This window comes from Salvia hispanica, chromosome 3, assembly GCF_029641045.1.
Source record: "Salvia hispanica isolate PSC_SH4W2 chromosome 3, Shi_PSC_v1, whole genome shotgun sequence".
NCBI lineage: Eukaryota > Viridiplantae > Streptophyta > Magnoliopsida > Lamiales > Lamiaceae > Salvia > Salvia hispanica.
The window spans coordinates 45,399,334-45,509,555 of NC_142694.1; the positions used below are offsets into that span (position 1 = coordinate 45,399,334).

At 36.6% G+C, this 110,222-nt stretch overlaps 13 protein-coding genes and 3 pseudogenes across 16 annotated transcripts; 9 read left to right on the plus strand and 7 right to left on the minus strand.

Annotated features, from left to right (window-relative positions):
- The first annotated feature begins 733 nt into the window (after positions 1–733).
- Positions 734–1,404, plus strand: LOC125215682 (protein GLUTAMINE DUMPER 2 pseudogene; annotated as a pseudogene).
- Positions 1,405–17,904: 16,500 nt separating this feature from the next.
- LOC125211033 (zinc finger protein CONSTANS-LIKE 4-like) lies at positions 17,905–19,194 on the plus strand. The gene is made up of 2 exons (XM_048110707.2): positions 17,905–18,653; positions 18,789–19,194. The coding sequence occupies exons 1-2, from the start codon at positions 18,015–18,017 to the stop codon at positions 19,029–19,031; spliced, it is 882 nt and encodes a 293-aa protein (XP_047966664.1). The 5' UTR covers positions 17,905–18,014; the 3' UTR covers positions 19,032–19,194.
- A 3,145-nt stretch (positions 19,195–22,339) lies between these two features.
- On the minus strand, positions 22,340–24,405 carry FKBP13 (FK506-binding protein 13). The gene is made up of 5 exons (XM_048112283.2): positions 24,051–24,405; positions 23,831–23,923; positions 23,591–23,651; positions 23,217–23,285; positions 22,340–22,562 (listed from the first exon to the last, which is right to left on the minus strand). Exons 1-5 carry the CDS (start codon positions 24,375–24,377, stop codon positions 22,498–22,500), a joined length of 615 nt encoding a protein of 204 aa, XP_047968240.1. The 5' UTR covers positions 24,378–24,405; the 3' UTR covers positions 22,340–22,497.
- A 2,460-nt stretch (positions 24,406–26,865) lies between these two features.
- Positions 26,866–28,833, plus strand: LOC125214473 (ubiquitin-NEDD8-like protein RUB2). The gene is made up of 3 exons (XM_048115516.2): positions 26,866–27,024; positions 27,933–28,192; positions 28,608–28,833. The coding sequence occupies exons 1-3, from the start codon at positions 26,932–26,934 to the stop codon at positions 28,717–28,719; spliced, it is 465 nt and encodes a 154-aa protein (XP_047971473.1). The 5' UTR covers positions 26,866–26,931; the 3' UTR covers positions 28,720–28,833.
- A 170-nt stretch (positions 28,834–29,003) lies between these two features.
- On the minus strand, positions 29,004–34,037 carry LOC125214471 (putative protein phosphatase 2C 59). Of its 3 annotated transcripts, XM_089067315.1 has the most exons (9): positions 33,895–34,036; positions 33,161–33,482; positions 31,299–31,426; positions 30,581–30,679; positions 30,326–30,484; positions 29,957–30,043; positions 29,777–29,868; positions 29,524–29,598; positions 29,004–29,434 (listed from the first exon to the last, which is right to left on the minus strand). In XM_089067315.1, exons 2-9 carry the CDS (start codon positions 33,241–33,243, stop codon positions 29,273–29,275), a joined length of 885 nt encoding a protein of 294 aa, XP_088923441.1. In that variant the 5' UTR covers positions 33,244–33,482; positions 33,895–34,036; the 3' UTR covers positions 29,004–29,272. The 3 variants fall into 3 exon arrangements, with proteins under 3 accessions (XP_088923441.1, XP_047971470.1, XP_088923442.1); XM_048115513.2 differs by having other exon boundaries at positions 30,326–30,679; positions 33,895–34,037; XM_089067316.1 differs by lacking the exons at positions 31,299–31,426; positions 33,161–33,482; positions 33,895–34,036 and adding an exon at positions 30,848–31,268 and having other exon boundaries at positions 30,326–30,679.
- A 1,474-nt stretch (positions 34,038–35,511) lies between these two features.
- Positions 35,512–36,945, plus strand: LOC125212570 (ribulose-1,5 bisphosphate carboxylase/oxygenase large subunit N-methyltransferase, chloroplastic-like; annotated as a pseudogene).
- A 2,636-nt stretch (positions 36,946–39,581) lies between these two features.
- LOC125214065 (protein ENHANCED DISEASE RESISTANCE 2-like pseudogene) lies at positions 39,582–40,718 on the plus strand (annotated as a pseudogene).
- Positions 40,719–42,153: 1,435 nt separating this feature from the next.
- Positions 42,154–45,956, minus strand: LOC125214064 (aspartyl protease family protein At5g10770-like). Its single transcript, XM_048114933.2, has 2 exons — positions 45,739–45,956; positions 42,154–43,713 (listed from the first exon to the last, which is right to left on the minus strand). Exons 1-2 carry the CDS (start codon positions 45,917–45,919, stop codon positions 42,458–42,460), a joined length of 1,437 nt encoding a protein of 478 aa, XP_047970890.1. The 5' UTR covers positions 45,920–45,956; the 3' UTR covers positions 42,154–42,457.
- Positions 45,957–46,515: 559 nt separating this feature from the next.
- Positions 46,516–46,824, plus strand: LOC148930923 (uncharacterized). Its single transcript, XM_089066655.1, has one exon. It carries the CDS (start codon positions 46,516–46,518, stop codon positions 46,822–46,824), a length of 309 nt encoding a protein of 102 aa, XP_088922781.1.
- Positions 46,825–52,036: 5,212 nt separating this feature from the next.
- Positions 52,037–54,582, minus strand: LOC125200436 (Pentatricopeptide repeat (PPR) superfamily protein). Its single transcript, XM_048098078.2, has one exon. The coding sequence runs from the start codon at positions 54,370–54,372 to the stop codon at positions 52,240–52,242; it is 2,133 nt and encodes a 710-aa protein (XP_047954035.1). The 5' UTR covers positions 54,373–54,582; the 3' UTR covers positions 52,037–52,239.
- Positions 54,583–55,049: 467 nt separating this feature from the next.
- Positions 55,050–56,544, minus strand: LOC125200438 (peroxidase 18-like). Its single transcript, XM_048098082.2, has 4 exons — positions 56,225–56,544; positions 55,977–56,156; positions 55,731–55,896; positions 55,050–55,651 (listed from the first exon to the last, which is right to left on the minus strand). Exons 1-4 carry the CDS (start codon positions 56,438–56,440, stop codon positions 55,236–55,238), a joined length of 978 nt encoding a protein of 325 aa, XP_047954039.2. The 5' UTR covers positions 56,441–56,544; the 3' UTR covers positions 55,050–55,235.
- Positions 56,545–56,894: 350 nt separating this feature from the next.
- LOC125197869 (protein TIC 55, chloroplastic-like) lies at positions 56,895–59,113 on the minus strand. Of its 2 annotated transcripts, none has more exons than XM_048096387.2 (3): positions 58,676–59,113; positions 58,205–58,307; positions 56,895–58,120 (listed from the first exon to the last, which is right to left on the minus strand). In XM_048096387.2, exons 1-3 carry the CDS (start codon positions 59,050–59,052, stop codon positions 56,987–56,989), a joined length of 1,614 nt encoding a protein of 537 aa, XP_047952344.1. In that variant the 5' UTR covers positions 59,053–59,113; the 3' UTR covers positions 56,895–56,986. The 2 variants fall into 2 exon arrangements, with proteins under 2 accessions (XP_047952344.1, XP_047952345.1); XM_048096388.2 differs by having other exon boundaries at positions 58,205–58,422; positions 58,676–58,999.
- Positions 59,114–63,018: 3,905 nt separating this feature from the next.
- On the plus strand, positions 63,019–64,926 carry LOC125216578 (1-aminocyclopropane-1-carboxylate oxidase homolog 1-like). Its single transcript, XM_048118331.2, has 2 exons — positions 63,019–63,939; positions 64,570–64,926. The coding sequence occupies exons 1-2, from the start codon at positions 63,121–63,123 to the stop codon at positions 64,819–64,821; spliced, it is 1,071 nt and encodes a 356-aa protein (XP_047974288.2). The 5' UTR covers positions 63,019–63,120; the 3' UTR covers positions 64,822–64,926.
- A 5,228-nt stretch (positions 64,927–70,154) lies between these two features.
- On the plus strand, positions 70,155–73,615 carry LOC125210202 (probably inactive copalyl diphosphate synthase 3-like). The gene is made up of 9 exons (XM_048109772.2): positions 70,155–70,282; positions 70,468–70,557; positions 70,634–70,698; positions 71,647–71,759; positions 71,857–71,955; positions 72,058–72,306; positions 72,387–72,510; positions 72,954–73,148; positions 73,353–73,615. Exons 1-9 carry the CDS (start codon positions 70,177–70,179, stop codon positions 73,545–73,547), a joined length of 1,236 nt encoding a protein of 411 aa, XP_047965729.1. The 5' UTR covers positions 70,155–70,176; the 3' UTR covers positions 73,548–73,615.
- Positions 73,616–77,389: 3,774 nt separating this feature from the next.
- Positions 77,390–79,409, plus strand: LOC125216571 (desmethyl-deoxy-podophyllotoxin synthase-like). Its single transcript, XM_048118322.2, has 3 exons — positions 77,390–77,855; positions 78,029–78,470; positions 78,703–79,409. The coding sequence occupies exons 1-3, from the start codon at positions 77,425–77,427 to the stop codon at positions 79,324–79,326; spliced, it is 1,497 nt and encodes a 498-aa protein (XP_047974279.1). The 5' UTR covers positions 77,390–77,424; the 3' UTR covers positions 79,327–79,409.
- Positions 79,410–99,875: 20,466 nt separating this feature from the next.
- Positions 99,876–103,937, minus strand: LOC125216484 (cytochrome P450 71D10-like). Its single transcript, XM_048118199.2, has 3 exons — positions 103,463–103,937; positions 101,330–101,765; positions 99,876–100,697 (listed from the first exon to the last, which is right to left on the minus strand). The coding sequence occupies exons 1-3, from the start codon at positions 103,906–103,908 to the stop codon at positions 100,071–100,073; spliced, it is 1,509 nt and encodes a 502-aa protein (XP_047974156.2). The 5' UTR covers positions 103,909–103,937; the 3' UTR covers positions 99,876–100,070.
- Between the last annotated feature and the right edge of the window lie 6,285 nt (positions 103,938–110,222).

Consider the following 110,222-nt stretch of genomic DNA (forward strand, 5'->3'; position numbering starts at 1 on the left):
GAATGCACCATAAACCGTGAAAATATTTTAAAGATTTTAAACATTTTTAGCAATATTTGTAGAGATCAGAAGAATTTCATTTTTCTAATCATCTTCTCCAATTTGAAGCACATGACATCTTAATTCGTGCATGTAACATGGATTATGGATTAAAGGATGGTACTCGGAGTTTCCTTTTTTACTAGGAGAAATATGTGATGACTTGATCAAATTAGAAAGTGTTTTAGAAGTTATTGAAGAATCAATAACTTGCCGAGCGACACAAAGGTGAACTTCACCTCGCTTCTCTAACTCTTTCACCCTCTTTGCGTGTGTTTGGGATTGCTCTCGGTTTTTGGTGGTTGTATTGTTAGTCCCCTCTTTTATTGTTTTTTTGTTGGTGGGAGGTGTGTTGGTCGTAGTTTGTCATGCGCTTTGTCTATTCCTTTATTTTTTTGGCTTGATGTCCGTCTTGTTTTGATTTTGTCGTGGTGGTGATATTTGAGCCTTTTATCTAATATTAAAAAAAATGTGTAAGGAATTTAAACTCCTTTATAACATATACGTTGTTAATTAGATTATGAAACGAATATTAGATGCACTATCCATATTACTTTTCCAATACACATACTTATATGATACTATCTCAATGTCACCACATAAAACATCAAATCCAATAATAAAAAAGTTCTCCAAATTGCAAAGTGACCTAAGCTCTCTTTGTATAAATAGACAACACCTCCTCCCCTTTCCTCAAACTCAAAAAAACACACACTTTTCCCTCTTCAAATCAACTCAATTATTTCTTTCCAAAAAAAAAAAAAAAAAAACTAGCAAGTAAAACTCAAAGAAAAGAAATGAGAATCGGTATTCACTCGACCACAAACACGGCAACCTTCTCGCCACCGGCCGCCATCCAGCGGTCGCCGTGGCACTCTCCGGTGCCGTACCTCTTTGGGGGGATGGCAGCGATGCTCGGCTTGATCGCCTTCGCCCTCCTCATCCTGGCCTGCTCCTACTGGAAGCTCTCCGCGGTAGAAGAGGGAGACGTGGAGAGCGGAGCAGGCGAGAAGGGCGAAGGCGCCTCAGCCGAGAAGGCGCTGCCGGTTTTCGAAGAGAAGTTCTTAGTGATCATGGCTGGTGAAGTCAAGCCTACTTACCTCGCCACCGCTAGAAATGTGGAGAATAAAGGAAAAGTTGGTGGAGAAGAAGAAGAAGAGGAGGAGAAGGTGAAGAAAGATGATGGAAATGTTGTGGAAAATGGGGAGCAGTTACAATTGAGGCAACAAGAGCAAAACCAATCAACTACTACTACTATTAGTTAATGGAAAATATTGTTAGGGTTGTGGATTTTGATCTCTATTTTTGCTTCTTTTGATTTTGAGATCCGATGAATGGTAAATTTTCTTGAGATGAGCAGCTTCATTTTGGAATTTTTGTAGATCAATGCTCGATTTTCGTCCCATCATTTGAAATGTTTATTTGAAAATGTCATATCGTTTGAATAATTACTGTATTAATATCATTTTTTTGGAATAAGGTGTCATGTAGATAGTTTCTGGCATTCGAAATATCAACATGACAGCTGAAATTACACGTCAATTATATAACTTTGCACATTAATTGCCCAATCGACATATAACTTTGGATGCTACATCGATATTATGAAATTTTTTATCGTCGGAAATTTTTTAGAGGATATTTATTTCTAAAAGTGAAAATTATACCCATAAAACAACACTAACAAGAAGTGCGGTATGATTATATTCTTTATTGACAGTATATATAAGATATTATTATTATATTATGTGTATATATTATATGTAATGTTTATAGAATGGAATGCAATATTTTATGGATATATTGTGTGATTATATTCTTTATTGACACTATATATAAGATATTAAATTACATTATGTGTATATGTTATTAAGCAATTTTTTTTGTAAAAGTGGTATAATAAGTATTTTCCCTAAATAACTCTTTTAGTTTGAATGTCTAGTTGGATGTGGGCCCTTATATTTCGACTTGTCAAAAAATTAATTATTGGACACACCATATCATATTGTCTCTATAGTGTTGATGGATCACTGAATTTTTTTCTTGTGAACCTTATTCTCCATTAACAATTATCCAATAATTTTTTTATTTTACTTTATCTATTTCATGTTAATACTTGTGTCGTCCCTAAAATCCCTATTTTGAAAATCAGATGGAGTAATCACTAAATGTGCAACATTTTCGGCCGAACGCCTCAAACGATGGGAAAAATCAACCCTTGACCTCTATTAGAAATTCAATTAGGATAAAAATAAACAAGTTGCAAGTACATAAGTATGATTAGTGGCAACAAAAGGTGGCAAGCTAAAATCATTAATCTTGTCTTTGCAACTTGATGGAAAATGGTGCATAAAAAATGCAGCAGTCATCAAGCACTACATTTTGTGCTGGTGAAGAGGATAAGACTAAGAAAATGATCAAAGTATATATTCTTAATTAATGGGATTTCCTTTTTTGTTAATATATTTGTATTTAATCAATGGTGCCATTAGACAGATATGGAATATATTTGTATTTAATTAGATATTTATTAGTATTAATTGTGGTTAATAGAGTCGCCGGATTCGGATACCGGCGGCGTAAGGGTGGTCGGAGATATGTGGCGGTCCCATACATCAGCATGCTATGCCCTTTCAAGTGTTGCTTTTGAGCTGGAAAAAAAGGCTCATTAATACTGTTACTTTAGAGCACTCCCAATGGAGGTGGCGAATTCTCGGCGATAAATCGCCGATTATCGCCGAATTATCGCCGGCCATTGTGGCGAAGTCGGCGATAATTCGGCGATAATGTTACCGTTGCTTCGCCGAGTGGCGATTTATCGCCGGATTATCGCCGAGCGATCGCCGGCCACTGTGGGCGACGCTCGGCGATAATCGGCGATTTTTAAAATTTTTTTTTTTTTTTTTGGCCGAACGGCTATTTTATCCCACCCCTATAAATATTTCATCCTCTTCCTCCATTCATCACCCACAAACTTCATTCACACAAAGATGGCATTTGGGGTGCTCCAATCGCGATTTGCACTGGTAAAGGGTCCGACGCGCTTTTTCTACCAGGGGGATATTGCCGATATCATGTATGCGTGCATCATCATGCATAACATGATCATCGAAGATGAACACGAAGGCGTCCTCGACGTCACCAACGACCCAAGTGTTGCATCATCGAGTCACGGTGTCTCAACCGAGTCCGCCCGCCAGGGTGTACCGCACAACGAACATGAACGGTTCCAGGCGTTCATGGACATACACCAGAAGGAGGCCCATCAAGCACTACAACACGATATCATCGAAGAATTGTGGGCAAATAGAAACCGCGCCCACCGCCCTTGAATTTTTTTTTCTTTGAATTTTTTTTTTGATTTTTTATTTCCATTCGTGTACTTTTTTTTTTTTTAATTTTCTTCGTTGTAATGTGTACCCGTGTTTAATACAACGAACTTTATTACTATTTATTTGATTTATCTTTATAAATTAAATAAGCTAGCTTTATTATATATAAAAATAAAACAATTAAATTAGTGATGATGTAAAAATGAAATGTTGAGTTAGGGAGAAATAAGGGAGAAATAAGGGAGAAACCATTGTAGGGGTTGGCTAAAAACTGGGGATAAAATGTGATGCTGATGTGGCGCTGATGTGGCAGGAGTTAGGGAGAAATAAGGGAGAAATAAGGGAACTCCATTGGGAGTGCTCTTAGTTGGCTAATTTGTTCACATGTATTTTGGGTTTGAAGATGCAAGCATACATCAAATCAAACATCTCACAAATCTTATCGCCTTTTATTTATTTTTCCTCATATGAATGAACCGGTTAATATTTGAGGGTGTATTTTTTATCCACTTTGTATATGTGCAAAAGCTAGCATATGGACTAGGTGGGCCTAGTGGAGTAGACTGACCCTACTTGTCCAAAAGTATAGCCGGAAAACTCCATAAAATTGACTTTCAACCACACTGCAACTTCGTCTCTGGCCTAATCGGTATAATTTCCAAGGCATCGCCATGGCATATGATCAGAACATATAAGGGAAACTGCAATTTGCATATAGCTACCAAAAGAAAAAAATGCTTCCTCAGTCCAAACAACGGCAGAGCACGCCAACGAGTCGATGACGACCTTCTTCAAACCGGCAAAATTTAACCGCACAAGTTTTGTTCTCCGGTATACTTTATGAATTACAATCTTCCATCACAAATTTACATACCAAGAAGTTCAGAGATTTTGTGGTCAAACATAAATAGCAACAACTATTGGAAATTAAATATCAAAATTAAGAATCAATTATTTATCTTATAGATGTAGTAATTAATAAATATGATTTGGTGGGAGTAGTGTGGGAGACATGAGTGGTTTGTGATGTGATTGGCTTAATTTGTTGGGGTTGCAAGTTGAATATAGGTGGTTCAATTTGATTGGCTGATTACGCGATCCACTTTACTAACCTTCTCATACTCCGCCGTGGCGATCCGACACGGCTAACCACCACTCAAACTAATGCAGAACTATGCCATGTTTTATAGAAGTGATAACTCATCTAGGGATGGAATGTTATGAATAACTCATCTAGAGATGGAATTTTATGAATTTTCATAAAATTTCATCCCTAGATGAGTTATTACCCCCTACCAAACATGCCATTAGGGCATCCGCAATGGGGCAAACGATGCGACGGACGATGAATTGTCCGTCGCATTGTCCGCCACTGCAGTATCGCGGACGATGGGTAACCCATCGTCCGCGCCCAATACATCGTCCGCGGACAATGCGCGGAGGATACCCATCGTCCGTTGCATCGTCCGCCACTATGGACGAGGCGGACGATGGGTCACGGACGATGCGACGCGGTTTAGTTTTTTTTTTTTTTAATTTTATTAAATTTTCAAAACCCATATATTCCTCTTTCACTTCATTTTTCACACTTCATTTTTCTCACTTCACTCTCATCAAATTCACTACATTTTCAAGCAAAATGGATTCCGGAGATTATCGGAATAGTCCGATGTTCGGTGGTGCACGATGGCGGGTACAGAACCCGACGAATACCTGCCATTCGACACCAACGCCGAGTACGATCCTGACTTTTCCACCGACTCATACGGGCTGTCTGATATGGAACCGTCTCCACGCCGCCCCTCCGCACCTCGCGGCCGGCCCGCCGCTCCCTCCGCCGCCGCCGCTTCTGGATCTGCCACCAAGAAGAAGTGGACCAAGGCCCAAGCCCAGAAGTTGCCTACAACGGAGGTATGTGAAGAGTTCGCCCCGGGAAGGACGAACTACTCCGACCCCGAATCCATCGTCTTGATGAGATGTTAGATTGATGTTTCGGAGGATCCGGTGTACGCCAACAACCAGAGAGTGACTGCGTATTGGGAGCGCATCGCCGAGAAATACAACGCGGCCAAGCCGGCGAACGCGTACAAGCGCCACAAGGAGCAGCTCCGCAAGCACTGGGATCAAATAAAGAAGCAGGTAAATTTGTTCGCGGCGGAGTACGAGAAGTGTGAGAGGGAGCAGGCCAGTGGCGAGAGTCTCGCGGATGTGCGGGACAAAGCGATGCAATCGTACATTTTATTGTACGGCGATTTCAAGCACTACCAGTCCTGGGCGCTCTTGAGGGACAAGCAGAAGTTCGTTGGTGGTGTGATTCCCCAATCGATGGCGGCGAGGAGGAGGGCGTCGAAGCGCACCTTCAATGCTTATACAAGTAGCGATAGCGGCGCGTCTCCGATGGACCTCAACAGTCCGGTGTTCGAGGATGAGAGTTCTGGCACACCGATGTCCTCCTGGCGTCCCCCTGGCGTCAAGGCTGCCAAGGGCAAGGCCACATCAACCTCCGTTGCGCTGCCTGACCAGGCCCCGTCGCCGACCCCGAGTTCGACGTCGTCCGCGACTTCGACTGCGGCCCATGCGTACGCGGATTTGGCGGCCTCCTCCGACTACCGGACGTTGTTGGACGCGCACACCGCCCTCATGCAGGCGACCAACCCGGCTCAAATCGAGGGGATCCAGCGGATGATCGATGGCCTCAGCCGCAAGTTGGGACTTCTCTAGACTAGCCTCCTTTTTTTGTATTTAGTGCTTTTTTTATTTCTTATTTTGTAACTTTTTTTTTTAATTAAGTAAAATTAGAATTTCCCTTTAATTGTGTTGTTTTTATTTGTTTATTATTTTTATTTACATTTGCAAACATAAAAATATAAATACAAAATAGTAAAATGCTTAGGGCGTCGCTTAGGACGGGTTATAGTCCGCCCCACTGCAGATGGAATAGGAGAAGGATAAAATGCTGACGTGGCGGTGCATAGGGCGTCGCTTAGGGCGTCCCATTGTGGATGCCCTTAGTAAACAAAAATTAACCATAACTTTTTTAACCAATGAGAAAAACATAAACTTTTATGTTCTTATAATATTAATTTTCACTTTTACAAGTTCTTTATACTCCCTCCGTCGCTAAAGAATCTGCACTTTGGGTTCGATACGTGCTTTAACACAAAATTGATAGAGTTAAAGAGAGGTAAAGAGAAATAGTAATTAAAGTAATGTTTGTGAAGAATGAGTTCCATCTTATTAGAGAAAAGTGTTTCTAAAATTAAAAAATAAATATTATTATGAGATGAACTGAAAAGAAAAAAAATACATATTTTTTTGGGAGGGTGGAGTAACACACAGACTAGCTACTGTCGAGAAATGTTATGACATGGGCCAAATAGATAGTTTAAAAGAATATGAGTGTGAATCAGCCCAAACAATGTAAACAGATGAGCCCAAAAGTAATCATTAACCCATTAATTAAGCTCTCATTCTAGACTCATTAATTATCCCATTAATTAAGCTCTCATTATAGACTAATACCACCATAGTATCAAAGATTTAAAGCTATTTAATACAAAAAGGTGGCACAATAAATTTGAAATGAGACTTCTTGTAGCAAAAAAAAAAAGTTGATCCGGTCGCCCCAGCCGCCCCCACACCCCGGCCCGATAGTTTGTGAGGGAGTTCAATCAGGGTACATAGCGGCCCGGTAGAAAGGAGGCCTTCAACCCATTGTCCTGACAGGAGCCCATCTCTCAAGGCCTCACACTTGTGCTTGAGAGATGGAAGCTCTCACATGCCAGTAATGGAATTCGAACTCAGCTCCTTTAAATGAGACTTCTGACTATAGGCATAATACCCGTTAGGTCAACACTAATAATATAATATGAAAATGATTTTTAACCGGATAATTCCTTTAAATTGTTTCAGGCAAATTGAAAAATTGAAGGAACTGTTGCATAATTGTGAATTGTGATGTTACTTTTTGTGTGGTCAATGCATTTTACGATATATACTACTTCCTCTGTCCCAAATAATTCGACCAAGTATTCCATTTCGAGCCGTCCCACTTTACTTTTACCATTTTTTGTAGTGGACCTCATATTCCACTAACTCATTCCTACTCACATTTTATTAAAAAACTACTCCCTCCGTCTCGGCTAAGATGACACATTGCTTAGCCGGCACGAGATTTTAAGAGTTATTGGTTAAAGTGTTTAATTGGAGAGAGAGAAGGTGTGTGTAAGTATTAAAGTAGAGAGATAAAGAAAGAAGGATATTTTAATAGGAGTGAGAAAAAGTGGTTGAGTGTATTAATTGGAGAGAGAAAGTTACCAAAAAAGGAAATGTGTCATCTTAGTTGGGACAAACTAAAAAGGAAAACATGTCATCTTAAGCGAGATGAAGGGAGTAATACTTTAAAAGTACGACCCACATCCTACCAACTTTTTCAACTCATTTTTCATTAGATTTCTTAAAATTCGTAGTGAGTCAAAGTGTCTCAAATTATCTGGGACGGAGGGAGTATTATAGTCCATTTCACTTTTTTCGCTTAGACAATGTCAGTAAAGATGTAAATATTGTGTGAAGTAAAAAATGTACTCAACTATTACTACAACTCTATGGAGAGGGAGATTGTGGAAAGACAAATCTTGTGAACAAAAAAGTATTATTGACTGACAAGTGACAACTATGCTATTGCTCTGAAAAAGCAATTCTGAATTTTGGGAATCCAATTCCAATCTCGTGAGCCAACCCGTGCACTTATAGTAGTATAGTACTCATGTCATAAAATACGATACATAAATCAAAAATGGCTTTCTAATGTGAAGCCCATATATTATGTTTTAATTCAAAAGTCAATATATATAGAGATTTTATTCAAAAGTTATGTTTAATATCGTAAAGTTTATGCTAAATACTTTAGGGTACTGATAAAATGTAAACTCATATATTGTACAAACTCCAAATTTTTCAACACAGTATCAACACAATATCAACACGTAAAATTTCAAGATTTTGATTTCAACAACATGTCAATACAACGACAACACAATTTCAACACAACATCAACCATTGAGATTGTGTTGACATTTTTTGTTACTGTTATTTTATCATTTATTGATATTTTCTAATGAACCAGATCAAAGCTTAAAATTTGTAGTACAATATTTAGAGTTTGCATTCGATCACAATCCACGTACGTTAATTCTTATCATCTATCACCAATTTATTATTAAAACACGTTGGAATCAAAATGGCAATATAGAAATCAATTAAAATCTCAAACCACTCGAACTAACGATTAAAATTATTTGTCGGGTCAGTCACCTAAAACTAAAAGTAAGCTATGTGAAAGTGTTAATTTTGAAAATTATAATATTGGGATTTTGAAATTTTAGATGAATTGAAAACGGTAGCACATGTCAAATTGAAAACGACTGTGCTTGTGAGGACGAAATGGATTTTCAAGTGATGTTTAATTTTTATAAAATCTTACAACTATATTAGTATAAGAAAAATCAAGAGGGAGAGAGCGATGACTCAAGCTTCTAATATTCCATCCGTATTGACTCAAGCTTCTAATATTCCATCCGTTCTAAGGAAGATGACCCCTTTCTTTGGGCGGTATGAAAATTTATACAACTCTATTTGATGTGTAAAGTGAAGAGAATAAGTAAGAGAGAAAGACTTGATTGAGACAAACTAAAAAGAAAAATTGATCATCTTCAATGTCTCCAACCATTCCACTAAACTCAAAACTATTTTAGTGAAAATCTCACACTAAATATTGATTTTGCTCCAACCATTTACACTAAACTCAAACGCAAAAGAATATTCTTCACCCACTAAGTTTTTATACTTTTCATTTTTCAATCATACCTATATGTTTTATCTAAATTACACACTAACCCCAAGACACTTTGTCAATATCTTAAATTAATTAAATAATACAATATAAGATTTATTAACTAATACAACTAAATATGAAATCTAGTATTCATTAAATAATAAATTACAAAATTTATAAATTTTAAATACAATAAAAATACTATAAAAAAGTTACAAACGTACTCATAAAATAACTAAAACTCAAATTAAAATTCATTTAAAAATAGCACAAGTACATAAAATATACTACGATAAAATAACTAAAACTCAATGTTTGAAATTTGCATATTGTTCCTACAAATGGTCAACTAGTGCATTTCGAAGTTCAAGATCAACCAAATGACTATGTGGCTGGAACCTACTCTTCTTTGCTCAACAATATTAGAGGATCTGATTCTAATTTACAAGATTATTATTAGATTATGGTTTTATTAGTTGTTGCAATTTTAATTATCAGTCTTCTATTTTTATTTTATGTATTTGGCTTATATTTCTCATTTTTAAAATTTATATATTATGCATTGTTTTAATTACTAATGTTAACTATTTTTGTTATATGTACCGTTAGATTATAAATAATAAAATACTTTTTACCAATATATTGAATAATATAATATTAATATGGGTCATCCTACTATTTAATAACTAAATCAATTATTAATAAGATTAGATTAGGTTAATTCACAGTTTCATCTTCACGCATCTTTATGCTCTGTAAGTTTTTTTTTTCTCTATATTTTAATTTCTCTTCCTTCTCTTCTTCTATCCTTTACTTCTTCTATTTTAATAAATATGAATTGATTTGGACTTGAATGCAATAACTCAAACTATGAAAAGTGTTTTTGGTATACTTTTAGTGCAAACCTAAAGATAAGTATTTTTTCTTCAAAAACTAATAATGAGATTGGTTTTGCAGTACCGTTGGAGAGATTTTCCTACTGCATTTTAGGTTTTACAGTATTGTTGGAGATGCTCTAACGGAAGGGTTTACATGCTAGGAGTAAATCATTCTTCATGTAAGTAATTTACATGAAAACAACAGAGAGTGAAAACAAATCTTGAAATTATTGAACCAACTAGTGAAAATGGAGTCTAAGTTAAACCAAGTAAAACTAGACCAAGTTTTTTATTTTTAGATTTTAGTGAAAATGAAGCCAAAGTTAAATCAAGTGAAACTAGACCAAGTTTTTAATTTTTAGATTTTAGTGAAAATGAACCATCCTTTGAAGGCCAGCCATGAAAATGTGTAGGGATCAGATCAGTCTAGGTTCACTAATTACCGAGACCTCTTTGTTCTTGTACAAGAGAGCTCAGCCAAACTCTCACCCACGCGGCTGATTTTAACAAGTAATACAAACTAAGATCACTAGAATCTAGTTCTAACTATTACAAGACCTTGAAGCTATCGCTCCTGCTTCAATCGCACTCAATTGTACCTGCACACTCAAGAAACGAGTCAGCACAACAAAGAGAGATCCTCTCGGATCTAACCACAAGATATTGACTAAGAACACTAAAGAGTAAGAGCAAGATATCAAATGATCTTGGCTCAGAACCCGCCACACAAACACAGATCTATTCGTCCAGAACTTAGACCCAAGGGAGCACAACTGGATTGGATAGAGTTAACCCTCAGACCACCAATACCTCCACCGTGAAAGCCCCTCACACCAGATCAAGATCCACCGGACAAAACCTCCACTCACAAAACCCTAGAACTTCTCCAGAACTTAAGCAATCGAAGAGATTGCTTCACACCAGCACTCACACAAGATCTAACTCTCAAAGAACCGAGAAAGATCACCAAGAGACAGCCAGAAGATCACTGGGGAAGAGAGGAGAGAAGAGAGAGAGTTCTCAGATACGCAGAAAAGAGAGAGAGAGGAATGTGAGATATGAAACGGCTCAACAAAGCCAACACACACATAAACCGTCTCAACCCTACATCCAACGGTTAGGACACAACCATCCAAGGAGAGGACACGTGGCAGCATCTGGAGAGAGGGACTAAGAAATTGGGCTCAACCCAATTGATAACATCTGGGCTCAACAAAATAATCACAGCCCAATAAGAGTCCATCAAATATCCAACATACTCCACCTTGGACTTTTATTCTGGGAAACCAATCAAGTGTTGTGGGCTAAGGTATTCTCATCATAGCCTACAAGGCAGATCCCTCAGCACCAAAGGACTAAGTCCACAAGCATCTTGGGAACTACCAGGTTGCCTTTAGACACCAGAGGGGCTGACACCCATTAGTCTAAAGGACTTCATGCCTCCAGTCACCTACCACCCTTACCACAGCTGATAAGGTGACTGAGGTCTTTCCCCCGGGACATGCAACCTATCCTAGATCAAAGTGCAAGAACTTTATGCAGAAAAGAAGTTTTTCTAAAGGTAAGGGCTTAGTTCCCATGTCAGCTGGGTTTTTATCAGTATGCACTTTATGAAGAAACACTTCACCTTTTTCTACAATATCCCTAATGTAATGAAACCTTACATCTATATGCTTTGTTCTATCATGGAAAACAGGATTTTTACACAACTGTATAGCAGATTGAGAATCAGAGAACAACACAGGAGAGGATTTCACAAACTTAAGTTCAGAAAGTACTCCCTTTAACCATACAGCCTCTTTCATTGCCTCAGTGATGGCAATATACTCTGACTCAGTTGTGGACAGGGCCACAATGTGCTGCAACTGTGATTTCCAACTTATGCAAGACCTACACACTGAAAAAACATAGGAGGTTGTTGACTTCCTCTTATCTCTGTCATTAGCATAATTGGAATCCACAAAACCAGTTAGCAAAACACCATCATCACATTTAGAATAGCATAAACCATACTTAGCAGTTTGCTTCAAGTATCTAAGAAGCCATTTCAGAGCTTCCCAATGAACAGGACCTGGATTAGACATGTATCTACTAAGGCATGACACAGCATAGGCAATATCAGGCCTAGTGCTAACCATTAAGTACATAACAGATCCAATAGCATTAGCATAGGGAATTCTCTTCATAGCATCAATATCAGATTGGGACTTAGGGCACAGATCTTTACTCAACATAAAATGAGCAGCTAAGGGCACAGAAGCAGGCTTAGCATCAAACATGTTGAATTTTTTCAGAATTTTGTACACATAAGGTTCTTGATGCAACACAAGGGTGGAAGTATCTCTATCTCTATGGATATTAATCCCTAAGATTTTCTGAGCATCACCTAGATCCTTCATATCAAAATTCTCACTCAAGGCAGCTTGCACACCCTTAATGGTTTTCAAACAGGGACCCATTATAAGCATATCATCAACATATAACAGAAGAAACACAGGCACAGAGTCAAGGTTCTTCACATACAAGCAAGCATCAAAGGTACTTCTAACAAAACCTAATTTCTGCATACATGTATTAAACTTGATGTTCCACTGCCTAGGAGACTGTTTCAAACCATAAAGAGCCTTTTTCAACAAGCACACATGATTGGGAAACTTGGGATCAACAAAGCCCTCAGGCTGTTTCATGTAAATGGGCTTATCAAGATCACCATGTAAGAAAGCAGTTTTAACATCCATCTGTTTCAATTCCCAATTAAAATGAGCACACAAAGCCAACATCATTCTAACAGTTGTAAATTTAACAACAGGGGCAAAGATTTCTGTGTAATCCACCCCCTCTTGTTGAGTAAAACCCTTTGCAACCAATCTGGCCTTGTACCTAAGGCCCTCCACCTCATTTTTCAGTTTATAAAGCCACCTGCAATCAACCACAGATGCACCAGGAGGCAAAGGTACAAGAATCCAAGTAAGATTAATTTTCAGAGAATGCATCTCCTCCATCATGGCTTTATGCCACTGATTCCAGAATTTAGACTTAACAGCCTGCTTATAGGTTTGAGGCTCATCACCATCAGATTCATAAACATTGAAAGCCAAATTTATAAGAGCAACCAAACCAACAAAGCCATCATATCTAGAGGGTTTACTAACATTGACCCTTCTAGTTCTATCTCTGGATAACACATAATCCTGCAAGTTAGTATTATCAATAGCATTTTGGATGCCACTAGGGCTATTAATCACATTCTGAGCAGGGACAGGAGGAGATCTTCTAACAGGACTATCATGCAAGTTATGCATATTGTCAGCAACATTTTGGGCAGGATTGTGATGCAGCACATTTGGTGTTCCTTCATCAAGTGTCTCATTAGGAGTATAGACTGGATAGGTGTTCCAGAATGGCTGCTCCACCTCACTTGGAGCACCAGAAGGCTGCTCCACACCAGTGAGTGTATCTGTGGACTCCACCTCAGTGAGAGGTTCATTGTCCACATCTATAGGATCTGGGCTCAATGTCAGTCTTAAGCAGGGGAATTCATCTTCATTGAAGACAACATCCCTACTTATTATGACTTTGAACCCAGGTTCATCCCTCAGCCAGACTCTATACCCTTTGACACCCTCAGGGTAACCTAGAAAAACACCTTTTCTAGATCTAGGCTCAAGTTTGTCAGACTTATTATGCACAAAGGCAGTACAGCCAAAAACCCTTAGGTGAGAAAAATCAAGAGGCTTGCCATAGAAAACATATTCAGGACACTGACCAACTAAAGGCACAGAAGGAGACCTATTTACCAAATAAGTAGCAGTTAACAAAGCCTCACCCCAAAACTTTTTTGACAATCCAGATTTAGAAAGCATGCATCTCACTTTTTCAAGTAAAGTTCTGTTCATTCTCTCAGCAACCCCATTTTGCTGTGGTGTATAAGGCACAGTTCTATGTCTTTTAATTCCAAAGCTATCACATAAATCATCCATCTGATTATTGCAAAATTCCAGGCCATTATCAGTCCTAATAGCCTTAATCTTCTTACCAGTTTGAGTTTCAATCAAGATTTTCCAAGTTTTAAGTCTATCAAAAACATCAGACTTGTGCTTCATCAAAAAACACCACACTTTTCTTGAGAAATCATCAATCACAGATAAGAAGTAAACACATCCAGAGTGAGAGGATACAGAGGCAGGACCCCAAACATCCATATGCAAATATTCAAGAATACATTTACTCACATTAGCAGGTGCAGGGGTATTAGGGAAAGAAACTCTGTGTTGTTTACCCAGCACACAAGAATCACAGAAGGGCAACTCACTTTGGACATCATTATCAGAAAGAAAAGCATGTTTTTTCAGGATACTCAAACCTTTTGCACTCATATGACCTAGCCTATTATGCCACAACATGGTTCTGTCAGTTTTAACTACATTAGCATAAGCTTTGTCACAAGCAAGAGGGACAGCATTACACACATACAAGCCACACTTCTTCTGAGCTTTGAAAAGACACATAGAACCTCTGCAAATTTTCATGCAACCTTCCCCCCACTTCCCTCCCATACCCTCATTTTCAAGAGCAGTACATGACATCAAATTATAGCATAGATCAGGAACATATCTGACATCCTTTAGGCTGAGCACATAACCATTTTCAAACTTCAAGCACACAGTGCCAATACCAAGAATTTCACACTTCTTGTCATCAGCCATTGACACAAAAGTCTTAGTTACAGGTTTTAGCTCAGAAAACACCTCCTTAAAAGGACTCACATGATAAGTACATCCAGAATCACACAGCCAATCATTTGAAGTAAAAGGACATGCAGGGGAGGCATTGACAAATTGCAGATCATGCACCATAAAAACAGAATCATTTACATTATCATAAGCAGCAACATTGACAAGGGTTTCAACCTGGGGATTGTTGTTAGGGAACTTATTCTTTTTAGGTTTAGTGCACTCTCTCTTATAGTGCCCAACATCACCACAGTTGAAACACTTCCTATAGGTTTTAGGGTCCTTGCTTCTAGATCTAGACCTAAACTTTTTCCTAGGGTTTGAAGAATTTCCAGAACCACTACTGGGTTCATTACCCCCTCTTGATTTAGATCTACCTCTAACATTCAACACCTTATTATAAGCATTCTTATCAGCAGCCCTTTCCCTAAGCTCAAGTTCTTTGGATTTCAGGGAGCTAATAATCAGGTCTAGAGGAGCAGAGTCTCTACCATACTTAATGGCAGCCTTAACATCACTATAGGAGTCAGGTATGGCATTCATCAGGGCTATACTTGTGTATTCATCTATAGTTTTATCACCTGACCTCTTAATGTCCTGAACTAACTTCTGAAACCTATCCACATTGTCATCAATATCTTTAGCAAGATCAAGCTTAAATTTAAACAATTTTTCAAGCAAGTACATTCTGGAAGACATGGAGGTTTCAGTGTACAGAGTATCAAGCAATTTCCACATATCAGCAGCAGATTCCTCATGATCAACTTTCCTAATCACAGAATCAGATAGATTTAACACAATAGTAGCCCTTGCCAATTCATTCATCTCATCAATTTTATCCTGAGCAGTACCATCAGGCAAAGTACCATCAACAACTTTAAACACTTTTTGTTGAATCAAAACACATTTCATTTTCTGTTTCCAAATAGCAAAATCATTTTTACCATTGTAAGGAACCACACCAACAGGTTGAGCCATTTTAACAAGAAAATTTGCAAGAACACAGGAAGCAAGACAGAAACACACAGCCTTACACACCTGAGAGCACAGAGACATACACCAACAAAGCAGGAACAGACCAAAGGCTTTCACACAACAGAAAGGGACTCAAATCCTTTGACTGTCACGAGCAAGGCTGGCCAAGGCTATCCCAGCTCGCAATCACTCACTTCTGGAGGGCGCAGGGGGTCACTTGGGCAGCACAAGATGCTAGGTGGTCAAGTGACTTGAGATAACAGAGCACAAGAACCAGCGGAAGCAACACAGAGAAAAGAAAACACAGAGGTCCTAAGTCCTTGCCACAGACTGTCTACCAGAAACAAAAGCCCAAACCTATAGTTGGCACTAAACAGAAATTAAGACAAGAAAGAGATTAAGCCAATTTACCAGAGTGAATCCCCTCTCGAAGGAGGATTCCACTTGCCCACCTCCTTAAGCGACTCGGCGTGCTAGACTAATCCCCCCGTGGCTCTGATACCACTGTAGGGATCAGATCAGTCTAGGTTCACTAATTACCGAGACCTCTTTGTTCTTGTACAAGAGAGCTCAGCCAAACTCTCACCCACGCGGCTGATTTTAACAAGTAATACAAACTAAGATCACTAGAATCTAGTTCTAACTATTACAAGACCTTGAAGCTATCGCTCCTGCTTCAATCGCACTCAATTGTACCTGCACACTCAAGAAACGAGTCAGCACAACAAAGAGAGATCCTCTCGGATCTAACCACAAGATATTGACTAAGAACACTAAAGAGTAAGAGCAAGATATCAAATGATCTTGGCTCAGAACCCGCCACACAAACACAGATCTATTCGTCCAGAACTTAGACCCAAGGGAGCACAACTGGATTGGATAGAGTTAACCCTCAGACCACCAATACCTCCACCGTGAAAGCCCCTCACACCAGATCAAGATCCACCGGACAAAACCTCCACTCACAAAACCCTAGAACTTCTCCAGAACTTAAGCAATCGAAGAGATTGCTTCACACCAGCACTCACACAAGATCTAACTCTCAAAGAACCGAGAAAGATCACCAAGAGACAGCCAGAAGATCACTGGGGAAGAGAGGAGAGAAGAGAGAGAGTTCTCAGATACGCAGAAAAGAGAGAGAGAGGAATGTGAGATATGAAACGGCTCAACAAAGCCAACACACACATAAACCGTCTCAACCCTACATCCAACGGTTAGGACACAACCATCCAAGGAGAGGACACGTGGCAGCATCTGGAGAGAGGGACTAAGAAATTGGGCTCAACCCAATTGATAACATCTGGGCTCAACAAAATAATCACAGCCCAATAAGAGTCCATCAAATATCCAACAAAATGAATGTCAATAATAATGACTTGGCAATTTTCTATAATGCCCCTAACGCTTCCACAAAAGCCACCTATCCATGAAGAACATTAATGCAGGTATGTAAAAGACAAACGCTATTTAATAAACGATAATATTCATTCAAAATTCAAAACTTATCAAAATAAACATTTTAGACCTTAAAACTAATCCTACTCCAAAACGCAATCAAATACAATGAAGAATATTAAGTAGGATATTATATTCAATATGGCTCTTTGTTCGTATTCCTGCTATGTTTTGGAAAAACTTTTTTCAATCATGATTTAACTTTAACGTCAAAAGCTATACATATTTTAGATTCTACTAACGAGCAATCTTAGTTGTGAAAAATTTATTGACTACTTGTTTCATGTAGTCCCATTACTTGAAAATAACTAGATCTTAAATGATTTGGACATACACATGATTCATTAAATGAGTTTATGTAGGAGTACTATTAAATTTATTATATTGATTGATAAGTTGGTCCAAAAAAGAAAAAAGAAAAAATCTTGAACACGTTGGCTATATGCCTATATAGGAGTAGAAAATTCTCTACACACAACTAGCTAAATCTCCCACGTCTCTCCGTGGACCCCACCCCCTGTCTAAACAACAAAATCCAAAAATAAGATAAAATGAATTCAACCTTTTTTATTTGGCTAAGACTCCGCCATATGTCCTCCCCTCATTGGCCACCACTGAGATCATCCCTACCCATTCAGCTCGTTTTACAGTCATAAACTGATAAAAACGCAGCCACCAATTTTCAATTCTCTCTAAAATTTCTTCATCTCGAACAAGTGAGAAATCGGATTAGCAACACAATCACATCATCAGAGCGCGAAGAAGAGAAATGATAACGGCGAAGCTCTGCGACTCGTGCAAGTCGGCCTCCGCCGCCGTCTTCTGCCGCGCCGACTCCGCCTTCCTCTGCCGCGCGTGCGACGCCGACGTCCACGCCGCCAACAAGCTGGCCTCGCGCCACGGCCGCGTCTGGATCTGCGAGGTCTGCGAGCAGGCCCCGGCCTCCTTCACCTGCAAGGCCGACGCCGCCGCCCTCTGCGCCGCCTGCGACGCCGACATCCACTCCGCCAACCCCCTCGCCCGCCGCCACGACCGCGTCCCGATCTCCCCCTTCTACGAATCCGCCTCCGCGGCCAGCTCCGAGGAGGAGGCCGAGGCCGCGTCCTGGCTCCTGCCCGACCCGAATAGCAAAATTGAGGAGGAATCCGGGTCGCCGGAGTACATGTCGCTCTTCTCCGATATGGATCCGTATCTGGATCTGGATCTCAAATGCAAGCCGCACCAAATCGCCGATACCGACCACAAGCATTACTCCGACGGAGTCGTGCCGGTGCAGAACAAGCCCGAATTCGGGTCGGGTCACTACGTACCTGGCCCCGTCGTCGACGGATTCCCCACCTACGAAATGGACTACCCGAGCCCCAAACCCTTCATGTACAACTTCACCTCACAATCCATCAGCCAAAGCGTATGCTCCTTTCAAACCCTAATCCTAATTCAATTGAGTAATTGGGGATTTTGCATAAAAACCCTAATCCAGTGGATATGCTCAATTTTAGCTTGAGATTAATTAATTGACTCGAATTGGAACTGTGATTGACAGGTGTCGTCGTCGTCGATGGAGGTGGGGGTGGTGCCGGAGGCGGAGGCGGCGGTGGGGATGGACAGAGAAGCGAGGGTGATGAGGTACAGGGAGAAGAGGAAGAACAGGAGGTTCGAGAAGACGATCAGATACGCGTCGAGGAAGGCGTACGCGGAGACGAGGCCGAGGATCAAGGGGAGATTTGCGAAGCGGTCGGAGCTGGAGGTGGAGTCTGCAGCTTACGGCGTCGTTCCGAGCTTCTAGATCTTTTTTTTGGACATCGGAAGATGATGTTGATGAAGAAGGAAGAATGTGCATGTGTAAATATTGAAGTTTTTTCTACTTCTCTTTTTGTGATATAACAACCTTCACTTTTGTTTCTGCACATCTTCATTAGTAGATATGAATGCATGCTTTCTTTGAGTTATTTGTATTTTTGAGTTGATTAGGTAACTGCAAACAAATCATACTACATGATTAAATCTTCAAAAAACATTAAGCATCCATGAGCACATCCATCTATCTTGGAGTATGGTGATCGGATAATTTAGTTTTCTTATTTGTTTTTCTGAAAAATAAAACACGAGAATAAACTAGATAACGGTATGGCCCACCGTGTATCAGATAATGAGATGTTATTGGCTGGCTGGATTTTCCAATTTCTCTAGAACCGCACGTTATTAGATATGGGGCCCACCTCTAATTTAATCAATTAAAAAAGATGCATAATTTCCGTGATGTTTTTGTTCTGCATTTCGATGTAAAAATTTAAAAATGCAATGCGATTGAGATTTGAGACACTGTTCCATCGATTCATAGCAATACATGATCTCTTGAATTAATTACTATTGTAATTTATAGTGTCACCATAAATTTTTTTATGTATTAGTAGTATAATTAAAAATCTAATCCGATTGGCAATTGTTTCTCATTGTCTCTCTTATTATCAATCCTTATATATACTATGTTATAACACATCTTTTCAAACCAAACTAACAGTGATGACGGAGGAGCCACTTGAGAATTAAAGACGCAACTATATTCCAAAAAGTTTGGAATGATTCATTTGTCTCGTAATAAGAGTTATATTTAATGTGGACATAGACTTTAAAAAATGTAAAAAGTAGTAGGTTAGAAAAGTAAGTAGAATATGAGATCCGTTTTTATATATTGATTTTATAATAAAATATGAATGGAGTGAGTTAATATAATGTAGGACTTACTTACTATTTATGGTAAAAATAAAATGTGACTTTTATTATTGGACGGACCGATATAGCAACAAAATGTAAATCTTATTATGGGACGAGTGCACAATGTCTAAGATTCACTAATTATGAAGATATATAACTAGCTACGGTTTCAATTCTACATCGACTTCGGTGCTTTTTATCTTGCTTTATATGTGTTGTATTTTTTTTTAATAGTACGCAAGCGTAATATAATATTATCTTTATTATATATTATTTCTAATGAGTATGCTACATAATTTATGTGGGCAACATCCTCGATCCATACATGTTTTATGTTGTTGTTTAATACCAATACATTCAAAAATGTTACTATTAAAAATTTTAATTTCATATTCATAAAAATCAAAGATTCGATTCTCTTTTATCATTTCTCTAATTATGCTCATAGTTGAGATTATGGAGTACATAAAATTGATGTATTTTGTACTCCCTCCATTCCATAGTAGATATCACACTTGGGACTTGGGAGATGGTACGAGATTTTATGAGATATTATTATGGTGAGAGAAAATATAATTTTATAATAAATGTGGAGAAAGGAACTTTTTCCAAAAGAGAATATGCGACATTTTTGTGGGACAAACTAAAAAGGAAAGGGTGACATCTACTATGAGGAAGGGAGTAATATTTTTATGGTTTCTTAAATAACTAAAGCTTTGCATAAGTTAAAATTAATTCTTCATTTCATAGTATATCTAAGAATCCCATTTTTAAATAGTGAAAATTTTCTACAGGTACACTAGAAAATAGTCTATTTTTCATTTCATAGTATATCTAAGAATCCCATTTTTAAATAGCGAAAATTTTCTACAGGTACACTTAAAAACAATCTATTTTTTATATACAAAAAAGTAACTTCCTTTATTATTTATTATTTCTGATTATGCTCATATTTGAGATCGTACATAATATTGATATATTCTTTTTTCTATTTTTTTATGATTAAAAAATAATTGATGTATTTTGTACTCTTTATGTTATCTTAAATGATTAAAACTTTGCACAAGTCAAATAAATTTTTCATTTCATAGTATATCCCGATGTTGTAGTTGCATTTATCTTGAGTACAAGAATTAAGAAAATTGTGTGGTGAAGTGAATTAAGTGCAAATAAAATAAAAATAGGAAACATAATAGAGTATAGACATAAATAGAGGATAATGGAAGAAAGAGAAGATAGTGTTATTTTTTTCTAAAAATTGGACATGATACAACTGTGGAACAATAAAAAAAAATTACTTCACAATTTTAAGATTAAGTGTCTCGACTTGGCATGAATTTTAAGAAATGTAATAAAAAGTTAGTAGGAAAGTTAGTGGAGTGTAAATCTTATTTTTATATGATGTATATTATTTTTTAATTAAAATGTGAGTGAAATAAGTTATTGGAATGTGCTGTCCATAACAAAAAGTAATAATTCCTCCGCCCCAAGACTCGTAACGAAGTTGGTCACTTCTTTTGGACACGAAGATTAAGAAATTGTGTTGAATGAGTTAAATGTTAGTAATAATATACTTATACTCTCCCGTCCCAATAGAAATGAAATATTTGTTTTTCTGTATGAGATTTTATGTAGTGTTGTTTTATGAGTTAATTAGTAGAGAATAAAGTAGAATAGATGAAAAAGTAGAGATGATATTGTTTTCAATGTAGAAAAAGTTTAATTTTTAATAGGACAACCCAAGAAGGAAAACGTTTCATTTTTAATGGTACTGAGAGAGTATAAAATACTCATTTTGTTCCATAATAGTGGAGATATTTCTTTTTGCACACGATTTAAGAAAAATTGTGTTAAATGGGTTAGGTAAATGAAGAATAAAGTAGAAAATGAAAAAGATAGAGAAATGATGAGGATAAAGAATAAGAGAATAAAGTAAGAGAGAAAAAACGTATTGACTTTTACTGAAAAGGGAAATGACTCCACTACCATGGAACGTACAAAAATGACAAAATGACTCTACTACTATAGAACGGAGGGAATAGAAGATAGGAAAAAAGTAGGAGAGATAAGAGATAGTAAACTGGTAATGAAGATGTTTTGTGTTTTTTTAATAAAGGAAATTACTCAACTTTATTGAGATGGCACAAAAAGGAATATGACTCAACATAGTTGGAATGGAGGGAGTAAAAAGTAAATGAAATACTTTATCATGGACGGACGGAAAAAAAACTCGAGACACTTAATCGTTTATTTACGAAGGCTTACATTATCATGTGTTATATGTGTAACAATAACAATGTGGCAAATGACAGCCATTTTAATTGAGAATAAATTAGAATATTAATTTCTATATCAATTGTATCTCTGTAACATATACAATGGAAACCAAATTTCTCCATGTATTTGAGGATTCAATTAAATTACACAGTTACTTTAAATCTTAACATATACCAGAAACAAAATAGCATAGAGTGTAAAACGTGGAAAAAAGATAACCTCGAAAGCAATTGATCCACAACCCATCGCGAAGCCTCAAGTTAAGCCTTTCCAACGAACTCCACGTCGAAAAAAAGAACTGAATCTGGTGGAATAATGCACGATCCTGCACCACCAATTCAATTATGCACAATAGTTAACCTTTAACAACATCATCAACAACAACAACAACAATAATGACCAAAGACGTGTGGTCAAAAATTGACCTAGTTCAAATTCGTGGAACAATCAGTTTTAACCACCCTTTCATGTTTTAAGTCATAACATCTTCTTTGCAGCTCCAAATCACCAACAGCCAGATGCCTTGGAAAGCCAGTTCAAATGACTTTCTCTATGTATTTCTCACTGAATCTATATTCCAACTATCTAAAGAGTTCTATGTGTTCAAAAGTCTCCTTTATAAATGTTGCTGATTTCAAGAGTCTCTCATGCATGAACTTATCTTTACTTAGTAGCCGATAAATAGTTTACTTTATGTAGTGAATGCCAGACTGGAGTGTTATAATCATTTGATATATATAGAGTTTGAGAGTTGAGTTCTCATTCATTGGTTTTCCTGACTAGAAGTCGAATTTAGCATCTCTTTTTTTCATCTTTTTCTTCCTATTTCCGACCTCATCAAAATTACATGACACACATTTGTATTAACATCTTAAGTACTCGTTATCTTGATTATTTAGTTACTACGGAATATTCATCTCAATTCATTTATCAACCATAATCATTTCATAATATAAAGGTGATTATGCCTATGTAATACCTCCTTTGCAGCCTGCTCCCCTCATGCCATATCCTAGTGCTGGAGGAATTTTCAGCTTGCGTTTACCTCCTGCAATGAACTTAACAGTTAAACTTCATTAACACTGATGGCAATCTGGGATGGAGCAAATCACCCTGGCCGTTGTATCGTTTCCCACTTATAGTATATAGAGAAATGTATTCACACGTTCAAATCGATTCCTACTTACATAATCGTTTGTCTACTTTCAAAATCTTAGCTCCGTCCTTGATGATAAACAATTCAATACACTGAATTTGACACAGTAAACCACAAACTTTCTATGTGCTCATGAGAATATATTTTACTAAATGTATGATGCGTGTATTTCAAAAGTAAAATTTAGAAATGAGAACCAGGTAGCATGGGTGGAATTCCTTCTCCACCTAGAATTCCATCATCCCATCCTTTAATCACCTGCATAAATCACAATCACTTAATTTAACGTTTCCAGATGCTGTTATATCTGATTCCATCGTATTATCACATACTAATACAATAATTTGAGTAATGCTGATATTCAGTTCAATAATAAACATCCATTTCGAAAATAAAATTAAAAAGCATAGCATTAGCCTAATTCAAAATTAACGTACCTCACCAACTCCAACGCGAAACGTCAGAGGTTTCCCCCTATTGTAACTACTATCAAACACCTTCCCGTCCGGCAATCTGCCGATATAGTGCGCCTGCAATTTTAATTCCATTAAATACTCGTATACATCAATTTACACATTATTACGAGTATTTTCGTTGCAACTCCAAATTGAAAGCACAATGCGAGGAATTCAACAGGATTTATTTTGAATTTGCGACCTTAATGAGCTGGCCTTTAGCAGGTTGAGGTCCGGTTCCGATAGCCTTGTCGCAGAAGGCGAGACCTGAAGGAGCTGCCGTGTACTCACACGTGTCGGGGGCGGCGCTCTCCGCCGCCGCTGCGTCCGTCCGCGGGTGAAGAAATTGAACAAGGCTGAAGCTTAAGCCAATGCCGACAGCTTCTCTTCTGCTCAATGGAGTTGAAATCGATGCGTTTAGATCCAATTTGAGAGCAGAGGATTGAACTATCCATGGCTTCCTTGTGGTGACAGATCCTAATCTGTGAGCGGGATTATAAATTCCGATTGACAATGGAAGGGAGCTCATTTTCGTGATTCGGAAACAGCCACAATTTTATGATTTATAAAGATAAATTGATGTATTTTTATGTGATAGAAATAAAATATTCGAAATGAATATTCATAGAATTAAACTGGGCTTATTGGGCTTCTTATTGGGCTTATGTGTTACCATCTAATTAAGCTTTAGAATAAATTGTTAAGCACTCCATAAAAAAGTTTGACGAAATATCGATTGAGTAATTTGTGCAGTTTAGGGTAATCAATACCGTACGTAATATGGATTCTGGATAATCGACATGCAATTTTAATTGTGATATTTCAATCGCTATAGTTTTTTTTAGGATCACTTATTTTTAAAAGACAAATTGCATGTAAAGTCATGACCTTTCAATATTGTTTGGTTTTTTCCGTGAACTTTAAATGTTGCATGAAAAATCATGAATTTTATCGGATTGTGTAAATTTTTCATCAGACCAGATCCGATAGATTTTCGACACAATTACTTATTATACGTAGCGCGCCGTAGTCCGGAAGCATGACTTGGCAAAACTCCACTATTCTTATTGTTTCTCTTCTATCTTTGCAATCTCTTGCCCTTGACTTATCACAAACATACAAGTAGCACAAATGAAAACATATAAATCGAATTCAGAATACAAATCGAATTCCACAAGTCAAATTTAGCATAAAAGTAGCATTGATTTCACAATTCGAGTTGAACCCTAAATTTGTCATTTGTCAAGTCACGCATCCGGCGTGCCAAGTATAATAAATTGTGTCGGAAATCTGTCGGGCCGGGTCGGATGGAAAATTTACACAATCCGGTAAAATTTATGACTTTTCATGTAACATTTAAAGTTCACGGAAAAAACCAAACTATGTTGAAAGTGCATGGCTTTTTTTTAAAATTTTTTTAATTTTTTTAAAATTCATAACTTTACCGACAATTAGCCCTTTTAAAAAGGGAATAATATTTAACTTAGTAAACATTTTTTTATAAATATTTCTGGATTGAGACAATAGAATGGAGATAATTTGGAGACAGTCTCTCCAAAGTCCAATCTTTGCATTTCATAAATTCTAGAAACCTTCAACTTCAACGTCCAAGAAAATCAAAATTTGCAGTTTGATGTTTTTTAGTATTTTGCTAATGATTATTTTGGAGGGGATTTGTATTGCTAATAAGATACTATAAATGCACTGTTAAATTATACAGTACTTATAATAATTAAATAGGTATATTTAGGCCTGCTTATTCGGCCGGTTCCGGCTCTACCCGGTCCGGTTGACTGGGTACCCGGTTATAAATTTTCATGAATCTTGGAACCGGAACCGGAACCGGAACCGGCCGGATCCGGTTCGGAACCGGTCGGGTAAGAACCGGTCGGTTCCAGTTCCGAACCGGAACCGATTTATAGTTTTAATTTTGATTTATTTAAATAATTCAATATTTAGAAATATAACAATTAATGCCAAAAAATTTAAATAAACACACAAAAATATAAATCAAACTATTGAAAATCTAAAATAATATAATAGTAACTTTTAACATGGAGTAAAAATATAGTTCTTGACCACTAATCATGTGATTTATGCCCAACTACGTCTCAAAAGTGGTATACAAAATAAATCTAGTCCACATATTATGAAATTTTAATTCTTTAATATCTTTATTACATTATTATTTGTATTCACTCAGCAAAATACCTTCCAACAAATAAAACATTAAGAAGGAAAAATGAGTCATGAAATTGATTACTTCAATGATTGAGATATTCACAAAACTAGTAGTGTTGTTATTTTAATTTTCTATATGCTAGCCTATTTTCACCCAGTATATATATATAGTCTATGTGTATATAAGGCTTATAATTTAATATAATTTTAAAGTAGTAGTATTTGATTTTATCATATATTTCTAAACGATACAGATGTGCATCAAAATATACACTATATAGGTTAATCGAAAAAAATTAGATAAACTATACAATATGTTAGTAATTGAAAGCATATCAAACGAATTTATATTTGAAGCACATTCTTTGATATATTTCTAACTCAATTGAATACACAAAATGAGGAGATATCAAATGAAAAATATGTACTCCATAGTTGCTGGCTAGGAAGTTAGGAATAGGATTACTTTTATTTAAGTACAAATATTAAATTTTATTAAAACTAAAATTAAAAATCTGAAATTAATATATTATCCGGTTCCGGGTAAGAACCGGTCGGTTCCGGGTAGAACCGGAACCGAAAAGTTTGAAAAATACTAAAACCGGTACCGGAACCGGAACCGGTTCTCCGATTCCCGGTTCCTCAATTACCCGGTCAGTTCCGGTTCCGGTTCCGGTTCCGGATACCCGAGAACCGGAGAACTGATTAAGCAGGCATAGGTATATTACCCAAAAAAAAAAAATGAAATAGCAGGGCAAAAAGTCGCCGACTTTATAATTTGAAGATGAATAAAATATTAACATAAGTAAATAAAAAATGAATATATAAATAAGGTGATGTTGGAAGAAAAAGAAAATCTGAATTAGGTGGTGTCGACTTGCAACGAGAGAGCGAGATAAGAGATGCAGATATTCGTCAAAACCCTAACCGGAAAGACAATTACGCTCGAGGTTGAGAGCAGCGACACCATCGATAATGTCAAGGCCAAGATTCAGGTCATCCATTTTGCTCTCTCTTTTTTCTTCCATTGATTACTCGCGTGTTTAATTGGTTGAATCCTTTGTTGTTTGCGCTGGGAGTTATCTATCGATTTTGACTTTCTGATTGCGTTTTTACTTTTTCTTCACGTTATTACTTGATGTTGACGGAATAATAAGGGTTTGCTGTGAAGTTCAAGTATGTGTCTAGTTAATTATAATTGGGATATCGGGGATTTAATTAGCCATATGGTAATACTGGTCATGCTCAGAGGTATAATTTTGGAAAATCAGTTGACAATTGAAGGGTTATGCTGTGAAGGGTAGCACATTTTTGTGATTTTTTTAAGGAGGTTGTGGAATACAGCTTTTAATTACTTGATGCCGGTGGGTTCTGGTTCTGGCCTTCCTCTCGAGAGCATATAGAAGAGGAATTCTCTTATAATTATAAGTATACAAGTTTGGGGTTGTTAAGTACAAGTATTTTGATAAGCAACTATGTGCTGGAACTGGTATTAGAGTATTGCCTCTTTCGTCGCTGGTCATGGCTATGCAGTTTGGTGTTGGTAGTGTCGAGATATTGATTTATTTGTTGGTGTTTGTTTGTAAAAAATGTACAGATTGTGTACGGTTACATAATCTCTTGCAGTCCTAGCATGCTATTGCTTTAGGTATTGTTTCTGCACAATCTTTGTTGTTAGGAGAAGTTATTCTACTTCAGCTACTACATGTGTGCTAGCAGATTATCGGGCATTGATTCGATTGACTTTCATGTTTAGTGAACATACTTTGTTTAGATAATTACATGTTTCTGGCAGGTTGAGACCGTAATGTGCATCTATTGATGATATTTAATTCCCTGTTTATATCTCCCGTTTCCTAATTAACTTGCTGACTATAATGAATATGAATGGCTGAGATTCCAGGACAAAGAAGGCATCCCTCCTGACCAGCAGAGGCTAATATTTGCCGGTAAGCAGTTGGAAGATGGTAGGACCTTGGCAGATTACAATATCCAGAAGGAATCTACACTTCACCTTGTTTTGAGACTTAGGGGAGGTACTATGATCAAGGTTAAGACCCTTACCGGGAAAGAAATTGAAATTGATATCGAGCCAACTGATACTATCGACCGGATCAAGGAAAGGGTTGAGGAGAAAGAGGGAATTCCTCCAGTTCAGCAAAGGTTTGTTGTTTAATACAATGCCTTTGTTGTTTAATACAGTACTCCTCTTTGGATTTTGATTGTCTATTTGTCCTTACATTGTTGCCCCACTAATTTTCCTTCATGTGATTGATTTGGGTGGCTTGCATTGGTGAATTGTATCGTTTTTATCTCCATGTCTAAGTAATATAAGTATAGCACATAGAATGGTTTATATTTTGTTATAGTTGAAAATTCCCAGAACGAGTCTCTAATATATCTACTAACACGTAGATGAGCCTCATGATACCAATCCATATATTTCTGTTATGTTGTCATTGTTCTTGAACTCTTCTCTGCCCTCCTGGATTCGTAACTCAAAATGGAGCCCCTCCTGAACTCCCCAATAATATGATTCTGGTAAATTTATGATCTCACCAAGTCATTCACATTGTAGGCTCATTTATGCTGGCAAGCAGCTTGGAGATGACAAGACTGCCAAAGACTACAATATTGAGGGCGGATCGGTGCTTCACCTTGTCCTGGCCTTGAGGGGTGGCTCTTTCTAAATGCAGAACTATGAAAAATGTTCTGAATAGCAATTTATGAACTAATTCTCTATGCTGTGTGCTCTGCCATCGACATTGCTACTTAATATTGAGTGGATTTCAGTTTTTCTACTAGAGTTATTATTACTATGCTGATTTGAGATCCTTGCGAGGGACTTATTTTGCTTCGAATCGAGATTATTCCTGCTTCTCCTTCTCAATCTGCAGATGCATTGTAAACCTCAAGCTGTTTCCGGTCTTGCTAAAAGAACACAAGACAAAATTCATAAATAATCACATCCACATAGAAGGAAATCACCACACATTTCATATCATGTTAAATACGTTGGAATTCTGACGTTACAGACTAAGTCATTAGTAAATAATCCCAGATTTCATATAAATGAAATATAGAACTCAAGTTACAAACATTCTTGGTGCCTATATATTCTTTATCAGTAGTGCGTCTTAGCAAAGACTGGTATCTATTTCTTTTACAGTTCAGTGGTAGTGCACAAGCTTTTCCTTATCGCTGTTTCCTTCTTTTGTTCGAACGAAGAAGAAGAAATAAGTCTTATTGGGTGGAAGTGGTATGAGATGATTCCACTTTTGCAGCCAGAAACCTGACAACTACAATGGTGATGTTATCACCACTTCCTCTCTGGTTAGCTTCTTGCATCAGCCTCTTGGCTGCATCTTCGGGATCTGGGATCGGTTTAGTCATAGAAACAGCCTCCTGAAAGTTAACACATGGATGAGAAATTGAGAATTACCACCAGACAATCAAAGATCACATAACCATGAAATTATATCGAAAAAATGGACCTCATTTGTCACCACGTCCCAAAGCCCATCGCTGGCAAGGATGAGAAACTCTAGGGTGTCATCGACCTTTTCCTCCTGGGGCGAACATTCAAGAAAGTTATATGGCAAAAGAAAAGACAATATCTATGCTCTTCAAGCAAAAAATTCCTTATCACTTGAATATGTAACTACGGTTTAGATTTAAATCTCAACAAACAATAACATTATTAGCAAGGAGGTTTGAATATTTGGAACACCGTCTCAGAGAGAAGACCTGAATATCTGGGTCAGCAACGACATACTGCTTCAGTTGTCTATCACCAAATGCACGAGATACTGCAAGCACTCCTCCGACTCTCCAAGTTCCTGTAGAGAATATTTAGATGGTGAGAAAACCAGAACATTGTCTGCAGAAGATAAAGAGGTTGAAAAGATAAAACGGAAAGGCATCTACCAGCCCACATCACGAAGCCACCAGCGTCTTCAATCCGTTGTCTCTCTTCTGTCTGGTCTGGTTTATGATCTCGAGAGACAGCAAAAGCTGCAAGATCAAACACAACCATTGATTTAAAATTGCAACAAGTTCCAGAATGGATCTCATCGACTCCACAAAAGCAGCTTAGATATAACAATGTCTAACCAATATAGTTCACATAACAGAGTAAAGGTGGATAAGACTTGGAATTAGTCTGAATAGTGCATCAGAAAGAAAAGGAAATTGAGCATTCTAGTGGAACTTTCACCATGTGACAGCTCATTTCAAATCCTAAACCGCTACATTCCCTAAAGCATTGGTAATGAGGAAAAGATTTCCGGCTCTCACCATTACCACCCCTGCAAACGACGGCTCTTGAATCTCCAACATTCGCCACCAGTAACCGATCACCAACAAGGATAGCTGTGGAAGCAGTAGATCCAGCATCTTTGTTCTGATTGTTCTCAGATTTCAGGAATTCCGAATCTGTATGACTGTAAGCATCCGCTGGAATGAGAACAAGATAGTTAAAAGGCTTAATCTGAAAACAGTATATATGAGTATAACTTATAGCTGAAGAGAGTAGCATAAAAAAGGACTTGCATATGGCTGATTTAGTGTCAGAAATAAATTTTGGATGCTTTATCAGATTGCTGAAAAGGTTTTGTTTGACATATTCAGCAGCTCGAGCTCCACCGTGACCTAACAATGGAAGTTAATTATAGTTATGATACATTGTCAATATATCATAGCTCAGATACTGGTTAAAGAAAATCATAGAAAATTTAGATGAGATGCAATACATGCCAAACATACTCACCACTATTGGGAAATATTTTCTACAGAAAATCAGATAATACATTGAAGTACCTAGATTTTGGAGCATAACTTGGGCAAACTAAAATTCATAACCTTAAGAAGACCACAATTATCGCATGCGAATTAGGAACCTACAAACAAAGAAAATACTAAACAATAGTATAAAATAAAATAGGGATGAGTAAGTCCTCTATCACTTGCAAATCTGCATTTATACGTCCCCTTTTGCCATCTTTTTGCAGACTTGATAACCAATCATCCCATTCAAGAAATTCAAACCATATACACAAGTCATAGAAAACTAAAGTTCTTAAAATGTGTTGCTAAATTGGAAACAATATTCTGCCATATTCACAACACGAAAGTCAAAAATTTTTTACTCAAATTGAAACTCAGCCCAGTCTCACAACAATAGGAAATCAGATATCCACCTAGGCAGTGAGAGTGCAATGCTCATGCACACACAACACAAATACATACGCAGAGAGAGAGAGAGAGAGACCATCAAAGACTCCAAAGAGACCAACCACCTCTCCGTCAACACCATCAATCCTTGTCTCATAAAAATCTTCCATTGAAGATCTTTTACCCGGAGAACTTGCATATCCATAGCTGAATTTTCCATTCTGACTGCACCAAGTTTATACGCTCAATATTAGATCGAACCATGAAAATACACTTCTCAGGTATCAATAATTCATAAAGGTGGAAACCAAAACCTTAATGTTCAAAAGCATATTAGAAGAAACTAAATGAAATGTTAGATAAATAATTTGAGCTCAATGAAACAATGGTTAGCTGAGGAAACCTGCTAAGAGTTCCTTTTCTTGAGGATGTGAATTCTGAGACATTATACTTTTAGAGAAAGACATGAGAAACTCTACGTCACTAAACGTGGATTAACTAGTCTACTACATGATCTAACAACAAAAAAAACATGGGTAAGGGGGTATTTTTATTTAAAACAAGTGAAACGAGGAAAACGACAAAAAATACTCCCTCCGTTCTGCGGTAGTAGAGGCATTTCTTTTTGGCACGGGATTTAAGAAAAATTGTGTTAAGTGGGTTAAATAAAGGAAGAATAAAGTAAAAAGTGAAAAAGGTAGAGAGATGAAGAAAGAATAAATTAAGAGAGAGTAAAGTAAGAGATAAGAAATGTGTTGACTTTTGCTATAAAAGGAAATGACTCAACTACTATGGAACGTACCGAAATGGCAAAATGACTCAACTACTGCGGAACGGAGGGAGTACATTTTTATAAATAAATAGACAATTTGTTTCCAGATAAATACCTGTCAAAGTTTTACGTGGAAGACGGCAAATAATACTGTTTTCTAAAAATAAAAATAATATCATACCATATACTAAGACAACCCACAATTTTGTCAACCTTTCTTGACGCATAGTATGGTAATTTAATGAGAACCACGTGGAACTGCCATTATCCGTGCGTAAACAATCAGACTCACCGAGTATGAAAGCAATACATGCGTGGTGTAAAAGAGATTATTTGAAGAAAAGTTATATAATGATGGAAAACAATATCTGGAAGTGATATCATTACTTTTCTTGAGATTATGAATTATGAGATATTATACCTTAAGAAAAGACAAGACACACCCTGTCACTAATAAAAGAAGCATGGACTAAAATGTCTACTGCGTGGTCTTAAGCCATGGTTAAGAGGGTATTAATTAAAACCATATATAAGCAGCTCTTTAGATACATAATATAATTGTTAGACATTTACATAAATTCATTCCCATATCATTGAACACAATAAACAAACTAACCTCTATACTTGGATATGAGTTGTCAGGTTCTCCACAGAAAGCAAAAAAAAGTCATTTTTCTTATGACAATTTATCATACTAAAACAACCAAGAGCAGTTATTTCAAGCTTTTTTGAAGCATTGCGTGATCATTTTAAAGCACCTTAACAAGGCCAGGAAAAACAGCCAACATCTCCCACAAGAAATAAGATTCCTTGAGTAAGAATGAAATACACATGTATCACGAATAGTTATGATTCGACTGAAAGTTCTACAATAACAGGAACCAATATCCCAAAGCGGACAAAGCTCAACAATTTTACAAACCAGACTTCAAAATCTTTTCAAGTCGAACCAATCATAGGGACTATTAGAAAATCAAGATTCTCACACAAGCTATAGAGATGCAGGATGTAGAAACACTCCCATTTCTTGTAAACCTCAAATAAGGTGTGGGAAAACTAGTATTTTCCCATAGAATGATTCGAATTCAAGAACCATCAATCCAGAACTTTGTCCACAGAAAGGATAACATGAATAAAATTATATTCCAACATACCATACAACAAAACAGATAGAGCAAGAAAATCACCTAAGGCCACCGCCGCTGACCGGGGCAGTATCGACGTGGACTTGGCTTGTAGACTGTGACAATACTGAGTTCAGATAACCCATGTGATCAATCTCTGTTCTATTCCCCAATTCAAAATTTCTGTTTTAGTTTCACTATATCTGACCCTCTTTTCTAATTCATAGAAGGAATTCACCTAGTTTCTTCCTTGTACATTTATCTACCAAATCTTAAGAGGCCCAAATGGGGAAATGTTTATTGTTGCAAAATTAATGTGTTTTAACCCAAAACACGACAATATCAAACTGGTTCAAATCCAATCAAGGGCATTTTTCCATTTATCCTGCAAAAAATAGTTAAAAATTACACCTTGATTTAATGAAACACGGCAAACGAAGCAATAAATCACATGAAGCTTCATATTCAAGTATAGATCTAATATGCATGTGCAGCATAATCAGAGCCTTGGAAATGAAAAAAAGTTGCAACCGTCCAACAACCCCTATTCATTTCCGAAACTCGTTAATCCAATAGAATATGATAAAATTCGAGCAGCTCTCCACATATATATATGCAAATCATAAAAAACCCAAATTACAAATTCCAACTCCTTTCATTTTAATCCCCTAAAATTCCAATCTTGATCAATATACGATTACAAATTCCAACTCAAGAAAGAAAATGCATGAAAACCACATATTCTGCTTATCAATAAAAGACAAAGAAACGTATATGCTAGAGAGAGAAGAAAGAACCTGAAGAAATAGGCAGGCAAAGGAGAAGAAAGAGGAGAAAAAATTGAGAAGACGAAGAAAAAGGGGAAGAGGAGAATGAGAAAAGATAATTAATTAAGTCAAACTAATCAATAATGTAAAATCGTCCTTTTCCCTCGTTTTATTTTCACTTTGCCACTTCACCATTGAATTTTTAATATAGGAAAGGCCCAAATTCATAATTCAGCTTGTTTTCGTTTCCCCAAATTTACCTAATTTGAGTTGGTTTAGTCATGCTAAAATGAGTTGTGACCCATTTATAAGACATATACTACTAGCTTAATTAAGTGTGAATAAAAAATTAATTGATTATTGATTAAACCTTGAAGTAAGTACGTAAAATTGACGCTTATGGTGAGTGGAAGCGATGGAGTATGCCTTATGTCTTATGTTAGGATTATGTTGATTTTGTTAGTTTAGGTTCTTTTCTATTACCGTTACCGTTTAGTTATACTTCTCTTGCAGTTTGCTTTTTTTTTTTTGTTTATCATTTTGATGGTTAGAATATTTTTATGAGCAGGCCAAACTTAAATAAAATGTGGGTTAATCAAGATTAAATGAGTATTAACCTATAAATACTCATTACTATAGAATTCACTGCTTTTATGCAATAATAATGGTTAAGCATAAAAGGAGGGAGTCGGAAAAAATAAAAAGAGAGGGATTGGATAAGCACATTTTGTAAATCAAAGTAATTGATTCACTTACTATTCAATTTCATAAAATCTTCAAACATTCCCCACGAACTAAAATGCAAATCAATTCATACATCTATTTGAATTTGAATAAAATACTACACGTTATAGAGTTGTAATTGATGAGACTGATTTTATTTGGTGGCGAACAATAGAACCCAATTTAGTGGGAAAATTGAATGTGACACATCAAACAAACCCAATCAGAAGGCAAAATTCTGAATTCCTATGCCCCTTGTCGAATATTCTATTTAGAATACATTATTAATTAGAAATCTTTTTTATTGGTAGTAGTACGACTTTTGACTCATAATAATTAGAAGTGTTTCAATTAATTTTGATTAGGGGTTTAAACAATATACGTATGAAAGTGAAATTGCAAAACGTATACGAAAAGGGTAGAAAAGTACGTATTTGTATTCTGTACACACAAACTCCAGCAAAAATGGCTCTCCAGTTGAAGGCGAATCGGATCGATCTCCTCCCTCTCGTGGTCGTCCTTCTCATCGCCGCCCACGTCATCGCATTTGTCAGTATCTCCATTACTCATCGATCATCAATTCTGTGGTTTTGTTGATATCAATTTCATGTATTTTGGCTGATTTAGGTATACTGGTTTTACAAATTAGCTACGGATAGGGCATCGAAGAAAACGAAGAAGCAGTAACGACTGCAAAGGAGAATCGGCGAAGGAAGTGAACATTATATGTTTTCGTCATTTGCGTTTCTCGTTTTTGATTAATTTTCTGACAATTGTTCGCTTTTTATTGAAATATTGTTCGATTACTTAGTCTCATCTATGAATTGGTTGTGCAAAGTCGTTAAAAAATTCTATGTGAAATGATTCCGATTTGAGTAGTGCAGTTCCTTTGATTTCGATCCTACAGTCAAGCAAGAAATAGGCTCTGTTACAGTGTGATATGCTACTTCACTCAGTCATTACAACAAACAGTTTGTGGCCTCGGTCTCAGAGGCCTATACTCGCCTCTCTTTGTCTGCGTTTATGCGTATCATCGGCTGATGTTTTTACTTCGCTTATAGATGAGGATTGCTATGATTTCTTCTGTACTTTCAATTGGAATAGCAGCTTAGCGTAGAGCATTGTGTGCTGCTAAGGATATACAATGCTGTGGATATACAAACTGGTTATTGCTTGTTCAAGGTTCTGTATAGTGTGCAGCTCGCTCCGGATAATCTTCCTCCGGGAATAGCTTGTTTGCTGGGAGATGAAGTTGCAAAAGTTGCTTTACTCATTCTGCATGAGAAAAGGTTGGGGAAGAAGTCTGAGTGGGTGCCTTATATCAGCCGCCTTCCTCTGCCAAAGGACATAGCTCGGTGTTCTGGAGTGACGAAGAACTGGATATGATTCGACAGAATGCTCTGTATGAAGAAACTCTCAAACAGAAGAATCGGATTGAATAAGATTTTTTGGCTGTTAAGTTGGTTTTTGATAACTTCCCCGAATATTTCATGATATTAAGCTGCAGGATTTCGCATATGCATATGGATTAGTTAGTTCTCGAGCATGGGGAGCTGAAGGGGCGTTTCCATGATTCCCTTTGCGGATTTCTTGAATCATGACAGACACTTTAGAGGCGTATATTTTGAGTGATGAAGGCAAGACAACATTAGTGGTTATAGCTGGCTGTGGATTTGCTCCTGGTGATGAGGTCCTGATAAGATCTGGATTTCGGTTTTGCTGTTTCTTGCAATTGTTATGATCAAGTTCATGTTGAGCTTAATGTACCTCAACACGATGCTCTCTATACGCAGAAGTTGGATATTCTTGGCAGAGATCGCACACCAAAGGATCAAGGATGACAACGAGTTTGCTTACTATGACAAGTGGGGCATGGGAATTCCCCAATCACTTCGTGCATTTGCTCGTATGATCATCAAGAACTAGATGACTTGGCGAAGGAAGCTGCAGAGAATGATGGGAGGCTAGCTCAGAAGCCATTGAAGAACAAGAACATAGAGGTAACAGCCCATCAGCTGTCGTTTCATGAAAGATTACGTTGAACACATCGAGTTGTGGCTTCCAACTCCTCCCACTATAGCGAGAGGAGTGCTCTAAGACAACGATTAGCACTATATCCCCTGACTGGTGAACTACGAGTGCTGATGTCTACTTCGGTGTGGCTGGAGAGCTACTGTTCGATGTTATGAAAGAGACAGTTTGCATTATACAATACAAGGTAAAAACCACATCAACTCTACATAATCTCAATTGTTTATTTTATACTCGTCTCATTCATGAAGTGATTGTGTCCGAATTTTTGTCAAATGTTTGTTCTCTCCTTCGTCTTCTTCGAAAGTGGGTAGTTAACTGACTCAAGTGGCTCTCCAAATATTCAAAAAGAAAACGAGTAGTACTACCTGATCAAAATAAGAATTACTCCCTCCGTCCCAGATAATTCGTCCCAATTCCTTTTTCACACTCGTTTTGTGAAAATAATACTCCCTCCGTCCACGAATAGGAGTCCCGTTTTTCCATTTTGGTCCGTCCACGAATAGGAGTCCCGGTTCATAATTACCATAAATGGTAAAGGGACCCCACATTCCACTAACTCATTCCACTCACATATCATTTAAAACTAATATACACAAGTGGGACCTCTATTCCACTAACTTTCTTCCATCCACTTTTCTTAACATTTCTTAAAACTCGTGCCGGATGGAAATGGGACTCCTATTCTTGGACGGAGGGAGTAATAAATAGGTAAAGTTGAGAGAAAGTAAAATATTCTCTACATCATTCTCTCTTTTACTTTACTTTCTCCTCACTTTAATTATTTAATATTATTTTTGCAAAATGAGTGTGAAAAAGGAACTGGGACGAATTATCTGGGGTTGAGGGAGTAATATAGATGTCACATTGAATTCAGGAAGTTGATTGGTTGCACAAACATAAATGAGTATATAATAATGGATGTTGAAGTTCCATGCCACTACAATTTAATTAGAGGAATAATTATGTTTCAAATATTCACATCACATGGCATGGTTGTACCAAGATTGTGACACACCTAATTGATTCCTTCCTTGCGCCTTTATTTCAATGTCACTTGTAAAATTAAGTTTACGTATATACTAGCTTTAATTCACACACTATAATTTTTCTTATGGCTATCCTATGATATCATTCATTTGAGTTAAATTATCACATCTCTAGAATAATTAGAAATATTAGTAGGAAAAAGATGGTGGTTCACAGTTGGGAATGCACGAACTCCAGCTTAATTGTGCTCTTATCAACTTAATTAGGATCAATAAAATTTAAAGTAACAGTTGCCTCACAATAGATTAATTATGGCCATCACTAACTATTTTTTTCACAAATCCAATTTAAAACCAACATGGTAACCACATGATAAATAAAGATTGTTGTTTGAATTTGGACTTCTTTAGCAAATCCAGAAAAAAATAAAGTTTGCGTCTTTCTATTACTATAAATTTTTAAATTTATGTGGGAAAGCAAAGCAAAAAAAACGAGTGAGGAATAAGATCGAAAGTTGTGTAGAAGTAAATATAGATGAATTTTGACGTAACTAACCAATTATAATTTGATTGCAAGTTGCAAAATCAATTTTATACCGAAAGTTTGAGTGCGACTGGAAACTACTTTTAAATTCTGAAATATAGGAAATATTTCTAACAACGGCAATATAAATCGGCTAAACATTGACTGATATGTTAAAGAATCAATCATAGAGATATCAGAATAGTTTAATCTTTTAAAAGAGAATTAATTTAAAAATGAGTATATAAACGACAAAGTGTAGAAAACGGTAAAGTGCAACACATTGAGTGCCAGGTGGCACTACCTAAAAAGCTCGGATCTTGTGACTGTGATTGTAAAAAGTCAAAATGGCACACGTCATCAATTCCTTTTCCTTTTCGTAATTTCGCGAATATACCCTCGGTGGTAGAATTCAATTATATTTCGATAATTACGTACAAAATCGAATTCAATTCGTCTTAATCTGTATATATTGGAACCGTCACATGAATAATAATATATGTGTAATAAATATCGCATGCAGTTTATTTATAGTATATTATATCTCATTATGACAATTATATTATTGTTTTATGAATATTTAAATTAATAAATAGTCAAAATATAACCTAGCTTAATAATTATCAGCCCGTGTAACAAATATTAATTTACTAATACATGGGCTCACGGAGGAGTACTATTTAGTATTCCACTATTTAGTACTCCCTTTGTCCTATAATAATAATATGCACTCTTTTTATTTTAAATTCTATAACAATATGTATTTTTTAATTATAGAAACTCTTTTATTTCTAATAAGATGAAATCCATTTTTTTAAATAAAATTTTAATTACTTTTTCTTCCGATCTCTCTTTTACTTTACTAATTTTATATTAAAATCCATTATGAACCCAAAATACATATTCTTTAAAAATCGGAGAGAGTATCATAATTTAGTTTACTAGAATATCTAGTAGTGATCTAAATAGTCAAAATACTTGGTACGGAGTATTAATTACATATTCAAAATAGGAGTAATTAATTATCAGCACATGTAACTAATAGTACTAGATTAGAGATACTAAATACTTATTATCAGTTAATTAATTCACCAACTAGCAAGATTAAGACTATGGTATTAGGTCATTATTTAATTGTATACTCCATATTGGACATGAAGGGACTCTCTAACATTATGTTTAAATAAAACATCGCATGCACTTTATTTATTCTCATTATGTCAATTATATATTTATATTCGTGCTTGATTAATATTTTAATACTATATCATAAATAGTGAAAATACAACCAGCTCAAGGATTATGATTTATGAGTATTAATTTAGTGATTCGAATTTCGAAATATGAGAAACGAATTGCGAATACATTTATAATACCAAGCAGAGGGTATTATCGTAATTTCACACTATCTCCCCTTCCCTGATTAAAGCCCCCAAAATCCCACACTCCCAAAATCATCTCATCTTTCTGTTATTCTCACGGCGGAGCTTCCAACGCCGACGTCTACACAGAGAGAGAGAAACCGTCGCCGGCAAATCAAAAATCAATGTGCTCTGTAAAGCACAAGCAGAAGCACCAAAACAGCCAGATTCACCACCGCATCTCCCCCTCCACCGCGACCTCCGGCAGCGGCGAGGATTGGAGAGATGTGGCCATCTCCACCGGATCGCTGAAGCACGTCGACCTCAACACCGGATCCAACGGCTGGGCATCGCCGCCGGGGGACAATTTCTCCGTCCGCGGCCCCAATTACCTCACGAAGAAGGCTAAAACCCCCGCCGGCGAGTGGCTGATGAATCCGGCCGGCGTCGACTGGCTCAGATCCAGCGCAAAACTCGATCACGTCCTCGCGCGGCCGGACAACCGCGTGATGACCGCGCTGCGCGCATCGAAGAGCGAGAAATCGTCCAAAACGTTCATCATCGCGATCAATTTACAAGTCCCCGGGCGCGAGCACCACTCCGCGGTTTTCTACTTCTCCAGCAAAATCGACGAGCCGATCGCCTCGAATCCGCTGTTTCATCAGTTCATCAACGGCTCCGACGCCTTCCGAAGCAGCCGATTTAAGATCGTGAATAAGATCGTCAAAGGACCGTGGATTGTGAAATCGGCGGTGGGGAATTACTCAGCGTGTTTGTTGGGGAAGGCATTGAATTGCTACTATCACCGCGGCCCTAATTATTTGGAAATCGATGTCGACATCGGTAGCTCCGCAATCGCCAGCGCAATTTTGAAGCTGGCGTTAGGTTGCGTGACGTCGGTGACGGTGGACATGGGGTTTTTGGTCGAGGGGCAAAAGGAGGAAGAGCTCCCCGAGCGTTTGCTCGGCGCCGTGAGGATTTGTCAAATGGAGATGAGCTCCGCCACGTTTGTTGATAGCGCCGCCGTTGCAACGAGCAAGGTTTTGCCGATGAGTAGCGGCGGCGAAAGCGAAAATGAGGTTTGATTAACTCATCATTTTCGTTGCTATTTAGCCATTGGTAAGTATATTAAACAAATAGAACTATTATGATGAATCGCTTAATGTAGATAATAATCGTTTAGTGGCAATGGTGATTTTATTTAATTTCACCATTTTGATTGTGTTACCATTAATTTCTTCATCACTGACATTAAAAAGAACTTGGAAAAATGTTTATAGTGTGATGGTAACCCGACAGCAATTATAGATACATAAAGAATTATTGCCTTTTGCTTGGAATGCTCAATCTGCACAGTGCTCGATTAAACTTTGGCATAGAAATTTGGGAATTTTTGGTCTTCTTGATTGGTCTTGGATCCTGAAAAAGCTATTGTTTTCTTCAACTCCTAGCAAGATGATGAGGATGGTGGCCCCATCAAGAAAAAATAGATTTTGGTTGCTTTCATAAAAGAAAGGGACTCAACCTTTTTAGTACATCATGTTGCTAATAATTCCAAATTTGGTTGGTTTGCATTAGCTATACTTCATCTTATTATATGTTAACTGTTGAATGTATCATATCATTCTATGGATATTGAAGGGAAGCTAACAATGAAGAAAGGGCTATGGCTACCTTTTTCTCCAGCCATCCAAAAGGTAGAAGGATAGAGCCATATTTTGCATCATTTTTCTTAAAAGATCTCAATTTTTGAGGGGTGAGCACTTTAGGTTTGCTGAGGCTGTGGGTTGCTTTAATCTTTATTGTGTGTTCAGTCCATTATTATTTTGGCAGGATTCCACTATTTCTGAGAAGGTAAGGGTAACTTTGATGTCTGAAAATCACCCAGTAAGAAAATGTACTTAAACATCTACCTTGGAAGGGCATGAATGAGGTACAATAATCATGAATCATGAATGACGAATAACGAATCATAAATCGCCACCCAATCTTGCTGGACCATTGTACTATTCCGTCGTTCTTCTCTCACTTTTTTCTTTCTTTCATATACTAATGTTTAGTTTGGAGTTATTCTGTGTTTGGGTGGTGAGGTGGCTGGCCTTGGGATTTTCTATATATATGATTGATTGAGCAGCTGATAATTTGGACAAGTTAGGCAGATATGTTGATTTTGTTAACTGGTGCAGATTTTCTAGCTATCAATATGATTAAGTTAATCTTGAGACACAATTTAGGGTCTTCTTATGATGAAGTGAGAATTGTATTCGACCGGAGATTCCTAATCGTATGGCCGGATTCTTGGTTCCCAAGTCCTTTCGTTCCCGTGTGTATTCGAGGCGAGTGAATAATGTGAATTGAATCCGAAAAGACGGGATCTTGAATTGTATACAAAGGAAAATGGCTATGGAGTAACAACATAATAGTCCAAAATCCAAATTAGTGAATGGTAATTAATAATAACTCAATAAAGCTCGCGTTGAATCCTCATATCAGATGGAAAATTTAAATTATAGATGTAAGTCGATCAAGTTTGGCATGCTCGAGATATTAATATCTTGTATTAAGACATATCTGGTTAAAGATGTGATAGACCGTGGTTAGGCAATCTACTAAATTATTAAAAACCACAAACATGGATATAACTTTTTGTGGGGACAATACGTGCAAAACATTCAAAATTGTACAGTTTGTAACATCTTTCATAAAGTGTTGTACAATTTGTAAGTGAACATATTGCATCACATATCCAAGGATGTGAAAAAATGTTGTTGTACAATTTGTAATTGAACATGGGGCATCACAAGTGAATTTGCCTCTCACTTCAACAATTCAATCTTGGAGGAACATTATTTGATTTGAAATTTTCAGAAATTATAAATCACATGAGCATATTTCCTACCTTGGGAGGAATTTAATGTATGATTTTTTAAGTAGTGTAAATTACTAAGTTGTTAAACATAAATCAATCAACAGCCAGCAGCTGCAAATCCCAGCTTCCCTCCGGCGACATCATACACCACTTCAAACGCCAGCTGCTGCGTGTTCCCAAAGATTCCGATGTCGGCGGCATCTCCATTCCCGGCGAAGGCAAGGCACGCCACCGTGGAGCTAACCGCGATCATTATCCCGGACGGGCTGAGGTTGATCTTCACCTCGCCGTCAAATGTGAACGACACGGTGGGGACGGAGATGCTCGTGTAGTTCGAGAGGTCGTAGCACGTGTCCAAGATGGAGAATGCCGGTGCCGCCGGGTACTTCTTCATCCCCTGCTTGAACGCAGCACTCAGCGCGCTGTACGCCGCCGGTGGCAGGCGTGTGATCACCGTGCCGGAGTCTATGATCGCGCCGGCCGTCTTGAAAACCGCCCCCCCGATCGGGAGCTGCTGGCCCGAGACGGTGATGGAGGTGATGCTGATGAAGTAGAACGAGGAGCCCTGAGATGAGTCGAACGGTGTGAATTGCACGCTTCCCGAGGTGGCTTTCCCGAGCGTGAGGTAGCCCGTGGAGCTCGCCTTCGACGGTAGACAATAGGAGAAGTACTTTCCGTATTTTGTCGCGGTCTGCGATACGATCGATAGTGGGTCCCGGCCGAGGCCGATTAGTCCGGCAGTACGCCCGAAGAGCCCTCGGTTGTTTTGGCCGCAACCGAACATGAAGTCCGGGAAAACGTCTGTGGCAATGGTGAGTGTGTCTTTGCTAAACAATCCTACTGAAAACGACTGGTCGCCGTATTGGATGCCGTAGACGCACGTCCCGAGGCTGCAGCTGGGTGTGTTGCCCGTGGCGGAGGAGAGCTGGGAGCAGGTGGTGGAGGTGCATGACACGTTGGAATACGAGGTTGAGGTTTTAGGGTCGAATATCGGGTCTTGTTGTTTGTAGCAGGAACGCGCGCATGGTTGGCACTGGGTCCATGTTAGGTCGCTCCCCGTGTCAAAGATGAGGGAGAGAGTTTTCTTGGGGCTACCTAGGCCCATGGAGACTAGGTAGTTTCCAGAGCCTAGGGAGCTCCCCGATTGCGCGGGGAGGTTGACCTTTTCGTCCTTGACTTTGTCTGTGGTACGGATGGAGTCCAAGCGGGTGCGAATTGACTTAACTCTGGATTGGTCGTGAGAGAGAATGTCACTTAGAGATGGCGCAGCGACGACCTCGTCTTGGCTGAGTTTCGAACACGGGCCGTGCCAATGGAAAACTTCTAGTGTGGATGGCCTCTTCTTGATTGAATCTGATAACTCAAATACTCCATGTATTAGATGCATGCGTTATTGATGTCATAATATTACATGAATTGTGTTACCAATATCACATTAGCAATAAATTGTGTGACTAGCTTAATTTGATGTTGGTAACAATCCTTTAATTAGTCAGTAGCAGAGACGAAGCCAGAAATTTTTTATTGTGGGTCCGAAGTTTAGGTATTTTTTTGTGTCGAAATCGTCGAAATTTTTTGTAGCATGAGCAATGGGAAATTGCAAAAGATATATAATAGATGAATAATAAGAGAAAATATAAATTAGAAAAATGCATAATAGAAACTAGAAATCTATACGTCTGTTATCGTTAAAAAAAGGTGCAAGTAATTAAGTACTCTAAGACTAAAATTCAGATATATGCAAATAAAATAGCAGTGGGAGTAAAACTATTGGACATAAAGGTATAAGAAAATAAAATAAGGCGGAAGGATTTGAACTTGGAAACTTAGAAATATAAGAAAATACTACAATAAAACAAATTCAAGTAAAAGTGTAAGAAACAAAAATTGATAAAAGAGTAAGAAAACAAAACAAGAAAAAAATTGATTTTTAGGCCAAGGGGGAATCGAATATGGGATTTGGGAGCATAAAAATGTAAGAAAATTAAACAAAGGATTAAAAAAAAGGAATTGGAGGCCGCAGGAATCGAACTCGTCACTGATTATGCCTTACTAATACCATATATATACTAATAACTTCATTAGCTGGGGAGCCCAGTGGCCCCCCAGGCCCCAAAGTGGCTTCGTCACTGGTCAGTAGTTCTATTATTAAAAAGGTGCATTAGACAGAAGGTTCTTGTTAAGCTAAACCTAACTAGTAGAGCATGTATTCACCAATTAATGCATGGAAAAGGTTAACAAGTAGTGAGAAGAGTTATACCAAAGGAGGAAGATCAATCTCAAATAATGTAGAATTGTGTAACGTAATAGTTGTTCAAATGACTCTTTTAGCTTATTTCCTAAATTTTAACATATTTAATGGGAAGATATTGCTAGTATTTTTGGGGTAAGATAAGGCCAATCGATTATAGTGGAGTTGGTTGGATTGTGGGATCCAATTAATTGGTTTTGAGTGGGGGGATTAGGTTTCGTAGTAATTGGGCTGGATTTGATTGATTATATGATTGTCTAATATAATGGGGTTTTTATTTAGATATTCAATTAATAAAAAAAAAGTCTAATTACTTTTAGTAATACTTGTGATACGAAGTCTAAGGGTAGCACAATCAACAATTCAAAGAGTATGAGTATTTTTATGTTAAAAATATTAATTTTATTTTCAGTAAAATAACTTCTATTCACCTGTGAAGAGAAATAAAATGCTACTAATACTAACATTATTGATGTAATCCAGACAATAAGAATTCATTATCAATTTCTTGAAAACTAAGGCTAAATTATGAGACAGAATTATAAAACACACGGACTTTCTTTCACACACTAAAAAACACACAGCAAAAGAAGACAAGGCACCAGCAATTAATTGTTTAATGTTTTTTTCACATAAAGAAAAGATTAATTAATTTAAAAAAATAGCTGTTAACCACTTGATATTTGCTTTTAACTACAAGATTCAATATCTGAGGAATAATGAATTTGTGCCCATATTATGCCAAAATTGAACCTTTGCAGCTTTTTTATGCTCACATTATTGCTCTTAATCCATGGTACAAAAAGGATTATTGCCCACTTCTTAAATAGTTGAAATATGAAAATGACTTGTTGCATATATTTTTTTTAATTCTGAAAATGACTTATTGCATGCCGTACAGGAAGAAAGACCAAATTTCTCATAAAACTGGAAAAATGACCATTATTATCCAAGTTTTTGTTGCATTTCAGGATTTAAGATTTGATGATTAGTTCAAAGAAGACAGGAAATAGAAATATAATAAAGTTGATTAATTAATTGAATTCAAGATTTGACCTTCATTTATCTCAACTTCAATGCTGCAAATATTTGAATAAAATGCAAATGAGAGAGAGAGGAATTGTTACCTTTGGAAGGACTGCAAACAGAGGCTGGAAAAAAGGAGCTTATTTCAATTGTGTGGAAAGAGTGTTGAATCTTAGAATTTTTGGCTTCAAAAGCATGAGTTTGGTCTAAAAAACTTGAGATAAAAACCAAGAAAAGGAAAGAAGATTTGATGAAGGTGGAGAGGAAATGGGGAGTGGCCATGCGTGAGTGAGTGAGAATGTGAGTGATTTTTGTTTGATGTGGCTTGTGACACTATGCTTCCATCATCTTGGATATATATATATATAGGATTGTGATCAAATGAGATTTATTAGGCTAATTGAGAAATGAGATGCAATATTAGCCACTCATTTTTATTAACTGAGTGGTCCAGATTTTGCCACATGAAATTTATTTTAAGATTAATTAATTATGAGAGGGCATAATTGTAATTTCATGTTTTAATGGAAAGAGAGGAGAATCCCTCCCAGATCCGTCAGTCCTGTTTATCCCCGCCGAAGCTTCTCTGGCTAGCAAATCAAACCGATCCACCGCCGCCGCATTCGTCGCCACCAACCACACCGTCTCGCCGCCGTCTTCATCCCACGCATTCACACAGTGCAGCATATTAAACCCCGCCGCTCCAATCCACCCCCACCGGCGACCTCCTCTCAAAATCAGCCACGGATCCACCACGATCTGCATATCTGGTATCACGGCATACTTCTCCGTCACCGCGAAGTCGTGAATCGAGATCGGTCTCTCTATTGAGTTTATATGCACAGATCTACGCTTTTTCCGTCCGAATCGATCCGGAAATGCGTCAGCGAGAAGACGCCTTCAGAAAAAGCAAGGAGCTCCTATTCGCCGAGATCTTCGATTTCACCAGATTGAAATCGGAGGATTTCAGCAGCAAGTGGCGTAGGATGGACGACGATGAGAAATTGGTTTTGGTTAGGGGTTTTGTGGCGGAGTGTAGCGCGCATTTTCATCCGTTGTCGGCGAGGTCTGTCAAGGAATTGGTGGACGAGTACGTTGCTGGAATGAGTGATTTTTCGGATTCTGGTAATTTGTTCTCTGGTTTGGGGAAATTGTTTGGATTTGGTAGTGATGATATTGATAGCTAGGGACGAAACCTTTTTTTATTTCAATTTGTTGGATAAACATTTGATTCAAATTAAATTATGCCAATTTTGATTACTTTCGATTTGCTGTTTTTTAGTATTAACTTGTAGAATATGTGATTGTGTTTTTAGTTCTCACAGCTCAATGATGAATTTCTCATATGCTATTTTGCCATTTAATCCCCTCAACATTGATCTCTGTTGCTTAATTTGCCATTTAATCCCCTCAACATAGATCTCTGTTGCTTAATTGATGAATATCAATGTTTAGGACTTTGTGATTGTTTTAGGATAATGAGAACTGAAAATGAGCAGTAGTTTGCTGGGAAAATAGGTTTGAACATAGCTGATGGTTGATTATATAAGTATTTGATATGAAAATGTTTGTTGTTGACATGAATTATATAAGTCGTTGGCATGAAAATGTTTGGTTGTTGACATAAATTATAGATGTCGTTGACATGAAAATGTTTGATGTTGACATAAATTATACGTAAAACGTTGTTGACATTAATTATATAAGCAGTTGACATGAAAATATTTGTTGTTGACATTAAATATAAGTAAAACTTTGCTATTGACATTAATTATATAGCTCGTTGACATATACAATTCATGTCAACTACACACATATAATGTCAACTATGTGTACAATCCATGTCAACTACATATATAATTTATGTCAACTACACACATATAATGTCAACTACGTATGCAATTCATGTCAACTACACACGTATAATGTCAACTATGTATATAATCCATGTCAACTACATATATAATTTATGTCAACTACACACATATAATGTCAACTATAAGTTGTTTACATTTGATGCAGGCTATTGACATTTGATGTGCAGTCTATTGACGATAATACCCCCTTGTTGACATTCAATAATCTCGCTATTGATATGTGAATTATAAGTGTTATTATTTAGTTGTTGACATTTTAATACGAGTTGTTGACATTCGATATTCTGACTATTGATATGTGAATTATAAGTGTTATTTGTTCGTTGTTGACATTTTAATACGAGTTGCTGACATTCGATATTCTTGATATTGATATGTGAATTATAAGTGTTATTTTTTAGTTGTTGACATTTTAATACGAGTTGTTGACATTCGATATTCTCGGTATTGATGATATGTAAATTATAAGTGTTATTTTATTGAATGTTGAATATTTGAAGATTTGAATGTAGAAGATTTGAAGATTTGAATGTTGAAGATTTGAAGATTTGAATGTTGAAGATTTGAAGATTTGAAGATTTGAAGAATGTTGAAGATTTGAAGATTTGAAGATTTGAATGTTGAAGATTTGAATGTTGAAGAGATTTGAAGAATGTTGAAGATTTGAAGATTTGAATGTTGAAGATTTGAAAATTTGAAAATATGAATGTTGAAGATTTGAAGATTTGAATGTTGAAGATTTGAAAATTTGAAAATATGAATGTTGAAGATTTGAAGATATGAATGTTGAAGATTTGAAGATTTGAATGTTGAAGATTTGAAGACTTTGCAGCTAGAGTTTTAGAGAGAATTTTAGAAAATGATTTCAAACACAATTTAATGAAAAGACAATTATACCCCCTTGTTGACATAATGTGATATTTGTTGACATTTTGTTAATCTTGTGGATTAGTGGCCCACATTGCATCTCATTTCTCAATTTAGCTAAATAATCTCAAGCTAACAAGACTATATATATATATATATATATATATATATAAACAGGATTTTGATTTTAAGAATTACATCGGACCCAAATGGTAAATACTCCATTCGTTCCATAATAGGAGTCACATGAATAGAGGTTTGGATCTCCTGCTGTGGCTCCAAGCAAGCAGAGGCTGCTGTTATATACAATCAATTTTTAATAATAAATTATATAATACTCCCTCCGTCCCACTTAAAATGCAACATTTGTGAATCGGCACGGGATTTTATGTAGTGTTGTTTTGTGAGTTGATGAAGAGAGAGTAAAGTAAGAGAGATGAAAAAGTAGAGATAGAGTTGTTTCTATTTTAAGAAACGTTTCATTTTTATTGGGACAACCAAAAAAGGAAAACGTTTCATTTTTAATGGGACAGAGGGAGTATTAAAATATTATATAAAATATTAATTTTCTTTTAAAATTTGTCGTGTGTAACAGTAACCATTGCTGTGCTTGGAGCCATAGCAGGGGATCCTAATCCCATTTAGTGTGAGCACAAATTTTAAGAAATGTAAGAATAGTGAGTTGAAAAAGTTAGTGGAATATGTGATCCACTTTTTTATATTGATTTTATTATAGAATATGAGTGAAGTGAGTTAGTGGAATGTATGACCTATTTGTTATTTATGGTAAAAGTTAAATGTGATTCTTATTGTGGGACAGACCGAAATGCAAAATGAGACTCTTATTATGAGACGAAGGGAGTAGTTTAATATAGTGTATATTCTTTTCTCACTGTAAGAATCCTTCATTTCATGATTTTGCCCTATACCAAACTTATCGACACATTATAAGTGGGTCTATTTTACTTGACATTATGATTTGACTTGGTAAACGAGTATCATGAGTTGAAGGTAGAGATGTATGTTCTTGAGCATATGCAAACTCAAGAATCTCATTCTTGATAATTAATTAGTATTGTTAGTTGTGCATTTTATTTGAAGTTAGCCTTGTTAAACACTTTTTGGATTATCGCAAAAACAAACTCATAAAAGAAGACGAACTATATTATAATTTAACTCAAATAATCACAGTCGGAGTAGGAATTTATTAAATCCAAAAGAAAATAAAGCCTATTAATCCATGTGTAGCTAATCTATATATATCCTCTGTCGTATAGAAATATGCCATATTTTTTTTCCGTCTCTCCTATTAAAAAGTTCAAATCCATTTATAACAACATTTTCCTTTTTCTCCTTTTTAACGCACTTTATTATCTATGGATCCCATCATTCACTACACAAATTTTCAATTATTTTTTTCATTCTTTTACTTTACCAATTATATATTAAAAATTATGCTAACCCTAAATAACCAATATTATGAATTCATATATGCATTCATGCCTTTTATTTTCATACAAATGCCATCTTAGCTTCATGCCTTCATCACTAATCTTGTTTAGGGGAGGGAGCATGAGTAATTTAATTTGTAAGTAACATCTTTATGCATGATTGATCTTTTTATGGACTATCCACATAATAATTGATGGCCGTCCCACATCAGTCCATTATCTAATTATCAAGAATTGCTGGCCAATCAAATAAATAATGTTACTGATGAATGTCTCTATAGTGGAATCTCGGATAAAACACCACTATAAATCTAAAGAAATCTCGGTTCTAGAGTATTTTACATACAAACTTTTAGAATATGATAGTATTTAAGTTTAGGTGTGGAAATGTATTCACAAGTCAAAATGATAGTGATATCAATTATCATGGCAAAGATTAGTGACTGTTTAAGCACTCAATATCTAAATTTGACAATTGTATTATAGTTTATGTGATGTGATTTGCCAAAATAAACACTGTAGCAAAATAGTTTCTTGCGTCCTATTTCAGATTGTTATGCACTTCATTGCTTGTACATTATCGCAAGAGGAAGTGTGAAAGTTATTCATAGTTATTTATTCATCATTTGGTATGTTATAGTAGTAGAATTAGAACAGATAATAACTCAAAAAAAATATGAAATGAAAAAAATAGAATAGATTGACTTGCTAAGTTGTTATAGTTCAAAACTTCAAATCTGTTAGTATCAATTAATCTCAAGTCCAAATTTCAAAACCAAGTAATTCAATTTAAATAGTCTCCTTTTGTCTTTTTAGTCTGGCCCATAACCACATTCTATTTTTGAAAACTTTCACATATTGTACAATACTTCAATTACATTTCTATATCGTACTTTATCAATTTCTATTTAGGCGATGGTGGAAGTATTACAAATGAGATAAGACCGACATGATTAAAGGGAAATCGTTTATTCCAATAATTCAGATATTTAAAGGTCTCCTTTTGTAATTAACAGAGCAGCAATACAATTTATACAAGCAAGTTGAATAGGCAAATTATGGCACCAACAACAGTGACACAGCTAATTATTGTTTCAACACACGCAATTCGACATTGATTTTTTTGGAAGTTAGCTACCTTTTGTTTCTTTCAAACTCTACACAAAATGTTGCTGTCATTAGTTTCTAATACTACTATTCTAAGCACAGCCCAATCTTCACCTGCTTCAAGCAATATTTACTAGTTTCCTCTGCTTCTGTGGGACCAGGCCAACTCTGTGTGTGTGTGTGTAAACTTGGTTCATTTCATATAAAGAATTCCGCAACCAGCTGAGCAAATACTGTCAGCTTCTCGCCACGCCCTCTTCATGCAACCGTTCTATTAGCGTAACACATTGTTGGTTTCTTGTTTTACATGTGATTTTCGAAAGGTGAAAGAGACTACTTAGTAGTCTCTCAAAATCTGTCTTCTATAATACTCATACTATGTAACTGATACTGAACTTCATCTGCTAGTTTCTATGCTTGAATACCGAACTATTTCGAGCTGCATTTATATTCTCTATAACATACAAACAAACATACATACAAAAGGCTCTATTTGATCTGTTACTTGAAGCCAAATCATGAATAGTAGTAGTAATATACCTATAGCCTAAAAATGATTAATCTGCTAATATTGTATGCTTGCCTAAGTAAATCTGATGGCGACAACATATTAAAATAAGCATATATACTTATCTTGCAACGACTCAACGCGCATGAGAACGGTTCATTTGTCCTGGCTAGGCTAGACAAGACATCCTGGCCGACGTGGCCTGCCCTGTTGGTGCTATGTACCCATCATCGATACCTGGGATAAAGAAAAGAACAACTCCCGCTAGTTTATTCATATATAGTACACTACAAGATATAAATATCTCACGGACCACACAGGAGAATTACTAATTTTACAAATAAAAGAGCTTTCTTGGTATACGCATGTTGTTGCCGCAGACAAGTTCAATAAGCATCTAAAATGGCCAACTTATTGAGTTTTCTGTAACTGGGAAAGAACAAAGAATGGTGAGAAACAATTGTGTCAAGCACAAAGCAACAATTAAAATACATAATTTAGCTTAGTGCAGACAGTGCAGTCAGTAGTAAAAAAAATATACTACTGCTGCAACCTTACTCGTAAAACAGGGTGTAGATCTGGAAGGATGAAACTGAAAAATTCAGCTTAAGAGCCTTCTGCATTAATATACATAATCTATAAGGGTCCCTACAGCTCGATTCCACTTAGCATCAAGATATTCCAAGTCGAAAATTGAATTTTAGAGTGATCTCAAATTGAATCATCAATCCCAGTTACCACTATTTAATCTAATGTGTATCATAATCATGAACAGAGTATCATGTCTTCATCTTATACCAGCACAGCTTGAATACAACCATTGGCAAGATCCGGATCATCATGGTGAATATCTATGACCAAAGCATCATCAGAATTTCTCATTTCATTCGTTAGTTCTTCCAGTGCATCATATATATCTAGGGATCTGGGGTGTGAATGGTCGTCTGCGTTAAATGAATGAACGTCGTGGTGCAACTCTATCCAACTCCAACCAGGCACCTTCTTGATGCTCTTATCTCTCATCAGCCTCTTCATGGCAGCCTTCTCGTCCCATTTCTTAAGATGGCCATACATATCAGAGAGAAGAACATAAGTGCAGTGATCTCCGGGGTCGAGTTCCATCAGGTTGTCAGCTACCTGACTCGCCAGTTCTATGTCACCGCACGCCCTACAAGCACCTAAGAATGTTTTCCAAACCATCACATTGGATTCAAAAGGCATATCATCGATCAGTTCCTTTGCCTCCATGAGACGTCCAGCTCTTCCAAGCAAGTCAACTGCACACGCATAATTCTCCATCCGGGCTGGAACTCCATATTCAGATTCCATATTTTTCAACAAGTTCAGACCTTCGTCGACCAAACCAATGTGACTGCACGCAGTTAGAGCAGCAACAAAAGTGATATGATCCAGCTTCACTTGTCGCTGTGTCATGAGGTAAAACAGGTCAAGTGCAACTTTCCCTCGCCCGTGTTGCGCATATGCAAAAATGACCGAGTTCCATGTCACGGAGCTCCCCTTCTGAGAGGCCTCAAAGGATTGGCGAGCATCTTCAATGATCCCACATTTAGAGTACATAAATATCAAAGCACTAGCGACATACTCATTTTCCTCCAGGCCTGATTTCAACACCAGAACATGAACCTGACAGCCCAAATTGAGCGTGGCTAAATCCGAGCAAGATCTCAAGACTGCTGCAAAGGCATATTGGTCGATTTTCAGGTAATTCAGATGCATCTGCTGGAAGAGCCTTATGGCATTTTCACTGGCCCCGTTCTGTGACAAACCGGTCAGAATTGTGTTCCACGATACATGGTCCTTCACGTCTATATGTTCAAAAACTCTCACGGCATCCTCCATGTTTTGACCATCAGATTTCAAATACATAGAAATCAATGCATTAGATACTTGTGTTGTCTGCTCCATTCCCCTCTTTACCACTAGACAATGCAAGGATTTTCCGAGGCTCCATTTTGCATCTCCAGAGCAAGCACTTATAACAGTGGAGCACGTGTAAGCATCCACCGTCAACCTCCCTCTCATCATATCCAAGAAAATAGTGAAGCAACATTCCTCCAGACCATGATCCAAATAAGCCGCTAACATCGAGTTCCATGTCACTAAATCCCGATTCTCTACAGCTGTATCAAACACTTTCTTGGCATCTCCAATGCTTCCACACTCTGCGTACGCAGTTATCGTGGCGTTAAGCACAGTGCTCTCGTACTCCAGCCCCCGTTTCATAATGCTCCCATGTATCTGCCTTGTCAACTCATAAAACTCAGCATCACAGAGCAATGTCAGAATAGGTGCAAACGTTGCATCATCGACTCCAACACTTTCAATCTCCATACACCGAAACAACTCAAGACAACGACGCAGATTTCCGACCTCCGAAAACCCCCCAATCAAAGTATTCCAAGAAACGGTATTCCTCTCCTTCATGTGCCTAAACACCTTATTTGCATCCTCAACTCCACTGCACACGGCGTACATGTGCAGAAGAGCACTAGCAGCATATACATTATCACCAAATCCCATCTTCACAATATCAGCATGAACTTGCCGGCCATACATTAATCCGCCACTTGCTACAATGCCCTTGAGCATGCTGCCAAAAGTATAGGCGTCGAACGGAAAGCCGAGTCCTTTCATAGTTTTCAAGAACTCCCATGAGGTGGAAAAACTCCCGGAATTGACGTAGCCGGAAATCACGGTGTTCCAAGAAGCGGTGTCCCTTTGAGGCATTTCGTCGAACACCTTCAGGGAGGCGTTCAATTCCTTGCATTTTTGGTACCTGCTTATGAGTTTGTTGGAAATGTAGGTGTCTGTGATGAGCGATGATTTGATGGCGTCACAATGAGCCGCCGCAACACTTGATAGATTGAGAGGAGCAGTTTCGCGGAGAAATTGCAGAGCCCTCATTCATGAGCAGATTGGAGCTCCAAATTCTTCAACCATTCAATGGATTCTTTCTCCAACAGTTGCTAATGGTAGTTGATGCGATTTCTGATGCAAATATTTGAAATCGCTACAATCCTAACAGAATTTGGTGTGGTTAACTTAACTGTATTCAATTTATAGGTTTATTGTCCAATTAGAACTGGTTTTTCTAATACTTTCTCCGTTTATTAAAAATAAAAATATTTAGAACTGACGTGAATTTTAATTTGAAATTGATATAATAATAGACAAATAGAATGAAAAAGTATGTTAGTGGCCAATTTTGAAAAGAGAAGATGAAAAAAGGGGTAAATCAAAATAGTGAAAAAAAAAATACTAGAAATGATATTATACACTTAATTAGGTGCTTCTAGGAGTTAGACTTGCAGTACATAGGGGCCATATAGTTCATTCTAAAATAATGGACCTTATTTTCTACTAGCTTTTTCAAACTACATTTTTTAGTACATTTCTTAAAATTTGTGTCTACGTCAAATGTGACTCCTATTATAAGCCGAGGGAGTAGTACATCATTCTATCTAGTAAATTGCATAAAAAAACATCTTATAAAGACTCTCTTAATACTTTTACTATATGAAATTCTAACTCTACCGACCTGTATGCCGAAAATGATCAAATCAAAATATATTCCAGCGTAGTAACTTGAAATTATTAACTTTGTATGATCTATAATCATAGTATAAATACATTTACTAGATAACACCATCCATAACACAGCAGTATTGAATTTATTGTAGTCCTATGAAATAATGAAATGACCTTTTTCACATGAAACGCTAACAATAAATAATAATTACAGTGGTAAATGGTAATAATGGAATCATCTAATTAGGCATCGAACAAGATTGTCGAATCTCGCCCTCATCACCAGTCTTAACCCCAATCATGGTAAGTTTCAAGAAAGAAACTGCCCAATTCTCAAAGAAACCATCTTGACTGTTTGCAAATTCCACTACTTTGCTCCTCGTTCTGTTATCATTTACCAGTGCAGAATCAGACTGGAAAAGCCCCTTGTGCTCCAGCACTATCCTGTAGTACTGGTTGTCGAACTGAAAGGGCGTGCCCGGGTCATTATTCACAGTGATCGAATCATCCCTGGCACCGGCAGGACACATTTTCGTTAGCTGGACCGCGTACTGCCGGTCTAGGGATGAGTCGATCACTGTAACATTACCACTCGGGTCGACCTTGAACCGGTCGTTGAATGAGCTGCAATGCGATTTTCCGATTGTGTGACCCCCTACAAGACACGACATTTAGTCACAAGTAAACATGACAACCGAACGGCCCCATGGTATGATTAAATTAAATTAGTATACCTGAGAGGGTTACAAGGTCATCCATGGACAAACCCTTGACAGAGAAGAGCTTAGCCATCTCATCTAATGTGAAGCTTGTGTCTATAATGTTTGGTCTCACATTTGCAGCTGCTGAAATCCTACCATCTCTCCTACCTGTCGGAATCTGCACACTCGGCCCTCCTGTCTGCAGACGCAAATTTCATCCGAATTCGAACATAAAAAAAAAGCGAATTCAAAACTTGGTTATAGAAAGTATGTACGTACGTATTCAACTGCGTCTCTAGCAGCCAGTGCAAGAATGTCGGCACAAGAAACTGTTCCCGGGCAGAAGATTTCGAGTAATCTCTTTGCTGAGTCTATAACTGCAAATCCGTCAACGGATGCGTTCCCGGGATCGCTTCTGTCCGTCCCATTACCTTGAAGTAGTATGGAAGCATCACAGCCCTGTAAAGATAATGACCATTTGAATCTTGCTATCTCAAGTAGGAAAGAGTGAAGTAGGTGTAACTAGCCTCGATGAAGCAGTCGTGGAAGAGCAAGCGTAGGAGCTTCCCGGGAATTGTGGGATCCAAATCGGAAGCTGATCTGACTGTGTTCTTCACCATGATCTCAGCTGCGGGGCATGAACCTGCGTAGAAACCAACAGAGGGAGCCGAGCAAGAAGAGAATGGAAGGAGGCATAGAGTGATAGAAGACATAAGCATCAACAATTTGTACACACAATCCATTTCTTGCTGAGCTTTCTGCAACCTGCTTTTGGCTGTATTCCCTTAATACAGAAAGAAGTCAGGCGCCATGAGAGGAATAGACTTTGTCTATTTATTACTCCTTATAACTCTGCATTTATTTTGGAGATGGTTGAGGCAGGTTTGGCAAAGTGGGACAGTGACAAATACTCAGTAAATGCTCTTGTTGCATGCATCAATTTCACTCTCTCTCTAGAGAGTGAAATTGAAATTGAAAGAGCTCAGGTAGGTGGGAGTTGGAAGGAAACTGTATATACATTTAGTACAATGTCAGAAAATACATAAATACATCGAGATGATTTTCATATTGCAAATTCAGACCCCAGAGAGCATTGAATCTGAAGGATTCCAGCTTCTGTTTAACTGTTCTACTTTTGTGTTTGGTGAATAAAAATGACTTTAAAATAGTAACCTGCAAATACTTTTCCATGTAAAATACTGCAAACAAACATATTTTATTTAACAGAAACTTCAACCTTGCCTACAGATGTAAAAGCAATACCATACTTTTGCAGCTACTACTTCACATCACAACCTTCTATGACTTCTTATGTAGTTGGTTGTGTTCATTGCAATCACACTCGAGCAGATCTGAATCCCAGCCACAAAAACTGCAGCCGAGAGCAACAACAGCACCCTCGACATCCTCCCTGACGCCAGAATTGCCAAAGCCGTAGAAACAGCAGCAGCAACAGAGAGAGCTTTCTTCCACGCACGACATAACTTCACGACGTTCCTGCACCCCTTGCAGTGGATCACATGCCGGAAGTATCTGTTAGCAGGGTTCGGGGCGTGCATTGATCCAATGCCGCCCTTAGCTGGCTGAGAAGCCGAGAGGCTGGCAGTGAATCCCGCTGGAGCATGCTCGACCAGTGCAGGGTTTTCCGGTAAAGAAACTGTGCTGTGGCCGAAATGGTAAGGCATTCCATGCCCGACTTTGTCCATCCATCTTCGGTACTCTGCAACCCACGTGTCTGATGTCTTCAAGTTGATGTAGAGCTCTCTCGTCGGAGATTTTTCTCTCACAAGAATCTCATTCTGAGAGGAAAGGAACCCCATGTCTTCCTCAAGAATCTTGCTAGCTGTCTGATGCAAGAACCATTGTGGAAGCAGTTTGAACACAAATGAGGGCTTCATCGTGTTCCCAAAGCGAACTATGAGCATAGACTTCCCTTGCCCCGAAGGTCTGCAGAGGAACAGCCCCGTGAAGTAGATCTTCTGGCCCTTCTTGTCAATGACTTGCCGGTTACTCTGAAGTACACAAGGCGCCTCAAACCTCAGAAAGTTTGGGATGTGGTTTGGCAATGATACGTCTCTTTCTCTACCCCACCGGCCGGCAAAGCCTCGCCCTGTCCTTTCAGTCACCTCAAAATACAACGGCCCTGCTTCTTCCCTTTTCGCATTAGAATCTGATCTGTTGTGTGAGATAGGAACATGGGAAGGATCCATGAGGTTCTCTAAAAGGATGGAGTGATCATAGGGGAGCTCGTGGATGGTTGATAAATCTCGAAACCCTGGCCTCTCAAAATTCTCAAACCAAGGGATTTTTGCAGGATTGGGAGGACTCTTACGCGACATCCAGATCCATATCACGCCCTGTGAATCCTTGATTTCGTATGTTCTCACACAAGCTGATGATGGGATCTTTGCGCCTTCTGAGAGCTGTTTAAGAAGGCAACCGTTTTTTAGGAGCATGTATTATAATCTGTGGAAATTGATCTGAACAGAGTGGGAATCAACACGAACCTGTGGTATTTTCACACATTTACCATTGCCTTCGAATTGCCAACCGTGGTACAAACACTCCAATCTACCATCAAATAGCTGACCTTCGGAAAGTTTTGCTAGTCTATACGAACACGAAACGTCACTAATGAAGCTCCATATTATTATGCTAACACATAACACCTTATATCCTTTTACAGGAGAGCACAAAACAGTTGTTGCACAAAGTATACAGCAACCTACATTTTGATCACATCAACAATTTGAACAAAACAATTCAAAAGAATGAAACATGGAAAATAAACCCAGAGCAACTAAGCCAAAATGTGGAAATGTACTAGATTAGTACTCATTAATGATTTCTATTTGCTCCCCAAATTAAGAGCCCTAATTTCAATTTATGATTGAATTGGTACCAAATTTTCTAATATAGCAGAAGCTGAATCTGACCTCAATTATCGATTTAAACAAAAAAAGCAGTATCAAGCCTACCGGTGGGGGCAGCGATCTTCGTAGCACCTGAGCTCGCCGGCGCCGTCTTTAAACAAGACGACCTGCTTGTCGAACACCGTGAGGCCAAGCGGCGCGTCGTCGGGGACGTTTTTGGTGAGATAGAGCGGATACCATTCTTCGCTCCAATCATAACTGACTGTTTCCTTCTGCCTGAGAGTTTCTTCATCGTCAATCACGCTCTGATCGACCTCCGCCGCTGAGATTTCTTCGGCGACTGCGCTCCGTTTCAGCAGTTGATGATAGTGGCTGGGGTTCAAGCGTCGTCGATTGAACAATGCGATGCTTGATTTTGAGAATTTTGGTTGTGGCGATGGAAATGTGATGGTGGGAATCGATTGTAACCGTAAGAGCGCCATTTGCTTCAGCTATCCAAAATTTGGAAGTTTATTTGGTTGAACCAAAACAACCTGATTTGGATAAACACTTTCAAGAAAGGAATGAAAAAAATGAGTCGATTATGTTTATAATATTTTAATTAAATTGAATTTGTAATTTAATTATAATACAAAATTCATTAAATTTCTAAATTTATTAAATCCTAAAACTACTCATTTACAAATAGAAAAATATATAATAGAAATCATAATCATGTGAATAAAGCATGCCCAAATTCGTTATAGAGAGCATTCCTCAGTTTGTTTAAATCAATGAAATGAGGTGATTAAGACTGCTATCATATGCACCATAGTTTATAAGCTAGTATAGTTCGAGTAGAACTTTATTAATTGTCCTAAGCCCAACAATTTTGGGATCACCAGTTTTGTAGGCCCACTAAAGTCATTTCAATTTTTTTTAGTTATATTTAAATATAACTGAGCTATATTCTCTTACTCCAAGTACAGAAATTTACGAAGAAATGGAAAACTTTGATACGTCCACAATGCGTGCATATGTTACGCACATGCATATCATTTAAATTTAGGCAAAACATTTTTTATGATTAGGTTTCTCTACATTTTTTGGTTCATTTGATCCTTGTATCAATATATTTTCTTTAATTAGATCATTTTACAATTGTTTTATTTTATTAAGTCCTTATAATAATTCATTTTTATTTAAGAGATTATTGTACTTTTATTTTTAATCTGGTTGGATATTTATTTAATGGACTTCAAATTTAATAAATTTTTGTTGTGTCATTTCAATTTATTTATTTACTTTTTTCTCATATTTATTGGAATATTGACTCAAGAATAATTAAGAAAATGGAAAACTCATTGATATTGCACGTTATCAAGTTATAAAATTAGCATTTTTCAATGGTTTTGAGACTATAGCAATTGAATTAGTTTTAAGAAAATAAGAAAAAAAAAATTATACACAAGAAAAGTTGATGAAACCAAAAATTGTGTTAGTATAAAGATTCAATCAAAGAACCTTTTACATTAAAATGTATTAGTATAAGTTATTAATGAAAAAAAAAATTGTAAGGGGATTCAATGGGATAAAATGCATTAGTACAAGGGTCTAATGAATCAAAAATTTGTAGAAGGATCTAATGAAATAAAATGTATAAAAATGTATTAGTATAAGGACCCACGGATATATTTTACTTAAATTTTATGAAGGGAAAAATAAAGTTATCTAATTCACACATAAAGTTATTTCTTTTCATTCAAGTGTTTTTTTGGGGTTCTTCAATCAATTGCTGATTAACCAGACCATTAAAAAAGATTTTTATATTAAAAATTAGTACAAAAATGTCAATCGCATTGAAGAGAGAGACTATCCATTTGCGCCACGCTTCCCTCCCAGCATAAAACAAGAAGAAAAGGGGATGTGTGGTTTACATGACTGCATCAGAAGTAAGGGTGAGCAAAAATCGAAATGCGAATATCCGAACCGAACCAAATCAAAATTTTCAAATTAGGTTTGGTTAGGTTTTAAAAATTTAAAATTTTTGGTTTTTCGGTTCGGACAAAAAAAACAGAAAACCGAAAAATCCGAATTATATTTAAATATTATATTATATATTCTATTAATTTAATATATTATATTAATATAATATATTCTATATAATATGTACTATATATATTCTAGTATTAATTTTATTATATATATATATATATTCTATTAGTATATATAAAATAAAATATATATTAAATATATGTTTGTTTTACGGTTTCTCGATTTTTCATATAAATTCGATTTTATTTGTTTAGTTTGGTTTTTGGTTTTTCGGTTTCGGTTTTTCAAATTCGAGTCGATTTGGATTTTAAACTAAATTCAGTTTTTCAGTTTTGATAAGATACCGAACCGAAACCCAAATGTTCACCCCTAATGAGAAGTTTGAACCAGTCAATTTGATATAATTTAATTGTAAGTGTACATTAAAAACAAACATAGACTTTTGCTTAATAGACTGCACGAAATTCAAAACTATTCCTAATCACACTCGAATGCAAGTTGAGCTTATTTTCTTAACCCGAAATCCCACATTTTGTTGATCACAAATCAAAAAATTAAACGAATAATGCTAAATAATTACATTATTATAGTTGTTCACACATTTTCATAATATTTGTTTAGATTTAGGGATGCGATATTTTATTAATTTTAGTAGTCGTATGTTAATGAACAAATTTGAACGAAAAAAATTATTTATATATATATATATATATATATATATATATATATATATATATATAGATTGGGAGGAATACTAAAGAGCCATCTTCTAACGCTTATAGCACCCTAATCTAAAATTGAGACCAAATAAACACCCTTAGATCTCGTTGGAACATATGCAATTGAGATCTCGTTGGAATCCTTATAAAATTATCTTTAATTTGATATATTTTTTTGCGAAAAAATAATTTAAATCGAGAGAGTTACATAAATTTAAAGTTTTAAGATGATTTTAATGAGATGAAATTGACATTAATACCACTTATTTTTATTTAATATTTTTCTTAATTAATAATATAATTGATATGACATTATTTTAACTACTAGATCTACTAATCTAATGGCTAAACTTTAATTTGAATTTAGAATAGCTAATTAGTTAGCGATTGATGCTCACCGAATACTAAATACTCATATTAATTACCAAAAAATGGCGAATTAATTACGAAAAAAGTTTGGGCGCCGACCTAAAATTTTAGCCAGCCATAATTAAGGGGTTGTAGGAAAAAAATTTACACTGACGTATTTGTTATATTTCTGGTATTTAAAAGGTCAGATGGGAATTGGAATTAATTAGTTCAAAATTCATAATAAAATAACAATTAGTTCTCAAATATGTTTTACTGTTGCTAAAATATAAGGAACTTGTCTCTTTTCATATATCTAATCCGCCACTAATTAATTTTGTTTATAAGATTATAGATTTTTTTTAAAGGGATAACATCAAATATCCTCAATTTAAGATTGTGATAATTACGTATTTCTGACTTAATAACACAACTACGCAAACTGTCAAAACAATTAATTGCATATAGTTGCACAAGAACTCCAAGTAATTATTGTTCGTTGAGTCAAATCTAATAGCATAAGGTTAGTATTTATTTAAATTTATACTTAATGTTGAATAAATTTGTTGGATATCTAATAAAAAACTGCAACTCTAGATAGGGTGAGCAAGGTGTGTAATGATTCTAATGTATCAATCTTTCTTCCTTTGTTAAAACAAAATATCAAGTTTTAGTTTTAGTTCTCATTGTCTATATTATTCTTTCTTACTCACATGAAATACTTCCTCCGTCCTCGATTAATGAGGGAGTAGAATGGAAGGAGTATCATATTACAACAAAATTGACAATGAGTTAAAGACGAATACCACAAACTCACAATGCGTATCAATTCATTGTTGAAAGTTCAACGAAGAATATAATAAATAATCACAGAACGTATTAATAATAAGTTACAATATGTCAGTGCACAAAATAACTAAGTTCTTCAAAAACCTTTCTAACTTTCAAAACGACAAAGAATAAAGGAAATACCACTTTTTTATTCTCTGATAAATAAAGAATAAACGATTTTGTTTTCCCCCACGCACTTTTTGCTCTTCATATAAATTTTGTTTTAACTTTAGGGTTGATAGAATAAATGGTTAAAATATATGTAATTCTAGCATTTGATCGATATTTTAAAAAATTGATATTAGACCAGTTTCTCACAAATAAAATACTACTGCTACAGAGAAACGTAGGTACTTTAGAAAATTTAATTATTCATAGTATATATTGCATGTGCTCACTTATTTAAATATTAAAGCAAAAGGCTAAAACCGTACGTGTTCCACGGTCATAAGTTTACTATTGCAATTCAATGGAATAGAATTCTTTGTGAAAAACCCATAAAATACTAGTAGGAGTACTACATAATTATTCATAAACGTTTAGCTATATATAGATGCATAATCGTTCACATATTTCACCCACTATACTCCAACAAACCAATTTGCATAAGAAAGAAAAATGGTGGTTTCTAGTGAATCTGATGCTTACGATTGGGCTAAAGCAGTGAAGGAATTCGACGAGGCGAAATCCGGCGTGAAGGGCCTAGTCGACGCCGGCGTGACGGAGCTGCCGCGCCTCTTCGTGCACCCGGCGGAGCATCTCCTTGACCTTAGCAACCCCACCGAGCCGGAGCTCCCCACCATCGACTTCGCCGGGCCGCGGCGCGAGGTGGTGGAGGCGGTCCGCCGGGCGTCGCAGGAGTGGGGCTTCTTCCGCATGGTCAACCACGGCGTCCCTCGCCAGACGATGGACGCCATGCTCGACGCGGCGCGGCGCTTCCACGAGCAGCCGGCGGAGGAGAAGGCGCCGCTCTACTCCGACGACAGCCGGCGGCGCGTGAGGTTCAGCAGCAACAGCGCGTTAAGGGAGAAGGACGCCGCGTCGTGGAGGGACATCCTGACGTGTGTTTTCAACGACGATGAGATTGATACGGAGCTGATCCCGGAGGCGTGTAGGGCGGAGGTGCTGGAGTATGTGGAGCGGATGATCGAGCTGAGGGAGACGATGGCGGAGGTGATGTCGGAGGCGCTGGGGCTTCCGAGCAACTATTTATCGGAGATGGAGTGTATGAAGAGCGAGGCGATGGCGTGTTTGTATTATCCGGTGTGTCCCGAACCGCGGAAAACCCTTGGGACGCCCAAGCATTCCGACACCACGTTCCTCACCTTGCTTATGCAGGACGACATCGGCGGTCTCCAGATTCTCCATGGCGGTCAATGGGTCAACGTGCCCCCCGTGCCCGGGGCTCTCATTGCCAACATTGGTGATCTCATGCAGGTACGGTCTTACAGAGTACTCACTCCGTCCCGACTAATTAAGATGACACATTGCTTAGCCGACACAGGATTTTAAGAGTTATTGGTTAAAGACTTAAAGTGTTTAATTGGAGAGAGAAAATGTAAGTATAAGTATTAAAATAGAAAGAGAAAGAAAGATAATATTTTAATAGGAGTGATAAAAAGTGGTTGAGTGTATTAATTGAAGAGATAAAGTTTCCAAATGAGGAAATGTGTTATCTTAATTGGGACAAATTAAAAAGAAAAACGTGCCATTTTAAGCGGGACGGAGGGAGTATAACTTATATTTTCCTTGATAACTACCCCCTGTCCCAGATAATTTGTCTTATTTTGACCGAAAGTGAGTTGAAAAAGTTAGTGGAATGTGAGTCCTACTTTTATATATTAGTTTTATAATAAAATGTGAGTATAAATGAGTTAGTGGAATATGAGGTCCACTACAAAAATGTAAAAGTGAAATGAGACAAATTATATGGAACGGACCAAAATGGAAAAATGAGAACAAATTATCTGGGACGGTGGGAGTAACTAATAACATTATTAATGAAAGACAAAGTTTGTTTTGATACGAAAAAGATGTGATCTGATAAACTAATGTTGAATTTTGAAGATAATTAGCAATGACAAGTTCATAAGCGTGGAGCATAGAGTGGTGGCGCAGCCGGTGGGCCCGAGGATATCAGTGGCGTGTTTCTTCACTCCGAGCATGAGTGCGGCGGCAAAGCCATTTGGTCCGATCAAAGAGCTGCTATCCGATGAGAATCCGGCTATATACAAGAAGTTTATGTTCAGAGACTACTGCCAATACTACAAGATGAAAGGCCAAGATGTTCCCTCAGCTTTGCCTCATTACAAGATCTGATTTTCATATGATATTGCATAAGAATTTCTCTTTGATTTAAAAATATTGGTTCACTTCCTACTATGGTTTCTTTATAGTTTTTTCAAGACAATTTCTTAATCTCCATGCCCAAAAATTATGTCTCAATTTACTATTATGTACTCCAGAATTTATTTAAATTAAGTCAATGAAATCAATTGTTTTATATATGTATATGCTGAGTATTCACCAAGGAATCAAATCAATCATTGAAATTAGGGGAGCTATAAGAGCACTCCCAATGCTCTCCCTAAAAACTCCCTTATTTCTCCCTAACTCCTGCCACATCAGCACCAAAATTTATCCCCAGTTTTTAGCCAACTTTTAGCCAACTGCTCCAATGGTTTCTCCCTTATTTCTCCTTTATTTTTCCCTAACTCAACATTTCATTTTTACATCATCATTTTTAATATTATTTAATTTTCCCTACAAATGTGTTTAATAAATAGATTTATAATGAACAATTCGTCGTTGTATTAATCATTGGAAAATATAATACAACGAGAAAAAAAAACTACAAATAAAAAACTAAGAGGGAGGGGCGTCCGGCGGGAGGCCCATCAGGATCTTCATATTTTGGATGGTCGACCAGAGGGACTGCTTCTCTTCTGGGGTTCCGCCGCCGGTGAAGTACAGCGTGTAAAGCTGCGTCAGATTGGCGACATTGGCAGAGAGCTTGGCTTGTTGTATGAACTGGGGTTCCGACTGGGCATCCGACGATGCGCCCTTCCCCTTCCGCCTCCCCTTCGCCTTCTTCGCTCCCACAGGGCGCTCGTGCGGACCATCCCCAGTCAAGTCGATGGGGGTCGCGCTTCCCTCACTCTCCGCACCGCTAAGTCGCGAGCGCACCGATTTCCCGTGCAGCGCGGTGTGCATCCCCGTCCGGAATTTGGGGAGATCCTTCAGCCTATCATAGATGTTCCAATACTTGAAGCCCTTCGACAAGAACTGGCCATTATACCTCTGCATGACCTCATCTCGGACCATGTGCTCGTTCTGGCCACTCGTCATGTTCGTCATCAAGTTAGAGTATATACCGTTGAAGTGGCCGCAGTCCCTCATGAGGCGCTCCCAATGCTGGCGGATTGCCTCGCTGCCATGGTCCTTAATCGAGGCAGTCTTGTTGCTCGTGTACTTCTCCGCAACCCGCTCCCAGAACACAAGCTCAGTCTGGTAGTTGCTGCGCTCCGAGTCTTGCGTCGTGTCCGCCCAGCAGTTGGCTATAAGCTCGGAATCTTCCAGAGTGTAAGTAGTCCTTACCCGCTTCGGCTTCTCATCGGAAGCCGTATCAGTCGCAGCCGTCGACGCCGGCGCCGGGGCCTTCCCCTTCCTGCTCCTGGAAGGCGGCTTGGCGGGCGTTTCTTCCACCTCGTAGTGGTCCGTGCTGAGTGTTGGATCCGTTGTGTACGTCGCGTCCTGAGATCCTTCGTCGTCTGGGGTGGATCCAGGGGTGTCGAACAACGATGTGACTATCTGGGGGCGATACACATCGTCGGCTGGAGAGGGCATGCTGAGGGCAGACTGGAAGTACGGAGAAAGTCTGCGCACCGGATGAGTCTGCAATGGGGACGGACCCGCATACGGATATTGGCCGGGAGGAGAACCCATCGACAACAACGAGTTCATCCACTGCTGATTTGCTTCATCAGTGGGAAATTGCGTACTCGGCTCTTTGCCCTTACCTTTTCGGGAATTTTTCCTACTTGAACTCATAATTTTGAAGATTGAAGATTGAGATAATGTGATTGAAAAATTGAGAGAGAGAATGAAGATTGTGTGTGATGAATGGAGGAGGAATTATATATAGTGTAGGAGTTAGCCGTTGGTTGCAAAAAAAAAAAAAAAAAAAAAAAAAAAAAATTATCGCCGAAAATCGCTGAATCGCGCCTACAGTGGGCGCCGATGGATTCGGCGATAAATCGGAGATGAATCGGGAGTTGGCGATAAATCGGTAGAATTAACGCCGAATTATCGCCGAATTCACTCCAACGCCCGGCGAAAATCCGGCGATTTTCGGCGATTTTTCGCCGACCCTAACGCCTAAACCATTGGGAGTGCCCTAATCAAGGAAGGAGGATAAGTGAATATATGGAAGGGATAAGGATTGATATAGAATTAAATAGGAATATCTTCTTCCTTATTTTACATAGTATTCTTGTCCTATACAATGATATGTAATGTACACGAAATTATACACACAAAAATACAAAATCAATTCTCCCATACGTTTGTCTACAATGCTTCGCAATACCAACTCCGCTTCTCTCTATTACCATCTTTAAGAGTATAGATTAGTTGATAACTTGATATACTCATAATCTATTTACATTACGTAACCATCTCAAGTTGCATAAAAAACGTAGTACATTCTTTCAACTCCATCGATCAATTTCCCTTTAGGAAATAGCCACGGATCAAATCTCGTCTGCTCAAGGGCGTCGTTCTTCGTCGCAAAATTGCAGCAACGGTTAGTTCTTATGTTTGTGTTTATTAAAAATGTATGTCCAGTTTACATATGCATAAAGGTTGTAGTTTTTAGGCTGTATTTGCTTTTAATTTCGTCTATATTTTGAAAAAGAGACTGGTTCGGGGATATGGAAGAATGTGAGACAAGAAATTCCACCCCATGTGAATAATCATCATATTTCCAGAAAAGATGAAAGAGGAGGTAAAATTGTTTAAAACAAATTTATCACCATGACGGAAAAAATATTACTACTAGAGAAAATGTCGTGTACATGCATAAATTTAAATGTCGATATCTAGTCACTGGAACTACAGGTAAATCGAAGTTTAATATATGTTCCGGAAATATTGATGGCTTCGAGCTGCAACCAATCGATAAGATTCGTTACAGATTTTACTAAAAAATTTACCATTTCATAGAAATTAGAGAATCAACCCCTGCCAAAATTATTATTGGGTTACACTTTTTTGTATTTCATCATATCATCACCATGTATTGGAGGTGAAATATCTTATTAATTAATTAATTGAACTGTTTTTTGTCATCTTAAATTTGTGAATTAAAAAGTATCGGTATCTTGAACAGATAAGATATGGGCTAGAAACGCCATGGTAAGCGAGACTTCCTCGCCTGGATGCTCGGTTCTTTATCGAGCATTACAACGCAGATGAAGAATTGATCGGCGATTCAATTTACAAGTAATTAGTTTTATGTGTTTTTGTGCTTAAGTTTTATGATAGTACGAGTTAAATAGTGTAACTCATGACTAATTGACCAAACTCGTTATTACTACACGCTTAATGACATAAGAAAGAATACATGTCTTGAGCTTGCAAAATAAGATTACAACACATGTCAAGAACAACATCAATTAACTGGAATGGAACCATATACAAAAGTGTGCACAAATTTCATATCTCATTAGTTGTAGCTAAAATAAATATTTGTATTTTGATCATTATCATTTGCCGCAAGCTGTTGGATGTCCGATGTGTGTAGCGTTTAAAGGCTTTGCCGACCGAGCCCATCTGGCTGCTGCCGGAAGTATTCTTCTTGAGCCGTCGTGTGAGATATTTGCTGTGCGTAGGAATTTATTCATGCACGTCCTAAACCGGCCACTGAATACACCAGCCCCCATTGTGGCTCGCCAGTGAGTAATCCTCAACGGGCCATGCCATGACAACTTCTCGTTCTAGGTGCAGGTACCTTCTGGTTCAGGAACCAGATGAGGATGCATATAGATAACAAAAGGTACATAGATAAAAAAAATTACATTTAAAAAGGTACATAGATAAAAAAAAATTACATTTAAAAAGGTACATAATAAAGAAAAAAAAATTATTGCCGTGCAATCCCCCGTGCCCACAACTCTTCAATTATATCCTTTTGGAGTTGAATATGAGCATCCACTTGACGCATGTTGGCAAATTCCTTGAGGTTACTTAACCCGAAATCCCACATCTTGTTGATGACAGATTAAAAAATTAAAAGAATAATGCTAAATAAGGAGTACATTATTATAGTTGTTCACACATTTTTATAAAAGATAATAAATGCAAAATCTGAAAATAATATATTGATTAGTATTTTGTAAGATAATATTTAAAATTTTGACCCATTAATAAATTATTAAAATAGAATAATTAAAGAATGCGAAAATAAAATAATATTCGTGATAATTAATTAGAATTAGTGGAAGAAGATAAGTATGCATATAAAAGTTTTTAAATATTCATAAGAGTTATTTTTTGTATATATTACTAAAATAACTTGGTGTGTTACAAGTTATAATGTGGCAAACTAGTTTAATTAAAATTCTAATTGCAGTTGGCAACGTATAAAAGGCTGATTAAAGCTAATATCTAAGTTTTAGGTGCTAGTTTTAGGCTGGGGCTACCGACAGGCCATAGATCAGGGATGCGATATTTTATCAACTTTAGAAGTAGGATGTTACTAATAAACAAATTTGAACGAATAATTTCTTTTATATATATAAATTGGGAGGAATACTAAATACAACCTAAATACTCGATATTAATTACGAAAAAAAGGCGAATTAATTACGAAAAAAATTGGGCGCCGACCTAAAAATTTAGTCAGCCATAATTAAGGGGGGTTGTAGCAAAAAAAATTTACTCTGACGTGTTTATTATATTTGTCGTGTTTAAAGGGTCAGATGAGAATTGGAAATTAATTAGTTCAAAATTCATAATCAAATAACAATTATTTCTCAATATGTTTTATTGCTGCTTAAATATAAGGAAAATGTCTTTTCATATATCTAATCCCCCACTAATTAATTCTGTTTACAAGATTATAGATCTTTTTTTGAAGGGATAAGTGGATAACATCAAATATCCTCTATTTAAGATTGTGATAATTACTAATAACACAACTACGCAAACTGTCAAAACAATTAATTGCAAATAGTTGCACAAGTCAAGAACTCCAAGTAATTATTGTTCGTTGAGTCAAATCTAATAGCATAAGGTTAGTTAAACAAACTAGTATAGGAGAGTATATAAAATACCATGCTAAAAAACAAAGAAATTTATTTTACTCAGGCTCTTTATCAGCAAGCCGATGTTAAAACTCTATAAAGCTCATGAACTTAAATTCAGTAACACTCAAATTAATTAACAACGAACTCTTGAGTTTAACCTCACTATTTTCATTTCCCCAAATAAAAAAATTGAATAGAATTGTTATGCTAGCGTGTTAATTTGAGTAGATTAAACCACTTTAATAATTGCAATAGCAATTGCATATTAATCCCTAGAATGCTATAAGCAGGAATCCATGTTAACTATAATTAATTGATATACTCATAATCTATTTACATCACATAACCATCTCAAGTTGCATAAAAAATGTACATTCTTTCAACTGGACCGATCAATTCCCCTTTAGGAAATAGCCACGGATCAATCTCATCCGCTCAAGGGCGTCGTCTTTCGTCGCAAAATCGCAGTAACGGTGAGTTCTTGTTTGTGTGTGTATTCAAGAATGTATGCCCAATTTATAAATACATAAAGGCTGTAGTTATTAGGTTGTATTTGTGTGTGTTATTTATAAGTAAGTTGGCACATGTTATGAGTTTGAGCTACTTCAATTATTTGACGTGCAATATTTGCTTTTAATTTCGACTATATTTTGAAAAGAGAATGGTTCATGGATATGGAAGAATGTGAGACAAGAAATTCCACCCCATGTGGATAATCGTCGTATTTTCAGAAAAGATGCAAGAGGAGGTAAAATTATTTAAAACAAATTAATAACCATGTCGTACATACATTAATTTAACTCTCGGAATCACTGCAACCGCAGGTAAATTGAAGTTTAATGTATGTTCCGGAAATATTGATAGCTTCGAGTTGCAACCAATCAACAAGGTTCGTTACAGTTTTTACTCAAAATTTTACCATTTTTGGGAAATCAGAGAATCAATCCTGTCAAAACAATTATTGGGTGTTTTTTTGTATTTCATCATATATACCATTAGGGATGTCAATTGGGCAAATCCGCTCGGGTTCGGGCCAATCCACTCGGGTTGTCGGGCTATTGGGTGCGGGTTATTTGGGCTGTGAATTTCTCGGGTTATAAATTTTCGGCCCTAGCCCTAAATCTTCGGGTTTCGAGCTAATCCACGGGCTATTCGGGTCAATAGTAATCTTATATGTTACTTTCTATGCAATCCAATATTCATAATTATTAAAAAACAAATTGTCGCAAATAGTAAAGTATTATCAAAGTGATTAAGAGAAATAAAATAATAGCAATTGAAAATTGAAACAAAATATATAAACATATCGTTTAGTTAATAGCATACATGAATCATACTACAAGTAAATGGAAATAATGCATTTCATATAATCTTAACTTTCAATTTGTCTTAACTTTCAATTTGAGAGAGAAGACATAATTACCATATATTCTTCATATCATAGTTGTATTTAATATTGATATTACCAAATGTACTTCATATAAGTATATAATCCAAAATTTTAATTATATTTTTATTTTTATATTAAATGCTCAATCCGTGGGCTAACCCGCAACCCACCCGGGCCAGCCCGTATAACCCACCGACCCGAACGGGTTAGCCCATGTAGCCCGCTTCTGAATATGGGTTGCGATTTTCCGTCCCTAACCCTATGATTTTACCGGGTAATTTGGGTCGACCCGTGGGTTTCGGGCTAGATTGACATCCCTATATACCATCATCACCATGCATGCATGTATTGGAGGTGAAAGATCTTGGTACTACTATTTAATTAATTGAATTGCTTATTTTCGTTGTCTTAAATTTGTGAATTAAAAAGCATCGATATCTTGAACAGATAAGATATGGGCTAGAAACGCCATGGTATGCGAGACTTCCTCGCCTGGATGCTCGATTCTTTATCGAGCATTACAATGCAGATGAAGTACTGATCGGCTATTCAATTTACAAGTAATCAGTTTTATGTGTTTTTGTGGTTAAGTTTTATGATAGTACGAGTTAAATAGTGTAACTCATGACTAATTGACCAAACTCTTTATTACTACAGGCTAAATGACATAAAAAAGAACACCTATCTCGAACTTGCAAAATCAGATTACAACACATGTCAAGAACAACATCAAATAGAATGGAACCATTTACAAAAGTATGTGTACAAATTGATCAAATTTCATTAGTAGTACTAGTAGCTAAAAATAATTTTAGTATTATCATCATTAATTCATTATCATATGATTAATTTGATTAGATGGTATGAAGATTGCAACCTTGAGGAGTTCGGGATAAGCAGAAAGAACATTCTAGAAGCCCATTTTTTCGTGGTCGCGAGCATATCTGAGGCGGAGAGATCGGGAGAGAGACTAGCTTGGGTTAAATCTCAAATTCTAGCTGAAATTCTTTCAACTTATTACTTCATTAAGCAACGTGATCAGTTTAAGGATCAGGACACTGAATTTTCTACAGCATTCAGCACCAAAATCCATGTTAAAGGAAAAGGGTATGCATTTTCATAATTAATTTGATTTATGGAAGATATTTTATTTTGCTATGAAATTTACTTGTGCATGAGGAATCCAGTTACAAGAATGTACAACGGATTATAACCATACTCTTTGAAGCCCTAACACAAATGAAGGAAATTGCTCGAAATGCACAAGAAGGAATCGATGGAGATGTTAGCGACGACCTACTGCATGAGGCGGTGAGTTCATCTACACGAATCAGCCATCATGTGCATGTAGGGGTGTAGCTAGAAAATTCTCTTGGAAAAGACAAAAATACATTTAGTGTCGGGGCATTTTTCCTTTCTAGCCAATTTAAAGGCTGGCTATGCCCCTATGTGCATGCATATACATACATACAACGCATATGTTTTTTTCATTTTGGATTATCTACGTAAATTAGTCTCTTTCTATTTTCGATAAGTTTCTCTTTGTAATTAATGAGATGAACCATGTTTTCACCGACAATACTTCAACCATAATGTTTCTCTACATCTCTTATATTTACATACCAATTTTGCATTAAAACTTGTGTTGTGTACTACTAAAACTATTAGTAGTGGACGAAGGGAGTGTATGAGATGAGTTTTATTGTGTTATTTGATGTGACAATTTGGTCCTTAGATTTTTTATTTACACACAGTGGGGAGGATGGTTAAAGAAGCTTGGTGAAGGAACAGGAGAAGAAATTCCAGAAGTAGAAGTGATAGTAAGGACTATAAATGTTTGTGGTGGCCATATTCTCTCCAAAGAGGTTTTATCTCACCATGAATACGAGACTCTCTCCCAACTCACTAATCAACTTTGCCACCACCTTCTCAAGCTTGAAAATCACAAGGTAAAATTAAATATCATAGGTATGATAATAGTTCAATTTATTAGAGAGTTTTATTAATTACATAAATGCCCGATGAATGCGTAGCTGTAGACTGATAGAAATTCATTAGGTTTCATCCCAGATTCAATTTATACAGTGATTTCAGTTATCACTTTGCATCGATATAGATATAGTAATTAATTCTTGTTTCATTTATCAACACAGACTATTGACGAGGAAATCAAAAAGGAAATGGAGCTACTGGTGCAATTAGTGATGCAGGACTCATCCAACGGCATAAGTAAAGCCACGAAACAAATGTTTTTGATGGTCGCAAAAACATTTTATCACAAGGCTTATTTTTCTGCTCAAGAAATTGAACACCACATATCAAGAATACTGTTCGAGCAGGTTGTGTAATTGGCTCTAAATTCAAGCCAAACTAGCTTTAAATAATAAATTGAATAATTTCGGATCTACTTATGCAATTGATCTAGTAGTTCACTTCTTTTTACATTTACAACGACAAAATTTTAATGATAGTTTATAAATTTCGTCATTCTTATTAGTAGGGGGATTATAGAGATTCTGATTTGAATATAATGTTCCGATGGAGTGTGTTATATTGCTAACTTACCCTTAAATTGTTAAATACTACAACTAAATGATACATATTAGAATTTTAAATCAAGGAGCAAGATCATTCAACTCCGGGTATCAATACATTGAACGAAAAATGTCAATTAGGGTTTTTCTGTCAATTAACAACAAATTAGTTGTAACTAACTTTTAAAAAATATCTCAAAACTTAAAATGCATATAACTATCTCGATTTAAATTATTTTTTCACACAACATATATCAAATTATAAATTATTTTTTCACACAACATATATCAAATTAAAGATAATTCTACAAGGATTCTAACGAGATCCTACATGCATATGTTTCGATATTAAAATTTGATAATATTTTCGTAAACTTTCACATATTTCGTCAACAGCTTTATGTCAATATAACTATCATAATATGTCAACTTAATACATGTAAATTGTCAATATGAAACTGTGTTGACATATTCAAAACATGGTGTTGATATGTTTGATTTACCGTGTTGGTATTTTGATCTAAAACCCTAAATTTAGAGTTGTTATTATCTTTTTGGTATTAAAAAATAAAAAAATGAATTTACACATGACAATTTATAGACCATTAAATCTTTAAAATCTTATGATATTAAATTAGTTGTAGTTAGCAATTAAGATGTGAGTTAATAATTGATCACACCTCTGTTCCGATGTATATAAATCGTGTAAATAGAAAATCACAATTTTAGTAGTTTGTGTGGCTACAAAAAGATTTAGAGTTGTTATAGCAAATCGGCTCGGATAGATGGCTAGCCAAACCCGATCTGGTTAGGCGACAAGCGTTGGGCTCAGCTTGAAAGATTTTGACGTAAAAAGCCCGACGGCCCGATCGGGTTTTATGCTACATAAAGTTTCTTTTTTTTTAGAGAATGACTAATAAGAGTTGAATAAATAAAATATGGTGCAATATCGAGTGACAAGAAAAAGTAATTGTCTATTGTCTACAGACATATCTTTGGTCAATTAAGCCTGTTTGAAACCTCAGGTCTCTTCCGCATCAATGTACGTGAAAATTTAATTATTTAATTAGGTAGTTTTTATAATATAGATACGAGGATAAAAAAAATATTTGTATATACGAGGATAAAAAACATATTTTGTGTTATGACTTATGAGACCAGACGGCAAGCAGGTCTGCAATTATAATTAATTGACTTTTTTTGCATGCTCAGTTCTAAGAGGAAAAAAGGGGGCATGCCTAGATGGAATTATTTTTAGTATTCATTGCACTTCTAAATTGTATAAAATATACTACATCTAGAAATACTTATATATATATATATATATATATATATATATATATTATGGTCAAGTAGCATGAGACTTGTCTATTTTTAGTCAAATAGCCAGAAGTTCAATTTCTAAATTGTATAAAATATCTTGCTTATATAATTCAATATTTTCGATTCCTGATTTGATGCTCATTCCTTCTTTACCAAAGCAGTCAGATATGTAGTTAATAATTTAGAAGTAGGAGGATCTAATAAAATAAAATAATAATATCGCTCTCCATAAAAAATAATCACAGCTTTTCATTTTGGTCTGTTCATAAGAAATAGTGTCATCTCACAAATGGAAAGTTTCTCTCAATTTATTATTCTGCTTTTCCTATTTTTATCGTCTACTAATGAGATTGTTTTTGATGGATAGTGGGAGTAATACTACTCAAGTGGAAAAATAAAATAATTAGGGGCCATTAATTGACCTGGACGTGGAATAGTTGACTACGAAGCTCACATCGAACTTGAAGCTCACCTCATCAGGTCCAAATTGGAGATTTTAGAGTACTAATTACAAAATTAACTTTTTCTCCAACTACCTCTTTCTTGGCAAATATACACTGTTGACTAGTATAATGTTGCCAAAAGTTAATACAAAATATGAATTTAATGTGTGTATTAGTGTAGTATAAATTAAAAATTGTCCGACGCCAAAGATTACAAGTTCGAATCCATCGTATATCACCTTTAAATTTTTATATATCAATAGAAAAAATAAAAATATACGATAAATTTAATACATATAAGTTCGTGGGCAACCCGAGCCCAGTCCTTACCACTTCTTTTGGCCCAATTGAATATTTTGCTGATACAGTTCAAGTCAAGCCTTACCATTATTCCACAATTTTGACATATCTACAAATATTATTGTTTATTAATATTATTTTCTCTATCTAACTCTTTAACGATACGTTTTGAGTCTTTTGACTTAACACAAATTTTAATAAATTATTTAATTTTATAAAGAAAATGAGTAACAAAATTTATAAAAATATATTTATTATTTTATATTAATTTTGTAATAAAACATGAATGTAATTAATGAGTGAGTGAAATACTCCCCCAATCCCATAAAAATATGTCCACTTTCCATTTTCGTCCATCCCATAGAAATACATGCATTCAATTTTTGGAAAGTTATACTCCCTCTGTCCCAAAGAATATGAACTTAGGTTTGACACGAGTTTTAATACAAAATTAGTAAAGTAAAAGAGAGGTAGAGAGAAAAGTAATTAAAGTATTGTTAGTAGAGAATGAGTCTCACCTCTTTAGAGAGAAAAGAGATTCTAAAATTAGAAAACACATATTCTTGTGGTACGAAGGGAGTATCAATTTAATAATATAGGTCTCACTATCCCTAACACTATTTTAACTATCATTCTCCCCATCTCCCTTACTTTATCATATTATTCTGTCATCTCTCTTATTTTACCAATTTAGTCTTAATTTTCTTGCCATACTAATTGCGCATATTTTTATGGAATGGAGAGAGTTTATGATATATTTTAAAAATGAAAAAAAAGATAAATAAATTTTAAATAGCAGAAACCCAAACTGTCATAACTAGTACTCCCTCCGTCCCACATAATTTGACCCAGCATTCCTTTTTGGACCGTCTCACATAATTTGTTCCATTTCACTTTTACCATTTTTAGCAGTGGACCTCATATTCCACTGACTCATTCCTACTCACATTTTATTATAAAACTAATAAGTTAAAAGTAGGACTCACATCCAACCAACTTTTTCAACTCACTTTCTATTAGATTTTTTAAAACCCGTGTCGGGTCAAAGTGTCCCAAATTATATGGGACGGAGGGAGTAATGAGTTAGAATTTAGCGGATGGAAAGAGTATAATATTTGTTTTTCTAGAAGGGAGTCCAATACTAATAAGAATTTCTATTTAGGTCATTAAAATAAAAGCTTGTATATAAATATCAAATCCATCCGAGGTAAAGATGCCTATCCTAGGTAAAAATTACTAAAAAAGCGATTTAAATTTGAAATTATATTTGAAATACTAAAACTGTTCTAGAAGTACTAATGGTGGCAGTTATTAATACAAATATAAACAAAATCATGTAATTCAAATTTTCTCTTACTAGCAGTCATTTTTTCATTTTCAAATTATATTTGCCGATCAAAGCAGTATGAAGAAAATTCGAGATTTGAATTCCAAAAAATCTGCCTGAACTGGAAATTAGCGCTTGGTAAATTATAAAGAAAAGTAGTGGTATCATTTATTTGACTGATAAACTTGCATACCACAAAATTATTCTCCCATAAATACCACTCCCTCCTCACAACTAAAAAATAACTAAAAACACAAGTTCAATACAATACAATAAATTCATTCTCTTAAAATTCATAATGTTTGAGTTATCAATCATCGTCGCCTCAATTCTTCTCCTTTTAATCCTCTCCATGTTAAAAAAACCGACCCAATCGGAACGCGATCTGAATCGCATTCCCGGGCCAAAGAGGCTCCCGGTGATCGGGAACCTCCATCTCCTCCTAAGCAAATCCATGCCTCATTTCATTTTCCGGCAACTAGCCGCCAAATACGGCCCTCTCCTCCGCCTCCAGCTCGGCGGCGTGCCCTTCCTCATCGTCTCGTCCGTGGAAGCAGCCAAACAGGTCCTTAAAACCCACGACGTGGCCTTCGCGAACCGGCCGACGATGCACGCGGCTACCACCATCACCTACAACTGCTCCAACATTGCCTTCGCCCCCTATGGAGACTACTGGCGTAGCCTGCGCAAGATCTGCACGCTTGAGCTACTCAGCTCAAAGCGCGTCAGGTATTACTGTTATATTATAAATATGTGTGAAGTATAAATATGCGTGGAGTCTGTCATCATTATTAAGAATAAACAAATAAAATAAATTTATCATTTTCTTCTAAAAAAACACCTTCCCGCTCTTTTTTAATAATTTCTCCAATAAGTATTAATTCCCGGTTGACACGTGTCAGGTACTTCCGCCCCATAAGGGAGGAGGAGAATGCGAATCTGGCGGCGTGGATCGCTTCAAAGGAGGGGTTGCCGGTGAATCTGTCGGAGATTGTGGGGCTGTCGGCTTTTGACATCACGAGCAGGGCATCGGTGGGGGAGGAGACGGAGGAGAAGGAGACGATGGCGGCTGCGATCCAGCAAGGGATCGCGCTGGGGTCTGGTCTTAGTGTCGCTGACCTTTATCCCTCGAATAAGCTGCTCCCTCTCATCACCGGGATGGATTTCAAGATTAGGAAGGTGTTCCGGCAGACAGATAGGGTTTTCGAGAGCATCATACGCCGGCATAGGGCGGCCGGTCAGAGCGATGAACGGTCTGAAGATCTGGTTGATGTCCTCCTCAAGTGCCAGCAAGATGATGCCGGAGTGCCCCTCACTAATGATAATATTAAGGCAGTGATATTGGTACGTATTTGACTCGTCCACCAAAATTAGTCTTTAAGTCTTTCTCTTGTCCTATTATCTCGTAGCAATACTTCAATCACTAATTCTCTTTATCACTCTTACTTTACTAGCTTTTACATTAAAATTTATGTGATCTGCAATTGAGACTATTTTTTATGGACAGGTGTAGTACTAAAAAACAATATACTGTTACATTTTTCTAATAATTGGGGTTTTTGTTATAAATGATTAGGACATGTTTTTGGCGGGAACGGAAACATCTTCAACTGCGGTGGAGTGGGTGATGTCGGAGATGATAAGAAACCCTAGGACGCTAAAAAAGGCGCAAGAGGAGGTGCGAGATGTTTTCGCAAACAAGGGCTACATAGACGAACAAAACTTCGAGGATCTAAAATACCTCAAATTAGTGGTCAAAGAAACCCTAAGGCTGCACCCACCGGTGCCACTGCTAGTGCCTAGAATAAACAGCGAGAAGTGCGAAATCAACGGCTACCAAATACCGGCTGGAACAAGAGTGATGGTGAATGCATGGGCACTAGGGAGGGATTGTAGCTACTGGGACGAGGCGGAAAAGTTTAACCCGGAGAGATTCGAGGGAAGCAACATTGATTTCAAAGGGAACAATCTTGAGTTCATACCCTTTGGCGCGGGGAGGAGAATGTGCCCTGGCATGTCGTTTGGGCTGGCCAACATAGAGTTCGCGCTTGCTACACTTCTCTATCATTTCGACTGGGAAATGCCGGCCGGTGAAGAGTTGGATATGGAGGAGTCGTTTGGTGCCACTGCTAAACGAAAGAACGATTTGCTTCTCATTCCCACCCTTAAAAGGCCTTTGCGCTCACTCAAATCATGTTAATATATTTTAAGTTTTTTAAATAATTACCTATTGATCTAGGTAAATTTTATGTTACTTTCAATTCAATAAATTTGTTCAACTTTTGTTTCAAAGAATTTTGTCTAATCAACATCATCTTTTTCTTTCTTTACAAGTTGCTACCTAGACCTGTCCAAGGTTTACTGAACCGACGGTTAAAATTGAAACCGTAACCAGCGGTTACGGTTTCGAATCGAAACTGTGAGAATTTATCCGAACCGAAACCGTCGATTTTTGAACCATCGTTTGGTTCAGGTTCAAAATTTTTCGAAACGAAACTGTGCCGGAACTGTGGGTTCCGGACGGTTTCAAACCGGAACCGTGAAAAACCACCGAAAAACCGTGAAATCAAGCCGGAACCGCAAAAAACCACAAAAAAACCGACGGTTCGGAACCATGAAAAAATGTAAAAAACCGTCGGAAAACCGCTGGTTCGGAACCGAAACCGAAACCGGCGATTTTGGAACCGGAACCGTAACCGCGAAACACCCTCGCGGTTCGGTTCCGGTTCAACAATTTCCAAAACCGGAACCGGCGGTTCCGAACCATAACCGGCGATTCCTGAACCGTGGGCACCTCTATTGCTACCACGTACGTACAAATCAAACGATGATAGTGACACAGTAATGCTGAGAAAAGTCTAATTCTTAAGGTTACTCTAAAGAATATTGCCAGGTGAAATTAACTTAATAAAATCTTAAGCTCAAACATTGAGAATAGTCTTTTTTTTTGTGGTATTTTTTGTTGTTGACGTATATCTTTTACTTCGATGTTTGATCCACACGTACGGTCTCACTTTGTCATGTTAGTCTATATGGAAGTCTCTAATATTCAATTACATGCACTTATTTTTTATTATATATAAATATCTTAACTGTTGATTTTACTTGCTGCCATTTTGGATTAGTATGTACTCCGATTAGATATTTTTATATTGGAGTCAATGAGTCAATGTTGCGTTTCATATGAGTTAGATAAGTACTATTAAAAGTGCAAAATTTTCATGAAATTAATACATGCAAGGAGACTAGTCTAGCAACTATGCCTCATGGAATCTAGATATGATTGAGACCAAGACATCTTAATAAGAAGAGTGCTTCACTTTGCCACTTGCGTACCAAAGTAGTGTTCGGTTTGTCAGTTGGAGTGGATACAATAAGAGATAAATTAAAATAAAGTTTGTCTAGAATTAAATAAATCATGCTGATGGAGTGAGATGAATAATCATGAGATGCAATGTAGTCTTAGCATTATAGAGAAAAGTCGAGATATATTATCATGATCGAGCTTTTGAAAAAAAAAAGACAATCGAAAAAGAGATGAGATTAAACATGACAACCGAACTCGTTGAACATTTTAGGGTGTTCGGTTTACAAGATTGTATCCTGGATTAAATATGTATTGTGTTTGGTTCATGAGATTCAATCTCACGACTCAATCCTAGATGGATAACCATAGGATTATTAGTCATAGCTAACCCCTTATGACTTAAATAATTTCACAACTCAATCCTAGATTTATCTTAGTATTAATTTATCTAGAAAACCGAACACCATTTTAGAATTTTTATATAACATAGTAGTATGAAAATTGGGTACTAAATATTCATTGATTTTTTTGGAGAAGCCATGCAAGTTTAAATGTAAATTTAGAGTTTGACTGACTATATGTGAACGCGATTTCAGAATTTCAGCATTGATGGTTACTATATACGGTGTATATCAAATAAGAATACAATTCCTTTGTCATTATGCAAAAATCTCTAACATCGTACGTAACGCTTCACAATAAATGTCAAAAGCAACGTGTCCATATACAGAAGATAATTGACCCATATAAGTGGACGAGCATAGACCTGCCCAAGGTTTACCGAACCGATGGTTAAAAATCAAAACCGTGAGAATTTACCCGAACCGAAATCGTCAATTTTTGAACCGTGGTTCGGTTCAGGTTCAAAATTTTTTGAACCTGAACCATGGTGGAACCGCTGGTTCCCAGCGGTTTCAAACCGAAACCGGGAAAAACCGTCGAAAAACCGTGAAACTAAGCCGGAACCGCAAAAAACCGGTGGTTCAGAACCATGAAAAATCGTAAAAACCGCCGATTCCGAACTGAAACCGAAACCGAAGGTTTTGTAACCGGAACCGTAACCGCGAAACACCCTCGCGGTTTGGTTCCGGTTCAACAATTTCTAAAACCGGAACCGGCAGTTCCGAACCGTAACTGCCGGTTCCTGAACCGTGGGCACCTCTAGACGAGCATACATCCACGATATTATGTACTGCCACCGTACACCAATTACTTGTCTCACTTTGACCCAATCCAGATTTTAAGAGATGTAGTAGAAAATAAGTTAAAAAATATTGATGGAATGTGAGTCCTACTTTTATATACTCTTTCAATCGCTAATTAATAATTTGTAATCATTTGAACCGGCACGAGTTTTAAGAAATGTAATAGACAGTGATTTAGTGGCATGTAGGTCCTATTTTTATATATTAATTTTATAATAAATGTAAGTGAGAATGAGTTAATGGAATGTGGGGTCCACTACCAAAAATGGTAAAAAAATGTGACAAAATTTTTGGGACGAACGAAAATTGAAATAAGTGGCGAATTTTCAGGGACGGAGGGAGTATTAGTTTTAAAATAGTAAAATGTTAGAGGGCATGAGTGCAACGTGAGATCCACTACCAAAAATGTACTCCCTCCGTCCCCGATTAAGAGTCATACGTTTCTATTTTGGTCCGTTCGCAATTAAGTGTCACACTTCATTTTTACAATAATAAGTAAGTAGGTCCCACATTTCACTAACTCACTTCACTCACATTTTATTATAAAACCAATACAAAAAAGTGGGTCCCACATTCCTACTAACTTTTTCAACCAACTTTTCTTTACATTTCTTAAAACTCGTGTCCGGTCAAAGTGTGACTCTTAATCGGGGACGAAGGGAGTATAAGACTGACCAAAATGAAAAATTGAGACACATAATGAGATAATGAGAGATGGAGGGAGTAGCATTTCAGTTTTGTGAGAACTATTAATTTAGTAGTCAAAGAAACCCTAAGGTTGCACCCGTTGGTGCCGCTCCTAGTGCCTAGCTAGAACAAATAGCGAGAGGTGCGCAATTAACGCCACTTGCTGTCATTTGGATTAGTATATAATCCGATCAGATATTCTTGATACCGGAGTGAGTTAATGTTGCAGCATTTCATATGGGTTGAAAATTTGAAATTTTAGTAATTTAGGTCAAATTAAAGAAGTAGTAAAAAGTGTTAAATTCAATGAGGGTGGGAATAAATCTCACTGATACTATGTGATTGAGCTCAAAACCTCTCAGATGAAGAAAGTACTCAATTTTGCCACTTAAATACTAGGACGGTGTTTAGTTTGATTGAATAAAAAATAGTGAGATACAATATGAGATAAATAAAAATGAGGATTGTATAGGATTTAATTAGATACATGAGTGGGGTGATGTATAATAATGAACTACAATATAATGTAATCTTTGCATTGACCAAGATATATTATCATAGTCAAACTTGAAAAAAATATAACAAAACAAAAGATAAAGTTAAATATTACCTTTATTCATAAATAAACATGATAATCAAACTACCTGCATAATGCTATTACTATTAAACATTTGAATCTTTGTAACGAATTAAACGCTTATCAAAATGTAAATTTAGAGTTATAGCGACTATATATCATTAGCCCACTTCATTTGGAGACTACGTACGTATGAACGCGATTTCAGAATTTCAGCATTGATTGGTCACTATCTTCATGTCACTAAAATAAAAATAAGACAATTCCATTTTACATAAATCTTAACAATAAATATCAAAAGCAAATTTCCAAATAAAGAAGATGATTGACTTACCTGAGGTGAAGAGCATGCATCCACGCTAGAGTGCTAACTTATTGTAGTTATGTCAATTAAAAATAATTTTGGTGATAGACGGCACGACTTTAATGCAAAATTAGTAATAAGAGAGATAGGGCAGGTAGTTCGGTCATCGGTTAGTCGGTTAACCGATGACCGAACCGTTTATCACATTTCTCGGTTAACCGATAACCGAAAAATTTGGTTATCGGTTCGGTTCGGTTCCAAAAGAAAGGTGTCTTTCGGTTATCGGTTCGGTTCGGTTCCAATCGGTTCTAACTGATTGGAACCGATTAGAACCGAATTACACATTTAATATTTATTTTTATTAAGTATATTCTAAATAGGTTGTTTTTATTTTTTAAATTTCTAATACAAAGCGCCTACATAATTTTTTCTACAAATTTAAATACCAAAAACTCAATACAGCGCAAATGGTGGTGGCTAGGATGGGAATTTTTCGTATGCAGATTGATACCTATGAACTGCATATATATATATTTTTAATAATTCGGTTCCGGTTCGGTTAACCGGATCCGAACCGACCCTATTCGGTTAGGAACCGAACCGAACCGAGGCCAATTCGGTTTCGGTTTCGGTGCTTCAATCTTGGTTACTTTTGTGCTCGGTTAACCGGGTTGTCGGTTCGGTTCTAACCGAACCGACCGAATTACCTGCCCTAAAGAGAGATAGTTAAATAATTTTTCGATATGATATCTTTACAAGTCAACTAAAAATAATTTTGATGATAGACGGCATGATTTTATTGCAAAAGAGGGATAGTGATATAGAGTAGTTGAACTATTTTGTTACAAAGATTAGATCCCACTAATTAGAAAGAGAAATTTACTATAAATAGGTAGACACTAAAATTAGTGGATGGTTTTAATATAGTACCTTAATTTATTTCAAATTTAACAAAATAATTGAATACATGAATGTTATCGTAAATTTATAATATCATACGAATGTGTTTATTTGTTGTAAATGACTGTAATTTCATAGATACAGAGGGTAAAAATTTCTAAACATAAAATACTTATAAATTTAATAATTGATAAAATAAATATATTATACTAATCTCGACAAAGATTTTGTGTCTAAATCCCAATCCTTTCAAAAAATTTAGATCCTTCCTTTTAAAAGTGAATATTTTGTGTCTAAGTCCCATTACCTTGAAGTAGTATGGAAGCATCACAGCCCTGTAAAGATAATGACCATTTGAATCTTGCTATCTCAAGTAGGAAAGAGTGAAGTAGGTGTAACTAGCCTCGATGAAGCAGTCGTGGAAGAGCAAGCGTAGGAGCTTCCCGGGAATTGTGGGATCCAAATCGGAAGCTGATCTGACTGTGTTCTTCACCATGATCTCAGCTGCGGGGCATGAACCTGCGTAGAAACCAACAGAGGGAGCCGAGCAAGAAGAGAATGGAAGGAGGCATAGAGTGATAGAAGACATAAGCATCAACAATTTGTACACACAATCCATTTCTTGCTGAGCTTTCTGCAACCTGCTTTTGGCTGTATTCCCTTAAAAGAAGACGAGGTCTATTGACAAACAGAAACAGGACCATTAGCATTCATACAAAAATAAGTTCAACAAGAAAACTGAAGTCATATGTTGAATAGTATCAGCAATTCAAAAATTATTTCCCAAATTACGCAATATTATTGAAGGCCTTATAAACAGAGTCATAGGTTGAATTGTAGTATTTGAATACATGTCTATATATAGAGTCATATACATAAATGGCAATTTTCTACTATATTCGACCAAATATCAAGTCTTAGCATTAACACATGGAGGATGTTTGGTTTACAAGATTGTATCTGAGATTAAATTTGTAGTGTGTTTGGTTCATGAGATTCAACCTCATAACTCAATCCTAGATAAATAATTAAAGGATAATTAGTCATAGCTAACCTTCTATAACTAAAATAATTTTACAACTCAATCCTAGATTGTATCTTGGTATTATTTTATCTTGGAAACCGAACACCGCCGAAATAAATAAGATTGGTGCAGCATGGTGATCCAATTTGATTAAACATAATCGCCAAATGTATTAATGCTCATTAACACAACAATTTGTAGAGGTAATCCTGTGATTATCGTTAGATTTGGCATATTCGCGCTGCATAACCTATAATGATGTACATTTCATTGTTATGTTCAATGAATATAATGAAGTAAATTCTGTAGATTTTTGAATTTGTAATGATATGTGTCATTTTGAATGATAGTTGTAATCCTAAAATATCTCAAAAAAAACATTAAATTACATGTAATACTTTAATTTAAATTATTTTTTGCAAATTATTTATCAAACTAAAACTCATTTTATGAGGATTCTAAAGAAATGGAGTATTAATTGCATATGTTTACACAAAATATTATTTGTATGTCCCTATTGCAGTATAAATGACACAAGTTAAATGTACATAATGGTGAAAAAATATAGTATTTGAGTGTGTTTTCAAATTTATAATGGTAAAAATAACTGTTGTCATACAACTTAATCTCAGATTTGAATCTGATTTGCCGATCAAATTCGATTCAACAATTCATAATTCGATAAATATGACCATTACTTATCGGAACTGTTTTTTTTTTTTTAATTCAATTTCAAATGAAGAAGACGACAGACTTGCATGAGTAAAAAAAGCATGCATCCACCTATTCAATTTAAAAATATTAGGTCCATATATTAATAATAATTACTTTAATCAACGGGTCGTAGCACAGTTAACAGAAATGCAATTAATGAATACAACATGCATTCATATTGAATTGTAGTATTATACTCAATATGAAATATAATAATGAATATATTTTTATTTTATGAAAATATTCTAACGGACTCATTTTATCTGTCGGCTTTTAGCCTTTGATAGTTGATATGTTTTGCTACAATGTCAATTGTAAGTATCAATATTATGTTTCCAGTCACTATAAATATCAATATCATGTTTTCTTAAATTATCTGCAATATATGTGAATAATTGGTAGAATGATCAAATTATATATGGTAGTTCGTGCTGATAAAAAATGAACATGTAATAATTTTCTGTATCAAATGAAGCAAGATTTTTATTTTTAAATGCTTACGAGCAGCAAAAAGATAAATAGCAACTAAATGAATATACACAGCTCACAATTCCGGCCCAATCCGTACATAAGAAAACTTCTTTTCTCTTAGCCTCATAAATCAGGCTATTGACATATATATCACATAATTTTTGAAAATTTTAACTTTCGTTCCATGAATTTTAAATTTGACAAATCATATAAACTTTGACTGGGGTATCAATTTCACATAGATCCCATCTTACTAAAAATGAAATGGAAGATCATCACTTATTTTTAAAAACAAATAACATATAATAATGAATTGCTAGTATTCACTCTTTCTTTCCCATTCGCCATTTCCACCTCTTTTGTCCAAAAAACAAGGAAACACAAAAAGCTAAAGCAAAAAAAGAAAAGTAAATGATCAAAGAATTAATAGATCAAACACTTTCTAGGCATCAAAGCTCTAGATAATGATAAGGATCTTGATTATTTAGATCCCATGAAAATATCCAAGATTATGCCCAAAGTATAGATCCAACAACAAAACACTAAAAAGAACAAAGATACTCTGGATCTAGTAAAAAAAAAAATTAGATCCAAAATAGAGATCCATGGAAGATAAGAAATGAGAGAATGTGTATTTGATGAGGAATTAGAGTTACAACCAAGGACCTTGACCAAAAAGATATAAACAACCTTAGGCAACTTTCATCAACTCTGACCACCCCTTGGCTCCACTACTCAATGGCTACGGCCCCATTGATGCATACCTTTACTTGAATCAATCTAAGAATGAGATAAGCAACCTTCAATGAAGGAATTTGGATACAATCCTCAAAGAGGAAACTCACTTCGGAAGTAATTTCAATTCAGCCAAAATCTAGAATAAAAAATGACATCAAAAGGTATTTATACTAATGGTCCGGAAACGAAGAAAAAGGCCCACAAAATCTAGTCCAACGGATTCCTACCCGGCCAGGTGGATTTTCAGACCCGGCCGGGTACCATTTTGAGACCCTCTCAATTTCGTCGCCAGACCCGGCCGGGTGAATTACAAGAGGGAAAAATCACCTGGCCGGGGTGTAGGTTTTAGACACCTTGTTGTTTCTTCCAAACCCGACCAGGTGAATTTCTAAAGGGAAATTTCACCCGGCCGGGTCCCCTTCTCAGTTCCTTGCACCTCAGACGATCTTCATTCTTTAACACGATCCTCATCATCGGCTCCTCCGCCTTCATAGACTCCTCCCGCATGGCCTTTTGAATGAAAGTGGAAATCGCTTCTTGTAGCCGCCTTACCATGGATCTCGTCGTGGGCCTTTCACGCGGGGTCGCATCACTTACCCTTTTGGCGTCGCCGCCGACACCATTCAATTTGAGAGTGTTCGCAATCTCTATGAACTTTGTGAGGTGGCGGTTGACATTCCTAGTGGTTCTTCCTTCAAACGGATACTGTTCTACCGTTTGTATAAGGGGCATCCGCAGCTCAAAGTTGTTAGCATCAATCCGAGGGTCCTCAGGGATGTTAAGTACATTGCCATGGCTGAATATATGCATCATCGACACTATCTCCTTGTTCTTCCTTTCTTGCTCCTCTTTAGCCGCCTTCTCCGCGGCTTTCTTATCCAACAGCGTACCAGGAACATCTTTTCTATTTATGCTCGAGTGTTGTCACCCATCTAGCTTTGATCACTTCTTATATTCCTACGAGTCCTTTCAATTTCTTGATCGATTAGCTCTAAGGTTTCCTTCCCAGAGCGCGTTCACATGCATGACTTGTAGGAGACAAAGTAAAACAAAAATTAAAATCTAAAAATAATACAATCCAAAGTAGCGAAAAGTCCGTTTAAAGATATCAATCATGTAGTAAAAGTTATCCCCGACAACAGCGCCAAAAACTTGATGCACATTTTATTAACACTAAATAATCCTGCAAGTATACATGGTATATATAGTATAGCTAAAGGTTAGTACCAGATATCGAACACGGGAAAAACAAATACAAAATGTCTATCTTCTATTAAGCATCTTCTACTATTTTGAGAAACAAGAGGTTTTGGGTTTCTGAAAATAAAAATTGTAAGAATATAAGAAAATACGATTGCAGATAAATCGCAGAGAGAAACAAATTCCAAGGATGTGCTTTCACAGTTATGGTTAAAAAAATTCCAACTACAACACCCTAATACAGTTCATACTTCACAAGAACGAGTCACAAATATATTGTTCATGCGGCGCAAAGTGGATTATAGACACTAGGGGCGTCAATTCTAGATTAATACTCCCTCCGTCCCAAGTTCTAGAGTCGTATTCCATTTTGGGTTGTCCTAAGTTACTTGAGTCATCACTGGTTTTGGCTATAAATAAAACATTTAATCACATTTACTTTACTTTTTCTTTTACTTTACCCTCTATCCTCTCTCTTACCTTTTTCTCTCTTCTACTTTATTTAATTCACTAAACACAACTTTCTTAAATCCCGTGCCAAAAAGAAACGCCTCAAGTAACGTGGGACGGAGGGAGTAACTCCTAAAAGTTCCTAAGATTCCTAATGTTCTCGCTCTCAATAACCAGTGCCGTTTTAAGTGAAGCTAATTGTAACGTCAACTAAGCTCTTCTAACTCGCAAACCTCCTTTCACGATTATGTTGTAAGTCAATAGATCATCACAAAATGTTTAATTCAAACGTGAAGCAATTATCCAACACTTAGAATAGAAGTTAAGTAATGAACAAAACATATATTAAATAAATAAGAATTGTATAATCAAAGTCGTTACTAACACATCCCTAAAATTCTATGAGTTTAGTTACACATAATTGAATAATCTAAAAACATAGTTTGTAGAAAAAACATTGAAAACATAATAACTAAAATGACAGAACACAAAGATTGAATCTTGTAGCCTTGATCTTCTCTTGAATTCTTCTTCAAACACCTTGAACATGATGTAATATGGATAACTCTCCAAATATTCTTGCTCTTGAAGTTATGCAGCAAAAAGCTCCTTATGAAGCTTGAGGGAGTATTTATATCCTTATTTTCGTGTCCCATAGTTATGGCAAATATTCAGCACAATATGATAAATCTTGGAGAGAAAGTAGGTCAAATCCGTCCGCCGCGTTTTCCCAGTGGTAGTTGCAATGTGTTCCGTAGCTTCTGTCTTTTATCAACGGTCGCTGCACTTGTTTCAGCGGTCGCTGGCAATCATCCAGTAGTTACTGGATCTTCCGGAGCGTTTGTTGTGCATAACCTAGCGGACCGCTGGGTGTGTTCCTCTTTTTTTGCTCAACTTTTCCGAAGCGGACGCTACCTGTTCAGCGGTCGTTGGCGGCCAACGGTCGCTAGTTGTGTTGTAGCAGACCGCTGGACTTCTCGAATGCTCCAAATTTCCAACTTCAACTTTTAGCTATCTTTTCAGACTCTATTTTGCACATTTCTCACAAAAGTACAAAATGGACATGTAAGACCATCTCCAACCATACACTAAAAATGAATTTTGGTGTAGAATTCTTCTCCAACCATACACCAAACTCAAACCCATTTTTGGTGTTTTTTTTTAACAACACCATATTTGGTTTTACTTGCAAAAGTTTTGTGAGACAAAATAAAAAAAAATGGTGTAAATGGTTGGAGTAAAATTATTTTTTGGTGGGATATATACTAAAAAGTGGGTTTGAGTTTGGAGTAAATGATTGGAGATGACCTAATACAACTTTGACACTCAAAATGGACCAAATAATGGCCTTAAAACAGGCCAAAATCCGAGCGTATTAACCACTGATACGCTCGGATTTTGCACGGTTTTAAGGCCATTATTTGGTTCGTTTTTAATGTTAAAATCACAATTCATGTCCATATTTTGTGTATGTTTTATCTATTTTGATATTTTGACGTGTTTTGGGAGAAATGTGCGTATTTGAGCCTAAAAAGAGAGTCAAACCGCAAAGTTGGAAATCTGAAGATTCTGGGAGCGTCCAGCGACCGCCATGTCAGTAACGGCCCTGCTCCGGGAAAATTGAGCATGGAATGAAGACACGCCCAGTGACCGTTGGGCAATTAATGGCGACCGCTACCCAAGAGTCAGAAGCCTCGGACCAACCCATGGTGACCGCTGGCCAAGGTGTTAGAGTTTGTATACTAGAAATCACGTTTCGAGTGATTGAATACTATAAAACTCTTATTTTATTTTCCAAGGAATAAAACAGATTATTTTTGTCATAATGTTGTTATATTTTATATTTAATGGATGTTAATTGCATGTTTAAATGTATAAGTTAACTTAACAAAGTCTAAGTCTTTGTTTTAGTAGACCGGTTGTGGGCGGCGTCCACTTTAAGGTAACACGATCAGTCCTAAACAAAGAAAAAGAAGAATTTCACGACCTAGATGGAATTAGACTATCCATCGTGAAAGGTTGCAATGTCAGTCCGCATATTTCTAAGCCTTACTGAAATAAGATGACATTGGTGTAGTAAAGCACTGAAAGGATTTAACAGCAAGACTTGTCACTCTTTGCCTCACAATTCTAGAGCAAGATATTTGAGAGATCTTCACTGCGCAAGAGGTTGAAGAGGAAGTCAAGTGAAGATCAAGGCTACAGGATTCTACCTTTGGATTTTATCGCTTTAGTTCTTATTTTTACATTGTTTTCCCTTCAAACTATGTTTTTAGATTATTCTATTATGTGTAACTAAATTCATAGGATTCTAGAGATGTGCTAGCAGAAAAGAAAGGATAGGATAATTTTAGAAGTTACCAGGGCCCCTAAACAAAATAGAGTAGCAGAAAGAAATGATAGGATAATTTTAGAAGTTAAGATGGCTCAATTTTTTAGCTCAAATATTCCTAAATTCCTCTGGCCTGAAGCAGTTGTCACCGCCGTTTACCTGATTAACCGCCTGCGTACTAAGATACCAGGTATGAAAACACACCTGCAAACTCTCTCATCCCTTACTGATATTCCTACACCTCTTACGCTTCCGCTCAAAATCTTTGGTTGCTCTGTTTATGTGCTTGTGCCGAAACATGAAAGAAACAAATTTTCTTGGGGTATGAGATAAATCAGAAAGGGTATAGGTGCTACGACCCAGGGTCTCAAAAGATTATTACAACCTTGAATTGTAATTTTTTAGAAAGTGAATACTTTTAACACACTCAAACTCGTGGTCAGGGGGAGAGTTATAGTTTTCAGGGGGTGTGAAATAATTCGACCCCTTAATTTGCGTGTGCCACAATCAAGCAACTCGATCGTGGAACTAACAAAGCAAGCTAGTGTCATCGCCGAGCCGGTCACATCTGTTGTGGAGCCTCCTCAACTGCCTATGCCTTATTCTAGTCCTCCTCAGTGATATCCGAGGTAATTCCTGAACCAAGCTAAAAAAATACAGTCATTGCTCATGACATCTCTGGTGTAGATGAAAACGAGAATGCAGCAGTTAATGGCGATACTGACCGTTATATATTCCCTTTAAGGAGTACTCGCGGGGTCCCTCCGAAGAGATACAGTCCCGATAGGGCAAGCAAAGGCAGATATCCAATGGCGAAGCTGGCTAAGGCGAACTTGATTGAAATGGCAAGGGCATTTGAAGCGGCACTCTATGAGGATGAAGAACTCCCTCACTGGAGAAGGCTATGAAGACCCCTCACTGGAGAGAAGCAATGTTGGTGGAGATGCGGGCCTTGATGAAAAACAAGACTTGGGAGATATGCCTAAAGCCTGATGAAGTTCGTTAAGGGGTTGGCAGCGGAAGCGCTCACATAAATCGATTACATAATAATCCTGATCAATTTAGCAGATTATTTAGACAAATTCTATTCACGTAATTATCACATGTATCATGCTCATAACTCAAATAAATCATGCTTTAAATTAATTAAAACGTAAAACATGCTTTTCTACGGTTTAACTATTTTACCTTGATGATTCTCCAAATAATCGAAGATAGCTAGCACCTTCTCCACGTGAAGATCTTTAGTACTAAACCACTGATCTTCTGTCTGGTTCTCGGACTGTAAACTGATATAAGGGTGGACTGATCTCACCAGTATACTAGGACTTAAATAAAGAAGACGGAAAACCTATCCCTCGAAGGAGAGAAATCGTCCCTCACAGTGTATGAGAGGGGGACGAAAATTTTGCTAGAAAATAAGTGTATTTTCTGTCTCCTTTATTCTCTTATTTATATTAAGTCATATATTGGGCCCACACAAAGATCTATGGAAGGTTTTGGATATGGGCTCCTCCAATTAGCTTTTTACTAATTAAATTAAACTCAATTTAATATAAGCTTATAATTGGAATATTACGAGCAGCCACTACAGAAGTAATATTGCACTCCCCATCCAAATCCAAAATTATAAGTACTTCGGGTTTCCATTGCTTGGTATTTATTTCCCGTGCTTAAGATAGAAACATCCATTAATTAATTATTGTCTGCTATGGACTTAATTAATTAATATCTTATTTATTCCAAGAGTGGACTCAGCAAGAAAAACTTATTTATTATTCATAGAGTAATCAAACTCCAACTAGCTAGGTTCCGAATAATAAAACCTTATTTCAAGCTCCTCTTGAGGATGTTATCAAACGAGACTCACCTCGCGCACGATTCAACATAATAGCAATCCTAGCACCGCTAGATATTAATCACCACTATCCAATATACCAGGCTTATTGGGTTGCGAAAAACCTGCACCATTTGGTAAGTCAAAGTAGTGCATAATCAATACCGTATGCTCAATGCTAACGTACATTGATTAAGAAACAATAATTTACAAGACCTCGTCTTTCAGTAGATAGGATAAAGACTGTCTCGCTATTAGATCAATTCAGTGCTATACCACACTGATGCAAAACGTATAGAGAAATTGACTGAACGGAGAAGAAATTTAGAGAAACCCTAGTTTCAATGAAAAACGAAATATTATTATCAAAATTCAACTGCGGCCCAAAACAAAAGCAACGCTATTTATAAGCGTTTAAAAAACCCTAGAAGTTCATAAGGAAATAAAACAGAAAATTAAAAATTAAAAATAAGCTGATAAAAACAGTAAATTGCAGTTTTCGCCCCCTAAACGATGTCAGAAGGCCAAAATCCATCGTCCATCATTGATGAGTTCAATCCCAAATTGCGTTTCGCATGTACCGTGCGAATTTCAAATCAATCTGACACCGCCAGCTTTTGCCCGATTTCTACGTTGAAACTGCATCACACACCAACGTCATCTTATTTCAGTAAGGCTTAGAATTAATCGGACTGACATTGCAACCTTTCACGATAGGTAGTCTAAGCCTATCTAGGTTGTGAAATTCTTCTTTTTCTTTGTTCAGAACTGACCGTGTTACCTTAAAGTGAACGACGCCCACAACCGGTCTACTAAAACAAAGACTTAGACTTTTTAAAGTTACTTATACATTTAAACATGTAATAAACATCCATTAAATGTAAAACATAACAACATTATGACAAAAATAATTTGTTTATTCCTTTGGAAAACAAAATAAGAGTTTTAACAGTATTCAATCACTCGAAAGATGATTTCTAGTATTCAAACTCTAACAGTTCGAACAGTGGGGTGTCAGATGGGTCTTCACCATCAAAAGAAGGCTAGATGGGTCGATCGAACGGTATAAAGCACAATTGGTAGCTAAGGGATACACCTAGACATACATAGTGGATTACGCCAAACCTTCTCTCCTGTGGCAAAGATGAGTACTGTTCGGGTACTTTTTTCTGTAGCACCAACCCGAGATTGGCCATTACATCAGTTTGATGTGATAAACGCCTTTTTACATGGAGAGCTCAGGAAGCCTATTTATATGGAGGCACCTCCAAGATTTACCGGTGATTTTGCATGAGGGAAGGTTTGCAAATTGCAGCGGACGCTATATGGATTAAAGCAATCACCAAGGTTCACAGAGCTAATGAAGAGGTACGGGTACAAGCAAAGTAACTCTGATCACACGTTGTTCCTGAAGATAAGAGAAGGGAAGATCACGTGCCTGATCATCTATGTAGATGATATGATCTTTACTGGTGATGATGAAGATAAGATGAGTCAATTGAGAAATAAGTTATTTGCTAAGTTCCAAATGAAAGACTTGGGACTACTCAAGTATTTTATGGGCATAGAAGTGCTAAGATCGAGGAAATGAATTTTAATCAGTCAAAGGAAGTATGTGCTCGACTTGCTGACAGAAACCGGGTTGTTGGAGTGCAAACCCGTTGACACCCCTACAAGTTCAGAACCATGGTCTACAGATAGCTGAAGGGGAAGAACCTACTCACCACACAAGATATCAGCGTTTGGTTGGAAAGTTAATCTATCTTTCTCATACCAGACCGGACGTATGCAGTTGGCGTGGTGATACGCTTTGATTTTGCATTATTTCAGAGCCCTTATTTGGTCTATTTTTAGTGTCTTAATCGCAATTCATGTCCATATTTCACATATTTTTATCTATTTTGGTATTTTGACATGTTTTGTGAAAATTGTGCATATTTGAGTAAAAAAGATAGGAAAAAGTCAAAGATGAAATTCTGGAACGTTCAAGACGCCCAGCGGCCCGCTACATGTGTCACAGCGACCGTTGGCCCACAGCGACCGCTACGCTTGAAGCGGTCAGCTCCGGAAAAGTTGTGCTGAGAAGTCTGAAGACGCCCAGCGACCGCTGGGACGTGTGCAGCGACCGCTCGAGAAATCCCGTAGCCACTGGACTAATCCACAGCGACCGCTGCAGGATATGCAGCGACCGCTACCCAAATCCACACAGGCTTCGGACAACTGCACAATGACCGCTGGCCAAGGTGCACCGGTCCGCTGCGAAAAGGCGGTGCACGAATTTAATTATATTTTCTCCAGATTTTACCTAAATTAGCCAACCTTTTCCTTCCATCCATAAGATTCGACCTACTCCCTATATATACCCCCTTAAACCTCTTCATTAACAACACACTCTTTACACTCTTTGCCTCACAATTCTAGAGCAAGATATTTGAGAGATCTTCGCTGCGCAAGAGGTTGAAGACAAAGTCAAGTGAAGATCAAGGCTACAAGATTCTATCTTTGGGTTTTATCGCTTTAGTTCTTATTTTTACATTGTTTTCCCTTCAAACTATGTTTTTAGATTATTCTATCATGTGTAATTAAATTCACAGGATTCTAGGGATGTGCTAGTAACTCTTTTTGGTTTATACAAATTCCGTTTTCTATTTAATATCCGTTTTGTTTATACTTCGTTTCTTCCTTAAGTTGTTCCGTAATACTATTTGAGTGACACATTCGATGCTGATTTGATATAACTTGCTATATAATCGTGAGAGGAGGTTAGCGAGTTAGATCCCCTTAATAAACACTACAATTAGCTTCCCTTAAAACGACACTGTTAATTGAGAGTGAGGACTTTACAAGGGTCTTAGGAGCTTTTAGGAGTTACGAATCTAGGATTGACAATCCTAGTGTTAGTAATCTATGCTTGTACCGCATGGGCATAACTAGTGTGACTCGTTCTATCGAAGTATAAACTGTGCTAGGGTATTGTAGTAGGAATTTATATGATCATAGCTGCGAACGCACATCCCTGGAATTATCTTATCTCATTTATTTGACCTCTAGTTTGTGTTGCATTCATCCATTCACCGCTTTCAGTTCAACTGTTTTCCAAAAATTCTTTGTTTCTCCATATAGTAAAAGAAGCTTAGTAGGACGTAGCCAATCGATGATCTTATTCCCCGTGTTCGACAATCCGGTACTGACCTTTAGCTATACTAGATCTACCCTGTATACTTGCAGGTATATTTAGTGCTAATAAATAGTGCATCACGTAGTCAGTCAGTTCATGCATACACCTCAAGTAGCTCACTGGGAGGCAGCACAGAGAATTGTTTGATATCTGAAGGGGACGTCAGGCCACATGATTTTGTTCGAGAATCATGGACACTTGAATATTCATGGCTTCACCGATGCTGACTAGCCAGGAAATCCTAATGATAGGAAATCGACTGCTGGGTATTTTACCATTATAGGAGGAAACCTTGTTACTTGGCGGAGCAAGAAACAAAAGGTAGCCCCCTTGTCAAGTGCCAAGACGGAATTTCGGGTGATTAAGACTGGATTGATTGAGATCCTATGGTTAAGGAAATTGATGTTTGAGCTGGACCTCAACTCACAAAAAATGTGTAAACTGTTTTGTGAGATCTGAAGACCAATTGGCGAATATCCTTACAAAAGCTGTTGATGCAGGAAGCTTTCATGAGGTATTGGGAAAGTTAAGAATGGGTGATCCCATCGCTTAACTTGAGGGGGAATGTTGGAAAAAGATCATTAGAAGGAAAAATATTGATTGAGATCACATAAATTATGCAATTGAAATGATTTCCCATAAATGAGGTAATTGTTATTAGGTCAAATCTTGCCATGTTTGTGTATTCCTTGGCCTATATAATAGGCGTGTATATTGTGGTTAAGAATCGAGTCTTTGATGTAATAAATGTTAGCATGTACTTCCTCCGTCCACGATTAAGAGTCTCATTTCTAAATGGCGCGGGTTTTTAGAAATGTTAAGAAAAGTGGGTGGAAAAAAATTAGTGGAATAGGGGTCCCACTTGTATATATTAGTTTTAAATGATATGTGAGTGGAATGGGTTAGTGGAATGTGGGGTCTTTTTACCATTTATGGTAATTATGAACCGGGACTCTTATTCGTGGACGGCCCAAAATGGAAAAACGGGACTCTTATTCGTGGACGGAGGGAGTAGCAGAGTGTGAAATATTGCATATGTTGATGAATTAATTTGTTAAATCTTCGCTTTGATTCATGTCTATGGTTAGATTTTCATTTTACCATACTTGCCACGTCTTGACAGGTAAAAGATCTATAGTCATATACAATTCTAAGATGTCTCTTTAGCTTAGATTTTGGTTGAAAACCATTGGTAAGAAACTCAGATTTGATTCTTGTTTAGAGAGAAAGTCTTGATTCAGAAGCCCAAAATATTTTTGGTGTCTATTGTCGTGTTTAACGCTATAGAAAATAAGCTTTCTATATGTCTAGATTAGTCATGACTTGAGTTTTAGGAGGCGTGTTCAGTTTTACCCTAATAATGTTTAACGAATATAGAGCGTAAAATATACTTTATCATCGTTTACACAGATTCAATTAAAGAATTAGTTTATCAATGTGTCTCTATTCAAGGGCCTAAAATATGTCAACAGCAATGTTTTTTACAGTGTGATTTCGTCAATTTTTGTGTTATAATATTTCACTTTTTATTTTGTTGTGCTCCGTCACTTCAAAATAAAAACGTATCTCTTTAATTTAATAATCAAATAATAGCTCTCCCCCTTGTGCTATCAACCCTTAGAGCATCTCCAATGGCGGCTAGCGGGTCGGCTAGCCTCTCCGCGTGCGCTGGCCGGTCCGCTAGTCGACCATTGAACCGGCGAGCGAATCGGCTAGCCCACGCCGATTCGCGGGTGCTAGCCGATTCGCTCGCCGATCCGCTGGCCACCATTGTAGCGTCCCGATCGGCTAGCAATCGGCTAGCCCCCATTTTTTTTTTTAATTTTCGAGACTCTATATATATGCAATTTTAACGTCATTTTCATTCGCACCACTTGTGTTAACGAGTTTCTCTCTCTTTTAATTTCTGTACAAGAGCAATAACGTGAAATGGAGAACAACAACGACTCTACTCCAGTGACCAGCGGGTCGCAAACTCCCACGGTACCCGTGGGAGGTGGATGGGGTCCGATGGGCGAGTACTACAATATGTACCCTTGGCCGCAGATGATGCCGGGGATGGTAGCCGGGGTGGTGGTATGTCGGGGTGGCAGGGGTGCAGGGGGTGCCGGGGATGCAGTTGATGTCGGGGTGTATGTCAGGGATGCAGGTGATGCTGGGATGGCAGCCGGGGATGCAGCCAGGGCTGCTGGGGATGCCGGGAGGGGACAATGTCTATCACCCCAGTCTTGACTTTTTGTCTGCTTCTTCCCACACATCGACCCCAGCGGAGACGCAATACACTGGGGATGAAACCTTCTCCTTAGAGGAGTTGGGAATAGATCTCGAGGACTCTCCCATTCACACAGGGGAGTAGGTCGGGTTCGAAGCGCACCGAAGAAGAAGAAGGGCAAGGGAGAAGGGGTGGTCGGCGAGTCGTCGCAGCCGAATGATGAGGGCAGTTTGGGTAAGGTACGGAGGAAGTGGACGGATGAGGAGAACGTCGCGCTGTCCAAGGCTTGGGTGAGTGTTTGCGATGATCCCCTCCAGTCGAACAATCAGAGGATCATCAACTTGTGGGCTAAAATAGCAGCAGCCTACAAGAACTTTTGCCCGGACGGGAAGCCACACGGTGGGGAGGAGTGCCGGAAGCAGTGGGACCGAATCAGGGTTGCGGTCTCCCGTTGCGGGCTTGTACGCCAACCACCTCTTTCCCCTTGAAGGGGTTTTTATAAGGAGTTCACCTTCTGGAACTGCTATAAGGTGCTGATGGATTCTGAGAAGTTTCGGGCGGGTGTCGATGCTGGCTGGCCGAAGAAGCAGTGGTTGAACCTCCCCGGTGATTACAGCAGCAGCGGTGGTTCCCACGAGCTCCCAGACGATGCTCAGGAGTTCCCGTCCCCTCCATCGTTTACTCGCCGCACTCGCCCGGTTGGTCAAAAGAGGGCGCAATGGGGAGCTAGGAGCTCCGCCCACGGGTCCCAGGAGGTCCAGTCGGCATCCCCCCCTACTGGCCAGTCGTCAGCCGAGCTTTCCAGCCTCGCGCGTCAACAAACACAGGTGAACATGTGAAAAATCATAGGTGAATGGCAGACGACAACTGGCCCTGTGGAGAAGGGGTTTCTTCATGATCTCCTCCATAGTATGCGGGCCGATTTTGCTGCCGCACGTAGGGTGGCGGGAGACGCCGGGCACACAGATGCGGCAGATTTTGGGTTCCCGGGTAGCGGCGACGGCGGCGACGAGGAGTGAGGCTGGGATCGTGTGTGGAAGCATAGTAGTTTTTTTTTTAATTATGTAATTTTTTTAATGTACTTTTTTTAATTTAAATAAAATTATTGCATTTTCCCGTATCTGTGTCGTAAATTTAATTCGGTATTTTGCGTGGTTGTAATTTATTTGTTTTTTATAATTTTGCAGGCCTATGGCTAGACTATTGCTTGTCTAGTTTCTTATCCTGATGATGTGGCAGGCAGTTTCTAGTCCTAGATGATGTGGCAGGAGAAGTTTTTTGGCTACGCTGTTGCTGGGCTATGGCTGGCCTATAGCCATTGGAGATGCTCTTATATGTCTCATTTATTCTTTTTTTTGTCCGCTAATAAACGTAGCATTTCACTTTTATTATTTTAGTACGTTGATCTCACAAATCACTTATTCATTTCACTCATATTTTACAAAAGTGTGACACACGATTCTACAATTTTTTTTCTATCCAACTCTTTTTGACAAAGTCATGCAATTTTTAAAAATTAGATCTAGCCAACTAGTATATGACCTTTATAATTAGTGGACGAAGTGAGTACAAACAAAGTTGCAATCTTGGCGTACTTCAAGTTTTAAGGACAATAATTCAAACATGTTCTTGTAATTAAATATCATATCATATCATTCTGCTTTAAAAACAAACATACTGAACCTCACGCTCCACAAATTTTTTCATACATTTTTCTTTACATAGTACAATAATCTATTAAACCTCGATCCAATATGGGACATTTATTCTTAGACGGGGGTAGTATTATTTTTTTCACACCGGAATGGTCATTTACCGACATTGAGTGGCCTCTTAAGAGTCGGAACGAGAATCAAAGGGTTTCTCCTCCGAACTGTTATGGCAAAGTCCTCTACCATATCCAAATCCTGATTCCTGAGGCCACGCGGCATCTCCCAGTCGAAATGGTAGAGAAGCGTGGCCAGCGCCAGGTCCGAGTTCGCTACCCCGAAATTCATTCCGGGGCAGAGCCTCCTCCCGGAGCCAAACGGCAAATACTGGAAATCGTTTCCCTTGTAGTCTATCGTGGAGGCTTGGAATCTCTCTGGGATAAACTGCTCTGCGTCGGGCCAGTATTGGGGGTCTCTTCCCAGCGCCCAGGCGTGGACGATCAGCCTGGTGTTGGAAGGGATCTCGTAGCCGTTGAGGGTGCATTTGCTGCTGTTGAGCCGCGGCATCATGAAAGGCAGCGGCGGGTGGATTCTGAGCGTCTCTTTGATGGCGAGGGGTAAGTATTCCAGCTCGTGGATCCTCTCTTCGTCCACCCGCCCCGTCTTGTCGAACACCTTTCTCACTTCCTCCTGCGCTTTTTTCAGTGTAACGGGATTCTTCACCATCTCCGACATCGCCCACTCTATCACCGCTGCGGAGGTCTCGCTCCCCGCCAAAAACATGTCCTGCCATTAATTGAGGTCAACAAAAACTGCATCCTACTTTTATACTAAAATTTAATTATAAAAATAATTTATAATACTAACGATGCTCAATCCTTCAGTAATTATCGATATAGTCCGCAGAGTTATAAATAATTTACCGACAAGTAAATTACTGATGGAAATTTTTTGTCTCTAACACTGTTTATAGACGGAAATTTACACCATAAAAATTGTTTTTTTAGATAATGTGACGACTGAAATGAGTTAGGTGATTTTATATTTCATTATCAAAAGTAGTCTAGTAAATACTCCCTCCGTCTCACATAAGATTGACACGTTTTCCTTTTAAGTTTGTCCCAACTAAAATGATACATTTCCTTTTTTGGAAACTTTATCTCTCCAATTAATACACTCAACCACTTTTTCACGCTCCTATTAAAATATTCATCTTTCTTTCTCTCTCTATTTTAATACTTTCACCCACATTTTCTCTTTCCAATTAAACACATTAATCAATATATCCTAAAATCCTGTGCCGGCTAAAGAATGTGTCATCTTAGCTGGGACGGAAGGAGTAATATAAGTTCGGAAAATATAAATTGACGAATTGAAAAAGAAACTAGTGACAAGTAATGAACAGAAGTAAGACTAACCAGCATGACTGCTTTAATATCATCGTCTGTGATGGCCATCTCGCTCCCTTCCGCTTGACATTTGAGAAGTATACCTAACAGATCTTCGAATCCATCGTCTTTCTCCGCTGCTCTTGCCTCAGCTATGATTTCTTGGAACATTCCGTCCATTTCACGGTGCATCTTTTCTATCTTGAACTGGATTCCGGTGAGGAACGGGAGCACCTTCACGGAAGGGTACAGATCGGCTGCGTTGAATCCGGCTCCAAAGTTGCCGAGCCTCCTGGTTATATGCATGACCTTGAGCCGATCCTTTGTTGTGGCCCCCACCGAAGCCCTCGTCACGATGTCATACGCCAGCAGATGGACCTTCTCCGACAGATCCACGGCGGCTCCGTCGCCGGCGGCGGCGGTGATGAATCTGACCAAATTCTCCGTCTCCTCTTGCCGGACGTGCCTGCAGGAGTGGACGAGATATTTGAAGAGAAGGAACGAGAGAAACCGTCAGAACCATAAAGTTATTTTACTTTTTTGGAATACAAAATGATAGGACTAATATTCCAAATAACAAAATAGGCTAAGTCATATACTCTCCATTCCATAGCAAATGAAATACTCCCTCCGTCTCAGTCTAAGTGATACATATTCCTTTTTGGTACGCCCCGACCTAAGTGATATGTTTCCTTTTTAGGCAAGAATCAACTCACTCCCCTCTCCTACTTTTTCCTCTCATCTCTCCTATTTTATCATCTCTCTTACTTTATTTTCTCTTTCTCTTTCTTACTTTACTCTTTTTCTTACTTTAATATGAATAATTTAATTCACTAAACATCACTATCTAAATTCTTGTGCCAAAATAGAAACGTCTCGCTTAGGCCGGGACAGAGGGAGTATTTGTTTTTCGACACAAAATTTTATACTCCCTCCGTCCACTATATATTAAATGTACTATCATTTTTCATTTTCCATCCGTCCACCAATAAATGTCTCATCTCAATTTTACCATATTTGGTAAGTGGACCCTACATTCCACTAACTCATTTCACTCACATTTTATTATAAACCAATATATAAAAGTAGGTCCCACATTCCACCAACTTTTCTACCTACTTCATAAAGTCAAATAATTTCTTAAAACTCGTGCCAGTCAAATATGAGATATTTAATGGCGGACGGAGGGAGTATAATCAGTGGCGAATTCATGATTTTTAATTTGGGGATGCGAATAGTGTAAATAGTTAGTAGTATATAATAGTCAAAAAAAATATTGCTAAAAATATTACACATTGAAATATTGTTTAATTTTGGAGTAATAGATTAATAAAAAAATAACATAATTATTTATTATTCTACGAATCCTCATTTCTTAAAAGTGAGTGACTAGTTGGTCACTGGAATCTTAAAACAATATTTTGCAATGAAAACAAATCGTCAAATATCAAACTATTTATTCATTCCTTTTAATTTATTTGTGCATATTCATCCAAAATCATAACAAAACAAAATTATATGAATTCTAACTGTCCGACCAAAATTATAATGACTGTAAAACTTAATAACACAGACAATAATATAAACTATTACTAGCATAGAAAATATACTCACGTGTTACTATCTAAAAATAAATTGGGGTATACAATTTAATGACTATAACATGAATGCAAAAAAAAGTGCGATAGGAGATATTCATTAAATGTTGTATCATATTCAAAATTGGACAATAAAACTAAAATGAGGCAGCATATATATATCATCACCACATCACTATTTCCTAGGCGGCATAATTTAGGTTTCAATCGGATGGAGATTACTTTACAAATTTTTATTGGAGATATAGTATTAAAATTATCATTAATAATAATATAAGTAAAATAATAGCATTAAAAAGAAAAAAAAAATGGGGGTAGCACTGTCCCCCCTAGTTCTACATTCCGTCCGCCAATGAGTATAATGTTGTTCTGTTATTTAACGAGGAGATAATAAAGTAATAGAGATGAAAAAGTAGAGACAATTTTGTTTCCATTTTAAGAAACATTTCGTTGTTATTAGAATAACCCAAAAAGTAAGACGTTTCCTTTTTAATGGGACAGAGTGAGTATATATTATATATTACGAAGAAAATTGTATGAAGTGGAAAAACTATCCGTATCATGCCTGAATGAGCGGACGCGCTTCATGCTGAGGAGCTCGACCGTGCAGAGCTTCTTGAGGACCCTCCATGGCTCGCCGTAGGGGGCGAAGCCGACGCCGGTGTAGTTGTAGGAGAAGGCCTCGGCCGCAAGGCCCGGGGGCCGGTTAGAGAAGGCAAGGTCGTGGGTGCGGAGAACCTCCTTGGCAACCTCCACGGTGGAGACGATGAGGTAAGGGAGCCCGCCGAGCTGGATGCGCATGAGAGGGCCGTATTGGGCGGAGAGCTTGCGGAAGACGTGGTGGGGCGGGGTGTTTCCGGCGAGGAGGTGGAGGTTTCCGATCACGGGGAGGCGTTTCGGGCCGGGGATTAGGTTGAGAGGCTTTGATGGGTCGGATTTTTTGTTTGGTAGTAGTTTGAATATGAGGAACAATGATAAGAGGAAGGTGAGTATGATTGTGAGTGATTCCATGACTGGTGTTGATGTTTGTTGTGCTTTGATTATTCGCCAACTCTTACAATATTTATAGAAACGATGAAGCAATGAGTTAGATTCCAACTAGGATTCGTTTGAAAAATGGGAAGTATTATTGGTCGACGAAAACCTTTCCTAGTAATATTCTCTTCGTTTCAAGGTAGTTGGAGCATTTCCTTTGGTCACAAAAATTAAAAAGTTGAGGTGTTAAAAATAAAGAGAAGAGGATAAAGGAAGAGAGAGAATAAAATAAAGGGATGAATAAGTATAAGAAAAGATAGAAGTCAATTTTTTCTAAAAAGAAAATGACTCAACTATCTTGGAACAACCTATAAAATAATACGACTCTTACGGTATCTATATATAAGTATTTATAAAAGAGGGTAGCACTTACTCCTAAATTAATGAAAAAACCAATAAAATTAACTTCTAGAATTCTATGGCTTCAATTCAACTAATCTCTGATTAATTATAAAATAATACAACTCTTACGGTATCTATATATAAGTATTTATAAAAGAGGGTAGCACTTACTACTAAATTAATGAAAACACCAATAAAATTAACTTCTAGAATTCTATGGCTTCAATTCAACTAATCTATCAATTAATCAATGGTTCTATGCCATAGGATGTTAAGTGGTTGGTAAAGTCATTGGTTTGATGGATTTTTTTTCTCAAACAAAACAAAATTAGGAAAAAGTTTGTAGTTTTGGAGATATTTTTTAACTTTAATGAGGCATATTTTTATTTTGCGTCTTTAAAGTTGAGAGACGCGTTTCAGTTTCACATACCTACCAAATATGCTGAACAAACGCTAAAAAGGAAAAAAAAAAAAAAAAAAAAAAAGGAAGAAAATCTTAAGGATATTTTTTAGTCAATTAAAATGAAAACGTCCCAGTAGTGGGTTTCCAAAAATTTGTCATCATTTAAATTTGTACGACTTTTTAAGAGGGTTGAAAAGTTAATTACAAGAACGTGGTATCTAACTTATGTATATTAGATACTATAAAATAAAATATAAGAATGAGTTAATTAGTAGAATACGAAGTTCATAATTAAAAATAGTAAATTTGAGAGGTGACAAATTTCGTGGTATGGACAAAAACTAAATGTGTGACAAATTTTTGGGACGAAACGAGTATTTCCTAAATAAGTAAGAGTTTATCTTGATTAGGATAGACGAAAAAAAAGAAAGTGAATCATCTTAAATGATACAGTTGGCGTACTATTTTCCTCGGTCCATAGTAGCGGAGGCATTTCATTTTGGCATGCAATTTAAGAAAAATTGTGTTCAGTGAGTTAAGTAAGAAATAATAAAGTAGGAAATGAATAAGTAGAGTGTGAAGAGAGAATATTGAAGGAAGAGAGCATAAAGTAAGTGAGAAGACATGAGTTGGCTTTTACTAAAAAGGGAAATGACTCCACTACTTCAGAACGTACCAATATATCAAAATGACTCCACTATTATGGAACAGAAGGAATACTTTTTCCCACAAATGTAAGTCCCTCTTAAATTTATTTTACTTTCTGGTAAAAAAAGGACAAATATAATACTCTTTGTATTTTAAAAATAGAAACTCCTTTCTTTTTGATTTTTCTTTTAAAAATAAAAATTTTCTATTTTTAAAAATAGACTCCACCATCCACTAGGGGAAGAATCTGTGCTACGGTTAAAGCACAACAATCTCATGCTGTGTGTCAACGCAAATGTTCACACATTAAACGACATCAAGCATTTCATAAACCGTTCATTTAGTCCCCACCCCAACCCACCTTTATTCTATTACTACTTCCGTCTTGTAAAATTTGTCCCACTTTGATCCGGCATGGAGTTTAAGAAATGTAATATAAAGTTAGTTGAAAAGGTTAGTGGATTATGTGTCCTACTTTTATATATTAGTTTTATACTCCCTCTGTCCCTAAAAATTTGTCACTTATTTCCATTTTTGTCCGTCCCTAAAAATTTGTCACCTTTCACTTTTTTCATTTTTAGTAGTGGACCCATATTCCACCAACTCATTCTTACTCACATTTTATTATAGAACTAATATATATAAGTAGGACTCACATGCCGCTAACTTTTTCAACTCACTTTCTACTACATTTTTTAAAACCCGTGCCGGGTCAAATGGTGACAAATTATGGGGGACGGAGGGAGTAATAAAATGTGAGTTGGAATAAGTTAGTGGAATATGTGGTCCACTACCAAAAATGGTAAAACTGAAATGAGACAAATTTTGGGGACGGACGGAAATGGAAAAATGGGACAAATTTTCAGGGACGGAGGTAGTAATTCATTTACATTTTATTTATTAAATCTTTTTATGCTCAATTAGGATTTCTTTTGCTATATTTTATGTTTAAATGTTTTTTTTGCAAAACTTGTTAGTTTTAACTCATTTCGATAATTAAATTTAATTATAGATTTTATCATTAAAAAATTTAAAAGTTGATTCATGAAAAATATTAAAAAACAAAAAGTGTGTGTGCTGTGGTATAACAATAATTTACTTTTTTTCCCTAATATTTTTATTTGTTTTAGTAAAGAACACCTTAAATTCAACTATCAACACGAGTTAAAATTAAAATGACTAGTAAAAGAGTTAATTTAAATTAAATGCATATTATTGAAACTATTTTACGGTAAAGTCAATTTACATAAAATAAGATATATGAAATATTTAAAAAATGAAATAGTTAAAAAGGATTTAATGGCATTTTTTAGTATAACAAGAAACGGAGGGTGTACTATTAAATACTCCATCCGTTAGTTTACACTTTCTTCACTTTATTTAGTTTTTTAAAATAAATGTAAAAAATAAAATAATTCCTAATGTGGAACAAATGGAATAACTATTACGACTATTACGTTTTGTATGAAAGTGACATGAACAAGCAAATATTCATGATAATCAATGCTTATAAGACATAGTGTTCATGATAAGGGTTAGGATTTTTCTGAAAAATTTATGGTATGTTATTCGAATTTTAATGAGACAGAACGTACTCAGAATTCTAACAACAAGAAAAGACATGTAATTATGAATTATCTACTATTCTGATTCTCCAATTTTTCCTGGGTATTCTTTTTCTAGTTTTTTTTACAAGAAAAGACATGTAATTATGAATTATCTACTATTGTCTCCATCCACCAAAATTTGTCCCACTTTGACCTGACACGAGTTTTAAGAAATATAATGAAAAGTGAGTTAAAAAAGTTAGTAGATTGTGGGTCCTACTTTTATATATTAGTTTTATAATAAAATTGAGTAGGAATGAGTTAGTGGAATATGAAGTCCACTACCAAAAATGGTAAAATTAAAATGGGACAAATTTTGGTGGACGGAGGTAGTATCTATTATCATTATTATATTAGTTATTATTATGTTATAAATTACTATAACAAATAATTAAGATTTATTGTAATTTTAAATTTTAAATCACATTTATAACACCAATAAGAATGGTAAAGCGAAGTCATATTCTAATGCTTATAGCATCCTAATCCAAAATCAAGACCAAATCTCCACCTTTAGATTTTAAAATGAGTGGATGAGATTAAATCTTACGAATCTCAATAAATAGTAGGCAAAATATCAACAAAAGGGTAATATCGTCATTATGTTATCATATGATAATTTTCGTGAATGTTTTTTTATATCAACATAGTGTATTACAAATATCAACAATATAACATAAGAATATCAACACTAGTACAAGAAAATATCAACACATATTTATTGAGATTTTTACATGGTATTATTGAGATTTTTTGATGTATTTGTTGATAAAAATCTGGTTATCAACATTTACGAAAACTAAAATAAATAATATCAAATTTCATCATCCGAACGCCGTCGGAACATATGCAATTGAGATCTCGTTGGAATTCTTATAAAATTATCTAATTTGATATATTTTTGTGAAAAAATAATTTAAATCGAGAGAGTTACGTAAATTTAAAGTTTTAAGATGATTTTAATGAGAGGGAATTGACATTAATACCCTCTAATTTTATTTATTAATTTTCTTAATTAAAAATATAATCCATGTGGCATTATTTCAACCACTAGATCTTCCAATCTAATGGCTAAAATTTAGTCTTAGGGATTGCTAATTAGTTAGCAATTGATCACTCCCTTGGTAAAGCATAACTATAATCATAATAGTAATAATTTTATAATTTACTAATATTATTATTATTATTATTATTATTATTATTATTATTATTATGTTATTAGTTAATAATTTATAAAGAAAATTGTTGTATAATTATTAAATTATGAATCGTAACAATAATATTGATTATTATTATCATAATTATTATTATGTTATAGATTAATACAGTACTACTTAAAGTTTTTATGTAATTATATGAATCATATTAAGTTATAATAATAATAATAAATAAATTCTTTATTATATCATTTTATCAATTATTAATTTATTAAGAAATCTTAATGTAGTACTTACTAAAGTTATGAATCATAATAATAAAAATTATACTTTAATTGTTATTATTATTATTATTATTATTATTATTATTATTATTTTCTTCATTGATAATTTATTAAGAAACTCTTAATGCAATTTTTAAGTATTACATTATATTATTATATCAATCAAAATAATAATTAAATTTCAAATCCTAACAATTTACCTCGATATCCCTTAATATCAACATATGATAAATAATCTATTAGGAATTATATCTCTAAAACCATATTTATTGGAATCATAATTTGTAACAACATACGAAACAAACAAGCACATACTCCCTCCATCAATGAATAATTGAGTACGTTTGATGCCGCTCGTATTTTAAAATATATAGTGAAAAATGGGTAGAAAAAGTCAGTCTCATCAATGCACAAAATATCGTCTCTTAACGATATTCAAAACGATGAATTTCATTAAAAATGTCCCGCCCACATGACAATTATTCGTGGAAATAGGGTTAAATTTTCCAAGACCCAATCCTCAGATTATTACTTCGATCGGGTGGCGTCTAAGATTACAATTTTTCTTTCGTTTGAGTTACGTTGTAGGAATTTAATCTTTGGCTTAGCTCTTGTCTTTATATATTAATAATAATGTCAATGTCATATTGTAAGAGGACTATTCTCATATTCAAATGAAAGCCTTTTGGTCAATTCTGTTAGCTAATAAAAACTCATTTTCTACTACGAAGAATAAAAATAAATGTACATTGTATATTATATCTCTAAATTTTAAATTTAAATTATGTAGAGTAATAATTTTGTTATTGGATATATTACTCTACAACAGTAAAACAGAAACAATATGAAATTTTATAAATACATTTTCATATAATTTCGAATTTGATTCGAGATAATTCTAAATAGTTACATGGAGTAGTATTTATGTTATACTCCAGTATTAATTAATATTTATATACTTATTTTCGATGTAAAATATCTAAATCGATTTTCAGTACCACTACAATAACAAATAAATTGGATCACAAAATAATCTAGTTCACAATTCTCCTTTTTATAGTACAATCTTGTATTAACGTCAGTAAATGTGAACAAATAAAAATGACAAGAGAGTGTTAGTCATCACCAAGAAACAATATACTACTATATATTGTGATAGTTAAATGTGTTAGGAGTGTTGTTGATTTGATTTTAAGCAAACCCGTAATGCAAAACCTTAATTTCACCAATTAAAATGCTAGTCTCTAATTAATGGTGGAAATTTTCAGTATTGCAGTTAAAATCATACATGGAAAATATCTTCAAAATACGATTGATCTGAAATTCTTATGCATATACAAAATATTAGAAAATGATTATACTATTTTCTTGATGTTTCCATTGATACGCCAACTGATTCATGCATGACTTATTAAATTCAATTTATACTCAATGATGTATAAGATAAGTTCACAATTGGTATTATCATTTCGGATGCGGGTGTTCAACGTGGTTCATATGGTGGATTAGGGATAAAATTATATTCGAGATGATTGTCCCAAATTGTGAAATTGAGAAGAGACTTTCACTGTGGATGTTAGGTTCGTGTGCTAAAGGATGATGTACAGAATTTTCATTTGTACCGGAGTAAATATATGACGAGTTGAGACGGGTTCGATGATGGACTGATATTAAGCATAAGACCACTAAAAAGGTTTGCCTTGCCCTTTGTTGTAAAGCTTCTCTAGCCGTGCTTGCTTAGTGGTTAGTTGTTTGTGGTGTGAGCTTTGAGCGTGGTTGTATGCCTATTTTTGCCTTTGATTTTGTGTTAGTACATGATTTTCTCATTAGTCTTGGTTAGTTGTACTTT

What these genes read in the sequence shown, in the direction of transcription:
- LOC125211033 (XM_048110707.2), top strand. Translation starts at nt 18,015, where the DNA reads ATGATAACGGCGAAGCTCTGCGACTCGTGCAAGTCGGCCTCCGCCGCC. An exon ending in CACAATCCATCAGCCAAAGC is followed by an intron (nt 18,654 to 18,788) that starts GTATGCTCCTTT and finishes TGTGATTGACAG; the next exon opens with GTGTCGTCGTCGTCGATGGA.
- FKBP13 (XM_048112283.2), bottom strand. Translation starts at nt 24,377, where the DNA reads ATGAGCTCCCTTCCATTGTCAATCGGAATTTATAATCCCGCTCACAGA. An exon ending in CTAAAGGCCAGCTCATTAAG is followed by an intron (nt 23,924 to 24,050) that starts GTCGCAAATTCA and finishes TTAAAATTGCAG; the next exon opens with GCGCACTATATCGGCAGATT. An exon ending in GGGAGCAGGCTGCAAAGGAG is followed by an intron (nt 22,563 to 23,216) that starts GTATTACATAGG and finishes TTGGTGGTGCAG; the next exon opens with GATCGTGCATTATTCCACCA.
- LOC125214473 (XM_048115516.2), top strand. Translation starts at nt 26,932, where the DNA reads ATGCAGATATTCGTCAAAACCCTAACCGGAAAGACAATTACGCTCGAG. An exon ending in ATGTCAAGGCCAAGATTCAG is followed by an intron (nt 27,025 to 27,932) that starts GTCATCCATTTT and finishes CTGAGATTCCAG; the next exon opens with GACAAAGAAGGCATCCCTCC. An exon ending in ATTCCTCCAGTTCAGCAAAG is followed by an intron (nt 28,193 to 28,607) that starts GTTTGTTGTTTA and finishes TTCACATTGTAG; the next exon opens with GCTCATTTATGCTGGCAAGC.
- LOC125214471 (XM_048115513.2), bottom strand. Translation starts at nt 33,243, where the DNA reads ATGGGTTATCTGAACTCAGTATTGTCACAGTCTACAAGCCAAGTCCAC. An exon ending in GTCAGCGGCGGTGGCCTTAG is followed by an intron (nt 31,427 to 33,160) that starts GTGATTTTCTTG and finishes AACTTGGTGCAG; the next exon opens with TCAGAATGGAAAATTCAGCT. An exon ending in CGTTTGCAGGGGTGGTAATG is followed by an intron (nt 30,044 to 30,325) that starts GTGAGAGCCGGA and finishes TTGATCTTGCAG; the next exon opens with CTTTTGCTGTCTCTCGAGAT.
- LOC125214064 (XM_048114933.2), bottom strand. Translation starts at nt 45,919, where the DNA reads ATGGCCACTCCCCATTTCCTCTCCACCTTCATCAAATCTTCTTTCCTT. An exon ending in TGTTTGCAGTCCTTCCAAAG is followed by an intron (nt 43,714 to 45,738) that starts GTAACAATTCCT and finishes TTGAGTTATCAG; the next exon opens with ATTCAATCAAGAAGAGGCCA.
- LOC148930923 (XM_089066655.1), top strand. Translation starts at nt 46,516, where the DNA reads ATGCGTCAGCGAGAAGACGCCTTCAGAAAAAGCAAGGAGCTCCTATTC.
- LOC125200436 (XM_048098078.2), bottom strand. Translation starts at nt 54,372, where the DNA reads ATGAGGGCTCTGCAATTTCTCCGCGAAACTGCTCCTCTCAATCTATCA.
- LOC125200438 (XM_048098082.2), bottom strand. Translation starts at nt 56,440, where the DNA reads ATGGATTGTGTGTACAAATTGTTGATGCTTATGTCTTCTATCACTCTA. An exon ending in TCCACGACTGCTTCATCGAG is followed by an intron (nt 56,157 to 56,224) that starts GCTAGTTACACC and finishes TTATCTTTACAG; the next exon opens with GGCTGTGATGCTTCCATACT. An exon ending in CTAGAGACGCAGTTGAATAC is followed by an intron (nt 55,897 to 55,976) that starts GTACGTACATAC and finishes TTGCGTCTGCAG; the next exon opens with ACAGGAGGGCCGAGTGTGCA.
- LOC125197869 (XM_048096387.2), bottom strand. Translation starts at nt 59,052, where the DNA reads ATGGCGCTCTTACGGTTACAATCGATTCCCACCATCACATTTCCATCG. An exon ending in GAAGATCGCTGCCCCCACCG is followed by an intron (nt 58,308 to 58,675) that starts GTAGGCTTGATA and finishes GTGTTCGTATAG; the next exon opens with ACTAGCAAAACTTTCCGAAG. An exon ending in AATGTGTGAAAATACCACAG is followed by an intron (nt 58,121 to 58,204) that starts GTTCGTGTTGAT and finishes CTTCTTAAACAG; the next exon opens with CTCTCAGAAGGCGCAAAGAT.
- LOC125216578 (XM_048118331.2), top strand. Translation starts at nt 63,121, where the DNA reads ATGGTGGTTTCTAGTGAATCTGATGCTTACGATTGGGCTAAAGCAGTG. An exon ending in ACATTGGTGATCTCATGCAG is followed by an intron (nt 63,940 to 64,569) that starts GTACGGTCTTAC and finishes TGAATTTTGAAG; the next exon opens with ATAATTAGCAATGACAAGTT.
- LOC125210202 (XM_048109772.2), top strand. Translation starts at nt 70,177, where the DNA reads ATGTACATTCTTTCAACTGGACCGATCAATTCCCCTTTAGGAAATAGC. An exon ending in GAATGGAACCATTTACAAAA is followed by an intron (nt 71,956 to 72,057) that starts GTATGTGTACAA and finishes TAATTTGATTAG; the next exon opens with ATGGTATGAAGATTGCAACC. An exon ending in TCAAGCTTGAAAATCACAAG is followed by an intron (nt 73,149 to 73,352) that starts GTAAAATTAAAT and finishes TTATCAACACAG; the next exon opens with ACTATTGACGAGGAAATCAA.
- LOC125216571 (XM_048118322.2), top strand. Translation starts at nt 77,425, where the DNA reads ATGTTTGAGTTATCAATCATCGTCGCCTCAATTCTTCTCCTTTTAATC. An exon ending in CTCAGCTCAAAGCGCGTCAG is followed by an intron (nt 77,856 to 78,028) that starts GTATTACTGTTA and finishes GACACGTGTCAG; the next exon opens with GTACTTCCGCCCCATAAGGG. An exon ending in ATATTAAGGCAGTGATATTG is followed by an intron (nt 78,471 to 78,702) that starts GTACGTATTTGA and finishes ATAAATGATTAG; the next exon opens with GACATGTTTTTGGCGGGAAC.
- LOC125216484 (XM_048118199.2), bottom strand. Translation starts at nt 103,908, where the DNA reads ATGGAATCACTCACAATCATACTCACCTTCCTCTTATCATTGTTCCTC. An exon ending in AAGCGCGTCCGCTCATTCAG is followed by an intron (nt 101,766 to 103,462) that starts GCATGATACGGA and finishes CCACTCCTGCAG; the next exon opens with GCACGTCCGGCAAGAGGAGA. An exon ending in ATATTAAAGCAGTCATGCTG is followed by an intron (nt 100,698 to 101,329) that starts GTTAGTCTTACT and finishes AATTAATGGCAG; the next exon opens with GACATGTTTTTGGCGGGGAG.